Source organism: Abrus precatorius, unplaced genomic scaffold, assembly GCF_003935025.1.
Source record: "Abrus precatorius isolate BTA unplaced genomic scaffold, Abrus_2018 Scaffold6, whole genome shotgun sequence".
Classification (NCBI taxonomy): domain Eukaryota; kingdom Viridiplantae; phylum Streptophyta; class Magnoliopsida; order Fabales; family Fabaceae; genus Abrus; species Abrus precatorius.
In genome coordinates, this window is record NW_020874406.1 from 4082418 (window position 1) to 4226596 (window position 144179).

The window sequence follows — 144179 nt, forward strand, 5'->3', positions numbered from 1 at the left end:
ATTGAATTTTTGAAGGAAATTAGACAAAAAGTGGCAATTGGACTAAAGAGCGAAAGCTAAGTGCTGCAAAACACACTTTGTGGCGACATGAACTTTCATTTGTGGGGACACGATGCTGACAGAGTCTATAAAAGCAAAAAATTATGAAAAGACGACATCTTTTATCTTTCCTTTTTTAAGAACATTCTAGAGCACGGTTTTCTAGGTTTTTTTCACAGTTTTAGGTAGGATATAGGAGCTAGGATTAATTTTCTTACATCTTGCTAGAGGATTATCATAGGAACTTAGATTTCATCCCATTTTCTCTGGTTCATGTAATAGAACAGTAATTCTCTCATTTCATCTATTTGCTGTAAGCTTTTCTGCAAGAACAAATTTTGTTTCTACAATATATTTCAGATTTATATCATTTATTTCCATAACGTCTAGCTAAATATTTTGGGTTGAGTGAGGATGAACCTCTACCTTTACCTTTTGCAATGAACTAACATTAGATATAGCTCAAGACACATGTTTTCTCTAACATATTAATTCTGAACTTAATGCTTCCTTGTTTTATACGAATGAGGTTGATAAAAAGAGGTTTATTGCTAGAAAGTAGTAAGCTTTCTTGGATAGGGATTAATTTGCTCATTATGAATTATCTAGGAATAGAAATTTATGATGATGTGGTCAATGGGTTTCAATCTTAATGCTGAATTTTTTAGTTATATCTAAGGAATTATGACACTAATTTCATTTTAGAACCAATTACCAAGGAATTGGAGTTTGGTATTTTAGAAAATCTGATAATTAGAGAAGTTGTATTTTGAGTTATAAATATATTTATATGCAAAGGGGAAGGGAAAGGGATAAGGGATTCCGAACTCAACCTGTCTTTTAATTGTGTTTAGACCCACTTCTAGTAATTAAGACATTTAAATTCTGCAATTATTCTAAATTTACTTTCTGCAGTTATTTTGTTTATTGCTTCAAGTTTAATTCTGCACTTTAATTTCATTTTTACAATTTTGCACTTCGTTCTGTTTATACACTGATTTGGTGACCCAATAATGTCATTCTTATAGGTTGGTATTTAACATTAATCCCAGAGGACGATAATCTATTTTTGTTACTTCAACGATTTGGTGCACTTGCCAAAAATTTATCAGTGTTATTGTTTTATGAATGTTATGCTGAGAGAATATGAGCATGCTAATTGTGTGGAGTTGTGTGCTAATGTGTGAATCAGAACCTGATTAGTATATTTATATATGAATATGTTTTGATGGATTTAACAATGAGAAAAAAATGAATGGAAAGGATAGAAGTGAAGAGAAATGTATGAAATTGACCTTTGGGAATTATGTGATATGGAAAGTAATGATATGTGTGATGGACTGAAAATGGAATACTAATACATGTGTTACAAATACACACATTGATGCGATTATGATATTTGAGTTGTAGTACATCGATGGGTGAGCTCATATGTTGTAATACATCGATTAGTATAATTTGATGCGATTATGATATTTGTAGGGATAACTTGATTAGGAGATGCATTCCTGAGAGTGAATTTACTGTGATGTTTGAGCATTGTCATTCTAGAGAGGTAGAAGGCCACGTTGGCCCCACTAAAACTACTCATAAGATTTTGCAAAGTGATTTTTATTGGCGTACACTTTTTAAAGATGCTTATGGCTTTGTTGAATCTTGTGATAAATGTTAAAGAAGTGGTAATATTTTTAGAAGGCATGACATGCCCCTTAATAATATTTTGGTTTTTGAATTGTTTGATGTTTAGGGTATTGATTTCATTTGAAAACTTAGGGGATGTTTATAATTTTTATAATTTATTATCCCTCTGTATATCCCCTTCCTTTCATTTATCTCACCTCAATTATTATAACTCTTTGGCCACATTATAATCTGAAAAAGACCTCATGATTTTTACTTGCATTTAATTTATTTAGTGGAGAGTTGGTTTGTAGTCAAGCCTATGGTAGTACACTTTTCTTTAAGAGAATTGAGTGATATCTCATTTTGTCCTTTAGTGAGAGAGGAAAGTAGAGTACCTCAGTTTGATATTTGAGTGAAAAGTATGGAATTATTATATTCTAATTGGGAATCCTTTTGATTACTTATGTTTTAAGTTATTATGTTATTCTCTTAACCAATACTTTGCTTGAGAACAAGCAAACAGATAAGTATGGGAGAGTTGATAAGTCTATAATTAGGCGCTCTTTTACAGCCCATATATTCATAATTGACCTTTATTTTATTTGGATTTTACACTAATTTATATATTAATTGTGCAGTTTGTATAAAGAAGTTGCAAATGAATTTTGAGTGCATTCTAGGCCCAAACTGATGGAAGATTAGAGCTTCGTAGCAGTCAGCACGGCCAGACCCATTCAACAAGCACTAAGGTGCTTCGAACCCATGCACGGTCGTGCTTAAGGCCTTGCACGGCCGTGCTCATCTGCGGGAAGCCCAATTATGAAAAGTTTTAAATCCTATTAAAAGGGGACCTCAGGCCTCGCGCGAGATACCGTTTTTATCTTGGCTTTTGCTCTAGGATACATCTTGGCACACTCTTGGTAAGACTTGGAGTTTCGAGCGACCGTACTTGAAGACTGAGAACTCATCTCATTCTAGTTTGCTATTTCTTTTAATTATGGCTTTGTTTATGATTGTTTTAGTTCTTTTCTTTAGTATGAGTAACTAAGTCCATAACTAGGGCTATGAAAACTATTGTTCATGAATTTATGGGGTTTTGACGTTTGAATCTAAATTTGATTTTTGTTTCGTGATTAGATTTTATCCTATTGCGCTTCTTTCTTAATTCTAATTAATTATATTGTTAGACGACCGTACCTCAGTTAATTAATAGATCTATAGAGTAAAACAAGACAAAGGATTAGGTGGACCAAACCAATCTTTCTCTTCTAATTGTTATTAAATTAACAAGTTCATAGGTTCTTTAAGCTTTCTTAAATTGATGCCTTACATAACCATTAGAGATATTAATTTAGAGAAAAGAATATTAATATTGGATGACCATTGGGTATTAATAGTATTCATATGAATGATTAGTAATCACAAGGGAATCAAATTTATAGTTAAATAGAAAAATAACATAAAGGATTGAATGAGAAAACCCATATGCCCTAAGTTCCTCTCAGATAAGTTTAACCAAGACATACATTGTATTCCTTGCTCTTAGTTTTATAGTTAATTTTATAAATTCTTGTTTTAATTAATCTCATATCTTTGAAGCTTAAACAATTGAATTAGAAAATTCTTAGTAATTGAAAATCAATCCTTGTGGGACGATATTTCAAAAACTTAATTTAAGAACCCTTTATTACTTCTCGATGGGTGGTACACTTGTCCTTCGAACAGGAAACAATGGCGTCACCTACTAATAATGCTAAGGTGGTTACTAAATTTCTTAAGAAAATATTTTTACTCGGTTTGGAACTCCTAAAGCAATTATCAATGGGCAAGTTGAGGTATGTAATAGAGAGTTGAAAAAGATTTTAAAGTGAATCATTAATAGTTTGTGAATAGTTAATAGTTTTAAAAAAGATTGGTCTTTGAAATTGGATGATGTGCTTTAGGCTTATCGTACTACTTTTAAAACTCCTATTGGCAATGTCTCTTTATTGTTTGATTTTTGGAAGAGCTTGTCACTTATCTGTTGAGCTTGAACACAAGGCCTATTAGACTTTGAAGTTTCTTAATTTTGATTTACAGCCTGCAGGTGAGAAAATTGGAGCTTAATGATATAAATGAGATGCGCCTTATGGCACCGAAGAATGCCAAGCTATACAAAGAGTGTACAAAAAAGTGGCACGACAAGCATGTTTTACATCGTGAGTTCCATGAAAGAGATAAAGTGTTCATCTACAACTCACGATTGCGATTATTTCCAAGAAAACTGAAGTCTAGGTAGACTGACCCTTATGTAGTAACCAAGGTCCTCCCTTATGGAGTCCTATAAGACATTTCAAGTCAATGGTTAGAAGGCTAAACTATACATGGATAAAGTGACCTCCATCCCATAAGTTATGTTTTTACAATAGCCCAATAAGACGTTAGACTCGTGATGTTAAACAAACACTTTCAAGAGACAACTTGCGTATTTTTCTTTTGTTTTTATTCATTTTATGTTTTTGTGTTTTAGAATAGGAGATGATCCTTACAGAACCCAACAGGATGACATTTTGCACGTCTAACACTATGCACTCATGCACGTCCATGCTTAAACCATAAGCATGCCTGTGTTTCCTCTACATGCACACCTGTACTCATGAAGCATACAACTATGATGACAACTATGTTTAGATTCTAAGTTTTCTTCACCAAAGTGTCAAAATATTTTTTTTCTTTTTTTCATTTAAAATGAGCTATTTAACACAATTTAAACTTCTAGTTATATTAAGTTAAGCTCAATAAATCAACTTTACTTGAGTCACGAAATAAAAGTTCAAATCCGATCCTATCTCAATCGAATAAAATCTTTAAATCAAATTTTAAATTATTTTTAAGACATTAATTTTTAATATAATTATTTTTTATATTAATTATGTAAAATTAATATTTTAACTTTATTTATTTTAAATCAACTCTATCAAAGTTTAAACCAAATAAACTTAGATGATTAATCTTAAACACGAAAAACATGTGTTTTAATGTATATTTGTCATAAAAAAATGTATTTCTTTTTATCAAAGAATTGGAAAAGAGTGAAACGGGAAAAAAATATTTTTAAATTTTTTAAGTTTATTTAAAAAACAAATTACATGTTTTCAAGCTTTATTAAAAATGATAAGAAATAATTACAATAAAATTTAATCTATCATCCTTTACAGCTTATAAAATTTCCATAAAGGAATATTGAAACACAGCCTCATGACCAATTTTGGGGAAGCAATTCTTACTGGTAGATGTCAACACGCATTCCCTAAATAAACCAGATTTATCAACGTGAGAAAATTATTACGATAGCTATATTTTTCGTAGCATATCATATTTAGGTTTGTTGCTAAATATTTCTTTTAAGGCGAATAAGATAATCAACTAATAAACATTATATTAGTATTATTTTTAAGAAGGAAATAAAGGATTGTGATTGGCTGGTGTGAGCATGGATTGGGGCCCATTCAGCTAATGCACAGATCTCAAAACGACAATGAGAAGGGGACAGTATAAGTGCATTACACCTTACGCAGCTAACACTTGCCGGCGTTAGGCCTCTTCGCAATCACATGTCTTCACCCCCACATTAACTTCATCTGTAGCCGTCTGATCACAATCACACGGTTTTTATTCAAAATAGCCCACCCACGCTTTGACTCCCTCCACCAACTATTTGTGTTTTTGGTTGGGTTTCTATTTGTGTTTGTAAAACCATTCATCATCAAAATAATGACAATCTATGAATAACCCTTTTCTTTTTGTTATGCCCATATTCCCTTATTTATCCGTCAACATCTTAACTTTTTCTCATTTGACTTCCTACATTTCTTTTTTTTTTCTTTATCTTTTTTTTCCCTTTTTTCTATTCCTTCTTTAATTTTTTTAGTAGAAAGAAAGTAAATGATATTATCACTTAATTTTTTGAATGTATAACAACTATACCGTATATGAAGAATGATAATTTAGAAAAAAAATAAAAATGCACGGGCACTACTTTTTTATATTAAATAACTTCGAATAAGATAGTTAATATATAAATTTAAGTGATTTAATTATTATTTAACTCATAAATAACAAAGAAGTTTGTAAAAGTATTTTATATAAATAATTTTAATTTTAATAATTTTTATGATGTCTTAAAATTGAAAAAATATTTTATACTATTTTTATGCAAAATAATTATAATCGTTAATATTCTATCTTAAAAAGATATAAATATTATTTAATTTTTAAAACATAATAGTAAGAACTTTTACTTTTAATAAAATAGAAATAGTGTTACAATAAAATTGTGTAATGACTTCATCACATTTTATAATTAATAAAATCACATTGGAATATGGGATTTTCTTAATAATTTATCTGAATAATAGGATGAATTTTATCATTAAAAAGAAAGAGAATTGAAAATAGATAACTAAAATAGACAATGTAGCAAAACTCATGATACGTGTTGATGTTATAAACACTAATTTATTTCACAGGATGCATGTGTAATCGAGTACATATAGGTGAATTTTAATAGTAGTCGAATATAATGAATAAAACCCAAGACATGGACATCTTTTTAAAACATTTAAAACGTATAATAATAATAAAAAAAAAAAGCTTCATGTAGTCATATAATACGCATTTTCTTTAAAACACAAAGTGTGATGCTTCGTCACTCAAATTACCATATTATATGCTGTTGAACCTAAACGTATAAAACATAAGTTCGTGATTCTTTTATTCCAATATTCGTTGCTAAATTATCAAGAAAATAAGCTTTTTAATGGGAAAAGAACTGATACTTTCCAAAATGAGAAGCAATGAAATAATTCACCAACCTATAAACACTAGAAATTTCTAAGTAATATATCAACTCTTGTAGTTGAACATCAAACGCAATTGAAAATATAAAAAACTAAACAATATTTTGAGTTAAAAAATGCATATTTTTTAATATTTTCCAAAAATATTTCTTGTTTTGATGAAAGGAATTAACCGAAACAAAAATTATAGACTTGATTTCTTAATACATGACTTACATTGATGATTTTTTAAAACCTTTTTGGGACAAAGCAACATAATAGGTTTGATAAGAGGGAAATCTTACCAAATTATTGATTAAATTTGAGCTAAACAGCTAACAAATTATTGGTTCAATTTAAAAGTAAGTCTAATACACAAACAAACAACATGAATTTGATATAATCATAAATTTCAGGAGCAAATACTTATAATTTATTAGCCTACTAGCCTTGCCTAGCGTGTTGATAATATTTTATTTGATTAATTTTATGATTTTTGTCATTTAACGTAGGACGGTGCCGGTGTGGTGCTAATAACTGACGACTTTCCCAAAATCCCAAACTAGTAGTTGAGCTTCATAGGGTTAGTTTTGTCTATGTGACTCGAACTATAAAATGCTGTGCATTGAATTTTCATTTCAAAATTCAAAATCTGTTGGCAAAAAGATAAAAAGCCCGCAAATTTTAAATGCCACAAAAATCCCATAAATGTAAAAGATAAGACCTCTTAAATACATATTAATAATAAATTAGGAGAGGATTTATTGACATTTTCAACGAGTTTAAGTTAATAAATTGAGTTTCTTAATTTGTTTTTACTTTATCTATTTTTTTATTAGATTGTGTTTAATTTAAAAAGCAACGGAAAGGAAAAGAAAGCAGAAAAGCTGCTTCATCTCCACACGCCGTGGATGGTTGGCAAATTATTTTCATTTTCTCTCTCAACTTTCTCGGAAACCAAACAATTACAAACATCCCTTTTGTCAGACACAGTGTTGCTGAGGTTGTTCTGAATGCTTTCATTTACTTCTTCTCCATTCTGCAAGATCTTCTTCTTCTGCTCCGTTATGCTTCTTTCTGCCTCATCAGTTGTTTTCACACGCTGATCAGAGCTTCATCTGTTTCTTAACTGACACAGCATGTGCTCAAGTTACTGGATCGGTGAAGAAACTAGGTGCTTTTTCTGAGCTTCATGTTCTTGCTTTTTGTGTTTGTTTTTGTGTCCTCTCGTTGCTCACTCGAAGTGAAATGAATTGAAAATTGTGATGTTGAGTGTGGCATTTGAGCTCGTTTTCAAGTTTCTGTGTTTTGCTGGTTTCTTTCGCGGAGGATAAAAGTAACACGTTCGAATTTTCAATTTTTATTTATTCAGCAATTCATGTTGCAGGAAATCGGAGGATCTGCTGTTGTAACTTTTACATCATTTTTAATTTTTTAATTTTTGAAGTTTCAAGCATTAAGATGTTTAAGTATCAGATCGGGAAGGTTTAGGTTTGGAACTTGAATTGAAGGTTTAGCTTTGTCAGATTGATGATTTTGAATTTTACATAGCTTTGGTGTTAGGATGAGGTTGAGTGTGTCATGACTCATGACAACTTTTAAGGGAGGAGCATGCAACTATAGAGTCTGTGTCTGGAGCTATGGTCCCCTCCATTATATGTATGTTTATCTAATTAGGCCATTCAACGGGGCCTTGCTAAAAAGTTTGAGGTGCACTTTTGGTTGAGAAGAGAACCTTTGTTTCTTTAGAATCTTATCTTTGGGCAATTGTTATTGGTAGGTGGTAACTATTCTTGGTTGTCTTGTAGCAGAGCTGTTTAAGGGAAAATGTCTCTGACGTCCAACTCCAAGGTCCTGCCTGCTCTCCACTCTATCAAATCGTTGCCTCCTGAGTTCAAGGTTAGTGCTGGTAATCTGACCCCCGGTCTAATGGAAAACCATGGCGATGCTAAATTGAGAAGCAGTGATGGGATTGTATCCAGTAGTTCGCAGAGCCATGCTCTAATAGGGGAGGTTTCTGAGGAAGCTCAGAACCGTGCCGGTGATATGGGTCTTTATGATGAGGATTTAGCGTACAGCGGAAAAACCTTAGAAGACAGGCCATCAATTGCTGATGAAGACTTAGAATCTGTTTCTCTGCCCTTCCCATCAATTTCAATGTCCTCTAGGGAACGCAGGTGGAGTGATACAACACCTTATGCTTCAAAGAAGGTACTTTTGGCTTTTCAATTTAATCTCATGTTGGGTTTTGAAAGTGCTTAATGATACTTGAAATATCATTATGGAAAATGTTATCCTCAACCCTTGGCGCCGAGGATAAACAACTAAAATTGCTAAGCTTTTATTGGGAAAGAAAGTATTTATTATCTTGAGAATATAACAGTGTAATACATGTTATATATTTTTTAATAAAATTTTACTATTTGTAGGTGCTTAAAATCAGCCCCAATGGTTGAAGTTAACAAACCATGTTACCATATAATAATTATTCGCTTGGATAAATAACGATTTTTCTGGAAGAATGTTCTCAAGAAATTGATGCATTTTTTTTTCTAAAATCATTTTATTTCGAAGTTTGAATATCAAAATTGTGTTTGTGTTTATTTTAGGTTAGTTATATTGTTTATTATTAGATTTTATTCTTTCTTTCACAAATTGTATTCAGGAGCTTCAGAATGATTCTGTGAAGTATTTTTATCTTTTCTTAGTATAGATATACCCTAAGTCCAAACTGCTACAGAGTGTGCTTCCATAGTCATGAATGTTAGCAACAGTAGCAGAACATCTTATTGAAATTTGATGTGAGTTTGTAAATACTTGATACTGACAAGATGGAGACTGGAGAGACAATGGTAGGAAAGTTCATATTCTGCAGTTTTCAGTTTTGGTTGAGTGTCAGATTTGGATCATGATCAAAATCAATTGAATACTGAAAGTACATCTTAGACAAAGGCAGGCCAAAAGAAATGAAGAATGGGGCAAGATATTGATCTAGTCTTCTAGCAGAAAACTTCAATTCCATGGGTAACCAGGAAACAATGAAAATCCTAATAACACACTAATTCTACTGGAGTCACCTTACTGTATCCTAAAATAAACTAAATAATACCTCTAAATAATTCCCTATGAAATTGGAAAAAAACCATTGTAATTCGCCCCTCTATGTCCTGCATCAATATGTTTACATAAGAAACTCTAATTTTCAAAATTTTTGACAAGTTTTAGGTGTCTGTATCATTGGTCTAATGTTCAATTGTATTGCTGTGCTTTTTTTAGGATGTAAAGGATTAGAAAGAGCTGATGGGAAACTTGTGTGTATTTTTAGCTTTGGCAGTAATAATTAGTTAAGCAGGCTATAGAAAAATTTGCACTAGAGAAGTCAGTATTGTTTTAAAACTTGCATCTGTAAGAAGTTCTACTACATGTAGAACTTTTTATTTGAGAAACTTCTCTTTATCCCTGTGAGTCTGACATGGAAAAAGAAGAATTAGATGGATGGATAGATAAAGATACAAAATTGGCATCTGCTGAAAAAACCCAATTGGCTGAGGCAATATCCTTAAAAGAGAGGTTTTAAATAAATGGGCTATTTAGTTCCATTTCAATTTCTTTGATGCAATAAATTTAGAAGCTGGTAAGATAGGGGCTGTGGCTAGTCTCTTTGTCATTTTTCATTTTATTGACTCATTTCCTTATATCTCTCGTGTGTAGACTGCTAAGAGTGTCTTGGTAAAGAGTAAAATATGTAAATTTATATATTTGCGACTGTTTGTTGTTTGTCAGTATTCTATTTGCAAACAAAAGCATCTATTTATTTTTTACTGGGGAATGCCACGGAAGTCATTCTATCAAAGCTTTCACTGAAATTTTATAAAATTTTTCAAGACATTGAATGCTATATAAAGTCAGTTGTTTTATGAGTGAGTTTGAATCATCAATCATTACTAGATAGTTTAAAATTTGTTATGTCTATCCCTTGCTGCTAAAGCTCACTATTTCAGAAGCTTCAGTCTTGGTTTCAACTTCCAAGTGGGAACTGGGAGCTGGGGAAGATAATAACAACATCTGGAACTGAATCTATCATTTCACTGCCTGATGGGAAGGTAAGATAAATTATAATATTTCTCCAAAATGGTTCTCTTCATTTTTGGCTTTATTAATACTAACTTGGTTTTCTTTGCCCCACCGCTGGGCCTAATTATAGGTTTTGAAAGTGAAAGAAGAAAGTTTAGTACAGGCAAATCCTGATATCCTTGATGGGGTGGATGACCTCATGCAATTAAGTTATTTAAATGAACCGTCAGTTTTATTCAACCTGCAATATAGATACAATCAAAACATGATCTATGTAAGTCTTCATGTCTCTAAGTTTTTTGCATCAATTTGTTTCTCGATTATAACTTTGAACATATTTATGTGTATAACTATGTACATTTCAGACAAAAGCAGGACCTGTTTTGGTTGCTATAAATCCCTTTAAGAAAGTTCCTCTATATGGTAATGATTATATTGAAGCCTACAAGCGTAAAGCAATTGAAAGCCCACATGTATATGCAATCACAGACATGGCCATCCGAGAAATGATACGTGGTAACTTTTTATTTCCTTATATGTACATATATGGTTGAAATTTTAGTGGTTCAGATCACTTCCATGTGTTTTGAGCATGAACTTCTTACTCTGACTCTGCTTTGTTTTCCAGATGAAGTTAATCAATCTATAATTATAAGGTCAGTAATATTTTTGTTGAATTCTTTTTTATGAGCAGCTGGTATGACCAACTGTAGTTAATTTCTTTCTGTAAGGTGCTTTAATTTAAACTTTATTTTAATTGTAGCTTGTGTAAATATTGTATGAAACTGTTCTTAATTTTCATTCTTATTTTTAAATTGTGAACTGAAAATTATCAAGGTCATTGCATTTATTATTGTCTACAGTTCTATATTGGAGAATTAATGATAAGATCCTTTGGAAAACCACACCATAAAAGCTAGTGGTTGTAGTCAGAGAGCCCAAGGCCTTATAAACACTACACTAGAATCCCATACTTCCATTTTGGGGCTCCTGTGCCATACCTTGCAAGTGGATCCTAACAATTAACTAAACATTTCCATTTTTTAAAAGCTACTCAGAATCTTAGATTGGTCATTTCCCCTGGAAATTATTCTGGATCATGTGAGGGGGTAGGGCCACAAATCTGTAGGGATCACGCAAGAAAGTAAACTTTGGTAAAAATATTTCCAACAGTTTAAAGATTGGTTAATTGTTTGAATTCCTTTTTTATAATATTCATTTTCTCCAAAAGTTTATTTGTCTATAATCTATATTAAATATTGTACTTTCCCTTGAGAAAAGATATACCCCCCTGATCCCCTCCTCCAAAAGAAAGAAAACAAGTGAAGAGAACCTTACAACTCCTAGTTGCTCAGATTTAATTTGATATTTATGACATTCTCTTGTATTTTTCTTTTCTTTTGTTCTTGTAAAATATTCTTATTTCTTTTTGATTTCTCTCTTTCCTTTTTTGTATTGAATTTGTTCCTTATTTCTGTAATTAGCATATTTGGGTATGATTGACACCCGTAACTTTAGCATAGAATTAATTATCATAGCTGTATAAATAGGCACCATTGTACATTGTAAAAAGAATCAGAAAATATTCATTCAAGTATACTGTTCGGTAATTTTTCAAGTGAGGTACTTTTCCAGATTTACTGGTTAGTGACAAACAAAACTTGTTTTAACAATCCCATTTTCCATCTTGGGTCTGGTTAAGATTTTGATGGATATAAAAGCTTCTTGATACTGTCTGCAGATTTTTTCCATCAATGTCAAGCTTTTGCTTGGTTTTCTTGACCTTGTGTGCCCTGTAATTGTCTTGTGTCTGAATTGGGAGCTATAATTATAGTTTCCATGTACATTTTCAGTGGTGAAAGTGGAGCAGGGAAGACTGAGACAGCAAAGATAGCAATGCAGTACTTGGCTGCCCTTGGTGGTGGAAGTGGAATAGAGTATGAGATTTTAAAGACTAATCCAATACTAGAAGCCTTTGGTAATGCAAAAACATTGAGAAATGACAACTCAAGTCGTTTTGTAAGATTCCTGATGCATCATATTAATTCTTTAAGTTACCATTCTTGTGAGTTTCTGATACACTCCCTCACTTTCAGTCACAGAAAGAGTAGATATATGTGAATGTGTGTAGTGTTATTTGAGTATGATAATGGAACAACAGTGAATAGATGACCCTCAGAAGATGAGAATTCACATGGGGGCACTCCTCTGTTTAAATAACAGAATGAATCTGCACCCTTCCCCTAATAGATCTCCCTCTATGTTCCTCACTTCAATTCCCTTTCCTACATGCCTAAATGACTAGCATTTTCCCACCTCCTTCACATACTTCTGTTCCTTCCTATTCAGCCAAACACCTCTAGCACTTTTTAGTTTTTACACTTTCACAAACTTAGCCTGGGCCAATCAACTACTTGTGCTGTTGACATATGATCCATTTGGTAATGTGGGTTGCTGACAGTTTCTAGTTGCAATTCTCTTTATTTTAAGCAGGTGATCATATATTCTTTTGATGCTGGAAGTTCTCATAATTTGGTTGAATTTTTGACAGGGAAAGCTCATTGAGATTCATTTCAGTGAAACTGGAAAAATCTCTGGCGCTAATATTCAAACATGTAAGTTTTGTGCTGTTTAACCCATTTGTCCTTGCTCTCGCCAAAATATTTGCAACTAACTATAATGTTAAATTTTTTGCATGTGTTGAATCCATGCGTTTCTCCTGGCATAACCATAAACAGTTTTACTGGAAAAGGTAATTATCCTTCTTTTGATCTAATTTTTGTCATGAATCAACTATCCCAAAAGTGTAAACTTCTAGGTCACACAAATGGTTTTAAATTGCATTTCTAATTCTAAAAATGTTTTGCTCTAAATTATACTCCTATTACACTAATTATATTCGGTATGTGAACAGTCTAGAGTAGTCCAATGCAATGAAGGGGAAAGGTCCTATCATATATTTTATCAGCTGTGTGCTGGGGCACCTCCCTCTCTCCGGGGTAATTACTAGCTTATAACCTACTTCACTTCTGCAAATATATTTGTTGCATATTGTGGATACTTGTTAAGTCTCTAAATTGTCAATGGAGAAATGCCTTATTCTTTTGAGGTTGTTGCAAATAGCTTCTATGAATTGTGGAAATCTACCAGTTGAACCCACAAAAAATGGGAGATGTTAAATACAGCCAATATCCAAACCCAAAATTTTTAAAGTTTTCTTTTGCAATCAATTTGTTTAATATGAATCCTTTTGTAATCAATTCTTTTACTATCAACCCAAGCATGTACCTAGTTACCTATTGCTCAATAAAATAATATATTTCAATTAAAGGTTTAGGCATAAACAGTATGGGCTCTAAACCAACGAAGGGCCTTTGACTATGATCTCTTGTTAGTTAGGAGAATACTGATAATTTAATCTCACTAATTAATCAATATACTTTGAAATTAGAACATAGCCTTGCATAAGCTTTGTATACTCTTGTGTTTGGTTTGTCTGAAACATTTAATGCTGTGTGTTTTTTGTTGTTGTTTATTTGACTTTCTATTTCATTTTTTTTTTTTTTATGTTTGATTTATAATTCAGGGAAGCTAAACCTACAAAATGCTGAGGACTATAAATATCTGAAACAGAGCAATTGTTATTCAATTACTGGTGTTAATGATGCAGAAGAATTTCGCTTAGTCACGGTACAGTGTCTTTGTAGTTTAAAGATGATCTGCCTCCATAGACTCTTAAATTATTTTTATTACTTTTTCTTTGATTTACTGATTGATTTTGCAATGATAGTTTGGCACAAATATGAACATACTATAACTTACTTCCAGGAAGCTCTTGATGTTGTCCACATTAGCAAAGAAGACCAGGAGAACGTATTTGCAATGCTTGCTGCAGTGTTATGGTTAGGAAACATATCATTTACTGTGATTGATAATGAAAATCATGTTCAAGCTGTAGATGATGAGGGTAAGAAATTTCCAGAGCCTTCACTGCATGCATTGAAATTATAACATTTTTGAAGTTCAGTAGGCTGCAGATTAGAACAGACACACCTGTCTTAGCATTAGAACTCTGCATCCTATGTTGCAATGTACTGCAAGCAAATTTATGTCTTACATGTTATGGCATGCTTAAACTTAATTAAATAAGCATATCGACAATGATGAATGGAGTTGTCAATGACCAATTTTAAAAGATTAACCTACTAATCCCACTTTTTGAGGATTCATAACTAATCACTGTGACATGGAGAGAAGAAAATAAAAAGAAATAAGAAGTGAGAATAATAGTAATAACAAATCCCTATCCCGCTGGGTGGGTTTAGCTGCATGACTTAATCAACACCAATAAACTTTATTGATAACCAAATTTTTAGTAAAACCACTTAGAGCTAGGTATTATTTTATTGGTTTCCCTGTTGTTTTCTTAGCTCTTCCTTTACCTGTTTGTTTGGACCATTCCATTTGATCCATTTTTCTTACTGGAGTCTATTGGTCTTCCTCTTCCTCCTTTTATGTGTATTTTTCTACTGTACTTAGTGCCTGTTCATCGTTAGGTTTTTGTAGTAATGTCCAAACCTAGAGGGGAAGTCTTTGTAATTGCATGAAAATCTCAATGTTGACTCGCAAATTTACTCATGTTTGAGGAAATTTGTAAAGCTTCTCCCTAATCCTAATAATTGGGTTTGGGAAATTAGTATGTGTTTGAAGAAGAAACTTGCTTCATTCAACATATTCTACAATGGAATAACTTTTGACAGTTTGTATTGTTAATTCATTTTTCTGGTGATTTAAATGGGGAAGATTTATTTTAGTTATGAAATAAGTTGTAGAGTATTTGAAAAATATCTCTCATATCTTTTGTTAAGATGTCCTATTTTAGCTTGGAATATGGCCAAGATACTTCTTACAAGGCTCTTAAAATATAGGCTTTGTTTTCTATTGTTCTCTTGAGCTAACTTTTGGGAGTGAGTTAGGTTTTGTTTTCTATTGTCTTTATTGAACCTGTGATTTATGTGTGTGAAAAAAAAAACATAGTTGGAAGAGGTCCTTGCTTTAGTGCCTAATCATATAGATTAGTCTCTCACCTACTAGGAGGAGGACACTTTTTTAACAACAAATTAAAAGAATATTTTAGAAGATCTCTTAGGGGTATTTTCCATATTTCATTATATTTCTGTTTTTTTCTTCCTTGTATAATTAGGATTAAGAATTTAGGCTGTGTTTGGATATACAACTTATTTAAGCACTTATTCAATAAGTTCTTTTTAAATGATGACTTATACCATAAATTTAACCATGAAACTTATTGGAATAAGCTAAAAATACTTTATTTTGAATAGCTATACTATAAAGCTTGTTGATATAAGCTAAAGTAAGATTTTAAAGTAGGCTCTATATTAAGATACTAAGATGCACTATATCAATATGATATCATTATACTGTTGATCTTATATATTATTATTTACAGTCTCTATTTTCTCTTTTCTTTCTTCCCTACCTAAATCATATACTTTCAACATAGTATCAAAATGTGTATGATCAAGTGGTTAGGATTAGGAGTTTGACCCTTGCCACCGGTATTCTTCTAAATGAAAGTTGAATTTAAGCACAAGATAAGGTGTTTGTGCATAGTCCATGCTTCTATCTTGAAGGGTCATGTTTGAGGGAGGAGCATGTTAGATATAAATTATAAAGCAATTCATGATCCATTGCCTAACAACTTAGGGTTTTAGGATGATAATTGGTCCTTCACGCTGCATATCATTTAAGAATTTGTAGTAACTGTAATTTGTTTTCATTTTTATCTGATAACTTTTAGTTTTATTAACATTTGGTTTATATAATGTCTAAGTTTTGAGGCATATATTTTGAACATGTTCTAGATGCCTTCATGTTTCAAATTATTCAATACCTTTTTGAAAACTGAATCTTTTCTTGGCTTCCTAAAGGTCTGTTCCATGTAGCCAAGTTGATGGGCTGTGACATTGAAGGTCTCAAGTTGACTCTATCAACTCGCAAAATGAGAGTTGGTAATGATAACATTGTCCAAAAGTTGACACTATCACAGGTAAAATGACCACTGGGTTAAAGTTTACAATTGTCTAAACTCTAAAGTTATGGATGGAAAAATGGCAACTCCCTAGATACTAGAAATCTTGGGAACATGAGCGTGTATTGCATTCCTCTCAATGTGGACATGCCAATTGTGTTCCTCATTCAGCATTTAAATGTGAACAATTCAGATGAACATTGGGGCATTAGTCTTGTTATAATGAAGCCCGTTGGATACTTAATATTTGTAAAAGATTGTGTTTAGGGTTTTAGTATATGATCACTGTTCCCGTTAATTTGTATCACTTCATGAAATTGTGTTTTCATTCTAAAGTCCATGTATTTGTACTAGTTGGATCAATACTCTGAATGATTTGGAAATTACATACATATTAAAAGAAAAGAAAATGGATAGTCTACCTGCTGTGAGAGTCTGAATACTGAGCTGCAAACCACCATGATATATTTTAGGGGGGAGGGGGTATATTCCATTTCAAAACATCATGTAAATGGTTATGCTCAACATATAGATTGGTGGGATTGTAAGATGCATGATGACATGAGCTCATAATGATGAGTTTTATCTATTTCAAATATCTTACATAATATATTTTTTTCATCTTGTAGGCAATTGATGCAAGAGATGCTTTGGCAAAGTCAATATATGCATGCCTGTTTGATTGGTTGGTTGAACAGATAAATAAATCACTTGCTGTTGGCAAAAGACGTACGGGTAGATCAATCAGTATTCTAGATATCTACGGCTTTGAATCATTCAACGTATGTTTACACTAAAACTTACCTACCTCTTTCTTTATATTTATCTTTCCATCCTCATCTTGTTTGCATATTAAAATATTTTAGCTCTATTGATGTATGCATTTTATGTTTGCAGAGGAACAGTTTTGAGCAGTTCTGCATAAATTATGCAAATGAGAGATTGCAGCAACACTTCAATCGTCATTTATTCAAGTTAGAGCAGGAGGTATGGACCCCATAGAATCTAAAAGCTTAATTAAGTATTGAATGTTCTCATTTCTTAAATGAATGAAAACAGTGAATACCTCTGAAAGCTAAATTTCTTCTTATACTCATCAATTGCTTTCAGGAATATATTCAAGATGGCATAGACTGGGCTAAAGTTGAATTTGAAGACAACCAAGACTGCCTTAATCTTTTTGAGAAGGTACAAATTTCTTTGTTCCCCAATCCCTTTGCTGCATATTCTCTACTTGCTTGTTAGTTGAATGGTTTCAACTGTTTTAAGAAACAGTAACACGAGAAAAGAAGAGAGAGAGGATCGAGAGAATTTGATATAATCTGAGAATTTTCATTACTCAATGATCTGATACAATATGATGCTTACTGATAGCTAATCACTAAATAGTTAACAAGAGAAGACTAACTAGCTCTATAAGTTACAACTGTTATAACAGAATGTAGAAACTTCCAGATGCTTGCTTAACAGTTTACAAGGCTAACTCTAACATTGTGTCCTCAAACTCAAAGTGGTTGATTGACAAAAGGAAAATCAATTACATTGAGTTTGTTTCTAAACCAGCAGAAGTTGTTACTCCTAATTGCCTTTGTGAGAATATCTGCCTCTGAACATGTGATAGGATGTGGCAGACCAAGAGGCTTTTGTCAATGACCTTTTCTCTAAGAAAGTGTAGATCCAACTCCATATGCTTTGTCCTTGAGTAAAGAATGGGGTTATGAGCAAGTGATACTGTACTGAGATTATCACAGTATATAGTAGTTGAGACAGGTTTTAGTTCATGTTTTTGATCCATAGAACCTCAGTTACAGCAGCTGTCATATCCACACACATAATGTAATAGCTAATAAGTGTAACCCTACACTGATAGAATAGGGGCTGGACCCCATTGTCACTGAAGATTAGTGCAAGGGATCAGCATATGATGTAGTCGAAATATGAGATGATAAACAGTGGGCCTTGCCCAAACTACAAGAAGTACAAAATTTGTTGGCTCTTTATTTATAGATGGCATATTACATCATTTTAGTATGGCTTTTATGGCAAGATAGAGTGGGGTGCCGGGTGCCCCCAATCGATTGTGCCAAATGATGTAGGAAAGGGGTTGAAAGCAGTAGATACAATAGGATAACCAAAAGTATTAGTTGTTGAACAACAACAAAAACCTCCAAGCCTCATATCAGTAGGTGAGGTTAGCTACACGGATCATACGATGCCATTGAGATCGGTCAAAAACCAAATTTTCAGAAATCTAGTTAATACAAACCATTATATGCCTTTTCCAACTCAATAAAAACCATGTGTAAGTCTTTTTTCTTATAGCGATATTTTTCCATCATTTTTCGTAAAATATATATAGCTTCTTTTATAGACTTTCCTGACATAAAACCAAATTGATTTTTAGCAATCTCAGTTTCTTCTCATATTCTATGTTTAATCACCTTTTCCCATAACCTTATAGTGTGGCTCATGAGTTTAATCTCTCTATAGTTTGCACAATTTTGGATATCACCCTTGTTCTTGTATATAGGAACCAAAGTGCTCTTTCTCCATTCATCTATCATATTCTTAGATTTCAAAATTTCATTAAAAAGCTCAATGAGCCACTTTAGTCCTTGTTTTTCCAAACTTTTTCAAACTTCCATAGGGATATTATTAGGGCCAATTGCTTTACCATTCTCCATTCTCTTAAGAGTTTCTTTTACTTCTCCAACTCAAATCCTACAGTAATAGGCCAAATTTAGTTCGTCCACTTGCACTTCTAATCTTGCTATATTTCCACTTACTTTGTCCCTCGTTAAAAAGATTATAGAAATATTTCTCCCATCAGTCTTTGATCTCTTGATCTGAAACCAAAACTTCTCCTTATACATCTAACTTGACTAGTTTATAAATTCTCCTTTCCTCATACTTTATCCCAAGATCTTGATAAAATCCCTTCAAAAGTCTAGGACTGTGCTTCACTCACTGCTTTTCTTATCTCATTTCTTACCGTCCAATACCTTACCCAATTTTCAGCATTATTACATGTATTGAAAGTTTTAAAACACATCCTATTCTCTCTAATCTTCTCTTGCACACTTTCATTCCACCACCATGATTTTTTGTCTTTTGGTCCAAAACATCTACATTCACCCAAAATTTTCTTGGCAACTTTTCTAACCTTCGTAGCCATATTGTCCCAAATGATGTTAGGATTACCTTGTGTTGACCAGCTACTCTTCTACCAACTGCCTCTGAAAGTCCAATAGTTTCTCATCTTTAAGTAATCATTACTTAATTCTTAGAATACTAACTTGTCGATTTCTTTGTTTACCAGTCTTAAAACAAACATCAAGGACCAAGACCCTATGTTGTGTAATAAGACACTCTCTTGGAATCACTTACAATCCTTGCAAATTCCGCTCTTAATAGTAATTAGACGTTTCACCCTCTTCTTAAAATAAGTGTTCATAATCTTAAAGTCGTAGGACATTGAGAAATCAAGAATGGATTGGCCTTCCTCGTTAACTTTCCAAAACCGTAAACACCATGAGTCCTTACAAATTGTCTTGTTTCACAACCAACATGTTCATTAAAGTCTCCACCTATGAAAATCTTTTCAGTTTGTGGGATGTCTTGGATCAACCCCTCTAAAACCTCCCAAAACTTTGCTTTCAAATGGACTTCATTAATGATAGTGTCTTGTGCAACCAATAACTTTAAGGACGTGTTCCTATCTCCAATCCTTTTTATCTCTACTATGTTCTTTTTCCAACTATTATCCACAATTATGCCTACTCTGTTCTTTCCCTTGACTTTTCCTATGAACCAGAATTTGAAATTTGTAGTATGGAGGTTTTTAGCCTTATTTCCAACCCATTTTGTTTCCTGTAGGAACAAAAAGTATTAGTAGTTGAACAAATAGTAGTATTTTGTCAAGAAGGAAACTTATGTGGCAGTGATGTATGTAGGTTGCAGCATCATGTGATGAAATTTGTAGTCCATCAGCTCCAAATGATCCTTACAGTAGAATGTCATGTGAAGCGTGAGATTTCACAAAGCAATGTTTAGGATGAAACTCCAAGAACACGATTCTCTCTGGCAAATTGACTCATGCTACTAAGTTCTTGGTGATTGAAGGAACGAGTAATAGATTATGGAGAAAGAGTGTGGTTGTAATGGTGATTGAAATTGTAAACTTTCAAGTGAAGTAATGGGCTAATCTTGTCCCTTTCCTATATGAACTTGCTCAGGTCCTTGAAACGGCACACTGTTGGAGATTGTCAGAATAAGGAGTTACATGGTGAGTAGCTCCAAAATAAGGAAACAACTCTTGGTTGATGGTTCAGCAGGTGCAGTGAAGAATGCATGTAGCATCTGCCATTTTGAAAATGGCAAAACTCGCAATGCAATAACCATTACATGGTGGCAAGTACAAAATCTGCTTTGCAAAAATGCTATAGTGGTGCAATAGCCACTATTCAACAACACTATTTCAAACAAAAGCTCTTGACAGACTTTGATACTTTCTGGAGATTGAGATGGCACAATCCAAGTGTGGTGTTATGATTTTCCAAAGAAAGTATGCAATGGATATCCTAGAGGAAACATGATTGATGGGAGCCAAACCTGGATACTCCTATGGATCCTAATACCAAACTTTGCAAATCAATGAGAGCCACTTTTAGATCTAGAAAAGTATAGAAGACTTGTTGAATAATTAAACTATTTGACAGTTATTCGCATAAACATCTCTTTTGTAGTTAGTTCTTTAACTCCCCTTGTGACGAACATGAGGATGCAATAATCCACATTGTGAAATATATTAAAAAAGCTCTAGGAAAAGGTCTCTTATATGAAGACAAAGGAGATACTTTGGTTGTGAGGTATTCGGATGCAGATTGGGCAGGATCACCTAGTGATAGGAGGTCTACATCTTGCTATTGCATCTTTATTGGTGGAATTCTAGTTTCTTGGAAAAGCAAGAAGCAAAGTGTAGTTGCAAGGTCTAGTGCAAAAGTAGAGTATCAAGCCTTGGCTTAAGCCACTTATGAACTTATCTAGCTTAAACAACTACTCAAAGAATTGAGATTTAGGGAAGTTAGATAGATAACACTTATTAGCAATAATCAAATAGCTTTCTAAATTGCATCAAATTCAGTTTTTTATTAAAGGACTAAATATATTGAGATTGACCTTTCACTTCATTAGAGATAAGATTTCATCTAGAGACATCACTACTAGCTTTGTAAATTCTTATGGTTAAATAGAAGATGTCTATTCCAAGTCTTTAAGAAGTCCTTGAATTAGTTATACATGCAATAAGTTTGGTGCATATGATTTATATGCTCCTGCTTGAGGGGGAGTATTAGAATTATATAATTATAATATATTAATAATACTGTAAAATTAGTATCTTTGTAATTACAGTAAATATGTATTTGTATGTTATGTATCAATGATCCCTATTATAAATATATGTTCTGTTGTGTAGTCAAGACACAAATTCATCCTATGTTTCTCGCTTTCCTTTCTCAACACACTCTACAATTGGTACCCATGGATAAAACATTCATAAATAATGATATAATTAATGAGAAACTGCCAATTCTCAACTTTTTGGACACTGGCAGATTTGAGATAGGAAAAAGAAAGTCTCTAAAACATAATTTGATTGCTCTACAAAATGCCAAATTAAAATATTTCAAACCCACATTTAAATAAAGGATTAAGCCATTAATTTGAAACCAAAAATTCTAAAAAACATTGGCCACATATAGCATGGATTTTCAGCTCAAAAAGGGGAAAATATATTAGTTTAATTGGTTAAAATGATTTAAGTAGGAGAATAATACTTAGTTTTAGTTTTTTGTACCAAGAACAATTGATTTTGGAAGTGTTTTTTGCATCAAAATTGAAAAGAAAATGGAGGATCTGCAGCTGCACAGTTATGTAGAGAAGAAAGAGGAAATGAATAGTACCCTGGTCTTATCCACCATTTCATATATTAAAATAAAAAATTTGTTAATATAATATTAGTTTTCTTTATGTACATTTTTTAAACAAGATATAGAGAGCTCTATAATTCAAATAAAATATAAAATTAGGTAGATAGGAATTTAATTTAACTTAATTTTGACACCAAATTTTTCTACTTCTGCGCTAAAAAAAGTTGAATAAAAATTTTTGGTTTACATTTAAAATTAAAGGAATAAATTCACTAAAACTCCAACAAAAAATCAAAGTAAAAAAAATATTATAAAGAAATTTATTTTTATGCTTCAGATATTATTTGCTAGCTAAAATAAATTTGTCTAGTTTTTAACAATTTTTCTGGATTAAAAATGTCATTTTTTTTGGGTTTTTAAGCATTTTTTAATTTTTACTGCTATAAATGAATAATTTTTGAAACTGCTTATTTTTAAAATTAAAAATCATCAAAAAATTCTTAAAAATATACTTAATAATAATAAGTAACTACTATAGTGAAAATGAGGATGTTACAGCTGCAAGATATAACACTAAAGGTAGTTGAAGGTGGAGGTTGTACAAATCTATTGGGACAGAGTTCTGTTATTGCATTTTTTCTTGCTTGAATTTCTTTAAATATTTACAGTGTTGATTTGATTATGAATATAAGTTGTATTTTGATCTGATGAACGGAACCAATAATAACTGTCATGAACAGTCATGTGTTATTAGATTAAAATGTAATAATAACTGTCATGTTGGCAGTTATGGGTACAACGTAGAAGTTGGGAGCAGTAATATATTATTAGAATATGCCTTAGAAAATAACTTATCCTTCATTAGTTGTTCTGTATAAACATTAGAAACTGCATTGATGACATTTAATTATTGAAAATAACTGATGACAGTTATGTATTAGGGTATATTTGATAGTAGGGTGTGTAATCAGGTTTTGTTATTCGCAATTTGTGGACAGAGTACTCTCTGTAGGAGACTTTTGTCTCTGGGACAACAAGTGTATTACTTAGGTGATTTTTGTGTTCTTAGGTGATTTTTGTGTTCAGCATTATATGTTATTTGTTTATCCATTGTTGTTCGATCATTTGACTGGGAAGGTAAACAGTATTGATACTGTTTAGTTTGTGATGCTTTGTCAACTATGATTCCTTTTTCAATAATCAGTGAAGAACTATAAATAGATGAAGTTTGTCTGTGGATATTCAGATATTCTGACATTTATGATTAGAAACTAGAAATTCTTGTATCTTAAACTTGACTCCTTTATTTGCAGAGGCCCCTGGGATTATTATCCCTGTTAGATGAAGAGTCCACTTTCCCAAATGGCACGGATTTAACGTTTGCTAACAAGCTTAAACAGCATTTAAATTCCAATTCATGCTTCAAAGGAGAAAGAGACCAAGCCTTTACTGTATGCCATTATGCTGGGGAGGTATTAATCTGATCATGTTCTATAAGTAAATGCTAGTTATTCACTCTTTGACACGATACACTCTTTACTAATGGTTGAAATTCATGTCGAACCCACTTCCTATTTAGTAATACTATTGTTTAATGGGTTCTCTCAAATTTCAACCAATAGTAAATTATACGTCAAAGATTTTGTTGCAAGCATTCCTCTAAGTATAATGATTTATGTGTCCAATTGATATTAGATTGCCATAAGTGTGGCATTCAATTTGATCTATGTAAGGAGTAGGACACTACACAAAACTTGAATCCACATATTAATTGACCATAATTTTTATTGAAATTTTATACTTAATATTTCTGAATTCCAAATGCTATCTTTATCCTTAAAGCAGAGGGTTGCTTATTTCTTATTAATTTAATTTGCTTGCCTGACCTGACTGTTTGATAGTTCTACTTGTTCCTTTCTTCAGGTCACCTATGATACAACTGGATTCCTAGAGAAGAACAGGGACCTTTTGCACTTGGATTCGATCCGACTTCTATCCTCATGCACATGCCATCTTCCTCAAATATTTGCATCTCATATGCTCACTCAGTCTGATAAACCGGTAGTTGGTCCTTTGCACAAGTCAGGTGGAGCAGATTCCCAAAAGCTAAGTGTAGCAACAAAATTCAAGGTACATCAGTTTTTAATTATAAGGTGACTCTAAACTTCATTTATCATGAAAGGATCTAATACTTTGGCAAACTAATATTTTTTTTCTTCTAGCCTTCTATTATATATATATATATGTATATATATGTATATATATATATATATATATATTATTGTGCAATTGATGGTATTCATCTTGATCAAACCATGCAAAATGCACTTGGAAAATAATCTTGCTGTTATAAATATCAAGGAGCCTGCTTTTGATATGGCCTATCAACCAAGATATTTCAAATTATTTCGCTTAATTGTTATGAATAGTTAATAATTAATTCAAGTCACATGTTTTACTAAGTAACTAGTGCTTGTAACTTGGTTTAGGTGATCAGAAGTAGGATGGGGTACTGATACAAATATTGTAATTTTGTTAGGGGAAAAATGTAAGTAGGGGTTGGGGATAGAGTAAAAATTCTGAATAATTAAACCATTTAATTTTTGAAAGCTACATAAATTGTCATCTTGTCCTTTCTCATAGAAGCAACTTAAATATCATATCTACAGGTACTGATATTTATCTCACTTTAGTTGACACTATTTTCTCTAATGGCACCCAGGGTCAATTGTTCCAACTGATGCAACGTTTAGAGAGCACTACTCCACATTTTATACGCTGCATTAAACCCAATAATCTCCAGTCACCTGAGTCATATGAGCAAGGGCTTGTACTGCAACAGCTGAGATGCTGCGGGGTCTTGGAGGTAGTTCGAATATCAAGATCTGGCTTTCCAACAAGAATGTCTCACCAGAAGTTTGCCAGAAGGTTTAATAACAGAAAGAAATTGATGATTTATATCCTTTCAATCGCTACCACCTTCCACATCCCCTCTGCCCTGGTGCTTTTGCATTTGTCTAACCTTTTTCTTATTGGTTTGGGTGTGTTGAATCAGATATGGTTTTCTCCTCCTTGATAATGTTGCATCTCAGGATCCACTTAGTGTTTCAGTTGCAATTCTTCATCAGTTTAATATTTTGCCTGAGATGTATCAAGTTGGCTACACAAAATTATTTTTCCGAGCAGGACAGGTAATAGACGTTTATCATTTGAATGTTTGTACAAAATATTTGCTTTTATTTGATCCCCCAAAATCTGTCAATGAATGTTGGTTCGAGTGGTACATTCTTAATTCACTTTAAGCAAAGTTTCAATTTCAAGTCTTGTGTAGAGCAAAATTTCCTATTGGAGAGTTAGCCCTACCATGCTATGGATGTTCTCAATTTGAATAGGATTGCCTCCAAGGGAGGATATCCGTGGTTTAAATAAATAGAAAGCTTGATTGCACTTTTTTCCCTCACACAAACCTATGTGTGATTTTGGTCTGTCTACTTTTAATTCATTGCATTTAGTCCTCCTGGTTTCCTAATTGTTCAAATTAAGTCTCACCTCAAAATATCACTCAATAACAAAATATCACTTCAAGGGAGGACATATGGCATATTATTGATTTGTATAATTAGTAAAGAAAAATTGTATAAAGTATTTAAATAAAAATATAATAAAATTTATAAAATATAATAAAATCCTTTTTTATTTTATTATTTTATATATTTTTCTTTGTGAATTTGTATAAATTAATGATACATTATTTCTCTTTTATATTTTGTTATTTATTGGAAGAAATTTTGAAGTAATGATAAGATTTGAACAATTGAAAAATTATGTGGATTAAAAGTGCAAATTAAGTCTAAAAATAAGATCCCCAAAATCTTTAATTATCTTCATGTACTTTTTAAACTAGGAAATTTTGAGCTTCAGTGATTGGAGCGTAGGATGAATATATTCCAATTTATGCTGCTTTGCTGAGATTGCAGATTGGTGTGCTGGAAGATACTAGAAATCGTACCCTCCATGGCATTTTACGTGTCCAAAGTTGTTTTAGGGGTTATCAAGCTCGTTGTTTTCTCAAGGAGCTTAGGGGAGGAATCACTATTTTGCAATCATGTATATCATTTTTTACTACCTCATTCTTTTAGCCTTTCGTAGTGGCTGAAGAAAGGTATAAATAAATGGAAACATCTTACCTATTCATGCAGTTATTAGGGGAGCCACAACCAGAAAGGCATATGCAGCTTTACTTAAGAGACATAGAGCTGCTGTTATTATACAGAAGCGGATGAAAGCAGTATTTGCAAGAAGCAGAATGAAGACTATTAGTGATGCTGCAATAGTCATACAATCAGGTAAGATTTCTTATTTTATAAAATCTAAGATCTGGTACCATTTTTCTTTTGCTTGAATGTTCTAATTAGGGCTTTTAAAAACTGAAAACCATCTTTCTTCAAGATGAGTGGCCCTGATTACTGTATGAGTGCTACTATGTTGCAATTATAGGGTTTTAGGAATTGGAGAGAATAAATAGAAAACCATCTTACTTGTTTACTATGATATATTAAAATAAGGTGCAATGAAATGATAAAACCTAAAGCACTCACCCCTATTTATATTAATGATCCTAATCAAATAAGGAAACAAATCATAAAATTGTTAGAGAACATGGAAACTGAGAAAATAGGAAAACTAATCCTAAGAGAATTTAAAACAATAAGGAGCCAACGGACAAATATAGACTAGCAACAAGAAAAACCATAGTGACACGGAAACAACTGGGGCACAGCATTGGTAGGAATAGTGCAAAAATGGAGTGTAAGAGTGTGTGATATGTGCTTTGCATTTAGGGAACCTAGCAATGGAATAGCAATAGAACATGTTATAAAGATGGTACTGTTTCAATAACATGCTGCAATTATGGGGTTTTAACTTTTAAGTATAAGAGAAAATAGAGAAAAAAAGACTTTGAATAATATTTACTTGTGTACTGTGATATATTACAATAAGATGTATTATGATGATAAACCTAAAGTATTCACTCCCTATTTATACGAATAATGCTACTGAATAAGTACATAATCATAAATTGTTATAAAACATGGAAAAATAATACCAAGAGAAATCTGTAAGATACTGTAAAATATTCCAAGATATATTCCAACATTATACATCAAAGAATGCAATATTTTTTTGAAACATGGACAACTATCTTTTCAATGGTATTGTTGGTAAATTTTTTTGCAATTTTATTCAAGCTACTTTTTGCAGGTATTCGTGGTTGGTTGGTCAGGAGATGCTCAGGAGATATTGTATTTTTGAAATCTGGAGACATGAAGGTATTCTCTTTCCCATAGTTTAGACTATAATATTTAACTCATTTTGTTTTTGTTTTTTTACAAACGGTTATATTTTGCTCATAATGGCTCCATCTTTGTGACATTTACAATCATTAATGCCCAAACAGACAAAAGAGTCAGATGAGGTTCTGGTCAAGTCGTCTTTCCTGGCTGAATTACAGCGCCGGGTACTCAAGGCTGAAGCTTCCCTGAGAGAGAAAGAAGAAGAAAATGACATCCTTCATCAACGTCTTCAACAATATGAGAGCAGATGGTCTGAGTATGAATTGAAGATGAAATCCATGGAAGAAGTGTGGCAGAAGCAAATGAGATCCCTACAATCTAGCCTCTCCATTGCAAAGAAGAGCCTTGCTATTGATGACTCTGAAAGAAATTCAGATGCATCTGTAAATGCAAGTGATGAGCGAGATTACAGCTGGGATGTGGGAAGTAATCACAAACGCCAAGAAAGCAATGGGGCAAGATCAACGAGTGCTGGTTTAAGTGTTATAAGTCGGCTGGCTGAAGAATTTGAACATAGAAGTCAAGTATTTGGTGATGATGCTAAGTTCTTGGTTGAGGTAAAATCTGGTCAGGTAGAAGCTAGTTTGAACCCAGATCAAGAGCTTAGAAGGTTAAAACAGATGTTTGAAGCTTGGAAAAAGGATTATGGGGCAAGACTACGTGAAACAAAGGTCATTTTGAATAAACTTGGAAGTGAAGATGGCACACTTGAGAAAATGAAGAAGAAATGGTGGGGAAGAAGGAACAGTACAAGGATAAATTGATTTTTTTTCAACATTTTAATTTATATTTTATTTTTTGGGGTTCGGTTTTGGTCTATGCACTGTTTCAAGGGCATTGCCAACTAAATATCCGGAAATGAGGAAAATACAATAGGAAAGGTAAAATATAGGAATGGTAGGAAGAGTCCAAGGATGAATGAATTTACAGTAGTTGGGTTAGTTATTGCTAGCCGCCTTTCTTTGTTACATCTCTCTGCATGAGTTGTGTAGATGTATACTACAAAACATAGTGATTAATGTATATCACGCCCACGACTTTTCTGGTATATGATGAATTGCTTGTCAAATTTGTTGTTGAGGAGGCCCCAAGCTGTGATATCCAATACACAGCTTGTTGACCGTGCAAAAGTCATTGTAAAATACTGATATTTATTGAAACTGAAAATTTAATATTGTGAATGCTGTGTCTCGATTGTTAGCTGAACTTAATTATCTTTTTTATGTCAAAGTAAATATGTTATTGACTACAACTGTTAAAAGAACCGTTTTACAAGTCTGTCCTATATTGAGCTGGAATTGGAATTTGGAAGGGTTCTTGACATCTTGTAAGGTACAGAAAGTTTTGAGGTCTGATTTGTCGGTTACACAAAGGGGAAGAGCATGTTCATATTTCAGATTGGGAAAGTCGAGTACTATGTAATATTCCTTTTTCATGGAGCTTTCCTTACTTTGATGAAACTTCATTTTCTTAATCTTTTATTTTTTATTTTTGGTATTTGGGGAGGGGACGGGGAGTCGTGGGGTGAAGAAGGTTGGTGGTTTTTATGGGAAATGGAGATTGAATCCCAAATTTGATACATATGTCTTGAAGCTTCAACTATCAGGCTAACGTTTTAGGACAAAACTCTTTTCATGTAACTTAATAGTATATTATTACACGTTATAGTAGGCCATAAGTCACACTCATTTGTGTTGTAGATGAAAGTGACTAGAGATTAATAACAATAACAATAATTAAGTCTAATTTTATTAGGTGAATTCATTTACATTGATCACATGATATTAATAAGTTCAGTCAAAAATTAAATTTTTAGAAATTTAGTTAATCAAAAGAGATTTAAAATGTCTCTTTTAATAAAAGATTTTTGTGAGTTTCTCTCTATCTTTTTGTATTGGATTAAGTCATGCAATTTACTCTCTTTATTTTGGCATCTCCATAGATTTTCTTTGTATATGACCGAATTATTTCAAATAATTTTTAGCCATCTTTTTCATTATACGTTTTATTTTAATATTCTCTTATATACTATCTTTTGTATTCTGTCATTTTTTGTGTGTCTACTTTGATTCACCTTAACATTCTTATTTATGTCACTCACTTTTTTCTTAAATTGTTCCTTTAAAGTTCAACATTCATTACCATAAAATTGTAGTAGTACTATAAAATTTTCTTTTTAGCTTAATATGTATTTTATGTTCACAAATAACTTATGATATCTTTTTACACTTTAACCACCTAATTTATATTTTATAAGTAACATATTCATTAATTTTTCCATTGTTTAGTATTTGATCTTAAATACCTAAAAATAGAAACTTGTAGTGAAGATTTAGCAAATATTTTCTATTTTCTTCAATGTTACTCACTATATAAATGATCAATCACAAAATGTTATCACTTATTCATTGGTGTTTTACATTTTGAATCTAAAGATCTCGATTAAGAGTGCATATCTTAAATTAAGCTCTAATGACTACATTATTACAGTTTTAAGAATGAGTTATAACTTAAGCTAAGTGACTTAATTAAGAAAAAAATAAGTGAAAAGAATGAAGAAAGAGGAATATCATTTATTAATAAATATTTTTTTTTTCTAAACTATGAGTATCCTTTATTGGAGGCAATCTTATTTAAGCTGGATAAAATTACTGTAGTCCTTTGAGCACTTAATACAGTTGCATTCATTGGAACTCGAATGCGATACCACAAGTTGAAACAACTTCTTACACTTGATCCAAGTGCTCCGCTCCATAATAGTAATAAACATATTTTAATCCAATTATTGATTGATACATTATATTAAAAAGTAAGTTATTGTTCGTTTTGTATTGCATATGAAAGATTTAGGCCCAATCTTATGTAAATTGTTTTGGGGTTACTCTCACTGAATCTTGTTTAAAAATTCCACCACATGCTATTGTTGGATGAAGAGCGTCTCTATTTCTTATTCTAAACATTGAATCATATGGGATATGGATTTATGTGTGTATTTATCATATTATTTAAGCATAAATCAATATCCAAATGTTGCATAATCAAACTTTTAATTCAGATTTAGCATGCATTTTCTTTAGCTAGTTCGAATAACTACTACATTTTGTGTTTTATATACTGATGAAGAGATAAAGAAAAATTTAAAAGCATTTGAAGCTCAAAAGAGAGGAATTTGGATCTCCCAAAGAATCTACTAGGTGCCAATGCAGTTGTCCATGGCTGTGAAGGAAGCCCATAAAAAGAGAAAATCATTACTTAGGTCCAGAGACATCCACTGTCAGCCAGTGGAAATTCTCACAGTCGTGGATCATATTGTCAAGGGCCAGAATGTAGGTTTTCTACTTCAAAGAAATCCACAACCTACTCGTGAAATTTCCCACGGCCTTAGATTGAGTAGCATAGACATGAACTTGGAGTTTTCTATCAGTTTTAAGAGTTTTAAAAGGGGTTTTAATGCAAATAGAAAAGTTAGAGCACAATGTAAGAGTTCAATCTCAAACATCTTGGAAGCATATGTCGAAGAAGAATCAAAAGAGCATCCTGAAAAGATCAAAACATCAGAGACTTTTTGGGATTGGATTCCTAAATGTTCACTACAGGATTTGTCAGAGCAACATACCTCAAAAACAGAGATTATATTTTGTTTCTTTTTTCTAATCTCATCTTCTTTTAATAAACCCTAATTATGTCTAGGTTTATTCTCTTGATTTGTAATACAACAATAACCTAGTAGTTTTCTTATTCCAAGGTTTGAGAGTATCTCAAATTAGTATTAATGACAATGTAATAAATTTTTTATGATCTTTTGATAATCTTGATTTCCTTATTCAATTTTTGGTATTCTTAATGTTTGTGAATTTGTTGAACCCCTTGTTTACATTATTTTAGATGTAAAGTAAAGGACTCAAATATAAATCTTACCATTGAAACCTCAAATTGAAATTGATATTCTAAACCATCAAAATAGGCTAAGTTTTTCAAAGATGAATCACTGAATCACCAAGAGGATAGGTAATTACTTTTTGACCCATGGGACTTCTGGAATGAACTAATTAGACTTTTTTGACAGTTCTAATTTTAGTTTTTAATAAAATTGATTCCTAGAAGCTTATAATGAAAGTAATTATGTTTTTTATTATTTTTCTTTTTTTTCCCCATTTCCTCTTTATTATCTTGTCATTTGGTCACATTTAGATAATTAGGTTATAATTATTTTATCTTTGTAGATAGGATGACACTTTGTACTACTTAACAATCACTGTGCACTTGCAACTATACGAAGGAGCAATTTTATTGTAAAAGTCGTGTGTAGTATAATATAATATAATACAAACTCTAGTAACACCCTGCATAAGCATTTCAAATCTTAAGATCGATCCCTTGCTGGAAATTTGGAGCAATCGTGTCTTATGCCATCGCTCGAGTGGGCAAATGGTGTCTAACTAAACCGGTTCCTAACCCATTGCTTAATATAGTTGAGATAACCATCATCATATCAAGTAATTCCCGGAAAACAAAAGTGTCACTTGAATTAGAATTCTTCACCGGCAAAAGTTTACTTCCATTTCTTTTTTCCTTTTAAAAAATTCTTTAGAACCAACCAGATAATCTGCAATGATACGACCATTTTCTAGTTCAGAAATGAGATAAATGGTTGCAATCACCCGTCAACATTCAACGGAAGATAGCAAGCTAAAAATAGTTGAGAGAATATAAAAATAATTTTATAAAAGCTGATTCGGATTTTAGCTATACATTTGATATTGTGAATCAATTTTAGTGAAAACAATCTCCAGAGAGGTCAAATCTATGTCAAAACCATAACTTTGTCCTCCATAATGCACATATAGATGTTCTTTGGGTGACGAGGGAAGAGGGAGAATTTCAGATATCTCTGGTAAACCTGGTCTAACTGGAGGCAGGGTTTGTGTCTTCTTCGTAGTGTAGTATATATCAGCTAAGAGAAGCCACACAAGATCGGGATCAATAGATGCAAGGCCATGGAGGGCATTCAGAGAAGCATCACGAAGTCCAACAACGCTGCTACAAGCGATCCTCACAACCAGACCGCTTACCTTTTTCAGAACAAGTTCTAATGCAGAGGCACTCCTCTTATTACGGCATAAATCAGCAATCATGTTAAGCACGGCAATCTGAACCTTAAGATAGGAGGTCTCAGCCAATGAATTCTCTGAATTCACAGAACTAATTCTATAAGGAAGTTGTAAAGGGGTCTTCTCATCTTTGAAACATGACTTTTTCTGAAATGGAGATGTTGTCAAAAGTTTCCAAAAGTGTCTCCCATCAGTGTGGAAACGACGTGTGAAGAAATCTCCTCCGCAAATTGGCACTACGTTGCTGATCACATTCAAACATCTCCGGACAGCCTGCCCACGAGTTACATTTAAAAACTCTTAAGCAATCAACCATAACTCCAAGAAAACATAAACATTAAATCATGTTAAGGTTATCAAGGATTCCACAAAGGAATCCTACAATCATCAGAATGAGCTAGTTCAAGTCATTGTTTATATCCAATTATGAAAACTAGCATTGGAAATCCAACTTAAAACAAGAAATGATCATCAATGAGGGATTGCTAACCACTGGGTTCCCGTTCTGAATACAAGTAACCAGGAATGGCCATATTTTATTCATTGCTGGAAGCAGCCTGTTTTCATCAGTCCCTTCTTCAGTCGCATCCAAAGTATCCTTCATCTGATACAACGATAGTGATTGTAATGCTTCTTCTGTTGCTTCTTTAATTTCTCTTTCATGCTTACAAGCTGCTTCTACTTTTGCTAATGCCAACATGCCACTCTAAAACAAGAAATGATCCAAATACAAAATAAATTTATTATTTTAAATGATTTTAGATTTATAGTCAAACTGGTAGACAAAATAAATCTCACATAGTACATATCATTATATTCTTATAGATAAATAACTAGTCAGGCCGTACATGGATTTTCTTTTTGTTAAAAATTAATTCATTAACATAAATTAGAGGATAATATATGCCTTCCCACAAGGAAGTAGAAAGAGGTGTCAGAGATGGCTAAGGCTTGAACTCAGTGAATGTCAACTAATAATGGTAGCAGCAAAATACAGAACAAAGCAGTGAAGCCTATAGACTGGCATATCCACACACACTAATATGAAGAGGAAATTAATGAATAAAATATCCTCTAAATTATATAAGGAAAAACCAGAACATAAAAATCAGTACAATAAGGCACTCCAATATCTCTAAATATCTATGCCAGAGACCCAAACGGAGATGAATTGTAGTTCTTAAAATTTATATCTTCACAATCCTAACAAACACAAAAGAATAACTTCACACTTTAATCTTATTTCCCAATTTCATTACAAGTCAACATGCTAAAATCCTGAATCAGTAAATAAAGATTCTTCTCGGTCCGATTCAAAATCTTTTGGCTGTTTAAGTGAACAAGAGAACATACATTTTCCGACACTAGAAAGGAAGGAAGCAGGGGAGCAGGATATATTCTTTTACTCTACTTTCTTAACATATTTCCATCAAAGCAATCTCAGTCAAAGCAATTCTCTATTTTCAATAGACTACCTCTGATTAAACCTTCCAAAATGAAGTTTATACTTCAAATGTTTTGTTTTAATGCTCGCCTTTGATATTTTCTTTTGGAGTATATCTAATTTTTAATTTTTTTAAACATATTTCCATCAAAGCAACCTCAGTTTAAGGCAATTTTCATTAGTTAATTTTAACCTCTGGTTATACCTTTCAAAAATGAAGTTTAGACTTTAAAAGTTTCTTAGTGCTCTTCCTGAATTTTCCTTTTTCTTCAAAATTTCCTCCCTCCTCCTCTCCTCTTCCATATGTTATTTTCTTCTATTATCTATCAATCTCAACTGCAGATAAATTTCTCTCTTTATTTTCAAATTTTCAGAGTTTATTCAAAATGGCTGCTTCAATGTCCAGTAATTTGTGAACAATCATACAAAACTGCTTGTGAAACCCCGAGTGATAAGGAATATGTGCTTCTCATATTTACATCAATGTCTAAAATGTTGAAATGTAAGTGGCAAAGCATTTCAACAAAAAGATACCTCAATTATATCCAGGGCGGCCAAGCATATCTCTTCCTTGAATGATGCTAGAAGTGGGATTGCAGCAGTGATACATGAACCAGCAATAGAACCAACTGTTCGTCTATATCTTGTGGAATCATTTAATTTGAATAAAATGACCTCCCACTGGTCTACAACCAAAACACTTCATTTAGAGAGAATTGAGAAAGCACCATTACCACAAGAGAGCAAGGATCAAGTAATCCGGTTAATGCAAAGACACCAATGCAAGTCCTATCATGCTGTTGCATCACAACATAGTCAAGGAAATTTAGTAGTACAATACTACAATTATGGATGTGAACCTAAACTCTTAGAAGACCGAGTAGGAGTGATTCATATTATCTAATTACTTAGCATCACTTCTACTTTAAATTAAACTATTATATACTACTGTCTCAAGAATTAGAAGATTGCTGATGGTGGTAATTCTTAATGGCTTAGAGTTAATGTAAAATTTATATAATTTTATATAGATTTTAAGATCCCTACATGTTAGGATAAGAAAAAATTTATGGATACTAGTATAGTAACATGAAGCTGCTGTTAGTAAATGGCTCCAAAATAGATAAAATATTAGTCTCTTGAAGAATAATTTAAAGCTTTATCATTCATTTTTCTAGCTATTTAGAACTATACTAAGGAATAGGTAATTTGTTACAAAATATTGGATTAAAGTGGTACCATCATGATTGATTATGGCTGTGTAATAGAACCTTTACAAAGGAATAGGTGTTTCATTACAAAACAGAACTTGCAGTTTAATAACATTAATGTGGAGACATAACTGAACATGGCAGTGAAAAGCCTAGGAAGAACAAGTAAACAATCATAAGAGTAGATGAGAATGGCAGACCAAGATGCTTGAGTTAGTCGAGAAAACTTTGGGGATAAAATGTCAAGTAGGGCATCTTGAAGAAATATTAGGTACCTGGTGTAGAAACATTTATGGAAGTAACAGGGAATTACAATCTATAAAACATATTGAAGGAGAAAACTTGTTCCATTGACATTAACATTAAATTTTTCTTGTATTTTACATTAATAACATTACATATGTTTGAAGGCCCTGTTTGAATGTAGGTCTTATGAAAGAAGCTTTTCTGATTCTACAATAGTTTCAGCCCCTTCTAATTCTTGCAGTGGAACGAACTTCCAAAATCTGGAGTCCACTTGAAAACATTAGCTTCTTATCAAGAAATAAATTTTTAATATCTAAATTCAACAAGGGAAGCAGTTCTCAAGTATATATAGAGCCTAACGAATGCCAATCACCACTACATCCATTCTAAATATCAACCATACCATTTACTAAATTTTGAAACAGGAAGCATATAACTTTGGGGTCGTGAGTTGCATGCTGTACGAAATTGGTTTAGGAAGCTACCATGGGAAAATGAAGCTGATCACTACATAATAACTGAAGGGAAGGAATCATGGAAATGTGAACTCTGCTAGAGCTACAAAGTACAAACCGTATGAAGCATTTTGTATTCAAGTCAATGATGCAAGATTCAAATTCAATGTCAAGTTTCCAAGAGAACTGCTAAAAAGGAATGTTAAAGATGGATTGCGATTCTGAACCTTGTAATGTTTGTTCTGAATTGGAGATTATAGACCTGACATCTCTGGCAAATGACTCTGCCTGAGGGGGCAACAGGCAAGCTTCACGTTTTGATGCCTTCACAATTTCTGCTACTGCCTGAAATCAACCAATTTACAGAAAACTAAATGATATTAGAATTAAGCATATTTTTTTAATCCAAAAACCCTGCAAAGATAGATGCTAAATAAACAGAAAATGAGTTGTAAAACGTTCGCAAATATGTCAAGTTGTAAATATTTTGAAAGATGTATAGTTTCACATTACACTTATCAAACATATTCAGTAGACTATTATTTACATCTTTCTCTCCTTTCATTCTTCTTTACCTATAATTTCAATTTCAACAAAATCCAAACACTAATAATCCAAATCAAAGATTGGAATACCATTCACATAGAAGTACATAAGCAACAGATCAGACTTACCTAAATTCCTCTGGCAACAAGAATTCCTATTTTGATGCACTAGTAATCTTACTCCATCAAAGAACTTACCTAGTTCCTCAAGAATCTCCCTATGTATACTTTGATGTAAAAGGACCGTAAAGTGAAATTTCATAAGCCACATAATGAGATGAAGAGACAATCACTATGTGAAGACCATTGACTGAACATGACAAACCAGATATTTGGGGAAGACCAAGAGTTTCCATACTTTTGTTCTGTTCTATTTTTTCAGTTGCTCTTTTATCTTCCTTTTTATACTACTTTTTCAATAAAAAGAAAAAACTTGGAAGACCAACATACATATGAGGACCCCATGATTGCCCTTATCTGAGTGCCAACAGCTGGCCTTGTAGGCTTACCACTAGAATTGGAAGATGAAATCAGATAATCTTTAGCATATATACCTATAATTGGAATGTTACTTCCTAACAATAAGGAAAGTGGTGAAGAACCAGGAGTGTATCTAAATAAAATCCACTCAATAAGGAAATGGGAGCACAATTTAGATTTAAGGGGAAAAATGTGCACACAAACACACAACAGAGAGAAGGAAAAAGTAGGGAGGGTTTAGCTTGCGACAGACCTTCAAGAATGGAACAGTTAAATCAGGATGTTGATGTCTACCCAGTATTTCAAGTTCTGTAGACACAGAGCGCATCTGTTCAATTGCACATCATTAGACCATAAGACTTTAATCAATAAAGTGTAAGCATGTTTGAAGGTAATTATTTGCTTAGACAAGCAACAAAACAAAATAGTGCAGGTTTGGAATCAAATGTTTGAGAAAATAATCACCTTTATTTGAAAAGCTTACTCAGAGAGCTAGAAAAAATATGCAATTAATTTTCTAAAATATGCTAAATCTAACACACATAATATCAAATCCAAGCCAATAGATTTTACAGAATGACCAAATAAATGCAACTATAATCTCACAATGCCCAATACAAATTGGGCATCATAAAGAAAATCAACCTTTCTTTGGTATGCATCATAAACTACCAAAGCCCAAAAGAATTATCATGATGCACCCTAAAATTGAGGAAGCTAGTTGCCTTAAAAAGGAATTAAGAGGATGTGGTCGTACCGGTTCCTCAAGTAGAGGCAATATCTTGCGAGCCACTCCAATGTAGGAGAGTATGGATGCTAGCACATTTGGCACATGATGATTAAGGTCCAAATGACGTAATTGTCGACATACTGAATCGATCACATAGTCTGCATTTTCCAAAACTAAATGTCCAACCTACATAAATGCATATATCATGGTAGTCAATAGTCATGCAAGAGAAATTAGGAAATTAAAAATGATCATGACTAAAAAACTAACCGTTGGACAGTCAGATGTGGTGGAAAGTAAATGCAAGACAGAATCTGCCGCATTTCTAACTCGGTAATTTGAAGAATTAAGATTCTCCAGCAATAAATAAAGAGAAGAATGAAGAAATCCACTAGAAACAAAATCTCTTCTGAGGCACATATTAAAGATTCCTACTCCATCAATAATAACCTGTTTCACAATAAGGAACCCATTGTCAATGTTACATCAATCTGCTTTAAAGATAAATGTGAAAAAAGACACCAAGTTACAAAATATAAACAGCCATCTCAGCTTATGAAACAGTGTCTTTCCTCATGTAGCATTGCAGTGTCTTCGAAAAAGTATAGACTAATATCTTCAACTGCAGCATTAAGCTGCAAGTCAGCAACTCTATGATTAATTGGAACATTCCATAGCTCAGCAGATAAATACTCATGTAATATCCCACCAATGCAATCAACTAAATAACTCTTTACACCTTTAGGTATCTTCCAGAAAGATTCAGGAAATGCACAATCATGTTTGTAGGACTGAACCTGAACACCTCTGCTTATAGCAGACCTATGAAATATTCTAGCCAAATCATTACTTGCTTGATCTGACAGACCACATATTATCTCGTTTAGCATGCATGCAGCTGTGCTAGCTTGCCTCAATAACTGCCCAGAACCATTCCTTTCATACCAAGACTGCCAGCTTTCTTTATTGTGTTCTTTTAAACGAAGCTCGGAAACTAATTTACGGAAGTAACCAAGTAGTGTCTCAATCACATGTGACAGGAGCCCTTCACTTCTATGATCTAGCAATGATAAAGGTCAAGAAAGTTAATCCAGGTTAAATTAAAGACGAACACTTTGAAAGCTATGAAAAAGTAACATGGAATTGGAAATCACCTGCCACCAAAGACAAACCCACAAGTCGGAGAATCCCTGCCAGAGGCTGATATAACTTAAGACTACCAATATTACTGAACCAAGGGGGCATGCGAGGAAGCTCATAGTTGTTTTGTGCAGGTTCTTCTTTACTTTTTTCCTCAATAAGCCTGCACTTAGGGGCTTCACATAAATCAGGGAGGCCATAACTGAAGAAATTAGCTCCAGATTTCAACTCAGCAATGGAGGGAAGATATCCCATGGTTGATGATTGATTTGATGAAGTAAATTTTACAAGTGAACCAGAAAACACCGAATTATGACTTAGACATGCAGCAAATACATCAAGAAATCTAGCAGCTCCTACCTAATCATTTTCAACTCAAGCATCAGAACTTATGTCCATGAAAGTAAATGGGAAAAGAGATCATTCTTACTAAAGCCAAATGCATAAGACATAAAGTATAAACAAATGAGATGTGCTATACCCAAACAATTTTTAACTCAATATTACATGGTTTGTGGTATGATTTGGTACATGGTACGGGACTTTTCTAAGTACATGCTGGGAGGGTATACTTATTTGATTCATATTTTGGAGCAAAATTCGCTTAGCATTGCATCAACCGAAAAATGTTTCTGTTGCAGGAGGAAGCACACATGTATATAAAGGGGCAATGCAACACACATATTTTGGTCTGTTCTTGCTAACATCTACTGTAACCTAATTTGGAACGCTGCTATAACCATGTAACACTGGTTTAACAACAAGGGTGTAAGAAGCAATAATCCATAGCATAGAACCTAGACAATCTGGATTAAAAATGAGCACCTGTCTTAATATAATTAACATATATGCTCCAACTTGAATAGGCAGTGTTAAAGGCATATCATCTTTGAATGTATTGACTGTTATTAGGCCAGGCTTATACTAGTTATACTATAGTCAACCTAATTATTCAGGTTATATAGACACATGGGAAGCTTACTCTTAATCCTAATTAAATAAAGAAAAATAATCTTGAAATATAATGAAATAGGGAAACCACTTAGAAAATTTTATTAAAATATTCCAAGATACAATAATGAGGTATTTTATAGAAATTCATTTGAACAATTACCCTCAACTTCAAGCTAAAGTTTACTATGCTTAAGATTGTTATAATTAAAACACACTAAAAGAAAATAAACTAAAAATATGATGCAGTGGCATGTGACCGAATTTGGGACAAGAAACTCCTAATCCTAATTAAATATGGAAGCAAATAATGAAATTAAGAAATCAGTCATAAAAGATAAAATACTCTCGAAAAGATAGAATGATGATTTGAGATATGTTCTAGATATTCTAACAATAACAATCATATAACTCCATATAATGATTTACTAGGCTAGGATCACTACTATTGATATGTAAATATACTAACTACACCCGTTGATATGTAAATACAGTAATTAAGAACGTAATATTGTAATTACCTTCATTAGGTAATAATATTCTGTAATTTATAGATTCTTATATACTTGTATAAATTCAGACCTTTGGGTCTGTTAGAATAGGAAATCTGAAATTCAATTGTGTATTGAGTTGCTCAGTTGAGCAAAGAAACAACAATGAAAAGTGAGCTCTCAAGCGGCTCAACGCCCTAGCTCTATGATGCTACTCACAGTGAGTATCAATTCCTATCTGCAATCTCCTTATTTAAACTACTCTTTTTCCTAAAATCCCTCTACCCCTAACTACTCATAACAAAAGATAATAACAGAAAGATAATCTACTTCCTAATACCTCTCCTAAAATTTTGCCTCTTATAGACTTTCAAACTTTCTGGAAACTTATCTCTAACAGGGTCATATGCAATACACACAGAAAAGTTTCATAAATTTTCTCTTCATATGGTACCAATTTTGTTCGCAATCAGGTTCTTTGTAGTCCAACAATTTCGTCTTATGATTCAGTCTCTGCACAATTGCTATGTATGTCCACCCTTCAACCATTTACAGCACCATCCTTGTCCTCAATGTGCTTATTGCAAACACTTTGAACACCTTGAGGCTCAGTATCGCACCAAAGTTGCTTCCTACTTTGACACAAGGAATAATAATCGGACACCTTACTTCCCTTTTACAAGTCTATAACATAACATATATATATATATATATAACCATAACTTTTGACCTAAAACTGCTTACTAACTTCCTTATACAAAATTACATGTATAACTGCCTAGTTCAGAACTAGGCCTGTCAGCATGTTTCTAGATTTCTGTTTTCTTTGTTCCATTTATTTTTTATTGTGTAATCTATAGCTGTTGAGGAATTCTTATCCTCTTTTTGAATCTTCCTTTCCTATCTTAATAAATTATTTCTTGTATTAAGAAAACCCACAATATACTCCAATTTGTTCATTTATTAGTTTCTTCCATTATAACATAATAAGGAAACATACAAGAGAAATTATTATAGGTGTATAGCAAGAATGTGTTAAATTATTATAGAAGCACGTACAGGAGACTGAAGATGATCCACCAATAGATGAGAACCAGAATAAAATATTATTGTTAGTAATTGCTGCGCATGTAACACAGCAAGTGACTCCTCATGGCCAAACACCAATTTGGGAAGCTTCTCAAGGTGCCTGAATTTGAAATAGGTCATATTTCTGATCAAAGAAAGTGTTAAAGGGAAGCCATCATCTATGAGTAAGTCCAAATAAAAAGATGAACCTGACAAATATCTCAGCAGCATTGCGTTTTATAGTAGATTTGCAATTCTGGGTGAACAAAAACTCAAGGAAATCTTGTGCAGCTGAAGACACATCATTAGATCCATCAACCACCAAGGCACATAAGCACTCCTGAATCATTAGTAAAATGAATTTGACAAAAAAAAGGAAAAAAGAAAAAAACAAAAAAACAATTAACAAGATAGCTTACATGACATAAATACAACAATAACAACCAAGCCTTATCCCATTAGGCGGTATAAGCTACATGGATCATATAAACACTCCTTAATCATTAGCAAAATAATTTAAAAAAAAAAAAATCAATTAACAAGAGAGGATTACATGACATAAGATAAATATATTCTAAAAGAATAACTAAATAAAAGTAAATAGAAAAGCAGTAGAACAAAATGAAATATCCCATAATAGAAAATATTTTAGTGTATAAATTTCATAATATGCCAATAAACTATAGAATGACTAAAATTTCCTCTAAATTATATAACTTTTTAGTGAAGAAATAAAATAAAACAATGAGATTTAATGCTTTTGTGCACATCTTAATCTGATAATGAAAAACTAAGCCAATACCTCATAAACACTAGGACCAGAAATTAACTAGAATAGAGAAGGATTTTATTCAAGAATGTCTTCACTAACCCCAGCCAATGAGGTAGCTGAATCAGTTACAACTTACAAAGAATGTGTGTACAATAACCGTCCCACCAAGATTCAAGAGCTTCAGGATAGCTCCCACTGCTCAATTTTACAAAAGATATGTCCTCTTATGCGATTTCATCTTATTTATAGTTTGCTGCTCATTAGTTACAAATGTTCAGAGCTCTGATTCACTATCACTATTTTCCTCATTCTTCCTCTCATAGACTCTTGTGATAACCATAGTAGTCAATAACAGCCACTATCGCAGAGGTGTGGAGCGAAGCGATGGGGTGCCGCTATCCCGTTGTCATTGTCACGTCGCGTTTCAATGTAGCAATTGTCATGCCACGAATCACAGTCATCACAGCCACTATTTTATCCTAGGTCAAATCCCTACTACCCTCCCTTTCTGAATGTTCGGTGACTTTTAAAGGGGACAATTTTGGAATTTTGCCCACCTTTTACATTTATGATATCTTCTTCTCCCTTGTCGAGCTAGCTCTAAGTCCTTGTCTCATGCAACATCCTCTTGCTTCCATTGTCCTTCATCGAAGCTTCTGATGTGACCCAAACATTTTCCAGTCATCTTCAACTCCAACAAAGCTTTTGACATGATCCTCATATTTTCTAGTCATCTTCTTCATCTTCGGCGAAATTTTTGACAAACCTAAACATTTTCCAATGACTGACCATTCCCCGTTCTCTATTTTTTATTTCCTTTTTTGTTTCAAATTTCAATGCCTAAAATAGAAGCAATGGCCACTCCTAACAATAGTTATAGTAGTCAATCCCCGATAGCGGCCCAAAGCGGCCAACCTCAAAAATGCTATAACGAGGATAGAGGTAGCAGGATGACCACTGTTCTAAAGTTTTAATACACACACATACATGCTGAAAAATATAATATTAATATACAAATTTAGAACAAAACAAAAATGGAAAACTCAAATTAGAGAAAGAAATAAATAAGAAACAGCAAAGGGTGCAAGAATAGCCATTGCTTCTACTTGATGCTTTGAAATTTGAAACAGAACAGAGTAGGGGAATCAAAACAGAGAAGAAAAATAGGAAAAAACAAATGTTCAGTTACCAAAAATGTGCAATTCACCAGAGGTGGAGAAGATGACCGGAAGGTGTTTCAATGATGACAGAAGCTTTGCTGACCTTGAAGAAGACGACAAAGGGTGCAAGAGTAGCCATTGAAATTTGAAACAGAACAGAGTAGGGGAATCAAAACAGAGAAGAAAAATAGAAAAAAACAAATGTTTAGTTACCAAAAAATGTGCAGTTCACCAGAGATGGAGAAGATGACCGGAAAGTGTTTGGGTGATGACAAAAGCTTTGCTAACCTTGAAGAAGACGACAAGAGATGAAGAAAATGACTCAAAATAATCTAGGTCACATTAGAAGCTTCACCGGAGATGAAGAAAATGACCAGATAACGTCCCTTTCTTGTTAGAAGCCTCGCCGGAGATGAAGGCCACACTCCAACGATGGAAACAAAGAGAACAGAGATGAAATGAAAGGAAAAATGAGAGGAGAGCTAGTTAAGAGGTGAGTTGAGGGGCTAGGGTTTACGAGAGGGAGGGAGAAGATTTAGAAAATAAAGGGGGCAAAATCTCAAGATTGCCCCCTCCTAAAAGCCCCCAACATTAAAAAATAAAGGGCAAATTCAGAATTTTCAGGGAGGACAGCATAGCTACCGCTACAGCTGTGATTTCTGGCCACTATTCGCGGCACGACAGCCGCAACACTGAACCATGACGCTACTGGGTCGCCATAGCAAGACTACGCTGCTCTGCCGCGATAGCGGCTGCTATGGCCACTATTGACAACTATGCCAATAGTCGCAAGGAATTATCTCTATTTCAATTTCTTCTTGTGCATTAGTGAAGCCAACAGATAATAATTTGGATATAGGTTAGCAATAGAACAGTTTGAAAGACATCAATAATAAAAAGTTTATTACTTGTGACTTTTGTGAAAAACTACTACTGGCTGTGTTACCTGAGCAAAGAGGCATTACATGGGAGTAAAGGGAGATATTGATAATTGTCCAATGATTCCCAAAAAAATAAAAAAAACACTAGTAGCAGCTCATAAGAAGAAGAAAGCTGAGAAAGAGGCATATTAAGTTCAGCCTTATGAAGATGATAATGACAGAGGTGCAAGAAATTCAAAATATTCGTAGTAGAAAAAGACTTGCAACCTCAAGTGCTGCATCAGCTTATGTTAGTGGTTTTACTGCCACCAAAAAAGGAAAATTGTCAAGGGCCACTTGGATTTATTGTGGATGAAGAGTTCAGAAACAAACATCAAATTAACAAAGGCAAAAAGACAAACAAGTATAAATGATGCTTGTGTGAAGGAGACAACAGCAAAAACAATTCAATACATACAGCAATTCAATACATAAAGCTTCAAATTAATGGTTGAAGCTATTGGAAATTATGGCCCACATCTAAAGCCTCCTAACTATCATGAGTGTAGAGTTTCTCTTATTAAAAAAGAGTTAAAGTATACAAAGGAAATGTTGAAAAGTTGTGAAGAAAAAAAAAGAAAAGTGTGGAGGTTCAATTATGTCAGATACATGGACAAATAAAAAAAATAAAACATTGATCAATTTCTTAGTAAATTATCCAACTGGTTCTATGTTTGTGAAGAGCATTAATGCTTATATGAAAATCAAAGAAAAGTTGTTTGAGCTCTTAGATAGTTTTGTTGAGAAGATTGGAGAGAAAAACTAACAATGGAAGTAATTATGTATTAGCTGGTAAGAATTATTCTTAACTCTCAAGTAATTTCATTTTAACAATTTGCATTCTTATTTTATTAGTTTCTAATTTTAGATTATGCAATTTTACTTCCAGTAAAGTGTTGCAAACTAAAAGATATTTGTTTTGAACTCCATGCGTTGCACACTCTTAATTTGATGTTGAAAGACATTGGAAAAATAGAGTCAAGAGAACAATACAAAGAGGAGTTAGTCTTGTTGGCTTTATTTATAACTATTCATTGACTTTTGAACATTATGTGAAGGCAAAATCAATTTTTCAAACCCATTTGAAGCCTTATTAGTTTTGACCCAAAATACACCTGATAAATGGTTTTACAACATTAAAAACTTGGGACATTTTTGGGTCAATGAAAAGCAATTTCCATTGCTAGTGTCTGCAACAGCCGCGACAATGAAACACAACACAAACCTAGGTCTTAGGGTTTTTTTTTTTCACGGGTCACTCTGGACCGGGTTGGGTGAGATGCCTAGTTTGCCTTTTTCCTCAAAATCCAACATTTTCTGCCATGGTCACAAGGCGCACATAACAGCTGCCATGGCCTGCCCATCAAAAATCTGCCATGGCCACCATTTGACAACATTGATCAAGACAATTTACCAAGCAGTCTTAAATTAGGAAAAATTACCTCAAAACAATTTCAAATAATTACAATACATTCCAATCATTAATATAAAAATTTTCCGAAGATAAACATCTCCCTTTCTTAGTGTATTTGCTCAGTTACTGTTGAGTTTACACTGATCAGGGATTAATAGACATGTTACTTAGAAAAGAGAGGGCGTTACATTCACCCTATTCCCCACTCAAACACTACATTCTATCTGTACTTATTAGCATATGCCCGCAACTGATCTTGAGCCTTAAGCAAATTGGCTCTCAACTCTGCTAACAAATTCTCTCCTTTGTGAATTGATTAATTTCTTCTACACTAGAAGAGATCATAGACCCTTTTTAACAACAAAGAAGAGTCTTGTGCATACAAGGCTGCAAATATTATAATTTGTATTGAACCAAAACTCAGCCCAAGGTAAACATGTCATCACTTTGCACTTCCTCTTGCCAATTTTCTATACCATTGTATTGTATAACACAACTGGCAGCAAATGTCGCTCTCCTTGAAAGAGCATCTGACGCTGTATTATTCTTCCTGGCCTATATTGGATTTCAAAATCATAATCTATCAATTTAGAAGCTCACCAAAACTGTTCCTCACTCAGCAACCTCTGCTCTGTCAAAATCTTTAAACTTTTCTGATCAGTCTTAATAATAAAATGGTGCCCCAACAACTAGTGGTGCCACTTTTGGACAGCTTGGACAACTGCCATCAACTCTTAGAGGGATAATTCCCTGTAGTTCAAGGGAAACATCACAACATACTCCTTGGCACCTAAACTTCTGCCCATCCTATACTTCTACAGAATAAGTATGAGTTTTGCCACTGCCAAATTAAGCTCTAGTAGTAGGACTCCTACAGACTTACCCATTATTTATCCTCCCATAGACTCCAGTAATTGGAGGACATTGATCAAAAAGAACTCGCTCATGGTGTATCCTCAGATCAACTTTTCCAAACAGATAGCAAGTGATACTAATAATTATCCTCTGATAAATACTCACTACACTAAGTCCTGAGTCCTTGATTATCTTTTTCATTATTTTTCAGTCATCTTTAGATAAAAGAAGTCTTTTAAGAGGGAGAAAAAAAAACTATAAAGAAAAAGGGAGGATAAGGAATACTCCTTAACAAAGTTACAAGATGGGAAACAACAAAGATAAAGATGTCCTCTTTTCCACGCTTTGCAAATCATGAGACACTAAGAGCGCTATTCCATACAAACCTCATAATTTATATAGGAAGTAGGAATATTACATTCCTCCAAAGTTCAACATTCAATCTATTGTAAAGGACTGCTTGCTTCTATCATAAATTATTCAATTCACATATATCGTAAGAACTATATTACAGCAATGGTTTTCTGAGTTGAGAGAGATGCTTTTGAAATCAACAGACACTCTAGTAGACAAGCATTTTGATAGGAACAGAATCACAAAAGAAACATGCCAACAGCAGAAAATTAAATGGTATATCTCCTATTCTGATCTGATTTCAAAATGGTATCAAGATTAGTGGAGTCTGATCATACAAAAAACACTGAAACTAAACTGGAAATTAACACAGAATGGGAAGGAAAATGCAGATAATCAAGGTTATTTGACAGTGCTGGTCTACCATGCCAACCCTCTCTTCCCTTCCACTATTATTCTCCTTCCTCTAACTAATTCCTTCCTATGCTAGACATAAGTACATGAATTAGGAATAGTAGTTTCCTAATGAATTAAAATATCAAGTTCAAATTTTTCAGTTTTTACTTTATAGATATTAGGGCTCTAAGAGCTGGTGAAGGAATAGAGAACAGAAAGCTACAAGTACCAAAACTCGAACAGATCAAACCCAGTATTAAGCTTTTGCTAAGGACTACTTTTCACTAAGCTACAAATCCATCAGCAATTTTTCATTATATTATGTCATATTATCAACCACAGAAAACCATACCAATGGTTATGGTACAGACCTAACACTATTCCCAGTTAAACAGTTCAGGGCTCACCAAAAGCATCAATCTACTTTCCCCCAGTGTGTAGAAGCACCTTGACAAGAGTCCTTTTATGGCATCAAGTAGTCCTTTTCTCACCTTTTGTGAAGGATGAATACAAATCTGAAATTCAATGTTTTCACTGATCACATTACAACATTAAAATATACACAAAGCATTATAGTTGTAAACATACAAAGACTGCGAACAAAGACAAGGAAACTAAAGTCATCGAACATACATGAGGAAAAGTTGCACTCAACAACTTATTTACATGTTCTGACGTTTTCTGCATCCAACCTTTCGTTCGGTTCACATGGAAAAATATGTTCTCTCTGTTAGGATTGGTATTCCCCATTTCTTGCATTTGAGTTTGAGAACAAGAAAATTTTTCTGATTCAACACTTCTATCTTCAGCAGCTTTTGTTTTGACATAATTTTTAACTGATAAGTGGCGAAGCTCCTCCAAAAGAGAAAGCGTAGAATTACGCTCATTTGAATCGAAGTCTGAAGATGCTTCAATATCCAGGGAAGGTGCATTAGCATCATCCTGGAGGACTATCATAAGAAACTCTGCCAAGCCTCTGATTGCATGGTCAATAGATTCCACATTTCCAGCGGCCCCACTTATCATTGTTTTTGCACCATGCAAAACTTTAGCTAATTGACTGACAATTCCAGGTAAAAAAAAGGCTAATGCATCTGCAGAACCAACCTGCAAAAGTAACCCTCAATTGATTCAATTCATTTTAGATAAAAGAATTCATAAATGAAAATTTCACATAAGGAGGACAAAGAGCTAAAAGATAATTGAAAGCTAACAAAATAGAATGCAGAGCACAAAGTCTCACACTCCAGTTATTCAAAGACCTGGGCTCTCCCTCCCATTTTCCACTCCCAAAACCATTAAATGGATTTGTATTTTATGTGGAGCAAGAAAATAGAATAATTTCAGTGCTTCATTGTCATAATGAGAGAGAAAAAAGTTTATGTATCTTCTCTTTGGTCCTCTTCCCATAGCTTCTTCATTGGAATGTCCAATCATACATGCAAGGAGACGAGAATTTCATTGCCCCAAAGAACTTGTGGTGTTTTCTTTTTTTTTTCCCTTTCTAATCTTGTCTAAAGAGGATGTCATATGAGTGCATAGATTTGTAATTTAGAATAGCACTTAATCATTCATGATCTTGCATTTTAGGATAATTTTGGCATGTATTTTTATTTGTTTTAATTCAAGTTACTATGTTCGCAGGTTTGGTGTGTAAGAAGGTTCAGTTGAGAGCTAAAATGTAAAGATTTCAATGTCTATGGAAGAAAAGAAGAGGATTGAAGCAATGCGAGCCAGGAAAATGGCAAGTCAGAGAAGAACATAACCTGCGGCCTGCCAGTGTCAAAAAAACATGGTTGTGTTCACATTTTCCATTTGAAATGGAAGAATTTTGAAGTTCGAACCAGAAAAGAACACAGCCATGTTTTGTATTGCCTAAAGCATTTATAATTGATTCTCAACAAAAATTGATGGGCCAAAGGTAATTTTCAAGCCCCAGGGTCTTTGCCCCAGGGTATTTAAACCTAAAAGAAACACAACTTATCAAAGTGAAAGCAGAGACTTGAAGAATGATTCTTGATCGCACCACTACAGGATCTACAAAACAACACACTTGTAAGGGCAAGATTAAGATCTCCTTGTTTCTTCATCATTTTTTCATATTCTTGTTTTTTCCATGTTTAATATTTTTACTTTGCCTTGTAATTAAAATATGACTCAGTAGTTTTTTTGTTCTAGAAATTAGGTGTAACTTAAATAAGGACTGATGACAATGTTTCGAATATTTTGTATTTTTTTATTAATCTTTATTGTCTTGATTCAATTCTTGGTACTATAACACTTGCAAATTTGTTGGAGTTTTTTTCACGTGATATTAGACATTATGCTTCTAACTCAATGGGCTTAAAGTAACAAAACATTAAAGGCCAAAACTAGAACTGAATAAGGAGAGAATTCAGACAAAATAGAAAAAGAGAGAGAGAGAGAACAAAACAGTCAGAAACCAAAAACAAAAAAAAAAATGCCAACAGTGAGAGGAGAACAACAACTTGCAAGACACTAGCAAAACAAGGGGACAAACAGAGCACTTGGCCAAAAATGCAGATGAATGAACGAAGAATGGTGGTGCACCAGAAAACACCAAAAATTGGCTGAAAAACATCAGCAACTTACCAAAAAGCCACCAGAGAGCAGTGTTGATGAGTCACACGATAAGAAAGGGTAAGAGAAAAGACGGTGCAAAAATGGGAAGAGGCACAATCGGTTTTTCTGAACTCATTCATTTAAAGCCTCTTTTTTTTTTTTTTATTTTGACCGTAAATACCCCCATCCCCATACATGGTTTTGAGCCATTAAAAATTTAGAACATCTTTGGGTTTTTGAAACATTTCACAGTAGCAGCCAAGATACTTGCGAATTAATATGATTTCCACTGCTACAGTGTTTGCAACACTAACATGCAATACAATGAACTTAGAATAGCATCAGCCATTGCAAAGTGAAACAACACCACTATGGTGACACTATAGCACGCTATTCACAACCTAGGACATAATTACTACGAAAGTATGAGTTAGTCTAATTAAATACATTATTATATTCAAAAAAGGAACAACAATCACCTTAGGATAATTAACCTTTAGGATACATTAAGAATTAAGTAGGTCTATTTTGAGAAGTTCTATAATTCTATTTTGCAACGAAACTATTTCGTGGAAGTTTATTAGAATTTGAATTTATTCCATTTATATTAATTGCATTTTTTAATTCTTTCTTTTTTTCTTTACTACTTATTTTTTATTATTATTTTATCTCATCAATTGAGTGTGTGTAGATAGTTGAATTGCAATTATTTGAAATTTACAACAAAGGCCTTGTAGAGATGATATCTTTTTGGTATTTGACAAAACCTATGCATTTGCGGCCTGTCAAAGAATATCCTACCCTCCTTTCTACTCATGCATTGACCACTCAGCTCTATAAATTTTCTTTCTTTTACAAATAAATAAATCACACAACTTTTCAAAGAGCATGTTTTTTACATTACCTTTGCAACAAGCACCCGCAGAGTTTTGAATGCTTCAATTCGAAGTCTTGCAGAACCTCGTTGTCCCCTACCAGCCTCTATATCTGCTGTCTTTTCATAAGACCAAATGGGTATTATAGAGTCATATATAATGAAGTAACCAGCTTTTAGAAAAGAAAGAAGGGGAAATTTAATTTAGTTTTTCTCAATAGAAAGATCCCTGTGTTGATTACTTGAAGTTTTCTTCTATAATAGAATGTGCCTACATACTTCAAATAAATTTTGGTTATTCTGTTATAATAAAATGTCCTTAAGAACCAGTTGTTAAAGAACTAAATTAAGTACCCCCCAAAAAAAAAAAACATAACAGTTTTGGAATTTCTCTAATAAATTCAAAAACAACATACTTTGAGAAGAAGTGATAGCCAGTGTCCAACAGCAGCTGATGCAGTTTGAGACCGAAGAAATGCAAGCAAACATTCCTCTGATTCCAAACCATACTTGAAAGTTTTATGAAGCATATCATTATAAATGTCATTCAAAAGTGCAGGCAAGCCAGGAATTTGTTTACACGAGCAAGACACATTAGAACAGGAATGCAAATTCAAAAGCAGTGCCTTGACACACAATAAAATTCCTTCACGAAACTCTTCTGAAGCCTCAGAGGGTGATAACAAAGCTCCATATGTTAACTTTTTTAGTAGAAGAACCATCTGTTAAAGAACATCACAGTTCACTTTCAAATGGCATGCGCAATGATATCAAAGTAAAAATAAAAAACAAGCCTCAACAAAATACTGCTCTTCCCTACTTATTCAAAGACAAATGACTTTGGCACTATCCTGTTGAAACTACTTCAATGTGACAACAAATTATCAAGGCTAAGCAAGCTAATATCACTGTCTGCAAACAGCGCATAATCCCATTACACTAAAGAGCATTTATAACAGATGAGCTAAACAACATCAAACCATGATCTGAAACCAAGGGTGAAAAAATGAAATGAGCAACATATGTATCACATTAAACATATTGCACAAGATATCTTCATTTGTTCTAATTTTTACACTAGAAGAATATTTTGAGTGCAGTCCTCTATCTTCTGTTTTGGCCCTTATGTCTGGAGTACAGTGCAGTGCTGCTTCAGGTTCAATCGTGATTTTTTTTCCTTTTGGCATTCAGGCCAGCATCCTCAATTCCACATGTCCTTAGATTCCTTTTGTTTTTATTTGTTTCTTTCATTCATCTTTCCCTAACAATGAGAGCAAGCACCATAGCTCTCAATTTTACACATCCAGCACACTTATCAATGCCAGTTCTATTTTATTCAACCATTATCTACAAGCAAGTACAACAAATTCCAAAGAAATATTTCATAATCTGTATAAAATCAAGACCAAATGTAAAAGGCAAACCAATCAGCCCACCTGATCCACAGAATTCAAACGGCACTTCCTCAGAAGCTCCTCCAAACAATTAACTACACCTTCAGCAACACTATCACTCACTTTAACAGGTGTTTTTGGAACATCAGACACATTATATAATTCCTGAGAATCAACTTTTTGCATTGATCTACACTGAATTGCTGCATCTAGGAGCAGAAGTAACGGGAACAAAGTGTAGCTGAATGTGGGGAAAAAACAAAAACAAATACACCACACAGTGAGGTTAAAATAGGCATCAATTAAGCAGCAACGGCTCAAAATCCAAACTCTAAATTATAAAGTTCCTTGTCACATTGCACGAGAAAAGGGGGAAATTCATAGCCGAATCCATGTGTAATGTTTTTCTTTCTCTTCATTAAAGTTGTTTCGGATAGCTAGGTTAAGAATATCCAAAGAATTAGAGTTTGTCGTAAATTAGGGTTTATAGAAAATGCGAATCATGTTTACACCGTGATGATATGGTTATATAAAGGAAACAGATAGAAGAGCTTACTCGAAGAAGGGTTGTAAAGTAGAGGGCGAAGAACTGTGAAGGAAACGAAGGAGGTCGGGGATTACAGTGACAGAACAATGCTTCTGATTCTCAATCTGAGGGTTCTGCAAAAGGTCGAGAAGGTGCAGCGAGTACGATTTTAAGCTTTGGAAGGTAATGCTTCTGTGTCGCTCAATTCCCACTCCTTCTTCTACCACCAGTTTCTCCATATCATCTTCCATTCTAAAATTGCAAGTGTTGATCAGTGATGTCTTTTCAGTTAGATTTAGGAAGCAAGTTCGCGGTTAAGTTGAGTTCAGCAGTAGCTAATGGCATGTTTGGCTAGTTATCGCGGTAAGCAAGCATGGTCACTGTTGAGTCGCTTTTCGCTAAGCATCGTAGTTGATGAAACGCTTCAAAGGTTCCGAGTTGTGTGCATTCTCGGAGCTTCAACTCGCTGCAAATGGAAAAGACACTCTGGACAGCGCTGGGATTAGGTGGCTCAGCTATTCGACAAAATTACCCAGAGAGAGAGAGAGAAAGGACAGAACAACTGCAACGGTCTTTGCTCTTTCTTGAGATTTCGGTTCTCCTTTATATACTTTATGTAGAATCGCCTGGAACTCACAACAGAACAAATGCAGAAAAATAATATATATATATATATATATATATATATGAAAAACTATATTTAAAAAATATCACTATTTCATGTTACATTGATTCTTGAATCTTGAAGTTACTCAGACACGCTACTAGTTCCCACTGCTCATAAAAATGAACGGTTAATTAATTTTGAGTTAATAATTGTTATATTTTTGGAGTAAAATATTAATATAAGATTTAAAATTAATACTATCAGTTTATTTAATTTCTTTTTTTAAAATTAGTCTATTTAGTTTTTAATATTATAAAAAAATAGATTAATGACTTTATCAGCCGTCAATTAATTTAATCTTAAAAATTAATATTGTTAGTCAATTTAAGCCTTAAAATCATCAGTTTGTTTAATCTAATCAATAACAAATTTCATTATTAGTTATTATATTTACGATAGTTGCTACGTTTAAAGATTAAACTGACATATCTTAATATCAAGAATTAAAATAATCAATGAATGTTAATTTTAAGTATTAATTTTTCATTATATAAAAAGTTGTATTGACCAATAATTATAATTATTATGTTGTTATTCATGAATTATAATATCAATAAAAATTATTAATTTATATAAAATTTATTATTAATTTATTAATAAAAGTCATTATATAATGAAAAAAATTAAATGTTTAATTTTTAATAAAATTTATCATTATTTTAACAAAAAATATAATATTTATATTCACCGATTAATAATATTACACGGACAGTGTTGAAAATTCAATTCTTAAAAGAATTAATTTAATATTTTTTTAAGACTCCATGTTATTATATATATTGGGGAAGAGAGAACCATGTATTCAACCTTTATTTTAATCTAAAGAAAGATGGCATTCCCATTTTTCATATAATATTATTAAAAGTTTTTTTAAAAATTCAATGCACTAAAAATTTGTTTCTTGAATTGTTCCAAAGCCTGTTGTTGATCAAACACATACACGTTATAAGCTCCGCTCAATAGTTTGCAAAGAAATAATATTTTAGATAAATCAAAATAACTAGAGGTACATAAAATGGGGAAAAGTAACATTGAACAAGAATTACAGTAAGGGATATATCAAGCAGGATGCACAAACTTATTTATAAATAAATCTAAATTCTTTACAATTTAAGGAGAACACTAGTTAGCAGTCTAAATTTACTTAATCAAATTTTATTTTTCTTAAGTTAATTTTATTTTATTTAAGCAAATTTGACCAAAAAAAAAGTAATTTTTACTTAAGTGAAAGACATTTGCTTAAATAAATTGGAGAAAAAGTAATTTTCGCTTAAGGCAAAAAAAATTGCTTAAGCTAAAATTACAAAAAATTTCAAAATTTCATATTTTTTTCTTTCTAAATTATAGAAATTTTGAGAAATTTTGTATAAGGATCATCTGTAGTTTTAATAGTAACTGCAGTTTGTAATGTAAATTTGCTTAAATGGATTTTTTTTTGCTCAAGTGAATTTGGTAAAAAAATAATTTTTGCTTAAGTCAAAAAATTTGCTTAAGCCGAAATTAAAAAAAAAAAGTAAAAATTTTATTTTCTTCCTCTCTAAACTATAAAAATTTTGAGGAACCTTTGTTTCTTATCAATAACTACTTAGTTACCAAATACTCTTAAATATATTATCTCACCAAATATTCTAAATGTATTATTTAGTGTACTACTTGTACTAAGTACTAGTGAGGTAAAATCATTTAGAATTGAGTTAAATTGTTGAGAATGATAATAAAGATTATACGAACAAAGATTTTAAAAAATTAATTAAAAAATAGTTGACTACATTATCTTACACAAAGTTTTAGCTTAAGTAAATTTTTTTTACTTAAGCAAAAATTATTTTGTGACCAATTTGTTTAAGAAAATGTTTTAAGCAAAATTTACCTTTTTATAAAATTTGTTTAAGCAAATTTTGTTCGCTTAAATAAATTTAGAGTGCAAACTGCGGTTGTGCTTAAATTGTAGAGAATTTAGATCTATTAAAATTCAAATATGCAAAAATATTTAATAAATTAGAAATAGATGCTATGGATAGAGTACTACTTGTAGAATTGCATCGTTAAAACTCAAACTGCTCTATGATGTTTCAGCCACCATTCTTCTCCGCAGTGTTTTGTTTTTGGTGAAAACATATAGAGCAATAGGCTTAGGCCTTGAGCTTATGAATTTAATACTGTCCTCAGTCTTCTCCACCTGTAAGAAGACTCTTCAATCTAAAGAAGTGGGGTATATTAACTATTCTCGCAATAGTTTTGGAATGATATAGGTTCTCTCCAAACATTTTTTTGATCCAGACCTTCATCAATTCCACCTAAATACTACATATTATGAAACACAGAACAGAGAACCCAAATATCTAAATGTCTGATTTTGTTAATTAAAATTAACAATCAACTTAATTAATAAACGAAAACAAACTTTTGGGTTACATCAGTACTTACTAGTACACAGCATTAGTGAAGATTGTAACAGAAGAATAAAGGAAAACAAATCTCCCTGTTCTCACCTAAACATCCAACTTCTCTCTACTTCCCTACGACCCTTCTCCCAATTCAAACACAGCATTAGTGAAGATTGTGACACTTTATTTTAGTAAGTTTTAGGTTCAATACTCAAAACTGTTGACTGGACTTTCGAACTGAACAACATTCTCTTTCACTTTTCCCCTAAATTTTTGCTATAAAAATGATTAATAATTCAACCAACCGTCTATTTTACATGATGAATATGTTTTAAGTAGATGATATAGTTTGTAATAAAAGGGAGGAAGGGGGGGGGGGGTTGGGTTTTTGTGAAGTTTAAATTTCAGTACAAAAGTTTTCAAAGTAAATATATTGTTAATGTAACTAAATAATAGTGTATTTATTATTTACTTAATTTATAATAAATTGTATTTTTTATTATTAAAATATAAAAATAATATATTACGCTCTAATGAAGTCTTTTGGCCCAAATTTCAAGCTGCTTTTATCCATCTAACTCTATCATTGGTTTGACCAATGTTTTTTTTTTAAGTATTCTGAGAAAGCATTTACTTTTGCATTGCATAGTTAAATTTGTGATGTTTGACTGAAAAAGCTGTACTTATGCGATGCTCTTATTTTTGGTGAATTAAAAAGCATTGGGTTCCACAAATTGACTAATGACTACTCTACCATTATATACCATTAATTTAATTTATATCACGTCCACTCGTCACTTTTTCTTTTCTTAAAAACTTAAACCATAAGAAAAAACCAAATAACGAAGTAAATACAACGAATAAGATACAAGGCTAAATATACAAGAGTGGTAATCTCAAATGACATTTTCTTTTTTTCCCATTGGTATTCCTCTCTTTTCTACCAAGGAAAATCTTCCCTATCTCACTGGTGTAGCAAAGCTGCATGTTGTCCAGAATAAATATATTTACATAAACTCAATGTCATTTTCCTGATATTCTAGAACAATGGAGGCGAGAGCAAGTCTATACGCTACAGATCTTAAATTCCTAACGAGGACATATATCTCCTTCCTCTGCTTCATAGGCATCTTCCACTGTTCTTCTCTCAAATGGGATAGTAAAACCGCCTCACAACACCCCTGTGCTACTAGCCTTTTGCTGCAGACATTGCACCTAGTAAGATTTTCTATCTCTATAATGAAACATTAATATGTTTTTTATCATAATTTAAATTCAATGCAAAAATGAATAAAATTTCTCTTGCAAGTTAAAATCAATTTATCTTTCTAAATTTTAAAAAAGTTGAACAAGAAAATTTCTCAAAAAATAGAGAAATATAAATTATTTTTAACTTATAAAAGAATTTTTTTTTATGTTAATTTTTTTCTAATATAAAATCTTCTCTAGAAGTTTATCAAAATTAAATCTTATACTAGGACTACTAGAAAAAGATTAGTGTAAAAGAAAGTAAGATTTCACAACCTTCCTTGGACAGAAGCTGTTGTAACAAAGCCAATAGGCCACCGGTGAGACTCTCCAGCAATTGAATCATCTGGTGTCCCCAGTCCCCAGTTACCCGAGGAATGTTCTTTAAAGTATAATCTCATAGTAGATTGAGACATTTGAAGTCGCTTTTCACTTTTCTCTGAACTGCAACAACATATATACATATTTTTAAGAGATTGACATTATTCTGCATTATAGTTTTAATATCTATTCCAAGCAGCAGAAGAATCTCACTTCATTTTCATCTTGTACTTAGGGGTAGGTAAAACCTAATATCATACAATATACAACATTTCTAAGATTCCATTTGAATTGCATGAACCAAACAAATAGAAGAAAATCAATGTAGTTTTGTTGCTATCCAACTCCCACATTCTAGCCTAAAACTAATTGAGAAATTCACAAAAAAATAACTCGTAGGAAAAAAAACATTTGGTATCATATTCTATTACTCGGTACCCCAATAAAACAAAGGTGTTTGCCAATTCAACAAAAATTTTTTGAGAATTATGGACCATATCCATCCAGCCAAGGGGAAAAATCATTATCAATAATAAAATATAAATTCAAATTTTAAAAGTTAATTACCTTAAAGTCCATAAAGATATATCAGATGGATATGGAGCACAAATAACTGCACCCTCTTCAAAACATCCTTCCTTGAATGGATGAAGATGAACTCTTAGAAAACATAGCCTACGGTCATAAATGATAGAGCTTCTATGCCTTGGATCAAGCTTTAACTCACCCTCAATAAACTTAGAGATAGTGGCCTTACCATCTGATGCATAAGGAAACAATAGCAATTGACCAACTTTGGTTTCATTGAGGAAAGTAGTCAGCATACAACCTGTCCTTGCTACAGTTCCATTAAACGAAGAACTTTGAGAGTCAAAATTTGACATTTTAAAGCTTCCCGTGCTAGTGTTAGGTAATAAATTAGCATTTGTCAAATCTTCCTCAGTCGAAAGATTAGGAGTCTCCATTGCACTAATCTCTTTGTTAATCGTAATGCGAACTATACCCCATGGAGGAAGGATGGGAACTCTCAAATTCCTCTTGGAAGGAGGATGAAGTTCTGTTTTTTTATTAAGTGCAGCAGCTTTAGCTTCCATAAAGCAAGAATATGCCTTACAATCTGGGAAATCTGAAGGGAAAAATGGTAGTCCCATCTGTATGAAGAGAAGTTTTTATGCACTATTTTAGTTACATATAAAAAAGCAGAAATTTTGCATATTTTAAGACGTTAAGGGGTGCAAAAACTTACTTCACACGCAATCCAATGCTTCTCTTGCAAACCTATTGCACGTGCCCCATTAGAGATGAGTGGAATCCAGAAGGCTTTGACCCAACTTAAAGGAAGTATTATGGACCATCTAGAAGACATCACAGAAACATTTATTGTATAATACATAACAAGGAAAGTTTTAACATAAATAGTTCATCTATTGCTAGGAAAGATCATAGTAAGGTGTTAAAACTTAAATTATCTAAAGTTTATGTTATTGTTTTTCTTGTATATCTTTAAAAAGGATATCACAAATACATATAGTTTGTTTTCAAGAAAACAAGCACTACAATAGTACTAGATAGATGCTCATAAACATACACAATTTCAAACAAATTAAAAGAAAAAATAGATCAAGGAAGTTACCCTATAATCAACTCCTTCATATCATTCTTTAAAAGAAGAATAGGGCAAGATCCCAGGCACTGCACCTTAGTTGAAGAGTTGGCCTCCCTAGGATCAATATCATCAAGGCAGAAATTAACCATATGTTCATGGTGTTTCTCCTTGGAAAGGATGCTATCTTCCATTGGTGGTCTCAGCCCTCTGGTTGTAGCATACCATAGATCATCAACATTAGACTGGCTATCTTCATGTTTAGAGCATGATGATGGAGATAAATATTTATTATCGTCCAAAATTCCTCTCAATTCAGCACACCCATTGTAATTCTTTTCTTGTGCATCACTCCGACCCTTAGTTAGCATGGGCTCCACTTGAAAACTCCTCTTCCAAGACAACTCTCGAGGATCCTTGACATTAAGAGATAATATAGCACGACAAGAAAAATTATCCTCATTTTTTAGTATGGATGAATTTCTATTATGCAAATCATATTCATCTTCTATAGCCACATGTTTCTTTAACTGCCAATGATTCTCTGAAATACTGTAATGCCAAAAAGAAGAATAAACCAATTTGGATCATTAAAATCAGGAAAAAAAAGGTAATGTTTTTTCTAATTTAAATAACTAACCCTCCAACCGGATGTAATATCTTCTGAAGAAGTTGAAATGTCCCTAATCCAGTTAATTCTAATTTTGCAAGTTGACCCTTGAGGGTAAAGCAATTAATTGAGATGCCACTCTTCTCCATCTGAATAATAAAAGGCATATATTGTGAGTGAGTTTATATATATTTTACAATTCTAAGTTATTCAACTTCGGCAGTGAAATTAAAAACTTGGCCAAGCAACACAAACCAAATTAATATTTAGTAATTCATATAACAAGAATTTTTATTTCAAAAGTAACATCTTTTTTTTTTCAACTTTACTTATAAACAACCTTCTGGCAGGATTAATCCTAATTGTGATTGCAGGCAAAAACCTTTTTTAAGTTACAGCACCCAACCATGCTCTTTGTGATACTGAAATGTGCCACTGACATGAAAGACTTTCAAATGGGCAATGAGAAGGCAATTAGAACAGATAAAAACAGAGTAAAATGAGATTATTTGTAACATATGGGTGTATTAGTTTCCCAAACCTCTCCCTGCATTCATCTTTAGCAAGTACAACAGAAGAATAAAGGAAAACAAGGCAAGGTAATTAGAGTAGTTATATAACTTGTTAGAGTTGGTCGAGAGTAGTTTACTACAGAATTAGTTAAGTGGTTAGTTTAAATAAAAGATGGGATGTAGAACAGTTGTAGTTTATCCATTTTGCATTGCTAGCATTTGAAAATAGTGCATTAGCTTTGTTTGGAAGGAGAATTCTCTCCTTTGTACTTTCATTTTTTACATGACACAGATTATTCTTCCAGTTCTTATCTTTCTTTAAATCTTCTCTATTTTCACAACCCTTTCTATCTGAAAAGTTGGACTTTGGTTTTGGGTTTATAAAAATATACTATGAATTAAAAAAAATAAAAGAATCAAAATACAAGTGGAATGTCCATAGAAGAAGCTAAAGAAGAAAGTGAACCTCTTTCTGGCATGCAAGTTTTAGATTATCATATCCTTCTTCAAAGGCAGAAGCATGTATCCACACCCAAAGGTGTCTAAATGAATAATCCTGCTTCAATCTGTCTGATTTTTCACATAATTTGACATCCTCGTCCTTTGAATCATTACTGATATCATGCTGTCTAAATGAAGTATAATGATTTCTTCCATCTAGCTCTGAACTCATATTTTGTTGGGAAGTGGGTCTCCATATATAGGTCACAGGAGCAATTGGCTGAGGAACTGACGCTCCAACTTGATAAAGCTGCACGAAACAACATTTGATTTAGTTTAACCAAATCAAGCTGCCACTTAGTAGAGTCAGTGACAGAATCATTACCATTGCACTTCCATAGGTTACACCAGAAAGAACAGAGTCATCATGATTTTCAGGATGTGTTGCTGTTGCCGGAGAGGGCTCCAGTACCATTCTTAACACTGACAGTAATGAATCCTGTATACAAGAGTCAACCTTAAATAAAACTAAGAAAATTATTTGGGGGCTGAGAAACTGTAATAATTATTTGATGCATACATTTCAATATGTTTCAATCAGAATAACAGTTAAGTGAGTCTCTTAGATTCAGACATTTAACAGTGAAAAAGAAGAAATTTCGAACAAAAAAAACTAAAACTAAAACTAAAATAAAAAACCTCTGGACCCTCCAATTGAACAGCAGTATAATAGCTCGCATCGTGTACAAGAACCCCTTGTTTGAGCCTTTTCAAGAGTGCCCTTGAACCTTTCCCTCTGCATAAGAACATGCACAAGCCTTGTCAGTGTTTTGTTTCCAAGGGAATGTTAAAACATGCAATAGCATCACGTTTCCATGATCCAATTCAAATACATCCCAACAAAGTCACACAACCCATCATCATGAAATTAACTATTTCCCCCATTGTCTCTCATAAGTTCTTTTTTTTTTTTTTAACAATGATAGACCTACCTTCCTTGAATACAAAAAGGAAGGTGATAACCCCAAAGCTTGGTCATGGAAAATCGCTTTGCATGCCAAACATGAGTTCTCATCCTCTTGGTTCCATCCCCAGAAGTGCAAAAACCATTTTCTGGGTTTATCTTCAGTTCATATCTCCGACGAACACGGCGGGGAAGATTTTTTAGTTGGTCTTTCTCCAAAATTGATTCAGCAAGGGCTTTATCAACTATTCCCAGTTTCTGCCTCTTTCTTTTGCACCCTTTTCTTGCAATTTGGTTATCAAAGGCAGTTGTTCTTCTTCTCTTGTTCCTTTGAGACCTATAATCATTGTTTACTCTATTTTCTATGATAGACTGAAGACTCTGGAGCTCCAGGGCACGGGATTCTGCATATTTCTGCACATTAATTTTGCGAGGTGGTGGTGGTGGTGGTGGTAGACGTACTGAAACTTGAGGTTTTACGGTTCCTTCAGTTACCATGGTAAAGAACTAAGGAAAAATAGAAAACAAAAAGTTAGTTTACAACTTCACATTGTACAAAGACAAACAATGCTGTAAAGCATATAGCCTAATTGAATGGTCCATTAGAATCAAACTAACACCCCCTTCTAAATTTTTATTTTGTATTCACAAAATAAAAATTGCATCCTCACAGATAAAACAATTAGTGAGTTTATCCATGCAGCATCTTCAACACACGTGTTCTTTCTTCCCTCCTTCGATCATGAAACTATCTATTACCCTGATTGTCGTGTTTATGATACATTAATTTCCCCAAAGAGTATGAAAAGGTCAAAACACAGACAGAAACTGTGTGACAGCCTCAGATAATGTGAGGTTCCCAAACACAAAACAATCATTAAACAATGCACACAAGACCAACAGAGCAAAAGTTAAAGCATGAGACAATCGATAATGTAAGTATAACGAACGACGAACCAGTATCGAGATTTTCACCGTCAAAACCAGAGGAGCCGCAGAACAGAGTGAAGAATGGAAAAGACAAGACGTCTATGCAAACGAATATCATAAACCCTTCCCTCTGCCGCCAATCCCGAGACCCAATGTTTGTGGTATTGGGCTTAAAAGATAATGTTAACTAGGAAATAGGCTTTGAATGTGGGGTCGTATTGCGGGGCTCCGAATCCGTGGGGATTCGGGTCGGGTATTGCAGAATGTGCAGTGGCGAGGGAGAGAGAGAAAGTGGAGGGCTTGGAAGAGGAAGAAGAATAAGAAGTTGCTGTTCGATTACAGAAAATAGAGTGTGTTCTTCGCTGAGAGGAAGAGCCTCGTCAATGACTCTGCTTCTGGCTATTCCCTCTATTGCTTTCTGTTACGTAGTTGTGAATTTGTTCTCTTCTTCTCTCTCTTTTCTCCTACAGTTTTAGGGTTCAGTTTCAATATTTCAAAATAATATTTTTTATCAAATATTATATAGATTTTCAATAATATATTAATTCATTACTTGCAGTAAACTGGTATCGAAGTCTCCAAAATTATATTCAAAATCATATATATATATAGAGAGAGCATGGATGAAAACAAAAATTCAATATTAGTGGAAGTTAGTCTGAGTGGCAAGTATTATTGCTTAAGTAAAATTTTAAATTCAAATTAAATTAGATAAAAAAATTAAAAATTTAATTTTTTAATATTATTTATAATTAAAATTTTAGTTTTCAAAAATATAAGTTCTTTATAATAAAAAATTACAATTTTTTATTTGATTCGCTTTTAATTTAGTGTTTTAAAAGTTATGTCTGTCTATTATATATTAATTTGCTATTTACTAGTTTACTAGTATTTAAGTTACTTAATATAGTTTGATTAAGATATAATTTATTATTTATTTGTATAATATTTCAGTAATTTTGTATAATTTTAGTAAGTTATAATGTATTTAAAATAAGTTAATAATATTATTAAATTTTTTATATTTTGAAAAATTAAAATACTAAGGGTTTTAGAATTAAATTTTAAATATAAATGAATGAATGTGTAAATATTATATTATTATCTACATCAATTTCATATTATATTATATTAATCAAATTAAATATTATATAAAAAAATTAACGAGTTAATATCAGAGATATTATATAAATGTTTTAAAATAGGAAAGTTGTTTGAAAAGAAATAAAAAAAACTTATTTAAGCCATGCTAATATTAAAAGTTTGAATCTTCAGTTAAAATTAAAATTTGATTTTAATTAAATATAATATTTTAAATGTTGAGCTCTTTTAAATTTCAAAAAATTTTAAATTTAATCCTATTTAATATAATAAAACATTCATTTATAATGATTTTTTCACTGTATAACTTATTAAATTAAAAAAGCATACAGCATATATTTTTTTTAAAATAATTTAATAATTCTCGTGTAATCTTTTGAGAAATAATTTACATTTTAAATTTCATTCAACACAAACAATATGAGTTGTAATTAAAAAATATATATATATAAATAAATGGCTTCTTTTATGATATAGGGAAAGTTAATTGAATTAGTGAATTCTAAATTTGGTATTCATTAGGGTGTTGAATACAAATTCTTTATTCACAAACATTAATATTTTCATTAAAATTGTATCGAATATTAAATTAGAAATATTGTCCACAAAATTACAAAATACACCTTCACGTTGGCATGCTCATGAAAATGTAATTTGTCATTTCTTAATAAAAGTAAAAATGAGGCCATATTCTTAATAAATCCAAGGCCAAATGCTTCTTTAACCATTAGAAAATTGAATTTAGGGAATAATAGTAAGTTCATTATTAAAGATTGTAAAACTGGCAATGGCATTGCATTATTTGCCACAGCATAAATTGAATAAATTATGATATCCTATGAATATGAAGCTTTGGTTTTCCACTCTCTCATCACAGATTGTAAAGCAAAAGAAATTTTATGTGGAAGATGATGTTTATTCATCTAATCCTCTTCGCTTGTAATTTTATTCAGGTCCCTTTATACATCCACTTTTTACTCTTCGTAAGTTCTACCTTGCATATTCATAGAATAAAAACAAAAACAATTTTAAAAAGTTTCTGTATCATTTAAATTTACTGTTCTTTGTTACGATGCATTGATTGGTGAAAGTACTTGTTTAATAGTATTCTATATAGAAGAAAATTTTAATTATTTTTTTAAGTTAAATTTGAATAGAATATAATTTAATCATTTCAATTTATAAAAATTTTTAATAAAAAATAGAATTAAAAATTTTTAGGAAAAAATTTGATAAAAAAAATAAGTTTACATAATTTTAAAATTAGAGTATTCACCGTGAAGATCCATTATCCCCTATCTTTTTATTTTGCATATGGAATGATTCATCCAATTAATTACAAATAAAATTTTAAGTGTATGATTAAGTCCCTTTTCCTGTTAACATTTAGGGTCCAAAAATTCTTTATTTAATTTTTTACAAATGATATTATTTTAGTTACCAAAGATGATTTACAACAAGCTAATATTATTAAATTTGTTTAAATAATTTCTATTCAACCTCAGCATTGCAAGCATTAAATTTCAAGTCATAGAAAAAATGAGTGAAAAAAACTTAGAAAGCAAAGAAGAGACTCACCCTAAATTTTATATAAGTTCAAGAAATAAACAAATTTTTTATTAAAAAATATTTTTTATATTTAAAACAGAAATGTCAATATTTACATATTTAAAAATTAAAAGTTTTATGAGTGATTAATGGAGGTTGATCCAAGTATCAAACGACTTAGTATCGCTTAAGTAAGGTTTTAAGTTCAAGTCTTTGTGCATGTAAAAAAATTTTCAGTAGTAGACCCATTACCACGTCTAGGTGCGCAATCTGGGTCAGATTCGAATTAAATCAAATGGAAAACAAAAAAAAATTTAATGAGTGTCTATTTAATATATTTTAATTTATGAGTTAAATACATAAGATAAAAAATTATATTTTAGATTAACTATTTTTTTTTATCTATATCCACTTATTAAACTAAAATTGTGTTATTATTAGATTAAAAAAAATTAAAATTTTCAATGACAAAAAGTTTAAAATTTGCATGATAAAAATGTTGGATGAATTTTGGTTTATTTGTAATTTGAGATATGTGTGATTTTTGTCTCTTAATTTTTTAACTAATTAAATTTTTTATTTTAAAATTATACAAATTTAATCTTCTATAAATTTTATTTCACTAAAAATCCTCAAATTTTTATTAAAAGTTTAAAGTTTTATCATAAAATTAGAATAAAAACAATTTAAAGGTTTAAAAAAATCGTTGCCTATTAATAAAGATTATAGAATTTTATAATGTGTAAAAATTTGAAGAATCTTTTCAAGTAAAATTTGAATAAAACGTAATTTAATCTTTTAAATTTTCTGTATAAAAAATTAGAATTAATAAGTTTAAGGTAAAAAAAATTGATAGTAAATTAAGTTTGCATAATTTTAAAAATAGAGTCATAATTATTTTAACAAAACATTAGGAACTAAAAGTGCATAATATATATATATATAGATATAGATATAGATATTTGTGTGTGTATTTATATATTAGGTTCAAACTTGCATATTTAATCAGGTAATAAATTTGTAAGATTACTAATTTAACCGTTGATTTAAATATTCTTATTAAGTAAATCAATTTTATAAAACTTCATGAAAAAATAAAACTATTGGGTATCAACTTTTTAAGATTGAACAATCTTAAAGGCAATGTATGAGTGATCATGCAAATCTTATAATCAAACGTGAGTAGTTTGCCATTTGGTTTTGTTGCATTTATCTTGGACAACCCTGAATCTCTCTACTAGTTAGTTAGACTTAAGACAAGAGAGAAGAAGAAGATTATCCTTATCATGATTAGAAGAATTTTTAGAAGAAAGGATGTAAAGCATCTAAATTAAGTTATCAAACCTTGCAATGCAACTTTCAAGTGTTTGTTATAATCATGTTCTACTCTTGAAGTTCTAATAACAAAGTTCTACTATTTGAGAAATTTGAGTTGATTAGTGATAAATGTTCTAAGGCTTCTTTCATCTCATTCTTTGAATAATTGATTTGACACTTTTCAATTATCTTCAATTTTCTATTTATAGATAGAGATGAACTAAGAAAGTCTTCTGGTCATTCAGGCCTTCAAAAGTCATCTTTTATTAATCTTTTATTTTTTTCTTAAAGAAAAACCTATTATAATTTTTGTACAATACCAATGTCATAAGAAGCAAAAGCAAAGCTAAAGAAAATTTTCTAGGACTAGAGTTGAAGTGAAGATTTTGGTGGTGCATCCACCTTCATAAGATGTGGTTAGTTTTGGTTAGAGATCTTGTTTTTGGCCTATGGGAAGAGTGGAAAGTTTTCAAGTTAGCTTAGGTGTCAATTGTTGAGATTGAGATGATTTTTTTAGGTTTTTGTGTAGTAAAGATTAAAAAAAGTAGAAGTGTTCATGTGCCGAGTAAATCCAACCAACCTAATCATCTCAATCCAATTCAAACAAAAATTAACAAATTAAGTTAAGTAACCGGGTCTTAAAAGTATAAATTTGATTATTTACAAGTTGGATATTAAATTTATTTTTTCATAACCCGATAAACTCGACTCAACCCAACCCAATCACATAAAAAAAAATATTTGTAATATTTTTATTTATATTTTTAAATTTAATTTTGATAAAAAAATTTCATTATTTAATTATAAATCAAAATTTTGTATATACATATTAATAGATTAATTTAATTTAATAATTATTAAATTTTATAAAATAAAAAAAATTAATTTTATGTAAAGGCCTAATTACTTAACCAAAACTAACATGTTCATGATCAGGTTGCGTCGATCCAAGTCACATGTAAAAAAAAGGAAAACAACAATCCAACCTGACTTGTGATCACTCTTAGAAAAAAGGTGACTTGTGATAAGTGAATGTTTAAAAATAATCATATGTAAGGAAGTAGCATATCAAACTTTCTAAATCAGTCTTCAGATTTTCACATGTATGATGGTAAAGACAGCTTCATTATGTCATCGAATAGCTTGCTTGAGCTTTTGTATGCGTTTTATCGTCTTTTCTCTTTTGTAGCATGCTTTTTTAATCTTTAAATTTTCTTTTTAGCAATGATCGATTGAATTCTAATTCTCACATTTGCTTGGAGATTGTGCACTTGCATGAATATATGAAGTGGATAGCTAGCAAGGCTTGAATTTTCCTTTACAGCTTTAGCCTTAAATGCTTTTTGCACATTTGATATTCTCTGGATCAATCTCACAGTGAATAGGGAATTTGAGGATAAGGGTTTCAAACTTATACTTCTTTGGTGGTTGTGTAGAAGTAAGTTGTTTTTGTTTGAAGGCAATTTTCAGACTCAACTAAGGTAACTTAGTTTGGGATTGTTTAATGCCTTCAACAACGCTTGTTACATTCAATAATTGTAGTACACTTGTTGTCTCTTCTACTTCTTTAGCAATGTGGACTTAAATGCTCACATCACTTTTTTCTTCATCAAAATGCTCACATCACTTTTTTCTTCATCAAATCTAAAATCATAGCAAATGTGATAACTTTTTTTTTATCTCTTCTACTACTTTAGAGATATGGACTTAGATGCTTATCAAATATCAAGTCATAACAACTATAAATAAGCTTGTTGTCTCTTCTACTTCTTTAGAGATACAAGATTAGATACTCACATCACATTTTCTTTTGTCAAATAAAATGTTATATTTGTTATCACCTAATTGAAATATAGTTTTGGTCATTTGATACAAGAACATTATCAACGATGTGTATAAGTTTGTTACCAAATTTACCTATATTTTATCTTTATTTATTTATTATTATCATTAGTTGGTTTATTTTTAATCCAAAGTTATTACAGGACTTGCTACATAGCTAACCAAAACCAAACACGAAACTAAAAACAAGTAAAAAATTATTGAAACTTTTAAACCCTCTTTGCTAGTTTGTTACTCTTTAATGTAGTATTATATAATACTGGCCGATTAAGGGAAGAAAATAAAAGAGACCCACTACTTGGAAGCTTTTACACATTCAGAACCTTGGAACTGGGGTGCAAGCTCGACAATATTTCAGTGGTTGTTGGCTGGGCAAGTTCCGATGATGGTGGGGGCAAATCTGGGAGGAGGATGATGGTGCTGAATTGAGAGACAGGATTTCAGGCTTGTGATAGGTGGAAAATTGCTGAAGACCCCCACTCTCAGTGATTACAAATCTTCAATTTATTCCCAAAAAATGTGTGCTATTAGTAGAATAAACCATATATTGGTCTTCGAGAAAAATTAAAGGACACTGGAAGTAAGTATCCAAGTTCATAACTTGCATAATGTAACTAATAATGTGTGGAATTCCAGTGGTATCTTTCACACTCCTCTAACCACGCATAAATTTTAACCTTTAAAAAATATATACATTGTGCATTGACTAGAGTAATTTTTTTTTTCAAATTCAAACACATCTTGGACATTAGCCAACTGAACAGCTTACAAATCCATGCACAATTTTTTCTACTCCTAGACCATCCCTACAAAGCCAAGTCACCATTTTCATGCAACACCATGGCCATTCTTAGAGCACTCTTAACAGCCACACCATCAAACGTACAAAAGACAGTTATCTTTCAGGGCATGTTTGATTTATTTTTTTTAGAGAAATAATCACTTATTTCTTTCAATTTCTTTTGAAAAATAAGCGATTACTTCTTTAAAATTAAGCTAAACTAAACATGCTATCAGTCAAATTATATATTTAATGTACAGGACTTTCCTTATGTAATCAGCCAGCAAAAACCCTAAGGCAAGTAGTGATACTCTAGCGGCATATGGGACAATTGCTTATCTTGGATCCACAGTCTCTACAATTCTGAATTCCAAAATTTGTTAAAAATCATAAAACTAAATATCCAACAACAGAATAGAAAGGAGACCATGAATTTAATGAGACTTACCATGTGACCACATTCAAAAGCCAAATCCTTTCCATTAGTCAGACAAATCGCACATATCTACATAATTTTGTTGGATAAAAACACACAAAAATTATCATTTTGCAACTTCAAACTTAGAAGAAAAGAAAACCTTGTTCCATCAATAACTTTATACTAGAGCAATAATCAAGGGTAGTAGTACATAACTTGTAAGTTTGCTAGCCAAAAAAAAAAAAAGTTTGTGGTTAGGCATTTTATTTTAGTAAAGTTGGCGAATCTCATCTGGTGTGTGAAATTTCTAAGAGTGGACATTTGCAGATAGCCCAATATTCAAACTACACAGGCTCTAATACCATGTTAGAAAAATTGGAGTAACTCATTCTCAAAAACTAAATCATAGGAGGAGAATTATCTAAAGCCTTTTAAGGACTATTCTAACCATATTCTTAGCTAACGTAGAACATTTTATGGTCTGTTTGGTGTCAGGTTTGCTTTAATCCACCCTTTATTTCTGCTTGTTCACAAAAAAAATAAAAAATAAAGCGTTATACTTTACCCCTTGTAATTTAATAATTTCTCAACGTACCTGCTAAACTTCTTTATTGTCGTTAAAACATCCTTGAAAGTTTGAGTTTAAATGAAAATTGCTAAATTCTATTAACTTTACATCATTAGTTATGGATTTAGGCTTATCATCAACCGTGGTTAATTTGGTGGGTTAACATTTTTCACTTCAACTCAAAATTCAGAGGATTTCGTGATAAGAAAAATGTTTGGGGGGTAAGCTGAATAAGTGTTAAAAACTACATGGGAGTAAATTCTAATTTACCCGAAAATAAATTATCTGTTTCTTGTACACAATTTAACATGCTAGGCAATGATAAAGGAGAATGTAATGAATCACTCTAGATTTCAATCATAGGTATACCATTTGGTTTTGCTCATCATCTATGAATGCTGGCATCGTGCTCAGAACATGAGCTGGTAGCACAGACCGACAATAAGGAGCTGGAGGAGGAGGTCTTGGAAAATTTTCTTTGACCTTCCTGTTGAACGACTTTTGTCCAAAATACAAAAATAGAAGAAAAACTAATGAATAATCATCAAACAAAAAATTGTTAACATAGTCAGCTGAAAGAAAACCATATTGATTATAAGATTGGACCCAAAGTATAAGGAACTTACCCAAGTAGTCCAAGTTCAATGCCCGCTTTATATTGGAAAGGTATCTCCATTAATGCAGCTAGAGCGAAAGCAGTTTCTTTCTGAGAGGAGCTTGTATTCTTAGACATTATTTCAGTGAAATTAACAAACTGTACAAAAGGGTGGAAATGATTTTAATAAAACAAAGCCATTGCAAAGATGCAAATAGACTTAATGTTTGTAGTCCATTTTTACAAGACTTTGTTTTATACCCTTCAAACATTCTTTTATGGTTTTAGTCCCAGATTTTTTCGTAGTCAGCATTAGCTCCTATTGAGTCTTGACCACTAAATAATGTTGTGGCTAAAAAAAGGTGGCACATGTTGATTATTTGTCTGTCTACATTGGTCACAGGGACCAAAACATCTAAGTTACACAAATACAGGATTAAATTCTCAGCTACTATGTTATACCTGAAAATTGTCAAAATCACGTGTTGGTATCTTGTCGTCAAACTTGTTCATGTCATCCCAAGGTCCATCACCAACTCCAACCAGAATAATAGAAAGGGGATACGAACTGGCAGCAGAAATAGTAGAAATTGGAAAATTAACGTTTGATTATGCAGCAGCATGTTGTTTTATATTAATATAACATTGATTGGAGACAAGATGATAGAACTGGATCAGAACTGAAAAAAGAAAAGTTTCTATTAACTGAAAGAATACAAATGATTCCAAGGACTTTTGAGAGGCCATATTCTTCTCAAATCACCAGCTAAAATCTTCCTCTCAACCCTTTTTCTTATTTGTCATTTATGGGGCAACATATGCTGAAACTAATTAAGGCATTGATTAAACACTTTCAAATTGAAAATAAAAATCAAGGCATTCAAGCTGCTAAATGATAGTAACATTGTGTTTTCAGGCTCCATGAGAAGGAACGTTCCATGATATGGTGATTCTGCCTGATCTGCCACCTCTATCTCATTGTATTCGTTTTCGAGCCAAAACCTCCAATGCGTAACAAGGCATACATTTGAGATGATAAAATCAATTAATAAAGAAATCCATCGAAACCAATCACAGAATTGAAACTTCAAAATCAAAACCAAGGCACTCAATGTTTTCTCTAAAAAATGAAACAGAAGCTTCCTTGATAATACATAGTCTCCAAAATTGAACTAAATAAATAAAGTCTGACGGAATGACAAGTTGTAACGATAAGAATAAAATAAAATGAGGCAAAGGTGTATAAATAAACACGGTGGCCTAGCTGCACCTTAAAATCTAACAAAACACAACTTATATTAAAAAAAAAAAAAAAATCTTGGCAGCCACAAAATTGCCAGCAGATGTCTCTGAAAAGCATAAATCAGCATCCCCTACAGAGAAAATAATTTACTGACATCAGTGACTAGTGACACAGAAAACCAACTTCTTAGATCAGAAAACATGTATATCATATTATGTAAAGAATGCACGCCAAGGAAAATCAGTTACTAATCAATAAAGCTGGGTAGTTATTTGTGACAAAAGTACTCAATGGCAGACTCATGAGCAAGTAGTGAATTTTTTGGTCTGGTACAGTGGTACATGATAAATAAGGCAAGCTGCACAGGCAAGGCACATACCTGTTTTAACGTCTCTCAGTCTTTCCAATGGAGCACTTTCCAGAAAACAAGTGTTTGGGCTTCAGATTAGGTATGACTCTATCAGCTTCACCACGACGTGCATCCTTGTTTCTCTTCTTGACAGACTTCTTTGCAAGTTTAATTGCCTTGACCTTTTGAGCAGAATCCCTGAAGCCCTCTCCAGGCACAACTTCATTTGATAGGCATGACACCATCCTGGACCGTGACCTTGATCTACTCATACGCTGCTTTTTGCTAGGTGTGTCACCATCAATATCCATCCTATCTCCACCATCAACACTTCTCATTTCAGGTGATCTTTCCCTTTTCCGACCTTTCCTAGAGACAGATCGGCTACGCATTCTCTTAATTGCCAAAGTGGGATCAAGCCCCAAAGATGACAGCTGCCTTCCCATCCTTTCTGATGTGAACTGCTTGTCCTTATCAAATTTCCTTGGAACAGTTGGTCGGCTCTCTGCAGTGCTCTTTTTCACCCTATGCTGCTGGATGAGCAAGCTTTTCTTTTTCCTAATCTCAGCTAAAGCAGCTAGCTGTTCAGGCATCAATTCAATTCCATCAATCTCAAAATCATCATCTTCGGCTTCTGCCTGTCTCAGCCCTTCTTCTCTTTCCAATTCTTCGACCCTATGCAGAATATCAGGATCAATGAAATCATACACGTTGTGTCCATCCAAAATTTCTGGGAGTATATCTTCTTTCCATTCATCATTGGCTAAAATATAACACTTTCTCAGGTTCATTGAGTATACTAAAATATAACACTTTCTCAGGTTCATTGAGTATACACCTGCCCCACCATTTTCATTCTCCAGATTCTTTTCAGTCTTTCTCTTTTCCTTCTCAGCTGCTTGCTTAGCTTTAGCTTCTAAAACTGCCGAAGGGATGCACGGTGGCCTTTCCTTCTGGTCACGAGGCTTAGGTACTGCAACATGAAACCTATTCAAGCAATCATTAATTTTCTTTGACTTCATTTTTATCTCCACCCTCTGATTCAATAACCTCTCACATGCTGCATTTTTCACTGCAATGACCCCTTCTTCTGTCAGAGTGCTCATGGTCAACAACACACTATCATCATCCGTAGCCTCACCTCCTTGACCGACCAGAGTCTTCAAGGCTTCAGCTTTCATATCCATGACCAACTTCATGTCTTCCTCAGGTACCCCCTCCAATGGTTGCAAGTCAGTCTTGTTGCAGACTATAATAAGCGGCTTGTTCATGAACAAAGACTTAATGCTGTGAAATAGAGCTGCCTGTTGAGCAATACTGTAACCACAAGACCCAGAGATATCCAAGAAAAACAAAATTGCAGCCCTCAAATGTGCTAAGGCAGTTATACTGCACATCTCAATAATATTACGATCTTCAAAAGGCCTATCCAGAATCCCGGGCGTATCAATTACCTGGTACCTTAGGTATTTATAGTCTGTATGACCTATAAAGAGGGACTTGGTAGTGAAAGCATAAGGCTGCACATCCACATCAGCCCTAGTAATTTTGTTGATGAAAGAGCTCTTGCCAACATTAGGATACCCACATATCAAAATAGTCCTTGTATTAGGATCTATGGATGGAAGCCTAGCCATGTGTTGTCTAACCTGTTCTAAATAAGCTAAACTAGGGCCAATCCTCTTAATCACAGTACACATACGGCCAAGAGCAGCCACCTTTAAACACTTACATCGATACAAGGAATCGCCATACTTCAATAACTTGACATAATCTTTAGCAATCTTACCAATAAGATTCCTGGCAGTGTTGATTTGTCCAAGAGCAAGCTTGTAATGGTCTTTGTTGTAGAGTACGTGTAAGAGATCGCCATAGAAAGGGTGAATATCATCGAGGCGAGGAAACTCATCAATAATAGTAGACAACTTTTCATGAAAATTCTGCTGAGTGTACTTAACTTTGCGCATGTAGAATTGGCGAAGGCGTGAAATTGCATATCCTTTGTGAACAACCGTTGGTGTCTGACGCTGCGTGCGAGAGAGGATAATGTCAACGAAGTCCTTCCCATTGGGCACCACAGTGATCTTCTTGAAGTTATATTGAACCATCGTCCCCTTATAACACACGTAATCTTCAGGTCAAAACTGAAGAACACTGAATCGAAAAGAGGTTATGAAAATAAATCAAACTACAGGCATGGCAAGCGTTATATTTCAAACCAGAGAAAAGAGGGCCAGAGGTGTGAGAAGAAACCACGGTTCTAGGTTGAAGGAGACACTATCGGGTTGCATTCCCAACCGGCCCAAGTTACAATACATAATTTAGTTCATATATTAAATTTTTAAAAAAAGGAAATATATTATTATAAAAAATAAAACATTAGATAAAAGTGTAATTATAATAAAAAATAATTAATCCATAAATAGATATAAACTATTTATAACATAATATTTAAAGTATTGTTATTAATATGGTAAAAAAAAATATTGTTATGAATGAAATTCAAATCATCTTTATATTATTATTGACAAATACTCGTTAAGATTTTTTTTGTATTTTATATTTTATAAGTTAAAGGAATAAATAAATATTTTTTTGAAAATATTTCTTACATTTAAAACATAAATGTTCATATTTACATATTAAGTAATTAAATTTTTTAATGAGTGTCAATTTAATATATTTTAACTCATGTGTTAAACACATAAGATAAAATAAGTATATGTTAAATTAATTAATCCTTATTACATTCATTTATTAAATTAATTTTTTTTCATTATTAGATAAAAAATTTAAATTTTTCATGAAAAAAAAGTTTAAAATTTGCATAGTAAAAATGTTGCATAAATTTTGCTTTAATTGTAGTTTGAGTTATGTGTGATTTTAATTTTTTTTAACTAATTGACTTTTTTAAATTATACAAATTTATTTTCTATCAATTTTCTTTCACCAAAATTTCTCAAAATTTTATTTAAATTTTAAATATTTTTCATTGAAAAAAAAACAATTTTAAAAGGTAATGATGTGAACAGTTTCTTCAAATTGAGCACTTTTTGAAGAACCAGAATTTTTTTTATCTTTTTTCTCTTTGGGTTCTTTTAGTTTAAATCCTAAACTTGAGTTTTTATGGATTTGTTTACAATAGTTTTTGTTGTTTGCTTTATTATGAGTAACTAAATCTACGGTTAGGGTTGCACCTATATTTCTTCAAGAATTTAATTATTAACTATGTTCGATGACTTTTATAAAGTTTGTACATCCTTAATTTGATAGTCTTGATTTTTATATTATTTTCTTTTTTAATGATTTTTATCTTTGAAAATGAAAGGTCTACAACTCAATACATGATTTAAACCCATCTGTAACAGTAGATTATTCAATTAGAACATTGATTTTGATTGAAGCATTATTAGCTGACACATATAATTTAATCACTATCTTTGGATTTGCAAACATATTTGTTAGTTGGTTGGTTAAATCTTACAAATGAATTATTTTTTAAACTTTCAATTTATATTGTTTTGTTTGAGGATCAAGATAAGATAAAGATAATTTATTCCAACTGATCTACAACTCAAATGCTTATTGCATGTCCCTAAGTAGAAATTGGAAGTTTTGATCTCCCATTAATAATAATCTTGCAATTAATTTTATACACTTGATTAATGATTCAGCAAGTCCATTTTGAGTATATATATGTGCGATCAGATGCTCAGTATCAATTTCAATAGACATATAGTAATCATTAAAAGCTTGAGACATATATTCACCAATATTATTAAGGTGTATTTTCTTAATTAAATAGTCAGGAAAATAATATTTCAAATGGATTATTTGTGCAAGCAATCTTGTAAATGCCTAGTTGTGAGTTAACTACAAACAAACATGTGACTATCTAGTTGATGCATAAATTAAAACTATAAAAATATTTAAATGATCAACATAATGAGTATATTGGTATACAAATATCACCTTGTATGCAATCTAAAAATATGAGAGATTTATTTCTAATTTTAGTTGGTGACGGTTGAGCAATTATTTTTCCATGGGAACAAACACATAAAAAATTATTAGATTAAAGAATCTGTTGACTCTTCAATGAAAATTTTATATGAATTTTTAATTATTTTTGCATCACAGTTGATCTAGGATGATCTAATCGGTCATGTCAAATAAAAAAATTATTATGATTCATAAGCTTCTAATTTACAATAATGTGTGTTTCAATTATATTTTTATGTGAAATAAAAAAAAATTATTTTTCTAATACACATTTTTTATTTGAGATAATTTTTGTGATATAAATGTATTCTACTTTTCATTTATTTGTTGTTTCAATTTGGTATTCATTTTTCTAAATATCCTTGTAACTTAATAAATTTCTATGAGACTTAGTGGAATATAATGCACTGATAATATGTAATTTTGTTCTACTAGAAACCAATATATTAGCTCTACCATAACTTTCAATAATATTTGTACTATAAGATATAATATTAACATTTTCTTATTGCATTACTAAATGATAAAAATATTTTTTATGTGATTGTTGTGTTACCAATGAGACATGTCTTTATTATTTGTGTCAACCAAAAGAATATTCATTCTTCATTGCAAAAAAAAATAAAAAAATTAGATATTAAAAATGATTGAAAATTAATTTTTTATTTAAAATGACTATATTAAAATTTAATTTAAATAACAACTATGTTAATGAAAAAAACAATTATAACGCTTGACAATTTGTTTTATGTTATGAATTATTATATGAATGAATGTCCATATTTATAACTTTTCCTTATTCTTTGTAATTTACGATTTTGTAACTATTTTGTTTAATTCTCATTCAAAAAGATACAATTCTTCGGTTATAACTTTAGGCCTATAAATAAGTGTCTTATTTGTATTGAGGATAGGTGAAATAAAATTGAGATTCTCTCTTCCTCTCTATATTCTTCTCTCTATTTTTCCTTATAATTTTACGTTCATTTCATAACACGTTATCAGCACAAGACTCTAGCATACACTTTTTCAAGAAAGGAACATTGTTGAATAAATGTACGATATTATTTTATTTTTATTTTTCTTATAAAAATATATCATTATTTATTTATTGTAATCTCAATTAAAATTGTATGGAGAAAATATTTTTGATGAGTATACGTTAAAAGAAAAAACATTCTCAATTTTTCACGCACATGCTCCTGCAGCAGCAATATCATGAAAAATGAATCAAAAATATTCTGAATTTATTCTTGTTTTCTTGTAGTTGAATAAAATAATGAGGTTTTGATAAAAAAAAAAAATCATAAACCACATCTAATTGGCATTGCTCCATTCTCAGAAGTGAATGTAACAACTCGTCACTATTATAACTATGTACAAACTTACTATTGTGGTAATGATTATGTACATAGTCGTTGTGATAATTAGAAATATACAATTTTTACATCAGAAATGAAAAAATAGTAAGAAAATTGAAAAAGGATAAAGGTACCCAAAGTGGTTAAAATACGAAAAACATATGTGTTGTGGAAGCAAAGGTCAGTGATCATGTATTTGTCGTACACCAAAGCATCTTATTGATCATTGTCAAGAATCAGTTAAAAATAAGGAAAAAATAGAGATAAATTTTATTTATGAAAATGATAATAATTTTATAATCATATGGACGTTACCCACTTAGATGTTGCCAATCATTTTGCTGATCAAGATAAAAAAAAATGACAATCTCATTAGTGATGTATTATTATTTTTGTTAATAATTTTATTTATGATTATATGGTAGTGTTCAAAATAATTTTATTATTATTTCTATTATTATTGAGTTATTATGCTTTTTTTTATACGTTAATTTATGTTTAATGTATTTTTTTCTCTCTAAAAAATAGTAATAATTAAATAAATTGTCATGTATTATAGTTATTTTTTTTATTGATACAATTGTTATTTAAATTAAATTTTAATATAGTCAATGTAAATAAATAATAATAAAATAATAAATTTTTACCATTTCTTTTAGTATCTAATTTATTTTTTTATTATTTATTTTTGCAATGAAGAATGAATGTTCTTATGGACGACACTAACAATGAAGACATATGTCTTGTTGATAGTGCAACAACTCACACAATTCTCAAAAATAAAAAATATTTTTCTCATTTAGTGATGCAACAAGCTAATGTGAGTACTATATCTGGTAGTACAAAGATTATTGAAGGTTCCAGTAGAGCTAATATATTGTTGTCTGGTGGAATAAAATTACACATTGTTAGTGCATTATACTCCACTAAGTCTCATAGAAACTTATTAAGTTTCAAAGATATCTGCAAAAATAGATACCATGTTGAAACAACAAATGAAGGAAGAGAAGAATACATGTATATCACAAAAATTATCTTAAATAAAAAATGTGTGTTAGAAAAATTACCTTCTTTTTTCTTCTGGTTTATATTACACACATATAAATATAATTGAAACACACATTATTGTAAACCAGAAGTTTACAAATCATGATAACTTTTTTATTTGACATGAATGATTAGGCCATCCTGGATCAATCATGATGCGAAAAATAATTGAAAATTCATGTGGACATTCATTAAAAAGCCAGCAGATTCTTCAATCAAATGATTTCTCATGTGTTGCTTGTTCTTAAGGAAAACTAATTAGTCGACCATCACCAGCTAAAATTAGGAATGAATCTATTATATTTTTAAAACGTATACAAGGTGATATTTGTGGACCCAATACACCCATCATGTGGACCATTTAGATATTTTATGGTTTTAATTGATGCATTAACGAGATGGTCACATGTTTGTTTGTTTATTGTCAACTTGCAACCAGGTGTTTGTGAGATACTTGCACAAATAATTCGTTAAGAGCTCATTTTTCTTATTATCCAATTAAGAAAATATACCTTGATAATGCTAGTGAATTTACATCTCAAGTTTTTAATGATTATTATATATCTATTGGGATTGCACTACTAGAAAAGCACTATTTACAGACAGATTTGTGAATTATTTTTTTTTTCTGAAAAATTTGTCTGTATTACATACAGATTAAAATCCGTCTGTAAAATCTGTTTGTAATTTGCCCGCCATTTGACGTGAAATCGTATAAACAGGAATTATAGACAGATTTTTTTTATCTGTAATTTAAAAATAGGAGGAAATTTTATAGCGAGAGTTACAGACAAATTTATTCGTCTGTAAATATGGTCGTTTTTAACTGATCTTTCAGGTGGCAAATTACAGACGAATTTTTTCATCTGTAAATGGACTTGACGAATTTACAGACAGAAAAATCTGTCTATAATTTGCCACCTGAAACGCACCGTTTCATTAAACCCTTACAGACGGATTTTCCTGTCTGTAATGACTGAAACCTATAAAACGACGCCTCTTCTTTTCCCTTCCTTATTTTTTCATAACTCTCTCTCTTGCCCATTTCTCTCTCTTTCTCTAGGAGTTTAGTGTTTTGGCCTTTATGAGTAATTGGAGCATCTATTTGAAAGATTTTTTGCATCATTGTATTCCTGGTACGATACTCTAACTTTTAATCAGTTTAATTTTTTATTTTTTTATGTTTTTTAGAGACTTAAAATTTCTATGATAGAGTTGTAGGATTGGAGATTGTATGACTGGGGGAAAGGGCGTAGAGGTCCTTCTCCGAACCTGATTATTGTATGTTGTGGGATTATTTGTGTTTGTGGAGTTTGTAGAATATGCATGTTGTGGAGTTATAAGGGGATGTGCTCTAGAACGGTTTAGGATTGTGATGTGTTTGTATTTGATGTATCGATTAATATATTGTTATAATATATTAGTTATGTGTGGTTAAATTTTGATTTTTGTAAAAAAGTGGTAAACAAATGTAAGGAAATTGACATGTATTAGGGGAGATTCTGCCAAAATTTATATTAAAAATTTGTGTAATGTATAATAGAATGTTGATACCACATTGTATATTTGTATTAGGTTTATATAGTTCTTGAGGAAGATGTTTTTCAGAAATCGTCAATGGATGTATGATAGGTTGCACCCAAGTCAGGGGGAATAAAACCTGAATTCTTTGAGGGTGTAGAGGAATTCATACGTGTCTGTTGTAATTCACAGCAATTCATCACCAATCAAAAAGTTAGGTGTCCATGTTCTAAGTGCAAGTGTAGAAAGTTTTTGAATATTGAATCAATTAGATATGATTTGTATAAGTTTAGATTTAAACATGATTATTGGATATGGACTGAGCATGGGGAAGTAGTTAATTTGAAAAATCAAGTAAGTAATTCAAATATATTGCAATCAGGTGAGGATGTAGGTAATGTAAGTTGGAAAGAAAGCAATAGTCGTTATCAAGAAATGGTTTATGATGTTGTTGGTCCTCAATTTGAAATTTTTTGTGACTTTGAAGCTGAACAAGAACCTAATAGAGAGGCTGCAAAGTTTTATAATGTTTTAGAAGTAGCAAACAAGCCTTTATGGGATGGGTGTGTGCATTCAGAGTTATCTTTAGTAGTAAGAATGTTAAGCATAAAGTCAGAAGACAATCAAAGTCAGAGTTCATTTGATCAATTGGCTACATTAGTTAGTGAGCTTAATCCCCAACCTGACTCCATCCCAAAGGACTTTTACCAAGCAAAAAAATTAGTTTCCAAACTTGGATTGAAAGAAGTCAAAATTGATTATTGTTTGAAAGGCTACATGCTGTATTACAAAGATGATGTTGTTTTGACCAATTGCAAATTCTATGGAGAGTCTAGGTTTAAACCAAGAAGAGGTGGTAGAAGTGGTAAACATAAAGATGTACCGCAAACTAGAATGCATTATTTGCCTTGATTCTTAGGCTAAAAAGGTTGTATGCGTCTATGAGTTCAGCTCCTTACATGACGTGGCATGCTGAAAATAAAAGGAGTGATGGGATAATGACTCATATATCTCGTGGTGAGACTTGGCAACATTTTGATCAAGTGTATCCTGAGTTTGCATCCGATCCTAGAAATATAAGGTTAGGGTTATGTGCTGATGAGTTCGCTCTAAACAATCAATTTAATAAACCATATTCTTGTTGGCCTATTGTGGTTACACCTTTTAATCTTTTTCCTGAAATGAGCATGAAAAATCCATATTTATTCTTGACTTGAATAATTCCTGGTCTAGAAAATCCAAAAGCTAAAATTGATGTATCAACCTTTGATTGATGAGTTGAAAGAGTTATGGTGTGAGGGTGTAGTAACTTATGACCTATCAAGGAAGCAAAATTTTATCATGAAGGCAGCACTAATGTGGACGATAAATGATTTTCTTGCTTATGGAATGTTGTCTGAATGGATGACTCAAGGGAAGTTAGCATGCCCAATTTGTATGGAGGATACAAAGGTATTTACTTTAAAACATGGAGGAAAAAATTGATGGTTTGATTGCCATAGGAGATTTTTAGATATGGAACATCCTTATAGGCGTCAAGCCTACAAATTTAGGAAAGCAACTGTTGAGAATGAGGACCCTCTCGTCCGTTTAAAGGGAGAAAAACAGATAATAGTGGAGTTATTGTGAGAGAAAATTCAAGTGATGGTGACTGTGATTGGTATGGAAAACTTCATGAAATAGTTGAGCTTGAACATGCTAGTGAAACTATAAAAAAGATTGTCTTATTCAAGTGTGAATAGTTTGATCCAACACGCCCAACAGGGACACTTAAACATAACCATTATAATATAATTGAGATTAACCATACTAAAAGATTTAGAGGCTTTGACCCCTTCATCATTGCATAAAATGCAAGACAAGTATATTTCTTATCTTACTCTAGAAAATGTAATAAAAGTTGGAGGATTGTAATAAAAACTAAACCAAGGGGTCGAATTGAAAGTGATGAAGTAGATGATGAAGATGCATATCAAATTGATGAGTCAATCCCTTCACGTGTAGTAATAGACACTGTTGTCCCTCCAAATTTATCTTCTCCTTTGAATGAAATTAAAATAATTGACCTTCCTACCCAAGTTTTGAGAAATAATGAATTGGACGACATGACTGAAGATAAGGAGGAAGGATTTATTGATGAACTTTCATCGACTGATGATGAAGGTAATCTTGAACTATTAGAGTAAATGAGGTAAATTAAGTAGGTTTGTCAATTTATTATGTTTCCATGATTATTTATATTGAGTTATCACAAATATTAATTATATTTTATAGCGATTATAGTATTTGTCATTAAACATATATTGTATTCGATTCAGATATAGCAGGTAAAGGTAAGAAGAGTGTTACCCAGCGTCTTGATCATGGTAACACTTCTTCACCCAGGGCTCCCACTTTGACCTCCACACGAGCTATAGTGCAGACTTCCCAGGTCAGGGGACAGGAGGAAATTATCATGGTATCTAATCTAGGGTATATTGCTCCTCCCCCTCCAGTATAGCGAGTTTCACACTCTGCACCGCCTACTACACAGGGCACAGGAGAGGGATCCACTGCTGTCCTAGCTGTAAGTGGGCAACAGTCATCACAGACCCAGACATCATCAAGATCGCTATAAACTTTGAGATGGGATGGGTCCACTTGGTAAGTTTCCTTCAAAATATGCCAAATATTGCGTATTTTATGTGAATGTTAGTCCTGATGTTTTGATTTATTGTGTTATCAGTTGGATACTACCACAGAAAGGTCTCACCAGGTCACAAATACGATTAAGAAGATGTTTGATACGCCTTACACAAGTTTTGCAAAGGTACCGAAGGATACAAAGATGGAATGGTTCAAAGATTGGAAGGTACTAATAGTGTATTAATTTTAACTAAGTGTAATTACATATGATTGTTTGTACCTTCTCTAATGAAATTGTATTTTTGTAGAGCAACTTCTCCATTCTCTTCAGGATGAAAAGATGATTTTCAAGGCCTGGAAGAGTCGCACTGCAAAGCGATTACGACAGATGTACACTGAGGCTCATCAGGACCCTTCTACTGCTGATTGCATAGCACCCAACTTTCTTCATGCCTTACAGGAGTATTGGGGTACGGATGAGTTTAAAAATCTCTTCGTAAAGAATAAGACAAACAGGGTATCTAATAAGGGGGTCACTGCATACTGGTGGGTCTACAACTTTGGCTGACACTAAGGCGAACTTGGTATGTGATTTTAAAATTTAGTTTACTCTATCTATAATTTCATGTTTGAGATTGTGATTTATTTTGAATTGCAGGAAAAGTCGTTGAAGAGGCCACCTACGACTGTAGAGTTGTTTAAGGAGACACACACTCACAGGCAGGACAAAAACCTATGGGTTGATACATGATCTCAGACCACATATGTAATTCATTAATATATTGATACTATATGTTATTATTAGTGATTTATTAAATAGTTCTCCAAACTAATATCTAATTATCTGAACTGAACTGTAGGATGATTATGTTCAAAGGCCTGAGGAGGCATCTTCTCAGGATCCAGAGTCAGTAGATGAGGATGCTATATAGTCACAGACAGTGGATGACCTTTATAAAGGTCGCATTTATGGCATGGGGGGCTGCTTTGCAAACTCCATGTCCCCTGCATCTGTCACTGGAAAGCCCCTTCTCTTGAACCTGAGGAAGTGGAGGACATGGTCCGCATTCAGGTCCATGCCCTCAATGAAGAACTCCAGAAGTAGAATGAGAAGATGTGGAAGATCAAGGAAAGTGCATGGAAGAAGTGGGCAAAGAAAATGGAGAAGAAGATAGAGAAGAAGGTGGCATCGAGAATGCAAAAGGAGGTTCAGTAGCAGATGAAGCAACAACATATGCAGATGCATGCTTATTTTGAGCTCATGAGAGCAAGCAGCTCTACACCTCTTCCTCCTCCTTCACCAGTTCCAGCACCACCAGTTTTCACCTCTATGCATCATTCCTCTTTCGACTCCTCGTCTATTAATGATGATGCTCCTTCGGATGATGATCATACAGATTATTCATGATGAAGACTTGTATTTTATTTTTAAATGTATTTATTTGGATGCTTTTGTCTTCCTTTGTAACAACATTTAAATTTTATATTTTATAAATCTTTTTTAAATGATTAGATGCCTAATTTATAGTTGTTATTATGTTTATAAATTGTGATAATCAGAAACAGTCAGAAATAACTATCTATATAAACAAAAAAAATACTAATAATAGTAAAATATATTATAGACAGATTTTAGGGTTTAGGGTTTAGTAGTGTTGATATCATAGACGGATTGTGAAATTCGTATGTAATTATTTACCGACAACGATATCACAGACGGTTTATGTTCGTCTCTAAATCCGTCTATAATTTCAAAAATCATCTGTAATGGTTTAAAAATTCATTTGTAAATTCATCTATATATACAAATTTTTTAGTAGTGTTGATATTAAGCATCCTGTAGCACACGTACATACTCAAAATGGACTTGTTGAATCATTGATCAAGCATCTAAAATTAATTGCAAGACCATTACTAATGAGATCAAAACTTCTAATTTCTACTTGGGGACATGCAATCTTGCATGTTGCAACACTTATTCGCATCAAACCAATAAGTTATTATATGTTATCCCCTTTGCAATTAGTTTCTAGTCAACAACTAAATATTTCTCATCTTAGAATTTATGGATGTGCAGTGTATGTTCCTATTGCTCCATCACAACGCACTAAGATGTGTCCTCAAAGAAGGTTAGGAATATATGTTGGCTATGAATCTTTATCTATAATAAAGTACCTTGAGCCAATGATAGGGGATTTATTCACTCCTCAGCTGATTGTCATTTTGATGAATCATTTTTTCCTACTTTAGGAGGAGAAAATAAACATTTGGAAAAGGAGATAAGTTGGAATGAATTATCTTTATCTCATTTTGATTTTTGAACAAAATAGTGTGAACTGGAAGTTCAAAAGATAATTCATTTGAAAGGTTTAGCTAACCAACTACCAAATGTGTTTACGAATCCAAAAACAATGACTAAAGCATTTGTCTCGGCTGCTAATGCTCAAATCCAAATCAATGTTCCGATTGGACAATCTAATGTTGCAAATCAATCTAAATCACGTATAAAGCGTGGTAGACCTTTTGGTTCCAAAGATAAAAATCTTTGAAAAAGAAAAGGAACTAAGAATCAAGGCGACCAAAATGAGGGTGTAAAGACTTCAAAAGAGTCATCAGACATAATTAATATTTTAGTTCCCGAAGAAACACAAGTACCTGAAAATGATGAAAATAAAGATATCTCAATAAATTATGTCATAAATAGAATACAATGGAACCAAAATGAAGTCAATGTTGATAATATTTTTTCATTTAATGTAGCATTGGATGTGATAACTGATATAGAGGATCATGAACCAAAATCAGTCAACGAGTGTAGACAAAGAAGTGACTGGAAAAAATGGAAAGCTGCAATTGAGGAAGAATTAAAGTCACTTACAAAGCATCAAGTTTTTGGACCTATAGTTCGTACACCTGAAGATGTAAAGCCAGTTGGATATCAATGGATTTTTGTGCGAAAATAAAATGAAAAAGATGAAATTATGAGATATAAAGCATGACTTTTTGCCCAAAGTTTTTCGCAAAGACTTGGTATTGATTCTGAACAAACATATTCACTTGTAATGAATGCAAATACTTTTTGGTACTTGGTCAGTTTAGCAGCAAATAAAGGACTTGATTTGCGATTAATGGATGTTGTTACAGCCTATTTGTCCTCACTTGATAATGACATTTATATGAAACTCCCTGAAGGTTTTAATTTATCAGATATTCAATCAAGTTGAATAAATCACTTTATGGATTGAAACAATCTGGATACATGTCGTATAATTGCCTTAGCAAATATTTGTTGAAGGAAGGATATAAAAATGACCCTATTTGTCCATGCATTTTTATAAAAAGATCTTATAATGAATTTGATAATTGCTATTTATGTTGATGATTTAAATATCATTGAAACTCCTGAAGAGATTTCAAAAATAGTAAATTGCTTAAAGAAAGAATTTGAAATGAAGGATCTTGGAAGGACAAAACTTTGTCTTGGATTACAACTTGAATATGTAAAGAATGGGATTTTTATGCATCAAGAAACTTAAACCTCAAAAGTGTTAACATAATTTTATATGGATAAATCACATCCCTTGTGTACTCCAATGGTTATAAGGTCATTAGATGTAAACAAAGATCCTTTCAAACCTCGGTAGTAGGATGAAGAACTACTAGGTCCTGAAGTACCTTATCTTAGTGCAATTGGAGCACTAATGTATCTTGCTTGTCATACACGACTTGATATATCATTTGTTGTTAACTTATTAGCAAGGTATAGTTCTTCACCTACAAGAAGACATTGGAATTGAGTTAAACATATATTTTGTTACCTTAAAAGAACAATGGATATGAGTTTATTTTATCCAAACAAATCTAAATCTGCGTTGATTGGTTGTGCAGACGCAAGTTTTTTGTTTGACACACATAATGGTAGATTACAAATAGGTTATTTGTTTACATGTGATGGTACAGCCATGACGATCTATGAATCAAACTATAACAGCTACATCATCAAATCATGCAAAAATTTTAGCATTACATGAGGTAACTCGAGAATGTGTATGGTGAAGATCTATAATTCAACGTGTGCAAGAAACTTGTGGTTTATCTTTAGAAAAAATGCTGCATGTATTACTCAATTGAAAGAAGGGTACATTAAAGGAGATAGAACAAAGTATATTTCTCCAAAATTCTTTTTTACCCATGATTTTCAAAAGAATGGTGATATAAATATTCAACAAGTTCGTTCACGTGAGAATTTAGTAGATATTTTCACAAAGTCACTTCCAAGTAAAACTTTTGAACAACTAGTTCACAAGATTAGACTTTGTTGTCTTCGAAATGATTGTCCACATGAGGGGGAGAATTAAATACGCTATGCATTCTTTTTTCCTTAGCTATGATTTTTTTCATTGGATTTTCCTGACAAGGTTTTTAATGAGACAACATGTAATAGCGTATTAAATAATATATATTTTTCTTAGGCTTTTATCCCATTAGGTTTTTCCTAGTTAGATGTTATGAAACATATTCTCAAATAATGGACATTCAAGGGAAAGGGTTATGAATTATTATATGAGTGAATGTCTATATTCATAACTCCTCCTTATTCTTTGTAACTTACGATTTTGTAACTGTTTTATTTAATTCTCATTCAAAGAGATACGATTCTTCGGTTATAGATTTAGGCCTATAAATAAGTGTCTCATTTATATTGAGAATAGGTGAAATGAAATTGAGATTCTCTCTTCCTCTCTATATTATTCTCTTTATTCTTTCTTATAATTTTACGTTCATTTCATAACATTTTAACTATTATTTTATTTTTGTAGGAAAAATACACTAAACATAAATTAACATATAAGAAAAAATAATAAATTCATTTTTGGACACTTTCATCTCTAATTAGATGGTCAATTTTTTCATCAATATCTAAGTAAGTAACATTCATATGTCCATAATCAAAATCATCATCATATTCACAAAAATGTTTTTTTTTTCTTATTTTTAAGTGATTCTTAGTAAATATCAATAATATGCTTTGTTGTATGAAAAACACGTGACTAATGACTTTTGCTTTCATAATAGTAGCATGTCTTTTATATTTTTGCTACTTTGGATACCTTTACCCTTTTTTATTTTCTCACCATTTTTTCACTTTTGGTGAAAATATATATTTCTGATTATTACCACAACCAGACCCATAACAATTATCATGACCATGATTATTGTTATTACTATAACTATGATTGTAAGTTTGTTCATAATTAAAATAATCACATGTTGTTGCATTCACTTCTTGAAATTGAGCAATGTCAGTTGAACAAGATTCATAAATTTTTATCAAAACTTTACATTTTGTTCAACAACGAGATAATAAATTAACTCATAATATTTTTTAAGATATGACGATAGTTTTCTTGTAAGAGCACATTAAATGCTTGAAAAGTAAATAATATTTCTTCTAATATATCCTCATCAATAACATTTTTCCTGTATAATTTTAATTGAGATGTAATTCTAAATAATGTTGATACTCACTAACAGTTTAAAAATATTTCAAGCATAAATGCATTCAATCAAGCTTTTAATAGAATGACTGATTTTTTTTTATCATGTGTGTTATATCATAACGTTAAAAGATTGTCTAATTATGAATTGAAAATTCTCTTATATCATCATGGATAGACTTATTTTTAGCATGTCCACTTCACTAGATATTGTTTTTGTCATTTTTGAATTTCTTTTATGTTTTTAAAATAAATCAATAAAATAATATATATCAAAGGCTTCCGAAAGAATATTTTGCGAAGGTATAGAAATCAAATTTCGAAAACTTGTGAATTCCAGAATTTAAATTATGAAAAACAGTTTTTCAAACGACAGATGAAAGGATTTATGGTATAAACCTGCCTCATTAGCCTAAAGTCAAAAAAATTAATGAAAGAATTTATTACTGACCTATACACTAGGAAAAAAAAAAAATACACTGCGAGGTTGGTACAAGAAGATTGATTCAATTGTATAAGTTAAAGCATTCATCACTACTATATTAACTTAAAAAGATTTAACCCTAACATTAATAAGGATATTTGTGAAAACAATTTTAAAAAAAAAAGTTGCAAATAGAAAAAAAGGGTTGCTCTGAATGTAAATACGGGCCTTAGACAGTGTACTAACCAATAAGGAGCAAAGACGCCAAAGAGAGAAGGATTAGCCAACCAATCCACAAAAATGTGCATTCCCTCAAATGACTAATTTCTTTTAGAGTTGGCATTCTCAGAAAACAAAGCTGCAAAAATGAATGTTGAAAGAGTCCTCCAAAAGAGTTCACCAAAAAACAAAAGGGTGATACAATAGAGAAATAATAGCCATCCCACAATGATTTCTTTTAGAATCTATCGAAAGTATCTTCAGTCGACATTCAGGATTTAGCGATCATCAAATTTCACTTTATTCGCCCCAAAAAAGCATTTTAAAGATTCAGTGTAATTAGCATGCTTAAAAATTCATTTACTTTTACTATATCCTTCACTCCACACAATTAGAAAAACAGTTGGCATTCTCATATATTAGCTAGGTGTAACATATATTAAATATATGTTAAAATACTTGTTAGAACTCATCACTAGTATTGCTTGGACACGAATCCTTCTAGTGTCAATTATAAGATTAGGACAGAGCTAAGTCAAAAATTGGAAAATTGTTAATTGCCCAGATCAAACTTCTGAAGCAAATTACACCTATACACCTTATATTGATTTGCTTTGATAAATTCGAACAGGTACACCAAACGTAAAAATCACAAGTCCTCGCTTGTGTTGTACAGCGCAATCTGGTTATAATGAACTATAAAACTTGTTCATTTTTTTTTTTTCATTCAGTAATTATTAAGTGTTGTTTCCTTATTTGAAATATCACCCGACACCACCTCAAAAGATTCAATCATTCCATAGCTGCCCTCCAGACACAAGGTACAACACAAGGCCGAAAAGTCAACAAGACTACGCAACTGAGAGGCCAAGTCTTGTCTTCACATACCAACCATCTTTAATCATGCGATAGTACCAACCACAAACACAAACATCCACATGTAACATTCATACAAGTTCACTCATGAAGATGAAGTGCGCTTGCTTTGAGTAACATAACATTTGAGATAATATCAGACACAACAAATAAAAATGGGCATGAGGGTATATAGCATGAATGTTCCTACAGTTATGAATCAAAATAATCTTTGTTACTACATGAAATGATGACCATCACACTGAAAACATATATATACACATGGAACACAAACAAAACCCACAACATACATCATGGTCAAACACTGTATGATCTCTACAAAGGAGTCCTGAACTGTCCCTACCAGTATCAACACTCTTCCCAAAGCTGATGTTCTTCAAAGCATAAACACCCTAATTCGTATCCTCAATTGTCAGCTATCAATATATTGTCCACGTATATCTCAGCTTATTACAAGCAAATACTAGTGTACAATCCATCTCGTATTCACAAGGTTTGCGCTAATTTTAATAATGTTTACAGGCACTGCCAGATAAAATCTTTAGTCTATTCCTGCACAAGTAAAAACATGACCAGTTAGGCCAAATAAATAGAATAAGCAGCACACCATGATTTGACAATTGCAAATATTGGAACCACAACATACCATTTTTTTAATTTTAATTTAACCTTGGGGAGGGGAATCAGGCTCTGAACCACAAAGGGAAGCATATGACATTGTATCTTCCTTAGATATAGCTACAAAGTTCAGAGGTGCTGTAGATAATCTTCTCATTTCCTTAAAATATCCATTTTGACGACCAGAGTATGACCGTGGTGTCAGTAGTTCAGATGTTCCCCCACTTACAGAATTACGACGAGGTGTAGGAGGAACTGATCCAGTGCCATTTGTACGATACCCATTTGTCTTTCTAAAGCTGTTACTTTTTCTTGGACTAGGTTTAGAGCCATACATGGCTTCCTTTTGATTCAGGAGTAGATCTTGCAGCTTCTTTTGATCCTGTGAAATTCAATGAAACACACACCAATTAGCTATAAATTATAGAAACATGCAGTATTTCTCAAAACAATCAAATTAAAATAAATATATATCCTTTTTCAATTTTTAGTGTCATCTTTCAAAAATTCCAACGTGAGTGTTTAATAATTTAAACTTAACCTATTAATCTTTTTATTCGAAGATCAATACATGAACAAAAAACATATACTTTTAAGGTAAATGTGTCCAAACAAGTAAATTTTACCCGGTGTCGTCTCTTCTCTTCTTCTTTCTGTTGTCTGGCCAGTTTATAATCCTCCAATATTGATACCAAACGTACCTACAGATAATATAGATTATAGACATTCAATTTTACCTCAAAAAGTTTCAAGACAGAGAACACAACCAGAAATAATTACACCACTTCAAAGCTCACCCCATCGTATAGAAAATGACTCTTCTTCTCATCTTCCCAGGCTAGCGTTTTGTTTATAAGATTGTCAACCATAGCTGGAAAGAACATACTGTCATCAGGAGTCCAAATGACAATCTCAACAACAAATGAGCATTCATGAAAACAATACCTGGAATTTTGCTTACAGTTATTCTAGCACGTTCAGCACGTTTAAGATTAATGTGAGCACCTCGTCCAGCACTGTACCGGTTGTCATCCTGAAATTGCATATTACTAATTACATAGATACAGATAGAAAACCCTGGGTTTTGATAAAATTGTAATTTATAAGTATCTTGGTATATTTGGTCCCACTATAAACTTTTGTTTCATCAACTTTTACTTAAGTTTGTCTAACATGGCATTTTTTTACAGTGTGGTCCATGCAAGAATCTCTTCAATAATAAAAAAAAAAGGTACCACATAGAAACCTCCAAAAGAAATACGAGTTTGGGCAGAAACAAAATAAAATGAGAAGTGAAAACGAAAAAGGCAAAACCCTGGTTGGTCTGTTACCAAGCAGCCTGTTTATGACACAACATAAATTATAAGACAATTTATGGCTTACTTGATTATATTCATCAAGCCAATTCTCCTCTTCACATGCAGAAAGCCACTTGTCAATTCTATCTGTCACTTCTTTTCTGCTCAATGCTTCACCTTTTGCCTTAATTATCTGTGCTTCAATGTTGGCCAATAGTTCAGAAGGATCAACCAGGCCTATATAAAAAACATTTAGATTCAATAATGTCAGACAATTTCTAGGTAAATCTGAAAAAAAAATAAAAGATTTACATGGCTGACAAGTGTGTATTTGGTTGAACTGATTTTTTAGTAATTATAGCTTATTTTTGTTAGCTTCCAGAGAGAGATTTTGAAAAAAAATTCCCAGAAAAAATTTGTTCTTGAACACATGCTAAGAGGTAAGTTATAGGTAACTAATCGACTAACGCAGTAAGTACAGACCAGAATCTATTAATGCACTAGCTTTCTCGGCAGCAGTACTTGTATCTGGTTCAATATGAGCCAATCTACATATTTCCTCTAGCTCTGACCTCTTCTTAAAAACAAGTTCCTTCATTCTGCTTGCTTTTAGTTTGGCAAGCCTTTCCACCTCTGCTGAAGCCTGCAAAAAGGACTTTTAAGTCTAGGTGCTCCACATCTACAGAATAAATGGAAAACAATGAAAGAGAATAAAGGGTGATGGAACACAGAGAAGCTTCCAGACCTTCTCTATCATCTCTGTTGAAAGAACACCTCGTTCAGTGATTTCTGATTCAGAGGTTCCAACAACAGAAGTAATCCTCAGAAAACAGTTTCTCTCTTCTTTTGACGAGTCCATCAAATTCCAAAGTTCAAATAGTTTAGCTACAACATCCTTCAGCTGCAATTTTAAAGAGTATTCTATTTAAGTATAAGGCTAAATTAAAGTGGGGAAAAATTACAATAAACAATCAATCGAGTGACGAAGATTGATGAAGGATGGTGCATATAAATCACCTTCTGGATTCTAGCTTTCCTTTCTATTTTTAACTTGAGAATAGTCTGCTCTAGACCTTCCAATGTGCTAGTGCTAATATTAGTTGATTGTTCCACCTGAATCCCATGCAAACTTGGATGCACATCACCCACAGTCTGGCCAAAATCCAACCCAAGCACACTACAGAGAGAATGCACCTCGTTCACACATTGCAAGATCTTTTGAAGGCGGTCAGACTGAAAAGAACAAGCATAGAAAATGCACATGTGAGTTATAAAAGGATAATCAATATACCAGATGATAAGAGGATGGATCTTTAATGTCTTGAACCCACTTATAGGTAAACTTTTCTCACTCTCCCAAATTCTTTCACATATTTTAACTGCCTCGGGTATTACTTGAAAAAAAAGTCATGTCATCTGACTCTCACCCTAAAAGGAATGTGTCTGTAAAGCAGGGCAGGGAGAGTGCAGAAATAAGAGAAGAATATTAACATGAATTGACCATTCATAACAATCACAAAGAACTTACTAACCCAGAACACAGCTATGAGTTCAAGAAACAATTTATATCATAATACAGACCTTTTCCTTTTGAAGAGTACGTAGGTGCGTTTGATACTCATTAAGTCTTCTAAGTGACAAGTCCTGTTCATCCTCAACTGTTATGCTGCTCATAGCATTATTGACACTGTAGAATCCATAAATCTCTCCACTTATCTTGTCTATTTGAGACTTTACATCCACAAATTGCTTCAACCTTTCATCTTTTTTCTTCTTCAATTCTTCAACCAAAGGTGTGATGGATGCAAGTTTCTCCTTCAGGGATGCACATCTCTTCTCTGTCTTAATCTACAAATTTCAAAGACAAAAAGAACAGAAATTTATATCATGCAAGTAAATCTACTATCCTCTCAAGTCATTCTAAGATATGAAAGTTAATTCCTACTTATATCTTCTTACAATGATCATATATGGCATCTCCTTTTTTTCCTAAAGTAGGCAGATTAAAGAAATAATAACAAAAAGAACATAGATATCTCCTTCATCAACACATATAAAGCCCGTGGAAACAATTCCACATAAATATAGAAGGTATAGGAAAAAACATGCTATTCCCCTTTCCTCCAGCATTGTTTATCATAATTTCACATAGTCCTTCAGAACCTACAATTCGAAAATATTAACACTTTGCAGCAACATGTAATGAATAAGATCATTTCTCTCCAATCTTTTTCAGTGGTAGATTGGATTGAAGGCGCAGAAAGCTGGGCAGGGGTGTAGGAGACTTAGTGGAGAAGTGAAGCTCTAATAATGACAACATTATGACACTCAAATCTTACAGACTCCAACCTGTGCATGTTGAGCTATAAGATCCATGGCTATCCTGAGCTATTTGACTTTTTCAATATCCGAACAACAAAATACCGGGATGCCAGGCATGAAATTGATGTTTAAATTTTGAATACATGTAATTTGTTTTCTTGTACCGGTGAATGAATATCATGTTCGCCAAGTGCAGCTGTTAGTGTTGCAAGCTCTGCTTCCTTGGCTGCAACAGTTTGATGAAAGCGTGCTTTGGTGTTAGCAGCCTCATCAACCTTTCTCCTGTAAACCTCTAAGCATTCCCTCTCCAGTTCCATCAACATGCGATCTTTTTCCACCTCGCTCTCCCCAATATCGTTCCATATTTGCTGCACCCATGATAGGATTTGTCAACCCAAGAAACAATAGACGAAGAAAGTAACAAATACAGAGCAAAGTTAAAGAGAAAGCGCAAATAACAATTTGGCATTAAAACTTGAATTTTTTCTTTCTTACCTTAATATTGCTAAACACAAAAATGAAAATCAACAAAATGATATAAAAGAAAAAAACTACCCCAAGGCATAACCAATTTAATTTGCCACCAACCAGAGACTCATTCTATGAGCAGGTCATCATATCTCACAAAAGCAATAAGAACAAAGAAACAGCGCACTGTAACATAATTGGATTATTATCAAAAGACCAAATCACCGAGAAACCCCATACAAACACTAAACTGCAAACTTTTACAATGCATTAAGAATCCCAACCTACTTGATTTTTAAAAATTTGCAGCAACCCAATAGCCGAAAATCAACCACTTCAATTTTTTTTAGACTAAAACCAATGAAAAATTTAGAGGAAAATAAAAAGGCTGAAAAAATGACCTTTTTCAACTCAGGTAATCAATCTCACAAGGAAAGACAAACCCCCTTTCCTCTATAAAAAAAATAACCTACATAGACCCTATTAGTGCTTTTCCTTTTGACACAGTAGAACAGACAAAAAGTTGACCTTAGAAGAAAGAAGACATCATTGGGTAGAGAATACCCACGAAGAAGAAGAAAGAAAGAAAGGTAGGTGTAGAGTAAGCATATCATAAACAAATCATTATGAGCAAACCCTTCCATCTTCATTAAGAAAAAAAGAGCCATGTGATACTTTTGTTCCAACAAATTCCAAACCAAAGAAATTTGAAACACCAAACAAGAGTTGTAGTCTGAACAAAGAAGGACCTCAAGTTCTCTGAGCAAAGCAGTGCAAGTAGTACTTGTACGGATACTGGTCGCAGAACTCCCAATGGCCAGCATTGTTCACAAAATATGAGCCCCTTTTACACTCTATACAGCAAGGTAGTAGCGTTGCTTCAAAGTTCAACAAACAAAGTGTGACCCAAGAATCAGAGGAAGAAGGGTCAAAGAAGAAAGCATGAAACTTCCATCTCAAGTCAAAGACCAAGAGACATGGGGTGTCTCCATTGCTTCAAACAACCTAAGCTCACCCAGATCTAAAGCTGAAACCTTTGGTTCCCTACTCTTTCTCTCTCTCTTCAACAAAATAACTAAGTGTTTGGCAGCTACAAAGAAAGAAAGAAAACTCTGAAAAGAGAAATTACAGGATCTGTAAAGAGGGGTGTTTTGGAGTAAGAAAAAGTTCTCAGGGGGAGAAAATGATTGCCATGATAATTATTGTTGAAGCTTGGAACAGTATAAAAAAGAAAATGCTTAAGAAGAAAAGCAAAGAGGGAAAGAAAGTAGAATGATAATGCTTTTTTAGGGTTTGGTGGTTAGATGCTAAAATGCGCCAAAATGTAGCAGAACAACAAGAGCAGGTAAAGAGGCAAGTATTGGAATGGATCTGTATTCTGTGTGTAGTGTGTATGCATACCCTCTCTCTCCCTCATGTGTTCACATTCGCCAATGATTTGCATAGGTTAAGTTAAACATGAGCATGCCTTTTTATTTTTATTTCCTTAACTTTCTCTCTCTTCTTGTGCCCAGTGAGTCTCAAATTTCACAATTTTATACCTTTCAACTATTTCAGTTTATAAATTCTCTTTCTTATAAAAAGTGAGAGAATTTGTAAGTTGAAATAATAAAAAATTATTTTATACAAAATCATTTAATATTGTTAATGTATTTATTTATATTAAATTTTGTAATTTTTATTTAAAAATTGTTTTATATAAAATATTGCATAATGGATATATATATATATATAAGTTGTAAACATTTCTGACAGCATAGAATCTTGATATTTGTTGTTTCGCACTCGTGATGTGGCGCGTGGTTGTGACACTCTAATGGGACAAGGAAATGGCTTTGAACTTAGCTGAGGAGCGTGAGTTGTTTGGCTCTGAGCCTCTGACCCAAGTAGCTGTTTTGACGTTGAAGTGCAAAGAATAAAAAGGAGGAAAAGGTGAAATGGGAATAACAACAGAGCGTGTTAAGATGGGTAGCTTTATTTATTGTGAAGTTTGCATTAATTTGTAGTAAAAAGTTTAGAATTGGTTTTGGGTTAAAGGGTGAGTGATTTTAGGGGAAGAAAAGTGGCATAGGCTTTCCATGTTATGCATTTTGCATTTGAGAGTGAGTGAAGAATTAAAGTGGAAAGATAAGTTAGATTGGCAGTTCATGACAGTGTTGTAATTAAATGAGTTTGAATATGTACTTTGCTTTACTGCGCAAAAGATGAATAAATGAAAGACAAATTAGATGGAGGAACAGGGATGCATATGCCTAAGGCACTGTTATTCAACTCACTTGCTTTTACTCTTCGGTCAAAGTATAGAGTTATTGGATCATTAATGTAACCATTAGTATTAATTAAACTACTTAAATTGAATATACATATGTTTAGTTAATTTATATATATATATATATATATATATATATATATATATACACACTTTAAACATGTCTTCTAACGTATATAATAAAATATAACAAATAATAATTTTATTTAAATCATACTATTTAAAATTAGCAATATATTAAATTATGTAACATTATTTTATTTTTAATAAAAATGTATTATGTATAAATTTGTATTATATTTTTTAATAATTATATAATTATTTTATGAAGTAAATATTAAAAATAGCCCATATTTATTTTTTTCTTAAATTATTTTATAATTTTAATTGAGTCATATAATACTACTATTGAGAATTAAACCTTTATTTAATATAGTTGCATTGATAAATACTCAAACTCAAGAGCACATATTTATTATTTTAAAAATATGAAAAATATTTAATAAATTTTTATGTAAATTATGTGTCTCTTAGAAAAATATTAAACAAAAATATTTTTATACAAAAATAAAATAATCAAATTTTAATAATTAAAAAATAGTATAAATAATTAAAATTAAAATATATAATTATTTGACGTTAAATCGCATTCACTTCCTTAAAGTTTAATACAATTTTATCTGACATTTGTTTATATTTTAAAAACTATTTTGACCACTAATTCATATAACAACATAAAAAATCATAAATAAATTTCACAATTAAAAAAATATACGATGTTATATTATTAAATGAATTAAGATATTTGCACAGGGTAAAAAAAATATTGAGTAATATGTCATTAAATATTAGATGGTATATATATATATATATATATATATATATATATATATATTAAAATTAATCATAGAATGATATTAAATTTTGATAATTTATATATGATTTTAAGGTCTAAAAATATTATTTCCTTTATTAAAAATTTATGTTATTTTAATTTAGTAAAATATAGAATATTTTTCTTTACATATAATATTAAGGTTTAAAATCAAGTTTTGTTTATTTTTAAAATTTTACAAACTTTCTATTAATCTTTAAATTTAATAAATAAATAAGTTTAGTTTTATTTTATTTTATTTTATAGGGTATGTTGAAAAAAAGAGTTAAATGATATTTTTATAAATTCATAAATTAATTAAAGATTTTAAATTATAAAGACTGAAATATTTTATCTATATGATCTCAAAAATGAATTTAAGAATATACTTTATTTGCCTTTTTAACATCGAACCTTTTTTTCAATTATAGATAAAATATCTTTTCATGTATACATAAATCAATTATTAACTTTTTAAACATAATTGCATTTAACAAGATACTTAGATCTCTGACATTACCAAGCATGCAACTATATTAAATATAGTATCTATATTAAAAAAATACTCGATGCAGAAAATATAATAAAATTAAAATAAATAATTACTAAATGTAATGAGAAATCAACATTGTATTTGAGTGCTTTTAATACAACCTTCTGATATTGAAAATAAAAAGGGGGAAGAGGTCGGTGGTTGACTATTTTTCAAAAACTTTGACCGTTGTAGTTTATATAATTAAACAGAGAGATTGTTACACAGGAGTAGGTCTACCAACACACCGAGTCCCTCTTTCAATCATTCAACCTTATAGTTGACTTTTCATTCCCCTAATTTTCCCCCTTTCTTCAATTTCTTCAGTTTTTTACGGAAGTCACGAAGCTGATGAAAATTTCTATTTTTTTTATTTGATGTTTATAAATGTAAATAAGTTTTTAAATGACAAATATTTTTAAAAAAATAATATGTATAAAGGTTAAAATACAATTCACCATTAAGATAAATTAAAGATGTCATCATAATTTATGATTTACTATAAAATATGATCTACTAATTTTAAATAATGTCATTATAATTTAATGTGGTTAATGAGATTATTTTAAAAATATGGTGCTTTAAATTAAATAAAACGTATTTTATTTTTTCTTTGTTACAAAAATTATAAGGAGATAATATTTAAATGTCAAAGTCATTGTTTATTTTTTAATTCTTAAAAAGCATTGGAAACTTCTTTTTAGTTTTATTCTCTTGTCATATAACCTAAAATCCATGATTAAATTTGTTTAACTCTTTAAATGTGTATAATTACATTGAATTATTTATTTTATAAATAAAACTTAAATATAGTTTTCTTTTTACTTAAAATTAAAATGTCACTTCAATAATAACATAATAACAATTGATGTTAAAGATTAATACTAATTAAAAATAGATATTTAATTTTAATAAAAAAATATAAAAACACACATATAAATTTTATCTTTAAATAATATTTTAAAAATATCAAAGGTGCAATGTAACATTTTTAATTTTTTTTCTTAAAAAAATATAATAATTTACGTCGAGATAAAGAAAACTAGAAAAAAAAATTAATTTTATCATGATGGAAAACAGTAAGCTTATATATAGTTAAATGAAGTTACACTTTCAACATTAAATACAATAAGTAAATCCTAATGAGTATTGTACTTCAACACAAAAAGTTCTGAAGGCATGATCTTAGTCATCATTGTCAAACCAACTTTCTATTTTTTCTAACTCTTCTAGACTCAGGTCCTCATCATAAATAAATGTCTTCAGTAACAAAGACAACTTTTGTGTCAATGATTTATTCTCAAGTGAAAGTGATTGATCTTCCCAATTTAATCATGGCCATGGAAAGTATATACAAGATTCATGACATGGGTGTGTGAATTGTCCCTCTATACTCATACAGACATAACGTGTGATGTATTCTACCACTAGGAAACTTAAAAGGAACATTATATCCTATGATAAATTCTACTATACATACATCACCAGGATTATTGTTGTTAGGTACAACAAACTTAAATTCTTTGTCATTCTCTAAATATATAATTTAATATACTTTTTACACTCAACTATGATAGTTTAATGAGTCTTAGTGGAGTAGTCATCTTTGTTCCATGAAAATTATTTGTAAGGTTGAGTTCTCTTCTACTATTAAAACATAAAAAAAAAATACAAGTATGAAACATCACAATAGCAAATCTCATAGCAACAAATACGATACAAAACATATAAAGAATATCATAACTCATGCACTATAACTATAACAAGATCTATCTCTGTCTCCTATCCGCACTCTCTCATGCACTGTGATCACAGTTAACCGTTGTCTCCAGCATTTTATGAGGTCTTACACATTTATAGGTAAATAGTTGTTGATTAACCCATGCACGTAGATACAACATACACAACAACGGGTTCCTTAGCAAAAGTATAGTTAGAAGTCTAGTAAAAAAATAAGTGTGAGACCTGTGATGTTTTTGCTTTAATTAGTTTATGCATAGTCAATACAAATAGAATTCATCACCTTATTTTTTTAAGATTTCCTAAATTGTCTTTGAACTCTAAAAACTCAGTGTATTTATGTAATCATTTACCCTAGTCTCTTTCATTACCACCACTTACAATATACTTTCCCCTATTCATTTCTCATCACTCAGCTAAATATATCGTGTCTAAAGTCTAACACTTCCAGACTTAGTCCAAATCAAATATCACAAAGGAATATACATTTCAATCATTCAACATCAGTAGCCAAACATGTATCACCAACTATAATAGACAACAAAGCTTCCATTTAAACGCATATTCATGAGACAAATACATACAACATTATATTTTCATGATTATAGTTATATTCAACGTTTTAATAGCGAGATAGAGCTCTCCTTACCTCAATAAGAAGATTTTCTAGAAGATGGTATTTAAAGGATCAAACTCTTCCTATATATATTACAAAAAATAGAGCACCTTTGAGAAGAGAGAAAAATGGAGTAATAGAAATAAGATTGGAGAACTAACACTTAATAAACCTACTTGTGATTGATGAAAAGGAAATTTGAGCTCGAATTTGAAAGCAGTTTGGACTTTAGGAGAGGTTTCTCTGAGAAAGGAAATGAGATAACAGAGAGAAAAGTAAGTGAGGAGTTGCTTGGCTTACAATACAAGTTTTTAAAACAAGAAATTACTTAAATACTTCTTTTTGCTCAACAACTCTCACTTAAGCGAGATGCATTCTGGCTTGGACGAGAACACTAGATAAGAGAATTATACTGATTTTTTTTATAATCTCACTTGAGCGAGATTTCATCTTACTTAGGCGAGATCAGGTCCAGATAACTCCTACTTTTTCCTATGCCTTCTTGCTTAGGCAACACGATAGTTGGGACTGTGTTATTCCTTTTTACTTGGATAAAACTCATCTCGCTTGAGCGAGAATGCTCTGAAATGCTTGGTCTAGAAAACTTTGTCTCGCTTGAGCGAGACTCTGCACCTTTCACAATTCTAAAATGATTTCTCAATTTAAAAAAAAATGCTACAATAAATAAAATAATTATGCAATATTAAAAAGAAAATTTTACATGCAACATTGAAATAAATTTTACATAACTTTCAAATATCATCTTCTCATAGTAACTTTTATAATCACGTTAATATATAATTACATTATTTAAAGTTAATAAATTACTTTTTATAATCTATTATAAATCACTATAACTTTTTAACATGTTTTGACGGTGGAATTATTTAAGAACCAAAATAAAATAAAATATTTAAATATAAAGTAACGAAAGTAATACAAAAATTATTGTAAAAATATTTTTTATTTAAAAATTTATTTACATTCATGTATAAGGATTAAATTAAATATATAAATTCAAATTGTGAGAGAGAGAATTCAAATTTCCAATGAAAACGTAGCAGATATGCGAATGAGAAATTGTGAAGTAAATATCAATAACTAGTAGAAAAAACACTTTTTACAACATGATTTTACATCAGTTTTTTATGAAATGAGGTAGAAAAAGATGCAGTGACATTTTTAAAATTTACACAAAATTTTCTACATTGGTTGTCAAAAAAATCAATGTGAAAAGTACTTTCTACATCGGTTGTAAAAATAACCGATGTGAACTTTTCTACATTGGTTGTTTGTAGGAACCGATGTAAAATAATTTCAAATTTTTATATATGCGCTAGCAAAATAGTATAAATTGGAGACTTGAACACAAATTATTCTTAAGGTTTTGAAACTTCTGTTCTGTTAGCTAAATAGACAATGAACATGCAATGATTTTCCAGGTAATCAATTATTTTAATTTCTTTCATTTTTTTTTTGTTTTTTTCACTTTTTGTTGTTTCTTCTTCCTTATTAAACGATTTGATGAACATTGCATATTATGAACATGAAGAACACGATGAACTTGAAGAACATAATGAACATAAAGAATACGACGAACATCATAAACATTGACGTTTATGGATTTTAATTTAACTTAAGAAAATATATTGATAATATTGACGCGAACGTTAAAACTCTCAGAGGAAAAATACTGACGCCATTAAATAAGATGAATATTAAGAACATTTTTTACATCGGTTATTATAAAAAACGATGTAAAAAATGACACTTTTTACATCGATTTTTAACAACCAATATAAAAAGTTCTGAACTTTCTACATCGCCTATATCTACATCGGATACAGAATCAATGTATAAGGCCTCTTTTAACCAATGTAAAAAGCCTTTTTTCTACTAGCAAATAATGACTTAAATTTCAATTATAATATAGATGTTGTACGATTGGGTGAAGATACGTTTGAAAAGGAGACTAATCGAAGCAGGCCTTTATTGGTTGAAACTTATGAGGAAGTGAATTGGTGGGACATAGGAGTTGATGAAGGATTATGACAATTGGATGTTATTGATAAGGGAACAACTAGAGGCAAAGATGTAACACAAAAAGAGTCTATTGACAAATCTGATAGCGTGATTATTGATCATTCTCATAGAACAAATGAGGCTAATTATGTATTGAATTAAAAACTAGAATTCCTTTAATTCAATGTTGTTGTTGAGAAAGTAGTGCAAAAAAGAATTAGTGCTAAGAATATTAGGAGTGCACTTTATAAGACGAGGAGGAAAAAAGATCAAAGCTTAGACCAAATGCTTGAAATATGTATCTTGGAAGCTACTTACAGGACTTATGAAAAAATCGATTGTGAATTGAATTAATGATTTTTTGACATGCATTGTTAATTGCCTTTAAAATTGTAATAGTTTAGAGTACTTTTGTACCCTAAATTTATTTTTAATAAAATGTTGATGCTTAAAAATAAATAAATATATAAATTGTGTAAATCTTAAAATAATATTTAAACATGTCTAGTAAATAATTACCAGTTAAAAGATAATTTACAAAAACAGTTAAAAATTGATCTTTTGTAATTTAATAATACAATATTACACTAACAAACTAAACATGCATGGTATATAGCAAAGATGTTGCTTATGGTGGTGATGTTCTAGCTCAGAATGAGAGACTATTTATGAGTATCGAATAAAAACTATATATATATATATATATTTGTATAAAAACTAGAAAATAAAATAAAGCTGTAATTGCTTAAAAATGAATCTCTCCTCTTAGTTTATATATTTTTACATTTTGTAAATATATTGTAAATAATTTTTTTATTTATATATTATTTCAATTTGTCAACACATCATCTAGTAAACAAAATGATTTTTGCTTTGTTGAGCTCATTTTCAATTTTTTAATGATTAATTTTTTTATTTTTTTTATTTTAGCCATTAGTAAACTATTAAATACTTATTTAATAAAATCTAATAATATAATAATATATCATACATTTAATAATGCAAACTAAAAAAGGATTTTAATAAATTATACTAGTAGAATTATAAAAAAATTATAAATTATTTTTATAAAGTTTTTCAAATGTTTCTAATCGTCATGGCCAAAATAAAATTGGAGACTCTACACCTTTCCCTTCTACACATTGGTTGTGTATAAAAAAAATTGATAGAAAAATAAATAAAATCATTCAAGAAAAGACAATTTAAAAATAAAACAAAACTTGTGTCATTATAATATTGATATCGTTTATAGATTGATTTATTAAAATGTTTCACGTTAATTAAAATTAAAAATAAAATATTTTTATATGAGTCAGATTTTTTTTTTAACTAATTTTTGCGAGTGAATTAAATTTAAAATTTTTAATATAATAAGAGCAAGTAAAATAAAATTCAAGTAAAAAAAGCTTTAAACTAATTAAATAAAAATAAAGTAAAATAATTTGGCTTAAAACTTATAGCTTGGTATATAGCTAAATATAGCATGTGAGACAAAGAAGAAAACCAAGCATTATGCGATTCTCAATAAGTAATTTTCTTTATTAGCCTGCTCAGACAAAATGGTATCACAAATTCTATTATCAACTATAAATGAAACCACTTATTACGTGTTTGTTTTAGACAAGTCATCAAGCTAATGGGAATTGGAGAAGTAGAACGAACTTCATTGGGATCACCACGCATCGCAATTTCTTTTTAATAAAACATTTTATAAATTCTAATAAATATTATTATATTTGATTTTAATTCTTTAAAAAAGTTAATTTTAAATATCTCTCTCTTTTTTAAAGTCCCCTCTCACCATTTAACAAAAATCAAACTCAACGTAAAAAAAATAAAGAGCAAAAATCAAATAAAATTATATTGTCAAAATTAAAAATATCTTTAAACTTTTTTCTCAACCATAATGGCCATGAAAGTTATATCTAGACACATGTTTACACCAGACCTGTTAGGATATAAACATCAAATTTTAGACCCGAATGAATTTTAAAAAATTAAATTATCTATAATTTTTTGTCGTTATTTATAAGCCCTTTAAATTCGAAACATTTTAAATTAAGGGATAATAATTACAAAGTAAAATGTGTTATATTACTAAAAGGAAAACAAAAAAATAAATAAATCGTGAAGAGACATATTTTTTAATTGGAGAGAGTATAAAAAAATAAATTTTGCAATATCTACAAGAGAGTATTTTAGGCTCTTTAATATGTAAAATAATTATAATTGTTAATTATATATTTATAAATAGTAAAATTAATGATTTATTTAAAAATATGGGATTTAAGATTTTAAAAAAATTATAACTATCAATTTAAGCAAAGTATACAATCTAGAATAAAGTTTACGGATACTGAAGTAAACATCAAATTTTAATCTTAATTTACGTTGATATTTTTACGAAAGCTAAACTATATTATCCATCTCTTTTAAGAGGAAAAAAAACTATCACAAAATGAAAAATAAAAAGTTTTTCATTCGTCGAGTTAACATTAATGTTTGTGCAATCGTCAATAATTCAACTATAAAGGATTCAATTTCTTCGATAGGTGTGAGTTTACTCTAATATTATATATTGGATTGGGTTTACTGCACACAAAGCTAAAAAAAGATCAAAGCAAGAAAATGACGAGAGAAAAGACACCCTTTTTCATATTATTGGATCAACAATTTTTACGAAAAATTAGAAAAAGAATGATTCAGTGCCTATATATATATATATATATATATATGGTTGACGTTTATCTACTAACATACATATATAGGTACTTGACCCAAATGATAATAATTATTGGTTTGTTAGATTAGGTCTAACATCAATTGATTGTTCAATGATAATCACAATAAATCATAATTACTTTATTCATTACAAATAGTTTTCTACCCTTTTGATTTCATCTTTATTTTTATATATAGTATAGTATATGATGGAATTCAATCATACAAAGGATAAGAATGGAAGAAGACACACAAGACAAAAGAACCATAGCTGGCCACCCAACATGCATAAGAGAAATGGACCCCTCCCTCTTCCCTCTCTCCCCATATTCCCCACTGTTTTTCTTCACTAATCCAAACAATCATTCTAATTAAGAAGATGCCACTATTCAATTTAAGCCATCTTCATCAAATCATTATCTATTTCTTAGTTGCCCCACCTAATTAATGATATATTACCTCTTCTCAATTCTAAATTGTTACCAATACCATCTTTCACTACTGTGAATTATACTTATGGTTGTGAATCCAAAGGTGAATGCGTCTTTATTTTATGTGCAGCTTTTCTTTTACTGTGTCAAAATGGATCACAAGTTTGAGTTTCAAAATTATAATATACAACTCCTAATTATGCTTTCTTCAGTAAATCAAATAATAATGTTTCATTATTCTAAAGTAATTTAAGTTTCCTGCAAGGCTAACAAGTTTTGAAAAAAAAACACTAATATTTAAAATAAAAAATATCTCATAATTAATTGTTAATCAGTTTAATTTAAAAATTAATAACAATATCTTATGTATGATAATATGTATAATGAATTTCTCATTTTATAATTACAAGTTAATGTCGCTGTAAACATCTCGAGCAGCCATCGTGATTGGGAAAAAGAACTCTAATAGGAACAATGTCACTGCATCAACTTCGGACAATGAAATATTTAATGAGTGGATATTTCAAATTAAAATTGTGATTATAGTGCAAAGTAAATCATGTGGTGCCAGTTTCAATAGCTGAACGTTAAGCTTATCGCCAAAAATTGATTATAGTGACAAAGAGTACTATTATTATCTAGATAAGTGTCACATCCAATTTACATAGAGGAAGATGATATCTAACTGATTTTCAATTGAATTTAGCTAATATTATTACTGGGAATGCCCTTCTTTCCCATATTTAAAAACTAGGTATATTATTATCTCTTTAACATTTGATATTTTCTATTTTACTTAAAATGTGACAATTATTCCACAAATAAGTCTATTCCCTGCTAATTAGTGATGCATAGAATAATGCTCAAACAGTATTTATAAAAATAAAAATAAAAAATCATGGATGACATTATGAACTTTTAACATATATATGCAACGCCCAAAGCAAAATTTAGATTTTCTCCTTTTTTTTTTTTTGGTCCTTAAGTCTTTCTAAATGTATTTTCTTATTCTCTCACGTGATACATTGTAGTCTAATCCAAGCATTGCGCATTAAGCTAGACACACTACAAAAAGATAAGCTTTTCTAAATAGATCCAGTTCATAAAAAATGAAGAAACAAGTGTAAACAGAAAAAGCAAGAACTTGTGTGTCTTTATAAAAAATTTAAACAATATCCATAAATTTGAGAAGGTATTTTATATTTTTTATATATCAATAGTTGTGATTATCTAATGTTTTAAAGGTAAGAGAGTATTAATATTTTTTTAATTAAACTACTAACTCTAATATTAACATCTTTTTTAATTAAATTACTAACTCTATTATTTACTGAATTAAAATTAAGTGTAACAATTCTTCTAGAGTACTAAACACTCTCAATTACGAAGGATACTATGAAAGATACCGTAAATTTACCAACATTTAAATTTTAATTACTAAGAGAGTGTTTAAAAATAAAATATAATATAAATTTATATTGAATTTTATTTTTAAAAACTATTTTTAAAAAAGAAAACAAACGTTCTCTAAATAATTTATTATTTTCTTACTTAATTTATATATTTTCTCACCTTATCAGGATCAAATCCATTTCCTAAGAGATATAAATAACTTTAAAAAAAATGAAAAAAAAACCTACTTTTCTGGTTCATTGGCATCTTTCTTTATTTCGTTGAGTCACTTTAGTGGTACACTGCATCAAAGATATTCATGATGACAGATAATGCTTTTGGGCACTTTCCGACTGAAGAGAAGGGCATGGGGACAAGGACATTGAACAACCATGCAACACAACACCGTCCCAACGTCAAAGAGAACAACATTAGCAGAAAGGTAAAGTGTGGACTCGAGCTTTACGTATCAGGCAATTTTTCGTTCACTTTTGTCCATGCAATTATGAAATGGTAGATGAGAAAACACCCCTTCGTGTCTGCCTATTATACTTCAAAAAATAAAAATTGACACTGTTTAATGCTATATATACCCATTATTTTTAATTTTTATACACATTTATTCTAAAAATAGACCCAAAAAACATGAGGTATAGGGTTGGGGTGACATTTGTATGTTTTCTTCTTGGTGGGGACGTACGTGGGGGTTATGATTCCCAATCCAATGTGAAAAAGAAAGAAATTAGGCTTGTTGGAATCGTTAGCCGACAAAATCAATGGAAAGGAGAAAATTATGGAATTTGTTATTATGGAGTTGAAAAACTATTGGTATAATTAGTGAAAAGAAAGTGTCATTGATATTATGATGCTATCTTACCTTATGTCCATATACAATACATAAAGCTTAATGATATATAATATGTTATATTTATAAAAAAATTTCTAATATTAGTTTAAGTCTAAAAATTCTTATATTCTTTTTAACTCTTTCATTTATTATGATCGATAAATGAAAGTTGCAATGGAAGATGAAATAAATTTAGCTTAGACAGTGAGATAAAGAAGGGGAAGTGGGAGACTATTTCATCCCTGCTAGCTGTATGCATGCAAACATTTGAGGGTGCATCTACCCCACTGATATGCAAGTAAGTAGGTAGAGAGTACTATGAATCAAAATCCAAGAAATCTCCATAGTCTTTTCCACTTCACTAATTCTTAACGTAATTTTCTGTGAAAAGCTGTTGGTTATTTGAGATTAGAAAATGACCTTTTACTTTTATAATCATGGTTGACTAAAAATGTGGGTTAACAATTTGACACTAAATTTCGTTATAAATTTATTTTTAAAATAAAAATTACTTTACTTATATTTACTTTTAATCAGAGTTAATTTTATAAAATTTAAATCATTTAAATTAAATTTCCAGACACTCAATTAAACACACTTATAATCTAAGTCCGATTCCTTAATTTGGATTTATACAAAAATGACTTTAAATTTTTCTACATTTTATTCCTCAAAATTTTATTCCTATAAGTTTATAAATGCATTTTTTTTTATTTAATACTTATTGAAAAATGTTAACCAGTGCTCTTAAGGTATTAGTTAAGAATAAAATAAAAAAAAATAGAAATATTTTGTTGAAAATGTAAAACTGCACCCACCTCATATATTATAGGCATTTGATATAATTTTTAATAAAAAAGATTACTATTTATTAATTCTTTAACTTGTGTTTTAGATACTGGCCACCAATACTCGATCACACTTATTTTATAAAATGATAAAAATGATTTAAAAAATATAGTACAACTTTGTAAGCAATTACCTGTATGCATAAAATCACAAAACAAGATGTGATTTTCCAAAGCAACTTTTTTTCTTTTGAGGTCAAATAATTTTCAACGTAAAAATAATGAGGCCAAAATCAACAGATAAATAAGCTGTAGTACCCAATCTTCTAAATTCTTGCTATTCTTATTCGATGCGTCATAGACTGTAAATAATTTATGTTCTTTTGAGTGTTACGTGCACCATAAACAGGTAAAGACTTAGCTGTCGGAAACAAACAAAACATGAATTGTGAGACATATTTTTATTTCCACATATATAATGGATTTTTACTACAGAAATTTTATAAAAATAAAAGATATTAAGATAGTGCAATATTGGCCCAAACTTAAAGCTCAACATTACACACGACGACGACCTGCAAGAAATGTAACGTAAATTGATTACTAAAACGACAAATTAATAAAATATTTTGGGTTTTTGCTGTTACAAAAATTAAATAAAGGTGAGTCATTCTACTTTGAAATCTGTTTTTTTTTTTTTAAGTTACACTCAATGGTCTAGGACTAATTGCATTTTTAAAAGAGTCTTACTCATAAAGCATTAGACTGCATGATAAATAATGTGAAGAAGTGTATTTATTATATTTAAAAAAAATAATTTTTTAAACAATACTTTAAAAGTGATTATTAACATTCTGTGATTGACACTATCTATACAAAGATTGTCATTAGTTCAAGAGAATCTCTACCTTTAAATGTGAAGTCTTGTTACCTCAAATTTTAAAAATTGTCAATTATAACTTTTGATCATGACAAGTCCTTCCATGCATGCATGTCAATCAAGAAACAACAATGATCAAGTTTTCTTACACTCTAAAAATTGTAAATGATAACTTTTACTCTATATATAGAGCTGCACATACACTAGAAAGCCATGTGCGAACGGGAGAGCTATTTGAGAGAGAAGAAATGTAATGAAGAAGACTTGAGAGAGAGAATAGGATATAAAATAAATTAGAAAAAAGAAAATATAAAATTAAAAATTTGATTAAGAGAAATTTAATTTATGTATTAGTAATATGCTTGAATATTTAGGGTTTATTTGTGCTTATGATTATTTTAATTTGCATATTTAAATTGAATTGTAAGTTATGTTGTTAGACCATGTTTGTATAGATCTCTTCATGTTCTTGTATTCGCTCATAATAAATATTAATTTTTGCTTAGTTCTCGAATAACCTTCAAAACACAAAACCAACAATATAAGCATGTTGAATATCATATTGTATTTATATATTTGTTAATTTTTAAATACAAGAATACTATCAATTATTCATGCGGACGATAAGTTTATGTAAGTAAGAAGCCTTGAATTTTTACAATAAATATGCAACAATGTGCTTGATACAATATATATGGAATGCTTTTAGAGGTTTTCGTTGTCCATTATTTCTTATTGTTGCATTAATTGACTTGTGATAATCACAAATAATGCAACCCTTATATTTAGTAACGACATGTTTGTGTAAATTATTAAAAAAAAAATGTCAAGTATATGTTGTTTCACCCCTAACAATAGTAAAAAGAAATTGGCAATATATTTTGATTTCTATTTTGTGCAAGTGCCACTAGTAAAACTATCTTGTATTTGTCATATAAATGTATCCTATCAACATGCATAAGTGGCTTTGCAATGTTAGAATGTTCTAATGTAATGACCAAAACTTCAAAACACTCAACATAACATTTGAACGTTGGAGACCAAGTTATCATTGCAATAAGCCTTTACAACATCTATGTGAACAAATGATCCTTGAACTACGTCACACATTGCATCATATTATTGCGACAAAGCTTCAAATGAGACTTCTCATTGAGCAAATACTTTTTCAATTATCTTTTGCTTTGCTAACCATATTTTCTAATACATTGTCGTGTATCTAAATCGAGATTAAATTTTCCTATTCACCAGTTTTATTTTAAAAGAAGGATAAGATTTTACCATTAGCTTTATATACTCTACAATAGTGTCTGCATCCAACTTTCTACAGTCTTGAGAAATCCTTGCGCTAGTACAAGTGTATGGGCTGTCATACTTTCTAATTTCCTAAAAATACTCATTCTTCTTGAAACTAGCTTGAAGAAGCCATATGCAATTTATGTCATATCTTACACATTTGCAATAAAATATATTTGGTTCTGACTCAAACACTCTATAATCCACTCTTTTTGATATAGTGTGATGTGTTGAGAAAAGAAGAAAAGTCACCTTTATCCCTTAAGAATTACCCTTCTAATAGAGAAATAAGATAAAAACAATCATACAAGAATATAACGTAGAAACTCCAAAAATTAGAGAAAAAACCATGGTTGTTGTCTAATGACAACCAGAGAATAACACTATGTGAAAATTAGACTATTCTCCATTGCCCCAATTAGACCCACACTCTCCAAAGCAAGTAATTAAACTAAACCTCACAATACTTTAATACAAGAGTATAAGAAAAGTCAAATACAAGCTTAAAGTATTTCTGATTGGGGTACCTTAATACCATAGACTCAGGTCCATTATATATAGCCTTGTTCACCGCTCCCTTATTCATCCTAAGCGATGTGGGACTTCTTCCAACATACCTAGAATAATGTGAAATTTTTTAAATGTACTATTTTTATCAATCCCAACAATCTCCACCATTATTAAAATAGACACATCTTCCATTTTAATTGCCTACACCAGCAATCATTGTGTATATCAACAATTATACTCCACCATAAAGAGTATACTCACTTGGAATTAAACTACTCCAAGAATTTTCTTTCACCGCACACCCTGCATCAATGCCAACCAATGCATGTGTACACTTACCACTGCCAACCAATGTCTGTGTACAATTACCACACACCTCGCATCAATGCTAACCAATGCATGTGTATAATTACCGCACACCCTGCATCAATGTTAGCCAACGCCCATGTGTAATCATTGACCATCAAAATTCTCTATGTCACATTTAACAACACTTGAAAATAACATTGTAACTTCAACAACCAAGGATGAGTCTTTAACAACAAGGAATTAATCTTTTCTGATGTGGAAGATCAAACTAAGCTGCAACCACTGAACATACTAAGAATATCCTACCAAACCATAAGCTCTGATACCATGTTAGGAAAAGAAGAAAAGTCACTTCCACCCCTTGAGAATTACCCCTCTAACAAAGAAATAAGATAAAAATAATCACACAAGAATATAACGTAGAAACTCCAAAAACTGAAAAAAAAATCACGGTCGTTATCTAATGACAACCAAAGAATAACATTATGTGAAAATTTTACAACACATAGATTATTCTTCCTTGCTCCAATTACACCCACACTCTCTAAAGTAAGTAATTAAACTAAACCTCACAACACTCTAATACAAGAGTATAAGAAAAGTCTAATACAAGCTTAAAGTGTTTCTGACTGGGGTGCCTTGATATCATGGACTCAGGTCCATTATATAGCTTTGTTCATCCACTCCCTTGTTCATCCTAGGCGATGTGGGACGTCTTCCAACATACCTTGAACAATGTGGGATTTTTAAGATGTACTATCTTCATCAATCCTAACATGATGCTTTACTGTTAGTATAATAGCTTCTTTATCATTGAATTATCTTCCAACATGCAATTATTCATTTATATCATAATTACCTACTAAACAAACATAAACTAATTAACAGAACTACAATTAAATTCATCAACATAATAATAAAATTCACATGCCTAACTTTCCATACTCTGAAAACTTAGGTACATGCATAATATCAAGCTCTAAAACACGCATGAAGGATGGTTCCCCAAATGATGTTGCCCAACCAAATGAGACTCCTCATCATCAGCATCATCATCAAAATCCTTATATTTTCTTTTTTCATCATTTCTATATTCACCTTCAAAGTTGTTGTTATCATTTTTGGTATTGTTCTGTTTCCATTCTATCTCTCTATCTGGAATAGTGCTTGCATATGCTACTTGTACCTTGTCATTTTTTAAAATAATATACAACTCAATGGCATGAGTTAGGGGATGATGCTACTTACGTATCCAAAGCATTTATTGAATATCATATATTGTAATTGTACGATATTGTATGAAGCCACAAAATATTAAGATTGGACATCAATACATAATATTTTTCATTGTTTTTGGAAACTGAATTTCAATAATACAAAATTTCACACATTCACTCGTATTTATTACAATATCACCATTAAAGTATATTAAAATTGTCACACTCAATTTTTTTTCTTAAAAAACACAAATGAATGGAACTAAGGAACTAATAAATGTTTTAAATGCCTTCACTGGTGCTTTGTTATCATTGAGGATTATAGTATTTATAGCCTCAACAGTTAAAAATTGTCATTAACGATTTTTCTTTTAAAAAATTTCAATGATGATAATATATTGTGTATAATTTTTTAATAATTTAATAGAGTCAAAAGTTGATAATGACATTTTGACAGTTAGAAATTTTTTTTTCCTTTTTCCTTTTGAAAAGTTGCCAATAATGTTTCTTGAAGTGATTTAAATCTTGATAATGACAATCTTCGAATAAAAAAAATTAATTTTATACATTTAAAATCGTTAATGAGGACTTTTAACTATAACTATTTTCTTGACATTTAAAATCATCATTAACACTTTTATAAAAAATCATATTTATATAATTTTGTTAAAAGAATCATATTTTGATAAAGTCAAAATAAAAAAATCACAATAAAAAAAAGGTCCCAATGCAATACTTTTGATATAGCTTTATTGGATATGGAAGAAGGCAAGAGAATGACGTATAATTTAAAGTTAGCATAAGTTAAGAAACTATTATGGTCGGGTAATGCTAAGTAATCATTGTCAATAGGTAATCCTCCATATTAGTCCTTAAATATGCAACTTGACTAAAGTCAATACTCAAAATTTAAAAATTGAAATTTTAGTCACGTTAATATTTATCGTTAAGAGACGTTAAAATTAGATAACGAAGTTGATGATTTGTCACGTTAAATGACATGTGACAATCTATTCTTGACAAAAAATGACGTCGTTTTAAAATGTTTCAAAAATAATTCATTTTCATCTCCCTTACTTTTAACATTTTTGAGCAATAAGGTCTCTCATCATCTTCTACTTTTTTGCCTTCTTCCATGGTGCCTTCTTTCTTCCTTTGACCACTGCTGCAATAGACTGCCAAGTTTAGAAACAATGAAACCAACATTTCTAATAACATGTTTAAGGAAAACTGTGACAATCTCTCCCTTGTTAGCCTTAAAGAGGTTCTGAACTGCAAAGGAATAATTATAAAGGGATATAAGGATTTCACGAGTGATAGCTTTTGGGACATAAGGGGAATCAAGAAGTCCTAAGGTAACATATTTGAGACCTCTTCCTTGGATCCATCACATTTAGTACTTCACTCACATATTTGAGACTTAAATTTGGTGATATATCTGCCAAATTTATAAGAATTAAACACAAGGAGAATAACAATGTAAGTTGGATCTTCTATAGTAGTTGATGTGACAACATTTTAAAATAATAACACATTATTAGTTTTCATGTATTTCACTTCAAGATAAGTATTCAACAATGAAGATTTTTCAATATAAAAATTATCAGTCATGGTATTATCTCTGATCTTGGACTTTATTCTTGAATCATCTCATTTGAAAATTTAGCACCTTAATAGATACAACAAAAGAACCAAAGAAGAAAATGTTGAAGCAAACAAGCACAATAACTAAAAGCACCATCGATGATATTCCATTAATTGTAGTGTCATATCCAAAACTAAAAGCTACATATTCTTGCACATTTTCCTTAAAAGAAGGTCCCACAATTATATCTTGCAAATTATCAAGTTGAGATGTGATAATACCATGTAGAGTCCAAGAAACTGGACAAATATAATGGAACCATATCCACAATAGAGGAATGTGCTGAAACATTACAAGACTCATTAACGTTAGGCCCAGTATAAAAATGTTCATACATCTAAAGATACAACATAGTTATGACTATTTTTTACTCACAAATTCGGAATGAGAAACCCAAATACAAAATTCCATAAAGAGTAAAATACAGATGAAATAATAGCTACAAATTGTGTATTAAAAAATAAAATGTATTTGAAATAAAAAAAAATTAAACACACTTACAAAATTATAGTTATTTTTTTGATAAAAAATAAATAAATTATAATACAGATAAAAAGATAACTTTTACTACATTAATTTATCATCTTTTAATATATCACCAACATGTCTTTATCTTTACCTATATAAGTAATTCATACACAACTATTTGAAAACTTATCAATAATTCTTTATATCATATTACTTTGTATTTATGTTTTGAAATAATGTCCATTCTTAAGAGTCATTTATCCAAGTAAGTATATATGTTTATAAGGTTGAGTGAACATAAAACTGCATTATTTTTAAGTAGAATCATAAACTAAATTTTATTTTTATTTGCTTAAATTTTTGTCAAGACTATATTATTTGTCTCAGCATGTAAATTAAAAATTAAAACTTGTGAAATAATTTTATTTTTTAATTTTATGTAATTGAACTCAAAATTGAAATTTCAATTGTAATTAATATAGAATTAAACACTAAAAATAATTGATACCCCAATTTGGTTCATTATCTCTAATACCTTAACTTAATTTTCTAAAACAAATTAATTTCACAATAAATGGGAATAATACAAATTTTTATTCAAATGGTTTCCAATGCATGTGTTCAATAAAGTATTTCAAAATAAGGATGAATTATAAGTTTGAATCAAATTATTGCTATAGGATTAATTTAAATACATCATTTCTAAAAATAAACTTTCTAAGTCCTATAGCAGTTTTATCCATCCTTTTACTGAGCCTAGTGCTGATCTTCTTAGTCACTTGAAAAATAAATGTAAGGGTGAGTACTCTATACTATCACACATAAGTACAGAGACTCACCTTGCACATTTCACACATTTACTAACAAAATTCAGATCATGCATCAAACAATACATATACTACTTTTCAACATTTCACTCTAATTCACAAACGGGTGCGCTCACTGTACCATCAAATATTCCACACACACGTGCTCTCACTGCATGTAGCTATGCTCACTGTAGCACTGTAATTCCTGATGCCCTCAACCTTAGGGACTTACTCAGTTTCACACCATGAATGGTCGCCGGATGCCCTCGCCACACGGATACAACGTGTGCAGTATTGGGCCCCCAAGCAAAGATGTTAGTCAGAAGCCGAGTTGAGAGGAGAATGTGTGGCCTATAATGCACCCACGCTCACTGTTAGTGTCACCACCACCCTTTCTTCCCTGATGTATTTCTACCGCCTCATCTTCCACAACCCCCCGTGTATTACTAAACTATTCATAGTTTTTCCAACATTTCAAACATAACCACAATCAGAGTCACATGCCATTCACACACATTTTAATCATTTCACATTACTCATCATCAACCAATGGCATGTCCTCACATTTTCACCCCATTGTAATCAACTATTACATCACAATCATCACATTTCATCATACATCATGCTCAACATCAATCACATTGCATTCCACACCAAGATTTCCATTATAATGCAATTAAAATCATGTCATTCTAGTCACACACATCATCCATATTTATCCAATATTTACCACACTTATTTTCTACATTCTATTTCAATCACAACTCTATAAATAATAATATATACGAAATTTTAACACAAAGAGATAGGGTAGAGTTCCTCCCTTACCTTGAATTGAAGACCCAACACAAATTTATGGTAGAACACGTCCCTCACACGGTGCTTCGTCCTAAGTACATGGAAAACTCCATGAAAACCCAATAAAATGAAAAAAAGGGATGAAAATCGAAATCCTAACCCATAAAACTTACCTCCAAGCGTTCTGAACACAATTCCAACCTTCAATCTTGCTCTCAAACAACTTTGGAAATAGTTTAATCGGTGAAATAGAGTTTTGAGTTAAGAGAATCGCAGAAGAAGGAAAAGGAAAAGTGAAAAATACATTTCCTCGAATCCTAACTCCTTCAATACCCTTCTGGTCGCGATATTTTCGCTACGGTGAGGTTTCGCTGCATCAAGACCCCTTCTCGCAACAGTAAAAATATCAGAGAAAATTGCACTCTGATTTCTGCAGAATCTCGCTATAGTGAGACCCTCTTGCTACAGTAAGACTGCACCAAAAAATGCACCATTCTCTATTGTTCTTTCGTTGTAGCGAGGAGCCTCTCATTACAGCGAGAATGCAACAGTCATACCATTCGTCTAGGGTCTTCTCGCTACAGCGAAAATGCCTCTGCAGCACACATTTAGCCTATTTTTCCAACCAATCCTGTCCAATTCACAAATTAATATTCATATTTTAAATCATCAAACACTTACATACTTATATATACTCATATTCGTACACATACACGCATTCACGTTATCACATAAATCAAAACCGTGCCTTCAAATGCCACATATATTCATATATACGGATTCAAACAACACCTTACGTAAACATATATTATTACAAAATTCAATAAGTTATATTGTCAGTTTTAGTTGAAAAGACAAGTTTGCAGCTACCAAAACCAATAAGTGTAGATGAGAAATTGCAAATGTTAGGAAAGATTAGTGAATGATATAAATGGGAAGACAATAAAAGAAAAAAATGTGGGAGGATAAGATGGACCCATCATGCATGCATCCTTTATGATGTGTTGTGGGCTCTACCACACGCTCACTTGACTATTCACATTCACCGTTGTTTATAGATACCAACAGCTGTAATTATTAATATTCACATTTCTATCATATTTATAAAAAATAATTATTAATATTTTTAAAATATAAAAAAATTATTTATGAAGATTACTTAACACGTTAATTAATTAATAATAAATTATTTTAATTTAATTTATAATTTTAAATTCGAGTCTTAACAAATATAATTATATTAAATTTTGAATAATAAAATTAAAATCAATCAACGGAAATGTCTTTTTCTACTCAATTTTCTTTTATCACCACCTTGGCTGTGTCGGGCAACCAACAATTCCACATGGGCGAAACCGTGTTTGGTAAGTTTTGACAGAATCCTATGAAAGACATGATAATTGAAACATTTTGTTAAAATCTACGGTTTTTGTTTTGCATCTTGCTCACTAAGATACCCCATCCATTTGATTTGACAGAAGAGTGATTAAAACAATTACCATTTTCTAATTGTTTTTATTATCCTTATTTGTTGATATATCAATGTGAATTATTAAATTTATTTGTTTATTTATTTAATCCCGGATTCTTTTTTATAGAAAACACTTTCTTTTTTGCTAATAATAATAATAATAAGAACAACTTCTTCCCTGTACGAAGTTTATTCTCGAACTTCAGTCTATTTGTCTTTCATTTTTTTTATTAATTCAAATCTTAGAAATTAAAACCCTTTATAAAAATAATTTCATTCACATATAACCTAAATCCCAATCCCAATGAAAGTATAATGTACCTTTCTTGTTCTTTTTCTTTCTCGCAGTGACTACTTATTATTATTATTATTATTATTATTATTATTATTATTATTATTATTATTATTATTATGTTTTTCAAGAATTAACATGGAATACAAACTTTAATAATGGTCAGATATTGACGTTCAGCCAAGGGAGTCATAGTCCCTTAATGGAAATAACATGAATTTGGACTTTTTGTGCAAAGTAACTAACAACGCTTCGGTGAAAGAATTCTTCCCACGGAAAAAAAAAAATTAGTTTAATAAAATAACAGGACAATTAAATATTTAAGCTAATATTTTTATATGATTAAGATCATTTTCAATAATAATAATAATAATTAGAAGGTAGAGGAAATAAAATAAATAAGTAATAAAAATTAATAAAAATATAAATATAAAAATGACCATTTCTATTTTAATATTTATTTTATTATTTTTACAGTAATGTTGTAGTGTAGATATTATTTGATATAAGTTTTAAATTGTCTCTATTTTATATCGTTAAATTATATTCTTTGAAAATTTTAATAATTATAAACAAAATACATGTAAAGCATAATTTTTTAACTTTGACGTGACTTTTATATATCAACGTTATTTCAGTCTAATATAATATAAATTTATTTGAAAAAATTATTTCAATTAAAATTAATTAAATATTTTATCAATTAAAAAATATTTTAAATATTTTTTATTTAAACAATTAATTTATTAAATTAATTAAAAAAATTTATCTTATTAATTTGATAATTTATAGTTCATCTTTTACCGATGGAATGATATTTTTATTGATTAATTCAAATATTTTTTTAAAATATTTTTTTATTTAATAAGTAATTTATTAATTTATTAACTAAGTTAAATTATGTAGTAATTTATAATTAAGTTATATTTTAAGTTTATTTAATTATATAATTATCTTTATTAACTTATCTAAATATATTTTTTATTTTTCTTTTTATTAGATAAATAATTAATTTAAAATTTAAGTTATTTTTTTATTGAATAAATTACATAATATTAAATTGCTTAATTTTTTTTTCATTTTATCGTTTAACATTTTAAAATATAAATGTGTAAATTGCATTGTTTTTAATTATCAAATAAGTTATAGTAAATTTATATACAATTTACATTATCTTAAATTCTTAGTAAAATAAATTTTTCAATAAAAATACTCGCTCAAAAATATTGTAAATTAAAATAATTTATTTTTATTGTTAATCTTTTTTTAATAATTTACAATATGAATGTGTGATTTTTATTTAAATTATTTTTATTATTTTTATATAAAATTATAGGATTTTAAGTTTTGTTTTATAAGGATATATAGGAGTGAAAATTAGATTCGTTAAATTAAAATAATTTTTTATTTTTTTAATATTAATTAATTTTTTAGTAAATAAATTCTTTATCTTTTAAAAATAAAGTGATAAAAATTATTATTTAAAAATTAAATAAATATTTTTTAAAATTATAATAAATTTATACAATTTAGTTAAATAGATATTATGAAATATTAATAATTTCTTTACATGCAAGCATAGTTTGAAAATTATATTATTTTAAAATTTTTAAAGATTTTTTTAACAAATTTTTATAATGATTTATCTAATTAATTTTAAAATTTATTTTTATTAAATATTTTTTTGGAAAGGAATAATATATTATAGGCTTTGTTAACTTTAACTTAAAATATGAGGATAAGTAGTTAATAATAATAAAATTTTATAAAAAAATATTTATTATATTTTTATAAATTTTATAAAAAAATCGGCCATTAACAAAACTTATATATTATTTATTATCAAGTTATACTAATTTAAAAGCATGAAACAGAATATAAAGAAAATGAATGCTGATGATTTAAAGTCAAACTGACAAAAAAAACTAGAGCTGTTTGTTAGTACATTGCTATATTGGTTGATTCAGAAAAAATGCTTAATAAATTGGAATTTGTTATTCCTGAGAGAATTTACGCCAATGATCTTCTGGAACCTGACTTGGATGTACAAGAGATCTTGATCTTCATCAGTGTCCTCGCATCGCATGTGTGTTGGCAACTATCGCAGTTGTTGGGGCTAGAGAGAGTATATAGCGTTTGGTAAATACAATAAGCTTTTGTCAAAACAAGCTAAGGAACAATTTTTATAATCAAAATTTGTTAAAAATAATAGTATTTAATAGAATTAAATTATTATTATTATTATTTAGATCATATATACATCGATAGAATCACCATAATTTTGTTTAAGTCAAATAATAAATTATTTTTTATTTTATAATTTTTAATAGAAATTTACTGTTTATTATTTTTATCATATATAATATTATATATAAGGGATAAAATGACTCTCTTAAAATGTGAATAATTAGTAAAAATATATTTATTAATCTAATTGATTCCAAATTCTAATCTTAATTTTTACTAGCTTTTAAAAGTTAGCTCACAAAAAACAAAAAAAAAACGGAGCCATTCCAATAATAATGGCTTTTGGTTTGGTTTGTCTTCATAGATGAGTTATTAAAATTAAATTGGTGTTATTCTTTGGACAAAGTTAAAGTCCAAGCAAGACTCTTTTTGTTTAATTAAGATAAATTAAGAAACTAATTCTTAATTTAGGGTGTTAGGTTGAAAACATATTTTTTGTTTATAAATATTGTTGCCACTTTATCTCTTTTTTTTTATTGTCAGTTTTTTAAATAGCAACGAACTTTTGTTAATTTCTTGTTAATTATGTCATTGGTGTCGTTAAAGAATATTGTAACACTTTTGTGTCAATTATTATTACTTCAAAACTTGTATGTCAGTTGCTGTCACTTTAACACTTATGTGTTAGTCATTAACAATATGACATTTGTCTTGTATTTCACGTAACAAATTCTCCTTTTACTTGTAGTCAAAGCATTTGTAGTCTTTATCTAATATAAAGTGTATATATACCAGCAAAATTTTGACACTACCCAAAGATTAGGGAAGGTAATAAAGTTAAAAGAAATTCTCTAAAGAAGGTATATTCATGTTAGACATTTTGTTTTAAAAAAATTGTAATTAAAATTTCATTAATAATATTTTGAAGAAAAAATTATTTGTAATTATAATATTATTATAATATAAATAAAATAAACTATAATGTAAGTAATGATTGTATTTAGAGTAAAAATAATTTTAATTTTATGTGATTATTAGTTGTTAAAATAAATAAAATTTCTTGTTTTATGAATAAAACTTATTAACTATAGGTATAATATGTAATATGTGAATATCAATGTGTTTTAAATTAAAGTTTAATTATATTTTTGTTCCTATAAATATTTGATATTTTGTGAGAAATTCTTATAAATTTTTTTTTGTTAAGATTTAGTTCTTATAAAATTAAAAAGTTAAGATTTAGTTTCTCCTATCAACTCTTTTTTCTTAAGTGTTAAGCTATTTGATGGAGAGCAGTTCAACACTTCTAGTGGCATGTCACTTTATTTTTTTTTAATATTTTATTATCTAAAATTAATAAAATAAATCGATAGAATCACCATAATTTTGTTTAAGTCGAATAAAAAATTATTTTTTATTTTATAGTTTTTAATAGAAATTTACTATTTATTATTTTTATCATATATAATATTGTATATAAGGGATAAAATGACTCTTTTAAAATGCGAATAATTAATAAAAATATATTTATTAATCTAATTGATTCCAAATTCTAATCTTAATTTTTACTAGCTTTTAAAAGTTAGCTCAAAAAAAAAAAAAAAAACGGAGTCCTTCCAATAATAATGACCTTTGGTTTGGTTTGTTCTTCGGAGATGACTTATTAAAATTAACTTGGTATGCTATTCTTTGGACAAATTTAAAGTCCAAGCAAGACTCACAACGTTTTTGACATTCCTAATAATAGGAATCCTTCGTAGACTCTTTTTGTTTAATTAAGATAAATTGAGAAACTAATTCTTAATTTAGGGTATTAGGCTGAAAACATATATTTTTTTTTATAAACATTGTTGCCACCTTATCATTTTTTTTTATTGTCAGTTTTTTAAATAGTAACGAACTTTTGTTAATTTCTTGTTAAATGTGTCATTGGTATCGTTAAAGAAAATTATAACACTTTTGTGTCAGTTATTATTACTCCAAAACTTGTATGTTAGTTGCTGTCACTTTGACACATGTGTGTCGCTGAACTATGACACTTATGTGTTAGGCATTGACAATCTGACATTTGTCTTGTATTTCATGTAACAAATTCTCCTTTTACCCGCAGTTATCTCAAAGCATTTGTAGTCTTTATCTAATATAAAGTGTATATATATACACTAACAAAATTTTGACACTAACCAAAGATTAGGGAGGGTAATAAAGTTAAAAGAAATTCTCTAAAGAAGGTGTATTCATGTTAGAAATTTTGTCTTAAAAAAATTGTAATTAAAATTTCATTAATAATATTTTGAAGAAAAAAATTATTTGTAATTATAATATTATTATAATATAAATAAAATAAACTATAATGTAAAGAATGATTGTATTTAGAGTAAAAATAGTTTTAATTTTATGTGATTATTAGTTGTTGAAATAAATAAAATTTCTTGTTTTATGAATAAAACTTATTAATTATAGGTATAATATGTAATATGTGAATATCAATGTGTTTTAAATTAAGGTTTAATTATATTTTTGTTCCTATAAATATTTGATATTTTGCGAGAAATTCTTATAATTTTTTTTTGTTAAGATTTAGTTCTTATAAAGTTAAGAAGTTAAGATTTAGTTACTCCCGTCAACTCCTTTTTGTTAAGTGTTAAGCTGTCTAATGAAGAACAGATTAACACTTCTACGTGACATGTCACTTTATTTTTTTTTAATATTTTATTATTTAAAATTAATATTTATAAACTAATCTTTAAATACATTTTAAATATCTTTATCTTTATATATATAAAAGTAGATGAGTTTTGGAGGGAAGTTTGCCTTCATAATTGTATTAATTTAGTACAATTAATATATTTACCTTTCTTTTGTATTTAATATTAATACATTACTGCATTTATTTTAAATTTTTAGGGAAGTTTGTCTTTATAATTGCATTAATTTAGTGCAATTAACATATTTATCTATTTTTTTTAACTCTATTATTAACATATTAATGCATTTATTTTTGCAAATTAATGAGTTTATATATTTGAAAGGTCATGAACTAATGGAATGAGTAAAAATTAATATGGGTTTATATATTTGAAAGGTCATGCATGTTATATTTTAATATGTTATATATAATTAAATGATTTTAATATAGACAGATGTAAATCATTAATAAAGAGAAATAAATTGTATTTTATTTAGTATATATAAGAGTGAATACAAGTTATTTGTTTAAAATAATATTTTTAGAAAATGTCACTTACAATTTCAATGTTTTCTGAAATATGATTTAAAATAATATTTTTACAAATTTCAATACTTAATATTTGATTAATGAGGAATAATGGAATGAATAATAAGAATTAATGAGTTTATATATTCGAAAGGTTATGCAACAATGAAATGAATAAAAATTAATATTAATTTAATGCAATTAACATATTTACCTATTTTTTTAAACTTTAATATTGACATATTAATGAATTTATTTTTGAAAAGTTTACAATAATTTGAAATTTTAATATTAATAATTTACTTTAAATTTTATTATTAGAAACTAATAATTGGTATTTGAATAATGAGGAACAGTAGAATGAATAAATAAGAATTAATGAGTTTATAAATTTAAAAAGTCATAGAACAATAGAATGAATAAGAATTAATATTAATTTAATGCAATTAGTATATTTATTCAATTTTTTATAACTTTAAAATTAACATATTAATATATTTATTCTTGCAAAGTTTAAAATATTTTCAAATTTTATTATTAATAGTTTACTCTAAATTTTAATTTAGTGTGATTAACATATTTACACATTTTTTAAAATTTAATATTAACATATTAATGTATTTATTCTTCCAACATTCAAGACAGAACAATAATCAGTTATAAATAATCAATTTTTATTAATAATAATTAATCTGTACATATTAATTTCAAACTTTAAAATAACTTAAATATTATCATAAAAAGTTTATAAAATTATATTTTTATAAATAATAATTATAATATTATATTATGACATAATAACATATCTGTGCAGTGCACAAGTCATCTTACTATTATATAAAAAAGTCTGTATCCTTTTCCCTCTCTTTCTGGCGCCTCACTCCCTCAACCCTCTTCTTTTTCCCTTTTTCTTTCCTTTTCCTATTCCCTTTTTCCACTTCCTAGAAGCTACAAAATTTATGCAAAAAACTCCCAAAAGGGAAGACAAAACAAATTCAAAAGACTCATAGTTTCAAGATCTAACAAATAAAAGCACACAAATTACTAACATTAAATGTTTCAGCATAATCACAACTCAACACAACTCAACATTAAAAATATCACAAAATTTTCAAAAAATAAAAATGAACTAGAGAGAAAAGTCCTTTTTCTTCCTCAATTGTTTCAAAAAGGTCCTCTTCACTCATAACCTGCAACAAACCATGCACAAATTAATAATATATTATGAGCACCTCCTTGTGTTAACAACAATAAAGTTTTTGAGAATAATGTATGTACTATGTTGAGAAACTCACCTTTGTGATTCAACAATTTCCTTTACCATTATAGATAACGGGGAAGGAGAGAGGAAGGAGAGGAGAGGGTGAAGGGTTAAAGAGTGGGGAATGGGTGGGGTTGGAGAAAGGGTTGCAGGGAGGGGGAAGGAGAAGAAAAAGTGAAAGGACTTATTTATAAATATATTTAAAAATTTATTTGTAAATGTTAATTTTAAATAATAAAATATTAAAAAATAAATGACACGTTATGCTATTTCATGTGGGAGTGCTAAGCTGGCTCTCTAACAACTAGCTTATCATTTAATAACAGAGAATTAACAGTAAGGACTAAATTCTAACTTTTTAACTTTTCAAGAACTAAATCTTAATAATTTTTTTATAAGGATTTATTACAAAATACCCAATATTTATAAGGATAAAAACATAATTAAGCCTTAAATAATTTATTTAATATTAATTTTTATTAGTGTTTATTAAACTAATTAATTTTTTAATTAATTATATTATAATTAAATTTTTGATTGCAAGATGAATGAAATTGTGGTTATTTTATATTGGAATGATAGAATGTATAAAGAAAATGATGACATAACTTTTTAAGGGAGGGATTACCATTGAGATGTTGAAAAGAAAAATAAATACAAATCTTAATTTTTTTAGTAGTAACATAATTTCTAGATTGATTTCACAAACTTTAGTTGATGTAATGGGTAGAAAGCATACGGTTTTAGATGTATATAATGATGAGGACATTAATTGCAGATAAGTAGTAACATAAACTCAAAGAAATGTAGTTGAGTTATAATACACGTAGACATTATATTTTTGTATGGTAAGTATCAACAAACATTACTAATTGTTATAACTCAAGATAGAAATAACAATATGCTTCCTATATAGCTTTGCCATTATGGAAGGAGAAACATTATCAGCATAAGAATGGTTCTTAGTGATGATTCGTCTTAATGTTACTGAAAAGATAGAAATATATTTGGTATATGATTGCCGTTAAAGTATTAAAGCTGCAGTGTTTAACTCACATATTAGGTGGCAACCTCATATGCTTACCATGTTTCTTGCATTTTTCACATTGCAGACAATTTCAATCAAAGATTCAAGAATATCACTTTGAAGAATAATCTTGTCAATTTAGGTGAGTTTTTTTTAATATATTAATAAATTTATTTTAATCTTTAATCCATTAATTTCTTTTAATGTAGCATATACATTGTGCAAGCAAATATTTAAAGTTAAGTTAATACATTTTGTTCCCATTCTCTCAAATTTCAAACTTGGATTGGTAAAAACTCAAAGGCAAAATGAAGTTTGGCTTATGGTGATGAAGAATGTCATTATGACTATAAAACTACTAATTTGTTAGAATATGTGAATAAAGTTTTATAGGGAGTATGAAATTAATATGTTAGAGTCTGTGAATAAAATATATGAATTTTATTTTTTTATTTTAAAATTAATATTTTTTTTTGTAATTTTTTAGTTTTTTAATAAATTTTAATCGATAATAAAAAATTTATTAAATAGAATATTGCTAGCATTCTTTTAAAATATTTCATTGATTATTTTAACCTTAAATAAAAATATGTTGTCTTGATTTCTTTTTCTCTCTATTTATTTGTCTATTTTCATCTAACTATATTAAAATTATTACAATACAAATTGTATTTTAAAATTATTTTAAAATAATGCAAAAAGGAATTTACATTGGTTTTGTAGTGCTTAATCTGATAAATGGCAGCTAAAGCAACAGTGAGTTAATATAATATCCTGAAAGTTAATGAAATAAGCATAGGGGGGCCTTCAGGAAACGGATTCTTGTGGTGACAGTGCATTCAGCACCGACAGCGATTTAAAAGCAGCGACCGTTAAGCGAAAGGCATGAGCTGGTTCTTATAAGGCTTCAAGTTCAAATTGTTTCAGTGGGGACACTGTTCAGTCACCATAGTTGGCCGTTGAATGTCCAATAAATTAACTATTTTCAATGGAAAATATATTTTTTATTTTTTATTATTACATTGTAGTGTAAAATAGTTCTTCTTTTATTAAAAAAATTTGTTCTTATTTTAAACTAAATAAAATAATTCTTAAAATTATAATAAGTTACAGACCTAAAGAGAATAGTCACTCATGCATTTATACTCTTAAAATAAACATAATTTTTAATAAAAAGTTTGAAATAAACAAAACATAAAAAAAACTTATTATCATACCTAATGAAAAACAATAATAAAAACAAAGCAAGTCTTAGAGTAAGAAATTATAAAAAAAAACACGTAATAAATAAAGATAATTAATAATGTGTTAAAAGAATAAAGTACTTTACAATAAAAAGGGTATACACCTAACCAAAAATAATAATATAGAATGTATCAAAATACTAATATAATATACTAAAAACAAACAAATAAATAAAATATCATATGATTGCTCACATAAATTTACAAATATTAACATTAAAAATAAAATAAAATAAAATATATAAACAATTGTTAGTGTTGTTTATACTAAAGAAAAGAAGAAAGAAAGTTTTAAATCCAAAATACATGAAATATTAAAATTTAGTTAAATAAAAATTATTTTACTAACTTAAATAAAAGAAATTAAAACACATAATATTTTTTCTACTATATTAACTATCATCTTTATATTAGAGGTAGAATCTTCTCACAATAATGCACAGAGTTGTATTTATTTTAGTAAATAAACTAATAATTAACTTATGCTCATAAATGTGTATTTAAATAGATTTTTCTCACACAAAATAAAGATGTATTTTCTTTGAATATATAATAATAAGAGTACATGAAGATAAAAATATAAAATAAATTAAAAATGTAGATGAAAATATTTTAATTTTAATTTAAGTATAATTTTAACTCACTATTTATGTTATAAATAGGTTGCATTTTTTACCTTTGATACCATTTTTTGGTTTTTGTTTTCAGCAAGTGTGATCTTATTTTGTTTTCAAAATCATCCCCAACTCAAGTTAACAAAGTTTAGTTTTTAATATATTATTAAAATAAAAAAAAAACTATATATATGTTTGTATAGGAGATGACTATGATTTCAGTTAGATCTGTAACACAACTTGATCTAAATAAATATGTATAGTCTAAAATTTTCTCTCCTCTTAATTTATAAAAAATTTGTTTTAAGTTTTTTTAACTAATTTTTTTTAAATAAAACATACATGACCATAAAATAACACTTGATAATATACAACTTCTTTTTACGTATATAATTTTATATTAAAATAAAATTAAAAAATAGATATTTAAAATATTCATATTTAAAAGTATAAAAATTTTGTATAAAGTATGCATTATATATAGTATAAACATATCTTGAATTATAAAGAAATTATGCATAACAAAATTATGAAAATAATCACAAGTATATTTTAAAAGAGAATGAATATTCAGACAACTAAATGATATATTATTAATTTAAAGATTAAATTTAAATTTAAAAATAAAAAAGAACGCACTCCATTTTTTGAAGAATAGTTTATTAAAAGATTAATCATTCTTGTAACAATATTCTCTAATTTATTAACATACAAAATAGTTTAAAGAGATCAATAATTTGGTAATATAATTGGTTTAAATTAAAAAAATAGAGAAAATTTAACATTTTAAAAAATTAATTTGAAATATTTTAAAATCATTAATAGTATGTTTAGATATAATATTACACTGAGTAATTCAATTTTTGTAAGAATTTATAATTAATTTTTCTGTTTTAATATTTAGTTTTTAAAATTCTAACAAACTAATATGATAATAATTTTAAACTAAAACAGTGAGAATTTAAAATATTTTTTAACATCAATCTACACTTTGACTAAACTCTTTCTCTATCTTTCTTTCATGTTGTGCACATGCATTTCTTTCATGGTAAATTCAGATTTTATCTTAAACTTCTTTTTCATATATATATAGAGAGAAAGAGATTATAGATAAATACATATCTATATACCTTGTAATAGTAAGCTATGACTACATATGTTAGAAGTACTTAACAAGGCAAACACCTGTTAAAGATTCCCCAGCTAGTGAATTTGGAACTTAATGGTATAGTCTATTCAAATACACATCATGCTCATGAATTTAAAATAGCCTGTTTAACTACTAGACAGGTGCAGTTGAGGCTATATCTTCAGAATAAGGGACCAGTTTGATTTTCCATACGATAAAATATAAGACTTTAATTTATAATTCGTAGCTAACATTAATTATAATTGATATGATTTTTTATTTTATTTTATGCATAATAGAATAACTTTATATTAACACCCTGTTTAGTTTTTTTAATAACACGGCCGGTCTAGTTTAAACCGATAAAGGATAAATTTATTAGCATATATTTAACAACTTTTGGACAATGTAAGCCTTTAAATGAATTTCAGGTTAGGCTTAAGCTTACTACTAAAAAAAATTATAACTATTTAAATTTTATTTAAAAGTTTGAAAAAAAAAGAGTTTAAAAGATAATAGAAAGAAGAAAAAGAGAGAAATATTAATAAAAAAATTCTTCAAATTAAAAGACTTAAATATAAGTTAAATTTATAAAATTTCATTTTTTCATCTAAAAACTTTTAAATAAGAGTTATCATTATGTTAAATAATTTTAATGTATAAACATTCAAATAGTATTAATTGTAATTCCATATTATTTATTTATTTATCGTATTATATCATGTATTATATATACTATTTTTTTTTATATCTCTTTAAAGGGGTGTTAATGTAATATCTTTAATTTATATTACGATAAATAAAATTTTATAGTAAATAAAGGATATTTAAAATGTAATTCTGTAGAGGCGTCCATCAAATCGGGTAAATTAACAAATCCAATAATCTAAACCGATCTAAACTGGAAAATGATTCAAATCAATGTTTAACGGGTCCGATCTGATCCAAACCAATTAACTCGATGAATACTATTTAGTAGTAAATCACATATCTCACATAGAGATACTTGACGCTTATTTTGAATTTGGTTTTTTTGTTTTGAATTGAGATTTGTTTTGAATTTATGTATTTGTGTCAAAATTATGTGTCAAGAATTATTCGAATGAAAAAAATGATGGTTTTTTCTATTTTTTATATGTTTTTTATTTTAGATTATTTAATCGAACAATCTAATGATCCAAACTGAACCAATCCGTTTGTGTTTGGTTCAGATTTGTTAGGATTTTCAAATTTTTTTCCACAAATCCAAACCAAACCAAACCAATCCATTTTGATCGGTTTAGATTATTTTTTCTCCCAAACCCGAACCAAACCGACCCGTGGACACTCCTAAATTTCTGTATATATTTTGCTTAAAGATTTGAATAAAGAGGGAAATAATTTTTTTTTATCTTATCCTATGAAAATTCAAAGGTAATTAACAATTTAAAAGGAATAATTTCAAAATGTTGAGATTGAAAATAGAAATTAGTATATACATCTCCATGATTCATCTAATTGAAAATATGTACATATAGATTCTTAACATAAGCTATGCTGCCTTTCAGCAGAATAAATTTTCTATCTAAAATTTAATGTAAGTAAATCAAATGGCCAACTACTAATATTACAAATACTCCAAATCAATGATTACAAGATTATTGGGTATTATAAATTTTACAATTAGTATCAAAGTATTTATATATCTTTATCATTTTAACATTGAAGCTTACTAAAAATATTACAATTTTTAGAATAATTAAATTCTAACAGAGTAATCTTTCCTACAACTTCACCGAGGATATGATCCTAGAACTGATCAACCTTCCTTTATTCTTCAATTTCATTTCTTAGAAATAATTTGTAAAGGTGAGTATTCCAGCCCCACTAATTCTTTTATTTATCAATCATTCTAAATAAAACAAGAAACATAATTTAGTACCAAATATAGCAAATAGTATTAGTTCCAACATTACATTAATAAAATCACAGTAGCAATAATCGTATCATTTATAATTTAAATAACATAATATACACTAAGATTACATTACATTAAACATTGAGATATATGCATTACATTAACTAATATTACAACAGTTCAAATAGATTATTAATCATTTCATTTCACACATTCTCACATCAAGCAGCATGTCATAATATAAGTTTTATAACTATATTAATCAATGCATTAAAATGCATGCATTATAATTATACTCATCAACGTATTACAGTACCTATATTATAATAGTATGCCAATCAATATGTTATGACTCACCTATTATAAACACACATATCACAATTTCACAGCCATTGCCTCTGAGATCTCTTGAGGTCTTACATAAGTATAGATAGTTGCTGGCTAACTGAAACAACATGGATACAACGTGTGTTCTCCGACCCTATTTAGCAAAGGTATAATCAGGAGTCTTGTTAAAAAATGAGTGTGTGACTTGTGAATGCTTTTACTTTCAACAAATCATTGTGCACCCACTTACAAATAGCATTCACCATCTCATTTCTCTAAGATTTCTTAAATCTTCTTCGGACTCTATACTCCAATATATCTCTATAACTATCTATACCGTGTCTTGATATTTTTTATGACACTTACTTTCTCAGCATTTCACATAACACACAATTTATCATCATTCCTCTTTTCACTTTGATAATATAATCAACTTTAATTTTTCATGCACTTCCATTCACATTAGCCATCTTTTTTCATAAATTTTACTAATAAAACATGTTATCATCTAAGGGCAATCAGACACTTTTCATAAATTTTTAACATCCATTAACTATCAGGCAAAGACTCACTCATTGTATTATGTCAAATCAATAAAAAGAAATCATTAACTAATTTCACATCATACAAGTCAATAAAATATGCTAAAGATCGGACACTGTTGGACTCAAACCAATCATACAATATAAAAATACTTTGCTGGAGATCACATTCTCTCGGTCTTAATAAAATCTTTTATCTTAAAGTTTAGCATCATGCAATATTCACAATATATCTATTATCCAAATATCATATAACAAATCTTAATTATACATGAATAATGTTCAATAATAAAATTGTACTACTTCTAAAAATGATTTTGTTTAGAGTTTACTATAATATTGTATTTAAATAATGGGTTTTGCATATCTAAAATCTCCATTTTTACACTTGAGAATTTAAGAAAATATTAAGATTCTATGGTTCTAATAGAAAAATTAGCACTTTTAAACCAAAATAACTAAATAGAAGTTAGTGTTTGGGATCAACTTCCCTTACTTGGAAATAGGTCTTTAAGGCTACTTTCTTTGCGAGATCAACAAAGAAACACAACGTTATGATAGGAGATGCTACCCAAGGACTATGATTCTCTCCAGATATCACAAATGAGAGCACTTTTAAAAAGAAAAAAAAAAAAAAGGAAACAGAACAGAGTTTGGAGAACTAAACTCCAAGAAACTTACTTGGGATCGAAAGAAATAAGTGTTCAAGCTCATAAAGAGATTCAAAGTTTGGGTGAGTTTTCTCTAGGATTGGAAGGTGAGAGAACAAAGAGAAATGAGAGAAAAGGTTTTTGGATTCAAAAATGAAGTTTCTAAAATGTAAGTTCTTTAAATACCCTTCAAACTCGTGACTTTTTCTTTACAGTGAGAAGTTTTCGCTATAACGAAAAAATCAGACTTTTTCCCTTTGCTGTTTATCATTCTAGCTATAACGAAAATCTTAACTACAGTGAGAGTGCTGTTAGGTCATCCTTATCCACTTCTCGCTACAGCGAGAGGGCTATAGAAGGTTAAGTCCATAATACTCTTTCTCGTTATAGTAAAAAATCTTACACAAAAATTACTATTTTTCTAAAAATAAGACAATTAAAATGAGAGTGTTATAGTTAAAGCAGGTCAAATTAACTTGACTTGCTACAAATAGGATAATTCACTCTTTTTTATTTTAAAAATTAACTAGATTTTTTAGCTTAAGTCATTTAAGGATGAACTGACAGGTTAATGAGTTATCTTATCCATAACACAAAACTTTTTAAGAAAATATAAAAGGTTGGATGACCAGTAAATTAACAAGCTAGTTTGCCTAAAATTAACACAAAAATGAAAAAAAAATACCAAAATTTATAAAAACATAATTTTTTATACTAATAATTATTTGATTTATAATAATTATTTTTAATTTTTTAAAATTAAAAAAAGAGTCCAACAGATCAGCCCATTGCTCGATTAATTAGTTCACATTTTAGTGAGTTAAAATATGGACGAATTAGGTAAGTTGACAAGTGCAAAATATTCAATCCAACTTACCATTTTTAATAAGATAGGTGAACTGACTCGTTTAATCTGACCCAAATTGACGTACTTATCTCTTTACATGTATACATTTCAATAAGTTTCTATTTCATATTTATAAGAATTATTTATATTTTTAATATTCGTCAATTTTCCTATCATATAGTTAAAAAAAAATATATATATTTACAAACATGGGAATATTATATAAAAAATTAAATATATTTTTTATCTTTATATTTTAACAAAATTTTGTTTGAATTCTTTCAAACATTTTTTTGTTGTTTTGATCTTTACATTTTTCATGATTTTTTAGTTTTAGTTTTTATTATTAATTTAGTCCTCTAAGAACCTTTCAAATATTAACTTTTAGTTGAATAATATTAACGAGAAAGATTAAAATAATAATTTATTAATATTTTAAAATAAAATTGAAGAGACGAAAATAATAACACAATGATTTTGGTCTCTCAGCTGGATGTTAAAAGTGCTGGTATTGCTTAATTAATTACAATTAGGTCTGTCATGGCAGTGTTGAAAAGCCCATCTATTCTTATATTTCAAATGTTAATGATTTAATGTAATTTCTTTTCGCTGGGAACGGGTTTTATTATTTATTATATATACATATTTTCTTTTCACCAGCTTATTAAAAAATATATTTTATTTTCAAAAATAAAATGCCAAATCTGTAAGACTAATACCAGCATGCAAGGTGGTGGTTTATTTTGCTTGAGATTGGTTGATTTAGCAAGAGAAAGGTAGCTCTTCTCCTCCACTGACACTTAGGTTTCTATTTTTTGTTACTCTTTTGTAACCAATTAATCAGAAAAGACACGTGCTTTGTTGAATTGAAGCAACAACTGCAAGATGAGAAAAACCATTGGCTTGTACTATTCTTACTTGAAATCAACCAACAATGCATAAGAACTACACAATATGGGAGAAGAAGGTATCATAGCACGTAACTTAAACACCCATAAAGCTTAATGATGTCATTTGGGCCAAGTAAACTAATGAATGAAGGTGATTCTCATGGATCATCAAAGAGATTTTAAAATTAGAAAGACTAAAATGCCTAACCTGAATAATTTCAGGGACTAATACAGTGATTTACTCTTAAAAGAATCCTTTTACCAAATGCTTAGTGTTGGGTTTATTTGAAAGAGTTTATGAACAACTAATGAAAATAACTTGTAACTTTCTTATGTTCTTTTTACTTATTTTTATAAGCTTCTTGATATAGTTAATAAAAAAAAAATTGTTTTCATCAACTCATCCCAATAAATTTAACATCATGTGAAAAGAGTTTATTGAATAAGCGTCTAACTAAATTGTGTATCTAAAGCATCTTAAGCGAGTTTTAATGTACCAAATTTTGCCTCTTTCAATGTCCTACATTTAAATTCATTATTCTAGTACCTTTGTTCTTATTTATTTGTCTAGAAAGTAAATAAATTACATAGAACAAAGAATCCTATCATTTTGTTGGAGTTCATTGTTAAACTTCCTGCTTTGCCCTTTACTAGTGAGTTTTTTTTTTTTTTTTAATACTTTTGAACTACTCAAATAATAGAAATATTTTATACAGACACAAGAATATTATTAAAACAAGAGGAATAACAAGAGGAACAACAACTGACCATGATACAATAAGAGGAACAACAACTGGAGAAGAGACACTAATTACAGGAGTTTCCGCACGTGTCTTTTTAATTTCCACCTTTTGTGTTTCACCACTCTCACTAAACTGACTATTTTCAATGAACCTTACATTTCCAGACTCAACTATTCTCATAGTATGGTTAGGACAGTAGAATCTGTACCCCTTTGATTTTTCAGGATAGCCGATGAAATAACCACTTATGGTTCTAGTATCAAGCTTCTTTTCATGTGGATTATACACTCTTACTTCTGCTGGACAACCCCAGACATGAAGATGTCTTAAACTGGATTTCTTTCCTGTCCACAATTAATAAGGAGTCTTTGGAACTGCTTTACTAGGAACTCTATTAAGCAAATACACAGCGGTCTTTAATGCGTACATCCACAAAGACATAGGTACAGAACTGTAACTCAACATACTCCTAACTATTTTCATGATAGTACGATTTTGCCTTTCAGCTACAGCATTTTGTTGTGGTGTACCAGACATAGTATACTGTGCACATATGCGTCGACTTTCCAGAAGTTTTGCAAATGGACATGGACATTGTCCACTTTTATCAGATTTTCCATAATATTCACCACCTCTATCTGACCTCACAACCTTTACCTTTCTATCCAGTTGCCTTTCCACCTCATCAATGAATATTTGTAAGACATCCATTGATTGAGATTTTTCATGCAACACATACAGATAACAATAACGTGAGTAGTCATCAATGAAGGTAATGAAATATCTTTCACCACCCCAAGATGGGATGTCAAACGAACCACAACTCTAAGAGTTGACTACTTCTTGTGGCTGGATTCTTTGATGTGTGTTTAGTTTGTTTTCCTTTAATACAATCCACACATACATCCCAGTCAACAAAATCCAATTGAAGTAAAATTTCACTTTTCATTAACCTCATCATCCTTTCTTTGGATATGTGACCTAACCTTTGATGCCACAAGAAAGCAGAGCATTCATTATGCATATTCAAATTACTACTAATAGTACTCTCAACATGAAACAAAGATTCAACAAATTTAACATTAATATTGAAATGATATAAACTATCAATTAATGTACCAGATCCAAAATAGTACAAGTGTTTATACAAAGAAAAGGTACCGTTTCGAATCTTAAAATTAAAATCAAATTCGTCCAACTTTGCAACAGAAACTAAATTTCTAGCACATTCAGGAACATAAAGACACTTTTCTAGATCTATGCAACAACCAGTATGCAATATCAATCTGTAAGTCGCTATTTCCTCTATCCGTGCCTTCATTCTGTTTCTCATGTATAAGAACTTTTCAGTTCCGCTTATGGGCTGGATCGAAAGAAATCCCTTTCCTTTCGAACCAAACCTTTCTCTTCGGACAATCTTTCTTGAAGTGACCAGTCTTCTTGCAGAAGAAGCACCTCTGGCCTTTTTGGATTCAACCTTCACGAACCTTTAATAAGGCCTTATCCTTTTTATCCTTGTTGTCCTTCTTACCTGACTTAGCCTTGCTACTACTAGCCCCTTCATGAAATGTGAGATGGACGGAGTGTTCTTTCACCTTCTTCAGCCTCCCTTCCTCCTGAAACAGCATAGCCTTAATTTCCTGTATGTTCTATTTATCCTTAATGGTGTTGTAATTCACCTGGAACTGACCAAACTCAAGAGGGAGTGAGTTTAAAATGAACTGTACTAGAAATAATTCCTTTACCTCCATGCCCATTGATTTCAACTTTGCCGCTTAATTGATCATGTTAGTCTCATGGTCATGAATGGGCCGTGACCAATCAAACTTCTTAGTAGTTAGCTCAGTCAACAGGGTGCCTGTAATGGACTTGTCAGTAATGTCCAATTGTGCATACTCTTTTACCTTTGCCATAAATTTCCTAGCATTTTCAATCTTTGGCATTGATGGTTTAACATTTTCAGCTATAGTCATCTTCAGCAAGCTTAAGCTCAGCCTATTCGACCTTTCCCAAGCCTCACGAAGAGTTCTTTCCTCTTCAGTATTGGTCTCTGTGATGACTGCAGGCTCTTGTTCCATAATGATTGCTAGGTCTAAGTCCATAACACCTAGCTGGAATCGAACTTGTTCAGCCCAATCATCATAATTAAGCTCATTGAACTTGACTACGCCATTGCTCATGCCATACGCATTCATAGAGACTGAAATATTTAACACATGCTTAAACATTTATGCTTTGAATAAACTTAATGGATTCAGACAGTCAACTGTCATTAATTATGCATCTAAGTTTACCTTTGGGTAACGCCTAAATACACAATTTATCTATAATGATGCTAATAAACAACTTTAATTGACAACTAGTCACTCAAACCAATATGCATCTTTGGATATACAAACATATTATAAAGTGCTTACATGTCTCCTTAATGTCATTAATCATATGCAATGATCCACCTTTGGACGATCTCCTAGCATTATAATTAATGAGCTAAAATTTTCACTCTTTGTTTCCATATAGCATCAAACAATTTTGAACAATTTATAACATACAATTAAATACTTAAAGAACTTTTAAAGTTAGGCCACTTTGGTGACTAACAAGCTACCCTTAAAATTAAGCACTAAATTGTGAAGTTCTCATTATGATAATATAATTTAGAATTAATTAACTTGAGAATTTAATCACTTTGGTGAGTAAAATTCACTTTGATGTAATTCTAAAATTATCTATATATTTTATGAATAATATTCTCTATTCTGCCGTAAAATTCCTATGCACGACCGTGCTTTTACTTAATGCATGGCCGTGCTTCGATGAAGCAAGGCCATGCTCATTTCTGATGCATGCCCCTACTTCCTGGTGCATGGCCATGCTTATAATTGATGCATGGCCATGCTTATAAAATACCTAGGGTTCATGTAATTTGGGAAAAACTTTAATGGAGAACCAATCTCTTATGGAGAATCAATGAAATTCACAACCTAGCTCTGATACCAACTGTTAGAATTTTCTTTAATCCATTATGTAATTTCTATTATGCAATGACTATTATGAAATTACCTCTTCCCTTTGAGATCTTGAATTACGTTGCTCTCACAATACAATATATGGTTCTCATACAATTAAGGGTTTAGAGAGCACTAACATGAATCCATTGTTCCTTGATGTTACCTCTCTATTTGATGTCGTTGATTCCTTGGTATTTCCCCAACTCTTCCTTTCTCTTTCAGCTCCTCTCGGATGGTTGAGAGAAAGTTCCTTTATGCGTTTACCGTAAGCTCACTTAGAAACTGTGAAAAGTAAAAAAATAAGAAATGTCGTAACACTCATTTGGTAACCGCTCTTTAATTTATATGAAGGGAGAGGGGAGGGTTTCCTTATAATTGTATTTACAATTATACCTCAATGACTCTATATTTTATATTTAACCACCATCACATTAAATCATTAATTAGAGTCATGCTATAAGTTACATAGGCCACTATAACAAGATTATTAAAATAATCTAACATTAATAACAAATTTTTTAAAAAAGAGAAATTTTAGAGAGATCTAAAAAAAAAGGTGAATCTTTCATAACAAAAGCTGGAAAGAGAATAATTAAAAAGAGAAGAAATTTCTTTTCGAGGAGGAAGCAAAAAAAAATACATTTAGAAATAAGAGTAAAAAAAAGAAAAAAAAAAGAAAGAGCTTCTAATATACGAAGATTGATCATCTTACTGTCATCTTTACTTGTGTTGAAGGGTTCTTCAGGTACGATGAATCTTCGCTCCTTGTATCCTTAGTTAGAGAGAATTATATCTTGTTTATTTAACAATGCCTTCCTGATGTCATGGAACTTACTTAATATCATGTAAAAAACTTGAATATGATATGTAACAACGTAAGAAACGATAAATGGTAGAATCTTTATTTACTTTTGACGTGATTTGACTACTGTAGCATAATGATATGACTTTTGGTTCTTATTTATAATACTTTCAATTTCCATTTTTTTTTTGCAGTCACAGTATGTATATTACAATTATAACATTATATACTAGCTTTTACCAAACTTTTATTCAATGCACTTTTGTCAAATTTTTTATTACTGTACTAAGTCTTTTCTCTACAGCTGGCCAACGATTCATTGTTAGTCTGTCAACTCTTTGATATATATATATATATACTTTATATTATTATTAAAATTAAAATTCATATTTTAATTTCAAAATATAAATATCCAAAAATCAGTAGAACGTTAGTTATATGTTATTATTATTCTGTTTTGTTAAATTCAATCTTTTTCTATAAAAATTTAATAAATAATAATAAAATATTTATTTTTATTTTTTCATTGTTGTTATCTTTATGTTTTCATTTGTTAATCTTATGTAAGTCAATTTATTATTATCTCTATTATAATACACACACATACACACACATATATATATATATATATATATATATATATTAATATTAGGTGGTAGTAAGGTTTGTATTTTTTTAATTTTTTTATTTAATAATTGTATAAAGTTAGACGTAGATATTTTATTTTATTTTTGTGATTCACAAATAAATTTATTTTATAATTACATGATAAATAAATACATAAAATAATGATTTAAAATATTAATGTGTAGCATATCTACCATTATGTATTGTGAATCATTGAGACCTATGTGTACCAACGTTATTTTAGGTTTTATAAATTATCAATTTATATAAAAATTAAATCTAACTTATTAAATTAATCAATTTTATGATTATTTTTTTCAATTAAAATATATCACCTAATTAAAACTATTTCTTTTATTATAAAAAATAACAACTCATCTATTTTATTTAGTTAAAATATATCCATCATCTATAATATTTTTATCTAATTAATGTGGCAATTTATAGTATTATTGTGTAGCATCTCTATCTTTATACACTTTAAATTGTTAAGACTTTTGTGTACTAACGTTACTTTAGGTCTTACGCAATATAAATTTATCAAATAGAGTTATAATCTTTTTATTAAGTAGCTATTTTCTTTAATCAATTTAAATATATTTATTCCTTTCATTAAATGAAATTAATTTTATATTTTAAATTTTCTTAAGTCACATTTCTAGCTTTAATAACTAATAATTAATTACATAGTTTTATTTCTTCGTTTTTATTATATAATACTTTGTTTACAAATAAAATATTTTTAACGATTTGCAATATAGTTGTGTGATATTCCTTCACCTTCTGTATTGTTTCTCGTAGGGTACATGTATATATGCGTTATCTTGTATCCTAAACATTATAATTTTATGAAAATAACTTTAATTTCAAAATAAAATTTCTCTTACTAAACACAATTTTAATCAACCAACTTCAAAATTCTTTTAGGTAGAACTATGTGACTTTGAGTTCTCCATTGCATCAGGAGATACATAGGAGCAGGAATCGAACGCGTCGAGTCAAAACAATTTTCAAAATAAATTTTCTCTTTGTTAAGATACCTAAACAATATCTCAATAAATAATTTTTCTTCTTCTAAAATGAAAATAAAAAATAATTATTGTTTAGGAGTTAAATAAATATTTTTAAAATTAAGATGAATTTGTACAATAAATTTAAGATAACTATTTTTAAACGGACGTTATAAGGTGTTAATACCTTTCCTACACGTAAATGACTCCTGAACTCATTTTTGGTTTCAAAGATCATATTATCTTTAAGTTTTTTCAAGGTTTTCTTAAAATAAACTTTGGTGGCGACTCCTCTGATTTTAAAAAAAATATTTTTATTCTTGAAAGATACTTTTCTTAAACACGTTTTTCGCCGAACTGTTGTCTGTTGCGACCGCCCTATTGCAACACACTAGAAGTAACTTGCTTAAGCCGTGAAGTACAGAACAATAATGGCTTAAGCAATGAATATTAGCTTAAGCGAATGTGTATTAGATTCATACATGTCTTTGATTTGTTTAAGCAAATAGGCTGTGGCTTAAGCTAATTTTGACAAAAAAATTAGATTCATCTTTTGCTTGAGCGAATGTGTGTTAGATTTATATATGTCTTTGATTTGCTTAAACAAATGGGCTGTGACTTAAGCTAATTTTGACAAAAAATTTAGATTCATCTCTGTCTTTGATTTGCTTAAGCGAATTCGTGTTAGCTTAAGCAATTTTGATGAAAAATTTAGATTCATCTTTGGTTTAAGCAAAAATTACAAAGTGAATTCTTTGCGTTTTTTTCTGGTTCAACAAAATATTTTTAGTCAATACCCCTATTCTGATCAAACCACAATGATAATTTTTAAGATAATTGGGATGTGTATATGATGTTTTCAAATAGGAAACCCTTACATTTGAAAGTATAACAATCCAAAGGAAAAAATGGTTATGTAAATTTAGGGTAAATGTGAGAAACGAGTTTGGGAAAAAATAAGAAGGAATTAAAATAGAAGAAAGAAAAATTGAACAAAGTTTATACAATAATATTCCAAAAGAGAGTTACGTGACTTTATTAAATCTTTTACCTTACATTTCTTTTTTCAAACTTTTATCAAATAGAATTCAACCATAGTCCTTTAATTAATCATTGAACTTTACATTGGAAACACAACAAAATCTTGACTGTCTTTTAAGACAAAGATAAGAATGAGTTTGAGAGAATATGATATGATTTCATGTGAATAAACAATTATGTTCTGTCTTAATCTTAAAAAAAATTATAATAAAGAAAAATCTATTTTAAATATTTAAAATATTAATATTCTTTATCTCAAAATTTAATAAGAATTAAACTTTAAATATTCAAATTTGTAAAACCTGCATATCATTTTGTTAATTTATTTATGAGTCACTTATTCCCGTAACTTTCATTATATATATATATATATATATATATATATATATATATATATATATATATATATTATCAACTTGTATATCTTTCTTTTAGTCCAAGGGGCGCATTGCTACACTACCTGCATTTGGTGACCAGCATATTCACGTCTTGTACTACTGGAACATTAGCTATATCTTGCTTCACCGTGACACCTGGGCTCTAGAAAACTCACTTGTGCTAATTAGTTATAATTCTGTTTCCTTCATTTTGCGGAAGGCTTAAATGGTTCTTCGGTCGATCATTCTTAAATTTAAAGCATGTTATATTTGGTCATTGTTGCGTTTTCTATAGTTTTCCTTTCCTATTATTCTTTATGTAGTTCATGTCTGCAACTATTCCTCTATGTTAGAGAGTATGTTGGGCATCAAGGAAACTATTCATGGATATATTCGGTTATCTTGGTCGAGTCAAACTACATTTTCTAGCTGCAATAAAGGAAACAGGCATTTACAATCCTATTTCTTTTGTATTTTTATGGAAAACAGAATTAATGCAGTATCATCAAATTTTTCCCACACTTGTATCATCAAATTCTTTCTCAAGATCTCTTTCAGTCCATCTATTAAATGGGAGCTGTCCCTATCATAGAACAGCACTTTTTTTTGGGGCGTCCAAACACAGGACAGCTTAAGCGAACTACTGGAAAAGTGGTTTCATTTTTTGTGAATTGAAACAGAATAAATGTTATGTGGTGGTAGTATGATGTGTCTTGGTGCTTCCTGTTTAGGTAACGGATGAAACAATGAGGGAGATTCTCAAGGAAGATAGAACCTGAACCTGCAAGTCATAAAAACAAATAGCTGGTCACATGAAATACAATGTCCTGAATGGCTACATATTTATCCTCTCTCGTTTACAATACTGAAGGTCTAATTTCTTTTGCAGCCATCTACTAAGACTCCATTCAGGCGGAAGAATTAGATCAGTTACCCAAAATACAACCAAACCAAGAATATGATCCAGGATTAAGATGTAACAATTCATTCAAGACTATATCATTCTACAACCACAAGTAAATAATTAGGATAAATAAAGCAAACAATAGGAATTAGAATAAGAATCCCTATTTTCAATGCACTATACAATCACTTGCCTCGTCTTTTAGCATTATACTTTAATTTAAAAGGAACATCCCTCAGATATCCAAAAAGCAAAGAAAGAAAAAGGAAAAAAAGAAAAAAGAGAAATAGAACCTATTAAAAGAATATTAAGTATGTTGTATTGTATACAATAATAACATAATGCAAAGGAAGAGGCTGGGTATGCAGGGACTTAATCAACTTCATAAGGTTTTTTCATTGGATACTATGTAAACTTTAACAGACAATCAATCTTCAAAATCAAATTCAGCAAGTTGCAATAATTACACAGTACACTAATAGACACTGAGATTGAGCACTTGATTACTTTTAAATAACAAAGTTCAAGACAATCCAGATTCTAAACACCAAAATGATTCTCACTCTTAAAGTTCACTTACCTCAATCTCAAGAAGGTTCAAGCACATGCTTGAGAATCTCTGTAACCATTTTTATGATCTCTTCTTCCTTACAAGAGGTCACAAAATTTACTGACGACAAAATCCTTTTCTTAGTTTCTCAGTACATGAAGTTCATAGCGTAATAGTAAGTTCATATAAAATTAAACTTGCAAATCTTTATTAGAACCAAGGTGCACTTTCTTACCCCATGCAAGAACTGGAAACTCCCATTTCTGTTTGGGGACTGTCATTACATATGACACAACCTGCAAAAGAATATTACAGCTTTCCAAAAATAAAAGCAGTTTATATGAGATATTATTACCTAGAATTTGAAATAACTAAGAAGAAATGTACCAAAATTGATGCAGCAAGGGAGTAAGGAGACCTAAAAACAAATAATGTCTCCTCTTTTTCATAGAGAAGATCCATAATTTCCATGCAAGCTTCAAAGCTAATCAGTTCACCAACTTTTGCCACTCCCCTGAACTCCACCATTTCGAAGCATGGAATCAGCAAGTAGATACAAAACAAGAAACAACCTTAACATACGGAGATAGAAATAGAATAATGTTTTTTGAACAACTTCGGA

General features: G+C 30.3%; 6 protein-coding genes and 1 pseudogene across 11 annotated transcripts in view; 1 reads left to right on the forward strand and 6 right to left on the reverse strand.

Moving 5' to 3' along the window:
• The first annotated feature begins 7384 nt into the window (after positions 1-7384).
• Positions 7385-29061, forward strand: LOC113868715 (myosin-1-like). Its single transcript, XM_027504552.1, has 24 exons — positions 7385-7653; positions 8291-8690; positions 10481-10582; positions 10684-10827; positions 10919-11069; positions 11182-11209; positions 12407-12572; positions 13105-13168; positions 13292-13305; positions 13468-13552; positions 14140-14243; positions 14382-14520; positions 16505-16623; positions 17235-17387; positions 17503-17592; positions 17716-17793; positions 23849-24007; positions 24459-24665; positions 25258-25463; positions 25591-25726; positions 26513-26642; positions 26735-26881; positions 27798-27865; positions 27994-29061. The coding sequence occupies exons 2-24, from the start codon at positions 8307-8309 to the stop codon at positions 28651-28653; spliced, it is 3534 nt and encodes a 1177-aa protein (XP_027360353.1). The 5' UTR covers positions 7385-7653; positions 8291-8306; the 3' UTR covers positions 28654-29061.
• Positions 29062-32631: 3570 nt separating this feature from the next.
• On the reverse strand, positions 32632-53564 carry LOC113870038. The gene is made up of 17 exons (XM_027506635.1): positions 53040-53564; positions 52526-52724; positions 51506-51811; positions 51120-51209; positions 48266-48739; positions 48040-48147; positions 41971-42101; positions 41753-41882; positions 39266-39611; positions 38684-39171; positions 38382-38561; positions 38139-38297; positions 37635-37709; positions 36584-36701; positions 34979-35130; positions 33491-33706; positions 32632-33273 (listed from the first exon to the last, which is right to left on the reverse strand). Exons 1-17 carry the CDS (start codon positions 53258-53260, stop codon positions 32632-32634), a joined length of 4035 nt encoding a protein of 1344 aa, XP_027362436.1. The 5' UTR covers positions 53261-53564.
• A 3312-nt stretch (positions 53565-56876) lies between these two features.
• On the reverse strand, positions 56877-63336 carry LOC113868865. Its single transcript, XM_027504823.1, has 11 exons — positions 62720-63336; positions 61791-62269; positions 61498-61594; positions 61184-61297; positions 60824-61108; positions 59876-59994; positions 59266-59787; positions 58879-58987; positions 58200-58783; positions 57588-57755; positions 56877-57263 (listed from the first exon to the last, which is right to left on the reverse strand). The coding sequence occupies exons 2-11, from the start codon at positions 62258-62260 to the stop codon at positions 57071-57073; spliced, it is 2661 nt and encodes an 886-aa protein (XP_027360624.1). The 5' UTR covers positions 62261-62269; positions 62720-63336; the 3' UTR covers positions 56877-57070.
• A 6221-nt stretch (positions 63337-69557) lies between these two features.
• On the reverse strand, positions 69558-71390 carry LOC113868868 (annotated as a pseudogene).
• A 561-nt stretch (positions 71391-71951) lies between these two features.
• On the reverse strand, positions 71952-74757 carry LOC113868866 (nucleolar GTP-binding protein 1-like). 2 transcript variants are annotated; one of them, XR_003505429.1, is made up of 3 exons: positions 72485-74757; positions 72182-72235; positions 71966-72053 (listed from the first exon to the last, which is right to left on the reverse strand). XR_003505429.1 is itself a non-coding variant. In XM_027504824.1 (2 exons), the coding sequence occupies exon 1, from the start codon at positions 74560-74562 to the stop codon at positions 72490-72492; it is 2073 nt and encodes a 690-aa protein (XP_027360625.1). In that variant the 5' UTR covers positions 74563-74757; the 3' UTR covers positions 71952-72235; positions 72485-72489. The 2 variants fall into 2 exon arrangements, 1 of the variants encoding a protein (XP_027360625.1); XM_027504824.1 differs by having other exon boundaries at positions 71952-72235.
• A 15203-nt stretch (positions 74758-89960) lies between these two features.
• On the reverse strand, positions 89961-96243 carry LOC113868867 (65-kDa microtubule-associated protein 6-like). Of its 5 annotated transcripts, none has more exons than XM_027504826.1 (12): positions 95417-96182; positions 94430-94633; positions 93525-93791; positions 92961-93176; positions 92689-92844; positions 92427-92586; positions 92029-92180; positions 91591-91678; positions 91443-91516; positions 91272-91346; positions 90697-91027; positions 89961-90579 (listed from the first exon to the last, which is right to left on the reverse strand). In XM_027504826.1, the coding sequence occupies exons 1-12, from the start codon at positions 95555-95557 to the stop codon at positions 90569-90571; spliced, it is 1875 nt and encodes a 624-aa protein (XP_027360627.1). In that variant the 5' UTR covers positions 95558-96182; the 3' UTR covers positions 89961-90568. The 5 variants fall into 5 exon arrangements, with proteins under 5 accessions (XP_027360627.1, XP_027360629.1, XP_027360628.1 ...); XM_027504828.1 differs by having other exon boundaries at positions 90674-91027; positions 94409-94633; positions 95483-96181; XM_027504827.1 differs by having other exon boundaries at positions 89962-90579; positions 90674-91027; positions 95417-96181.
• Positions 96244-143594: 47351 nt separating this feature from the next.
• Positions 143595-144179, reverse strand: part of LOC113870039 (cyclin-J18) — a 1552-nt gene continuing 967 nt past the window's right edge. Inside the window, exons 7-9 of the mRNA XM_027506636.1 lie at positions 143945-144071; positions 143793-143853; positions 143595-143677 (exon numbers count right to left, since the gene is read on the reverse strand). Coding sequence (XP_027362437.1) covers positions 143595-143677; positions 143793-143853; positions 143945-144071 — 271 coding nt within the window. The remainder of the gene's footprint in view (positions 143678-143792; positions 143854-143944; positions 144072-144179) is intronic.

Coding starts and splice junctions, on each gene's coding strand:
- LOC113868866 (XM_027504824.1), bottom strand. CDS start 74,562: ATGGTTCAATATAACTTCAAGAAGATCACTGTGGTGCCCAATGGGAAG.
- LOC113868865 (XM_027504823.1), bottom strand. CDS start 62,260: ATGGTAACTGAAGGAACCGTAAAACCTCAAGTTTCAGTACGTCTACCA. Junction 61,298..61,497: donor TTCAATTGGAGGGTCCAGAG/GTTTTTTATTTT, acceptor TCTTGTATACAG/GATTCATTACTGTCAGTGTT. Junction 61,109..61,183: donor TAACCTATGGAAGTGCAATG/GTAATGATTCTG, acceptor TGTTTCGTGCAG/CTTTATCAAGTTGGAGCGTC.
- LOC113868715 (XM_027504552.1), top strand. CDS start 8,307: ATGTCTCTGACGTCCAACTCCAAGGTCCTGCCTGCTCTCCACTCTATC. Junction 14,244..14,381: donor AAGAATTTCGCTTAGTCACG/GTACAGTGTCTT, acceptor ACTTACTTCCAG/GAAGCTCTTGATGTTGTCCA. Junction 26,643..26,734: donor AATCACTATTTTGCAATCAT/GTATATCATTTT, acceptor CTATTCATGCAG/TTATTAGGGGAGCCACAACC.
- LOC113870038 (XM_027506635.1), bottom strand. CDS start 53,260: ATGGAAGATGATATGGAGAAACTGGTGGTAGAAGAAGGAGTGGGAATT. Junction 39,612..41,752: donor TGGATCATCTTCAGTCTCCT/GTACGTGCTTCT, acceptor GAAAATGATTAG/GTAGGAGCTGCTAGATTTCT. Junction 33,707..34,978: donor CCGCCCTGGATATAATTGAG/GTATCTTTTTGT, acceptor TTCTTGTTTTAG/AGTGGCATGTTGGCATTAGC.
- LOC113868867 (XM_027504826.1), bottom strand. CDS start 95,557: ATGCTGGCCATTGGGAGTTCTGCGACCAGTATCCGTACAAGTACTACT. Junction 94,634..95,416: donor CTTTGGTTTGGAATTTGTTG/GAACAAAAGTAT, acceptor TCATGGGTGCAG/CAAATATGGAACGATATTGG. Junction 91,517..91,590: donor AACTGTAAGCAAAATTCCAG/GTATTGTTTTCA, acceptor TGTTCTTTCCAG/CTATGGTTGACAATCTTATA.